Source organism: Cervus canadensis, chromosome 7 (assembly GCF_019320065.1).
Source record: "Cervus canadensis isolate Bull #8, Minnesota chromosome 7, ASM1932006v1, whole genome shotgun sequence".
Classification (NCBI taxonomy): domain Eukaryota; kingdom Metazoa; phylum Chordata; class Mammalia; order Artiodactyla; family Cervidae; genus Cervus; species Cervus canadensis.
The window spans coordinates 90654485-90798663 of record NC_057392.1 but is presented as its reverse complement, the minus strand read 5'-3'; the positions used below and the strand labels follow the sequence as shown (position 1 = coordinate 90798663).

General features: G+C 43.9%; 2 long non-coding RNA genes across 5 annotated transcripts; one reads left to right on the top strand and one right to left on the bottom strand.

Annotated features, from left to right (window-relative positions):
• Positions 1–28966: 28966 nt before the first annotated feature.
• On the bottom strand, positions 28967–110740 carry LOC122445052. 4 transcript variants are annotated; one of them, XR_006270432.1, is made up of 7 exons: positions 110648–110684; positions 61428–61508; positions 59931–60035; positions 53714–53879; positions 34841–35231; positions 31423–31500; positions 28967–29345 (listed from the first exon to the last, which is right to left on the bottom strand). It is a non-coding gene; the product is annotated as an uncharacterized LOC122445052 (long non-coding RNA). The 4 variants fall into 4 exon arrangements; XR_006270431.1 differs by lacking the exons at positions 28967–29345; positions 31423–31500 and adding an exon at positions 29502–29905; XR_006270430.1 differs by lacking the exons at positions 28967–29345; positions 31423–31500 and having other exon boundaries at positions 34259–35231.
• On the top strand, positions 54770–59824 carry LOC122445053. The gene is made up of 3 exons (XR_006270434.1): positions 54770–54989; positions 56056–56243; positions 58820–59824. It is a non-coding gene; the product is annotated as an uncharacterized LOC122445053 (long non-coding RNA).
• Positions 110741–144179: the final 33439 nt, after the last annotated feature.

Here is a 144179-nt window from a genome sequence, read left to right as displayed (position 1 = left end):
CTGTTAGGTCCATCCGTACCATTTCTGTCCTTTATTGAGTTCATCTTTGCATGAAATGTTCCCTTGGTATCTCTAATTTTCTTGAAGAACCAGGATCCTCCTGGGGCAAGCCTATCACTGCCCAGACAATGCCATTCAGGAGATCTGGCAGGGATGGAGTGTAGAGGCAGGCCCAGAATAAGCTTGATTGCCATCTGGTGTAGAGAGGACATGGGACCACTGTCTCTACATTAGAGGCAGTAGGCACCACCCACCCTTCCTCACCCAGGAGCTTTCATAAGACAGTAGCCTCCACAAGGTTATCAAGGGAGGTCATAACACAAGAGACTGGCAATTTGACATCAAATATGACTATAATATGGGGCTTCCCAGGTGGCGCTAGTGGTAAAGAACCTGCCTGCCGATGTAGGAGACATAAAGACATTTGGGTTCAATCTCTGGGTCTGGAAGATCCCCTGGAGGATAGCATGGCAACCCACTCCAGTGTTCTTGTCTGGACACTCCCATGGGCAGAGAAGCCTGGTGGGCTACAGTCCATGGGGTCATAGAAGGTCAGACAGGATTGAAGTGACTTAGCGCGCACACACACACACACACATACGGCATTCTGGAAGGAGCAAATGATGAGCACAAGTGGCATTATTCCTGGTGAAAGCTCACTGTCTAGATTGAATTTAATGATCGCCTCCCTTTCTGTTTGTCTGAAGCAGACACTATACAGGGCTTTGGCCATCTCTGCCATCCTTTCAAAGTGTTTTCCCTACCCTGCGATATTCGTTTCTCATCCATACAGACACCTAGAAACAACTGTATGCTGCAGGGAAATAAAACTCAGCAAACATTCCACCTCCGAATCCTAGAAGAAGGAAAAGACTTTGTTTAGGGGGATGGAGTGTGTAACAGATTAAATTTACATGTTCCCCCTGCCATCTAGTTTCAAATTTCCCAACTCCTGGACTTTTTAGAAGGTATTTTACATGTAGTTCCTGGCCTATGTATGGATTGTAAAATCACTTTTGTGGGGCATCACCAATATTTTTGTTTTAAATTTTTTATTATGGGAGATACCAGCTATATAAAATATTAGAGAAAATAGCATAATGAACCATCATGTACCATGTGCCTCTCACCGCTTCAACAGTTATGAACTCATGTTCAATCTTGTTTCATCTACACCTCAAGTATTTTGAAGCAAGTTATAGACCTTGGATCATTTTATCTGCGAATAGTTTGCATCCCTAAACGATGATGCTTATTCCCATTTAAAAATGACATACATGGAATAGAAAATACAGCACAAAGGTTACATAATGTCTTATTAAACTTTTGTTTCAGTAGCGTGGGGGGTGTGTGTGCGTGCATATTTGTGCCCTTGGCTGTAATGTAAAATGTATTTCTTACAGTGGGTCTCAAAAAAATTTCTAAAGTCATTGTTCTAGAAGGAACTATGAAAGACAGAAGCAGGCAGCCTCAGCTCTCCCCACCTCAACCTTGCCGATGTCAGAGGAGAAACTGGCTCAGTCTAATAGGAGACAAGGGTTGGGGGAGGCTGTTGGGTGGGCTATGAGTCTGGAAGATGACCTGGATGATGTGATGTCCTTGCCGATGTCAGAGGAGAAACTGGCTCAGTCCAATAGGAGACAAGGGTTGGGGGAGGCTGTTGGGTGGGCTATGAGTTTGGAAGGTGACCTGGATGATGTGATGTCCTTGCCGATGTCAGAGGAGAAACTGGCTCAGTCCAGTAGGAGACAAGGGTTGGGGGAGGCTGTTGGGTGGGCTATGAGTTTGGAAGGTGACCTGGATGATGTGATGTCCTCTTGTTGTTTAGTCACTAAGTCATGTCTGACTCTTTGCAACCTGTGGACTGTAGCCCATCAGGCTCCTCTGTCCATGGGATCTCGAGGCAAGAATACTGGAGTGGTTGCCATTTCCTTCTCTAGGGCATCTTCCCAACCCAAGGATCGAACCCACATCTCCTGCATTGGCAAGCGGATTCTCTACTGCTGAGCCCCTGGAGAAGCCCATGTCCTTTTCTTAGAGAAGAGAAAAACTTTTACCAGGCAGGATCTTTGATAGAGAAGAAGAGAAAGTCTAGTGTAATAAAAGTTTGCAGCCTCCCCCTTCCTTTCCAGGGAGGCCTTGGAGCCTGGCTTTTGGTTGCTGCTGAGAATAAAAGATGAATTGAAGGAGGCCTAGAAAAGCTAAATGTGTCTCCTTAGTGAAGAGCTGAGCAAAAGTGGGGAGGGGAGAGGGAAGTGGCCAAGCCTGGAGGAGTTTGGGGGGAACGTTTTCAAAGAGAAGAGTGGAGAAAGGAGCCAGGGGACATTTCTGAGTGACTGCTATGGAGACGACCCGGATGGCTGATGAGATATTTCAGGATAAGCTGCTGTGAGTCATGCAGCGTAGCTTGCTTAGACCCTGTTTTTAAAACTTCAGTGGAGTTTAAAATCCTCGTCAGTGCTTTTTGTATGTGGAGTAAGTGCTTCCATTGAAAGGAAAGGAGGAGCATGTGGTGTGGGCCAGTGCGACGTGTTTACCGTCTCCTCCACTCCTGGCTTTGTGATCTGATGCTTGCACTTTCAGCCTGCAGCTTGGACAGCCCTCCTTCCAGAAAGCTCTTTCTCGGTGCTCCCAAGAAGGTTACTGCGCTTCCACACTCCTTGGTGTTGGAATGGTGATTACAGGCTGGTCTCCTTCTCCTCGGCTGTGAACGCCTTGAGAGCCGGGGCTCTGACTCATCTCAGCCTTCCCCGGGACTGCTGGCTTACATGACAGCCTCTGTTGTCTCTCTGTCTTCAAGGAAATGAGGCTCCTCCTGGGGGGGTCCCAGGAAATAATAGGGAAAAATACAATTAGGAATAAAGCCGAGTGTTACATTTGTGATGTGGGCTATCCTGGGTGCTTTCTGAGTTCAGGACGGAAAAGATGGAGAGATGATAACAGCAACGATAATACTAGTAAACGCTTGTTAGTGCTCTGAATGCAATCTTCACAAGAGCCTGATGGATTAGACACTATTATTGTTCCCATTTTGCAGACGAGGAAAACAAAGCACAGAGGAGTGGAGAGGCTCGCTTGCTCACGGTTCCACTGCAGGAGTGGGGTGGAGCGGAGCAATCCGGTTCCAGGCATAGAGCTCTCTGTCACAGCCGTATGCTGAGTGACGGGCAGAGGTTCCGTGGAGAAGAAGGACTCAAGTGGTCGAGAGAAGAAGGGAGGTCATGCTGAGGGGTGTGCAGAATTGTGGGAGGGAAGGTGTTGGTGTGTTCACTGCCCTGTGAAGCAGGAGTCTTCAGAAGGAGTTCTGGTTCAGGTTGGATGGGGGGTGTGGAGCCTGCTGATGGGGCTGAGAGAGGATGTTGCAGGAGCTAAGGGGCCGCTGAGGTCTCTGGTTGGAGAAGGGTCATGCTGAAGGCCACCTCAGGGTGGGGGCTCCAGGCTGGTAGGATTGGTGTGTGAGCGTTGAGGGAGGTGGGACGGTGCAGCCAGAACCAGGGGCACGGTCCACGGAAGGCTGCCCGAGGGGCTGAGACAGAGGCTGACCATGAGCACAAGGCCAAGCTGCCCCTCTCTGCCACACGGGCACGGGGGTGCTGACCACAGAGACGGGAGGGGGCCTGGAGCGGGTGGCCAGCGGGACTGAGACCCTCCCTGAGGGGCATGACGTTCTGACTGAGGAAGCAGGGGGGGCCCAGGGTTCCCGGGCCCTGTGGGAGGACAGAGGAGCCGCTGGCAGAGGCACGTGCGTGAAGATTCCAGATTGGCGACAAGATGAGCAAGGTCTAGGCAGGGCAGAGATGAGCGGCCTGAACACGTGAAAAGCCTTGCTGGGACCTGACCTGCCGGCCCCTCTCCGAGAGCGCCCCTCAGGTGGCCCGGGAGGCGGCACTCCTCGCCCCCGGGGCCGCTCTGCGTGACCTTCTGCTCTCCCCCCCGCTTCACGCCGTTCTCCTTCTTATCCTCCGTGTGCTGTGTGCTGAGTCGCTCAGTCACGTCCAGCTCTTTGCGGCGTCATGCACTTAGGCTGCCAGGATTCTCTGTCCACGTGATTCTCCAGGGAAGAATGCTGGAGTGGGCTGCCATTGCCTACTCCAGGAGATCTTTCTAACCCAGGGATCAAACCCGGGCTTCCTGCATTGCAGGCAGACTATTTACCATTTGAGCCACCAGGGAAGACCTTGATCTTCACTTAGACTTCCACCTTCTCAGGAAAATGGTTCCCACTCCACGCCTCTGAAATTAGGTCAGTCCATTCGTCATCATAGGTGAGGTGCTCCCATAGCACCTGGCACTCTTCATATTCATCACACCACTGATTGTTTCATTCATTCACCAAGAAGCATTGATGCAGCACCTCCTACAGGCCAGGCACCGTTTTGGAGCTGAGGAAGCAGCAGAGAGCAAGACAAAGCGCCTGCCCTCGTGGAGCTTACCTTCTAGGTGCAGGTGATGAAAAAAAATAAGTTAAAAAAACACATAATCATGAACCACGTCAGAGAGTAAGCAGTGCTACGCAAACAATTAAAATAGAGTGCCGTCATACTAGGTTCGATAGTCTGAAAAGGAGATGTTGAAGCTGGAGGCTGACTAGCAAAAGTCAGCCAAGTCAAGACTAGGGCCAGTAGGTAGTGCAAAAGCCCTGCGTAGAAGTGAGCTTGGCCTGTCTCAGCAGGGAAAGAAGGCCTCACGGCTAGAATGGGGTGGATGAAGGCAGGAGTCACATGCAAAGAAGTCTGAGAGGCCAGATCAGAGAAACAGGGACACAGCGCTTAGAAACAAGGACATAAAGACGCAAGCCTTTCTAAGTACGACGTGTGCTCAGTCCTGTCCAACTCCTTGTGACCTGATGGACTACAGCCTGACAGGCTCCTCTGTCCGTGGAATTTTCCAGGCAAGAATACTGGGGTGGGTTGCCATTTCCTCCTCCAAGAGATCTTCCTGACCCGGGGATTGAACCCATGCCTCCTGCATTGGCAGGGATTCTTTACCACTATGCCCCCTGGGAAGCCCTCCAAGTGCAGAGGAAGTCATTGAAGAGAAGAATCACGCAATAATAATTTACACTTCTGAAAGATACTCTGGATGCTGTAAGGAAAAGGGACTGTGGAGGCACAAGAGTGGAAGTAAGGAGGCTTGAAATTTCAGCAGTCTGCTGGGAGAGGATGGTGACCTGCACCAGCATGGAGAATCTGAAGCCAAAGATGAGTGAGTAGATCTGTGGATGTTTTGGAGGTAGAGTCATAGGGCTGCCTGCTGGACCAGAGGTGGGCATGAAACAAAGAGAGGAATCAAGCATCACTCGTCTGTTCTCCAGATGGGATTGGGAAGCAGCCATTTATTGGGGCTGAGAAGCATGAGGGAGAGGGAAGGGAGCCCGTGAAACATCTAGAGTTCTGTGTGAGGCATGGTGTGTCTTTTGGACATATACCAGTCTGTGGGTCTGAGCAGGGATCAAGGTTGGAGAGAGGGATTCCTGAGCCATAAGCCTAAAGATGGTATTTCACACCAAGGGCCTGGTCGAGATCATTTGGGAGTTGTTTGCTTTCTGACGAAAGTGATGGAGAAGTCACTGTGAAGGATATGGGATCCAGGGCTCAAGTGGATGGAGTAAACTCCAGAGACACTTCAGAGAAACAAGAGAGAAGGTGGGTGGAGAGTTCCACAGAGATGCTAGTAGGTTAGGAGTTTACATCCTAGGTCCCTAAGTGAAGGAATCCCTCCTCGATTATTTCCATTTCTCAGTGGAAAATTGAAGAATGTTTACCAGCTGAGCATGAGAGCAAACCAGAGGTATTAGAAGTTTGAAGCAATTGATCAGTTGTTGTTCAGTCTTTCCTTTTGAAGGACTGTCAGCTCCATGAAAGCAAGAATTGGGTCTGATTTCTTCATCGTTTGTTTCTAGTACCTTGCAAGTTGCTGCACATGTAGTGAGGTTCAACGAACAATTGCTAAGTGAATGAAAGAATCAGCTATTGAATGAAATGTCTTAGATGTCTCTTCTGATTGTTTATGATTCTGTGATTCTGATAAGCTCAACTGGGTAGTTTTCACTTGGGACGGATTCCTTATAGGACTGCAGTCAAATAGCAGCTAGGGCTGGAGTTACGACTTCTTGGTTGATGTTTGTCTGGCATTTGGGCTGTGATGTCTGGGCCCCTGGGGACTGGCTGGGTGTCACTCCCTACATGGCTTCTGCTTGTTGCTAGTATGGGCTTCCTGCTGGCATGGAGGTCTTAGGGTGGTTAGATTCTCTCAAGGTGGTGGGTTCCCCCAGGGTTCGCTCCTCTTAGAATTAATGTCCTAAGAGACCCAAGTGGAAGCTGCAAGGCGACTTAAAATCTAGTCGTCAAAGTTCTGCAGCATCACATTCCTTATATTCTGTTAGTCAAAGCAGTCACAGCCCCCCTTCCCCGGATTCACTGGGGGTGAAGGAATAGGCTCCACGTCTCAAAGGCGGAAGAAACTGATGCAGCTTTCTTAAAGACAAGCTGCAACTACATCAGTGTGAATGTGTCCTATAGACCTTGGAAGTTAGGCGAAAGGATAGAACTAGAGACAGAAAGTAGAAATCATAGGCAGAGATTAGAAGCTGAATTCATGAGATAATTAGACCCCTTAAGGGAGAAATTGTAGAAGGGCTGTGCCTTAGAGGATGTTCCTGCCCACCTCCTCCCCTAATCAAAGGTAAAGAAGAGAGAAGTGGGGAGGGAGAGCTAAAGAGGAAGGAGGAAGGACAGAGAGAAAAGGGGTGCGAAGGCAGGGTTGGGGAGAGAGAGGATTTGGTATCTAACCATAACCGAGCAAACCCTATGGGGACTTCCTGGGACAGACCCCCTTCCTCATAGCCTCTGCTATAGCTTATCTCTGAAGAACCTAGAGAATAGTATCTGATACACATTTCCTGAGTTTTTCAGATGCTAAAACCACCACCAAAGGAAGACATTAACTATTTGGTGATCATAACTAGCCACCCACCCCACCCCCCCGCCTCAAACTACGGGTCTCTAAGAATTGACTGCCCTGTTACCTCAACATCAACCAATCAGAGAATTTTATACATGAGCTGATCATAAACCCCAAGGATGCTCCTCTAACATCTGGCCTTTAAAAATGCTTTACTGAAACGCTTGGGCAATTTAGGCTTCTCTTGGGCACAAGTCACCCATTCTCCTTGCTAGGCCCTGCAATAAAACTTTCTCTGTTCCAATCTTTGATATTTAGGTTTGTTTGGCCTCACTCTGCATCAGGCACATGGACCTGAATATGACAACATAACTGTAGTTTGTGGCATAAGTAAAAACCCACTTGAGTTGGACCATAAAGAAAGCTGAGTGCCAAAGAATTGATGCTTTTGAACTGTGGTGTTGGAGAAGACTCTTGAGAGTCCCTTGGACTGCAAGGAGATCAAACTAGTCAATCCTAAAGGAAATCAACCCTGAATATTCACTGGAAGGACTGACACTGAAGCTGAAACTCCAATACTTTGGCCACCTGATGGGAAAAACTGACTCATTGGGAAAGACCCTGATGCTGGGAAAGATTGAGGGCAGGAGAAGGGGACGACAGAGGACAAGATGGATGGATGACATCACTGACTCAAAGGACATGAGTTTGAGCAAGCTCTGGGAGTTGGTGATGGACAGGGAAGCCTGGCGTGCTGCAGTCCATGGGGTCACAAAGAGTCACACTCGACTGAGCGACTGAACTGAACTGAACTGAAGGGCAAAACTCAAGTTCACAAATCTGTTTATTTTTAGAGACTACTAAGTCACCTAGTAAAAGGAATGGTGGTTGCTGCTTTGGCCCTCCATGGAATGGAACTTTAAAGTGTTCCTCTACTTGGGTTTTAGCTTCTAGTTACACCTGAGGTTGGTCCAGTCTGGTTTAGGTTCAGGCCAGTGACAATGCCGGCTAATTCTCATTCTAAAAGCCCTCATTCACATACCCCATGGCAGTGTTTGATTAAGTTTCACAAAACCTTCCAAAAGCAGTGATTTTGGTTAAGTACTGGGTTTGAAAAAAAGATAATAGCTATGCTAGATTTAACACTGGGTTTGGCAGGGATCAGTTATCTGGCTCTTTCAATAATTTTCTTTTTTCTTTGCCAATTAAGCCAATTCCTGAGTATGCTTTGTATCCAAGTCTCAGTTTTCATTGAGAAATGAGATTTTTATCTTTGCAGAGTTGGAAAAAGGAAAATATAAAGCAGCGGGTCCTGTCAAAAGGAAAGGTGAACTCAATGTCAAATGATGGAACCACAAAATGAGAGAGCCAGAGGCTGTAATGAGGAGGAACTGAAAGGACAGAGAACAAAAGGGAGCAGAAAATGACGGAAGGGCGAGGAGGTCACATGTCTCTGCCGGCCTGCTTTCTCATAGAAACCCTTCCAGCATGTGGCAGTACTGTACGCAAGCATCCAGGGAAAGTGCTCCACTCATCACTTTATTTATCATAGAATCATACACTGTGTGATTTAAAAAATGAGGGCCAAATTAAAGTGCAGTTATTGTCCTTTTATATTAGTTGATGTCTGTAAAAGCTCACATTCTAACAGAGACTTTTTATGCCTCTGCTCCTGGCTCAGAATGAAGACTGGGGATCAGAGGCTTAAATTCAGCCTTGAGTTTGCGAACTGTTTATGAAAAACAGTTACTCCCACTTTAAGTTAAATTTCACATCTTGAGACGGCCTCAACATGGGAAATTGAACACTGGTGCTTAATGTTGCTGGAAGGTACTTCCAAGCTTATCCATCCCTAACGTTCATTTAACGGACGAGAACATGCAGCCACCTGGATCTGAGAGATGAACTTACTCATTTTCTTTAAAAGACAGTGCATTTCACAAGGGATTTTGTAGATAAGATTGTATAGATACTTTCAAAAAGATCATTAGTAGTCAATGTATTAATCCCCCCACATCATCCAAATAAACTCATCCTTGTCAGCAGTCTTTTGAACTGAGCCACATCAAAATGTGAGATGTCTTTTGAACTTCCTTTTCAATGTCTTTGAAGTCACAACTCTGGGCTTTGTAAACTTCTTCACAAAATTAGCCCTTGAAGTCTGAATAGAAAATATCTACGTGGTGACACTGTATTAATCAAGGCAGGCTCACTGCTGTAAAAATAAAACTCCTAATCAATGGCTTAATACAGTATTTTGGGAAGTTATTTAGCTTTGTTTCAATTTCCTCATCTGTAAAATGGGGGTAATATTAGCATGTGCTGCAGAATGCTGTTTTGTGTATTAAGTGAGCTGATAGTTATAAAACCCTTAGAACAGTGTCTGGCCCATAGTAACCTATGCAAGTGGCTGTTGAGTGGATAAATGAACAAATGTATCAGCAAATGAATGAATAAAAATGCTCACTCTTCCTTACTGTCCACTGTGGGTGCTCCTGGTCTGTTGGTTTTCCATGGCCTAGTCGGGGTTCTAGTCTCCTTCCCTCTTGGGACTCCACTCCCCTCGAGATGCTCAGGGTCCTCTTCATCCCCCCAAGTAGCAACCAGTCTCAGGCCTCTGGTGTGCCCTCCCCTTCCTGACATCGAATTTGGAAATGATTTAAAGTTGGCTAACAGGGGAAAGATCCTGATTCAGCCACCTTTACATAAAAGAGACCTTCACTGAAAGACGGAGATAATGACCCACCTCATTAGGCTTTTTTGAGAATTACATAAAACAGCATATATAAAGTACCTGGCACTCAGTACCAACACATGACGTCCACTATTAATTTCTCATGGCTTGTTTGCATTCGTCTTCTGCATTTTAGCTGTTTTTCTATTTCTTTTCCTCCTCCTCCTTCTAATCGGTAAAAACAGGTCCCTGTATCTGACACTTTGGTTGGTGTTTAATGACATTCTCTATAGGGTTAGATCTTATCTTTCAAAATACCTCTTGCCTCATCTGTGCCTTCCCAATTGTTTGGCCTCTGGAAGAACGTTTCTGGGTAAGGATGGGCGTGGTCCAAAGACATCCTATTCATGAATTCACCTTCATTCCTGTCTAAGCCAGCAGTCAGGTTCCAGGTAAAGGATGAGAAGCAGTAATGGGGAGTGAGCAAGGGTGCAGAAATGTGGGACTTTATTTCTTAGTAATTTAGTTTTAGACATGTTTTCTTTCAATAGTAACAGTATTTTATAAAAATACCAATGAAAACTTCATAATAACATATTCACAATTTCTTGGTTGCTTGATTGTATCCATTAACTGTGGATTTAATTTGATTCAGACTCAAATGAAACATCTTTTTTTTCCAGGTGCTTGGGGAGGTCATACCTTAACGACCAGGCTTCACAAGCCACCTATATTTCATGTTACCTTTTGTAGTATCTAGTGCTTCTTCTCAAAAGCAGTTTTAACACATTCACATTATGAAGCAGAAAGAAGTAAGACCACTTTCTTGGAAATCTTGCAATGCTCTTAACATGACTAGAGATACTTGGCCTTAGTGCTGCTGAGATGAGTAAAGGAGTCGATAGTCAACAATTTCCCAGTTGCCTCAAAGATAGGGCAGCTGATGTGGCTATTATTTCCCCTTAAGAAGCAGTGTGATATTAAAAATACTCGTGTTCAAGTCCCACCCCAGATTGATTACAACAGGCTCTCTGGAGGGGAGACCAGGCACAGGAATGTTTTTATTCAAGTTCCCAATTCTGATGGGCCTCCAGGGTTGAGAACATGAATGTAGACATTCAGCTGTTGTTGAGTCGCTCAGTCATGTCCGACTCTTTTTGGCCCCGTGGACTGCAGCACGCCAGGCTTCTCTGTCCTTTACAACCTCCCAGAGCCTGCTCAAACTCATGTCCATTGAGTCAGTGATGCCATCCAACCATCTCATCCTCTGTCGTCCCCTTCTCCTTCTGCCCCCAATCCCTCCCAGCATCAGGGTCTTTTCAAATGAGTCAACTCTTTGCATCAGGTGGCCAAAGTATTGGAGTTTCAGCTTCAGCATCAGTCCTTCCAATGAATATTCAGGACTGATCTCCTTTAGGACGGACTGGATGGATCTCTTTGCAGTCCCTAAGGGACTCTTAAGAGTCTTCTCCAACACCACAGTTCAAAAGCATCAATTCTCCTGCACTCAGCTTTCTTTATAGTCCAACTCTCACATCCATACATGACCACTGGAAAAACCATGGCTTTGTTGGGTGGACCTTTGTTGGAAAGTAATGTCTCCATTTTTTAATATGCTATCTAGGTTGGTCATAGCTTTTCTTCCAAAGAGCAATTAATTTCATGGCTGCAATCACCATCTGCAGTGATTTTGAAGCCCAAGAAAATAAAGTCTCTTACTGTTACCACTGTTTCCCCATCTATTTGCCATGAAGTGATGGGACCAGATGCCATGATCTTAGTTTTTTGAATGTTGAGATTTAAGCTAGCTTTTTCACTCTCTCCTCTTTCATCTTCATCAAGAGGCTCTTTATTTCCTCTTCACTTTCTGTCATCAGGGTGGTGCCATCTGCATATCTGAGGTTATTGATATTTCTCCCTTCAATCTTGATTCCAGCTTGTGCTTCCTCCAGCCCAGCATTTCACATGATGTACTATGCATGTAAGTTAAAAAAGCAAAGTGACAATATACACCCCTGATGTACTCCTTTCCCAGTTTTGAATCAGTCCATTGTTCTGTGTCCCGTTCTAACTGTTGCTTCTTGACCTGCATACAGATTTCTCAGGAGGCAGGTAAGGTGGTCTGGCATCCAGAATTCTCCCTAAATCCACATAGGAGGCACTTGATTATTTTATGTTTTCTAATAGCAGAGAGCTTATTGCCCATAACTACACATACACGACAGCATGTGAAGGTGGGAGACCTGAAGACAGCAGGAGCAGGATACCATGTCCGCTCCCTAGGTCAGCAGTCCCGGCCGTGTTGGTACAGCCACCACGATTCACATCTCTGAAGCCCAGGGCTGCCCAAGGGGGAATTCAGATGCCCTGCGGGAACGAGCTGGGCAATGCTGCAGGTGTTACCGTCTCTCTGAGGGTCCTGTGGCAGTGCCTCCATAGGGATGGAAGCCCAGCACCACCATAGGTGCCTTAGGTTTAACATCCAAAATAACTGTGTTTTCCAGTTGTTGACGAACCCTCTTCCATTTTCCCTCACTCTCTCACTAACCTCTCATTTAACCGAGTCACTGTGATAAGCAAGCTTTGCTAATTGCATCCCTACCAAAATTAGATCCTCTGCATTACTGTGTATAACTTGTGCAAATAAAGGACAGATATGGGAGCGTGGTGCCATAAAGAGCAGGACTCGTCATTTGCTGACAGAGGTGGATGTTCACACACTAACATTTTCCAAGTCCAGGCCTTGCGTTCAGGAATAAGATCAACAACGCCTGCTAGAAATTCTAAATTTCAGGGTCCCCATCCCCAGACCTACAGAATTCCCAGCTGACGAACATTAAAGCTTGAGAAACGGAGAAGAACTCTCGGATGGCCGTCCGTAAGGAGCTTCTGGTTTTTGGCAAAGAATACTTTTTTTTTAAAGGTAAATACATGATCTACTTTGAAAAGATACATGTTACAATAGACAAGACATGGAAGCAACCTAAGCATCCATAAACAGATGAATGGATAAAGAAGATGTGCTGTATCTGTATATATAATGGAATACCACTCAGCCACGAAAAAGAATGAAATGTTACCATTTGCAACACTGGATGGACCTGGCGGGTGTTTTGCTAAGTGAAATAAATCACACAGAGAAAGACAAATACTGCATACCATCACTTATAGGCGGCGTCTGAAAGATAAAACACATTAGTAAATAAAATTAAAAAACAGACGACCAGATATAAAGAACAAACAAGTGGTTATCAGTGGGGAGAGGAAAAGGGCTAGGCGAACCACAGGATTAGGGGGAAAAAGAATTATTACGGGATTATATGAAATCACGTGTGTGAAACTTTTAAAAATTGTACAGCACTATGCAATTTAAAGAATCCTTCATTCAATATATTAAAAAGTAAAAACATGATCTCAGAAAAATGTATAGTGAACATGTATCAAAGATTTAAGCCATTAATCATATGAGTTTGACAAAACAGCAAAACCGGTTCAGAAGAGAACAGGAAAAACTGCTAAATTTGGTCAATGAGAAAAAAACAAAATGCTGGAATAAGATAGCAAAGCTCAGTACAAAACTGGTTTCTGTCCTACAGGAGCCTAAAAGCCTTAACTTTTGGATTTATTTATTATTGTTTATTTATATCGAAGTATAGTTGATGCTTTTGAACTATGGTCTTGGAGAAGACTCTTGAGAGTCCCTTGGACTGCAAGGAGATCCAGCCAGTCCATCCTAAAGGAGATCAGTCCTGGGTGTTCATTGGAAGGACTGATGCTGAAGCTGAAACTCCAATACTTTGGCCACCTCATGTGAAGGAAGAGTTGACTCATTGGAAAAGACCCTGATGCTGGGAGGGATTGGGGGCAGGAGGAGAAGGGGGCGACAGAGGATGAGATGGCTGGATGGCATCACCGACTCGATGGGCATGAGTTTGAGTAAACTCCGGGAGCTGGTGATGGACAGGGAGGCCTGGCGTGCTGCGGTTCATGGGGTCACAAAGAGTCGGACACGACTGAGCGACTGAACTGAACTGAACTGAACTGATAGCTGATTTATGATATTATATTAGCTTCAGGTGTACTGCATAGTAACTATTTTTATAGCTTATATTCCATCTAAAGTTATTATAAAATAATGGCTGGATTCCCTTTTCTGCACAATATATCCTTGTTGTTTATCTATTTTATACATAGTAGTTGGTATCTCTTAAACCCATACCCTTGTGGGTTTATTTTTTGATTGGAAAGAAACAGTTTACCTCTTTACTAAGATACTGGAGAAGGAAATGGCAACCCACTCCAGTATTCTTGCCTGGAAAACCCCATGGATGGAGGAACCTGGTAGGCTACAGTCCATGGGGTCCAAAGAGTTGGACACTAAGCAACTTCACTTTCTTTCCTACTAAGACACAAATCATTTGCAATGTATCAGTCTTCTACAAATTAACATCTAACTCTCCTGAACCTGGCCTCTAACTCTTAATAATAGAAAGTAATATGTCAGACAAAGTTACTTCCACCTTAGGCCTGCGTATGAGAGAATACTTGAGTGTTATTTGAAAGGCCAGATGGTTATCTTAAATTTTGGATAATTTTTCTTAAAAACTCAGAGAAGAGACAGATCTAGAAATCAGGAATTGCAATAAAATATCATAGGTAAAAAAATATATATATATCATAGGTAATGATAAAAACGGCTAACAGGTATGGAGTGCTAGTCACTGCGTTCTCATGAATCAGCCCTTTTAGTTACTGTCCTAACCTTATGAGACAGGAGCTATTATTGTCCTCATTTTACAGAGGAGAAAAGTGAGGCAGTCTGTCTCTAGAGCCTGTGTGCTTAACTGCTTCCCATGGAAAAAAACAGCTGAGGGTACAGTGGGATCCATGTATGTTTATAAATATGACAGAAGTTGGGATACAGACTGATGGTGGACTTAGATACATCCCCATTTTTCGTTTCTAATCTAAAATTTGCATCAGGCAATGAGATATGACAATTGTCTGTTATGTGGGCTGCCTGGAAACCTAGGATGGTCTGAGTAGAATGCTTGATACATTTTGCCATTCAGAGCTGCTACTCCTGGTAATCAGACCTCATTTGTCAGCTCGTTAAACCATCACTTTCAATCCTAAACTGAAGCAGTTATGTTGGTGTGTCTCATAGAGACAAGGGGAGGGAAACTTGGGTGTATTTTATAATTCAGTGGGATGGAAATGTCAGTGTTCTTTGTAAAAAAAAAAAAAAAAATCCATCAGAATCTGGCATTATCTGAGAGTCTGGGTGTTTAGTTAGCGGGGTCTTTGGCTTGATTTGGTATCTAGAACCCCTTTAGCAAAAGGCCAATGGGTAGCTGAGCCAAGTTGTTCTTTTCTAATTAAATAAGTCTACAATCCAACCCTCCCCAAATGCGTTAGCAAATAGTGGAACGAATGCTCTCGCTCACAGCCCCCAGAGTAGGTGTGGGTGCCCTGTCCCGCTGCTCCACCTCCTCGGCACGTGTGAAGCAGGGGCTATGATTTGATGAGCCCGATTGTCCTCCCCAGCAGGCTTTTGTTTTGTCACAATGAGCTGCACGTGCAGAAGTGTTTTCATCTGTAATTGCTCCCACGAGGGGGTAATTGCACCCCAAAGTGGTTGGCTGCACCAATGGTAGGAGCAATTAGCAACAAAAATGCAAATAATTGCAGGAATCCAAATTGCCGTCTTAAAAAAGGGACACCCAGTAGAAGCGTGACTGAAGATCTGGCCACTCTCTTTTTCCCCACTGCAAGTATACTTGTTATTTGAAACCAATATTATAATCTCTGAACCCACCTTGACTTCCCACACATCTAGGGGCCTCTTGGAAATAGTGTACATTACAGGACCAATAAAAAAAACCAGACCGATCCCAAATGTCAGCTCATTTAGGACCTAGAAAATGAAGTAACTGAGAGTCAAAATTATCTTTGAGGGAAACAAATGCATTTTTATCATAACTGTCAATCTCATTTCCCCACCCCAAACAAGGGGGAAAATAGGGTAACGGAATTAGTAATAAAGTCATTCTTTGTTGATTCAGCCTCTAATCACAGAACTCCAGGAACGATAGGTACACATCCTTCCTATTCGCCTCTCCCCACCAAATTATTCCCAAATGGTGCAGGATCACGGCTGCCTCAGTGGGGCATAATCATGGCCTGTCTCCATGGCTTTGCTCCCTGCGACGTCCTCCTCACCTTCTCCACCCAGGTAGCCCCGGGCTACGCCTGATGGCCTTGGCTCCCTTCTGCTCTAAACGGCAACGTCCCCGTTGAAGCGGGGAGATTACACCGCTCCCCATTTGCGTTGCTCTCTGTAAGGTGGGCCACAAGGCTGTGAATTTTTTGCTCTCAAAGCTTTCCAAGGTTTTAGTGAAATACCTCCGTTGTATTGGGGCTTCCCAGATAGCTCAGTTGGTAAAGAATCTGCCTGCAACGCAGGAGACCCCGGTCCGATTCCTGGGTCGGGAAGATCCTGTGGAGAGGGAAATGGCTACTCACTCCAGTGTTCTGGCCTGGAGAATTCCATGGGATCACTATATAGTAAGAGGCGGACACAACTGAGCGACTTTTCACTTCACTTCACTTCTGTTGTATCGCGGCCCACAGGCCCACAGGTCTTGTAGTCGCCCACCCTTGGGACCAAACAAAAAGCCTGGAGACAGGGACAGAGACATCGAGAGTTTGCCGGACACGGGGATCTTACCCAAAGGTCCTGGGGTGACAGCCCACTGTGTATAGTAGACAGTAGACAGGATGTGGCAGAAGCGTCACTCCTCAGGGGAGAAGGAGGCTTCCCTCTAAAGGGGGAATAGACATCGGTGGGCTCCTCAGTCACCGGGGCCAAGCATGCTTATAATTAAGAGGACTGCATAGTCATGTGAGTGAGGTGGGGCCTGGTCAGGCAGGGAATGCAGAGAGAGCTAGAGGCCAGCCATCCTGAGTGACGGGACCACACTGTCTCTCCCTTCCTTTTATATTTCAACTTCCCACCTCTAGCCAGAGACTTGGGTGTGGGGTACCGGGGAAAGCGAAGTGTGGGGGGCACTGGGACGAGCAATCCAGAGGGCACTGTGAGCCCCGCACCCTTCACGGTACTCCGTCACCCGACTCACATCCGTGCACTCACCAATCCTTCCTTTAGAAGTTTCCTCTCAGGTTCTTGGACCCCTCAGGCAAGAGGACCTACAAACGGGCTCCTCTTATTCGTCCACAGTGTTCCAGGGGTCCCTGAGCAGGCCTGAATTTTTCTGGAAACACAGCCTAAGCTGTCCTTGGGACCCCAGGGACAAGGGTATTGGTTGACAGAGAAACACTTCCCTGAGGAAGACAGAAAGGGAGGGCAGTGTTTTATAGCCAAGTGTTTCACAGCAACTTCCATTGATTACAAGTCCACAGGGGCCGATGTCACCAACAGAATGAAGAAAATGAACTCCGGTGATGTGTGTGTTGTTTAGTGTTCCCGTGTTAGAAAAGTCTTTCCCCCGAGGAATAAGTTTGCTACATGAATCAATGCCAATCCAACCTGAAGAGTGTGGAAGAAATAAAGGAATATATAATAGATTTCCTTCTGCTAGAAAAACCACACTTTTGTTTTGCTTGCAGGGTAGCGGTAGAACTTGCAGCACTTTGGGGTGGAAAGTGGGAGGGTGAGGGGTGAGCTCATTTGTTGACAAGGAATGATTTGGAGGAAACACTGGGCCACCTGTGGGCAGAATGTATTTAAAGTCCAAAGGCTGGCCCAGCAGCAGAGATCTCACGGCTGCTGCTCTGGGCGTGAATTCTTAGTCGATTTAATAATAGCCTCCTCCAGCCAGTGCTGGGAAAGAAATGTTGTGTTCCATTTACTCCCGCTGTTTGTAGCATCTGGGATGCTGCTCCATCATCCTGCCCATGTCATCCTCCCCTCTTTCACTGCTGTAGGCAGCCCTCCTCCAAAAGATTTACTTTGCAGATAAAAGAAGAGGCATTAAGTGGTCAAACATGATTCAGGTGAGGGGTTATAAAGTGTTTTTGTTAAGACGGGGAGAGGAAAGATTAGAAAAAAAAGAATCAGGCAAGGATATTTAAGAAGCTGCTCAAATATGGCGACATTGGATGAAATGTGATCAGGCCAACTATTTGGTTGGGGTAACCAGAGAAGGTGAGGTCATCCTGAGTCCTAGTAAATCCCCTTGAGGAGAGTGGCTACCTCTGTGTCCCAGGCCTAAAAGAAACCCCATGACCGTTTGTGGAAGGAATTCTCTGTGCACAGGCTGCAGTCAGATTCTGGTTTCCTACCTGGATGATCTGGTGTGTGATCAGTGGAAGGGCCTGACATCAGTGGCTCTGACTGACAATGGTTTGCCGAGGGAAAAGTGGACATCTGCTGGAATTTCATGTGTTTCAAGGAGGGGCCTCCCTCCTTTTTGTCTATGTTCAAATTAATTTAAGCTGGGAATAAAAACTTGAATGACTTGCTTAGACTTTAAATCCAAATATCATTGGGGGACAGTGCATTAGTGAAAAAAACCTCATTAAAATGTAATGATTGGCGTGTGCACATGTGCTAACTCACTTCAGTCGTGTCTGACTCTCTGAGACCCTATGGACCGTAGCCTGTCAGGTGCCTCTGTCCATGCGAGTCCCCAGGCAAGAATACGGGAATGGGTTGTCATGCCCTCTTCCAGGGAATCTTCCCCACCCAGGGACTGAACCCGATTCTCTAATGTCTCCCGAATTGGCAGGCGAGGTCTTTACCACCAGCACCACCTTTGAAGTCTGTAACGATTGGCATGCTCTTCTAAATTAGGAGGAGGGCACGGAAGAGGCGAATAGCAAACAGATATGTTCTCTGTTGAGAGTTCTGGGTGGACCGATGCAGAGCGACCGGGAGGAGAGATGGTGGTTTCTGAAGAGCATGAATGAGAGGGACTTCCGGGTTGGCAGCCGGAGAGAGCAGAGCAGAGCATTTCAGGAGGTCACGGACGCTGGCTGATCTCACCTGATTGGTATTCTCACTTCTGTCCTTGTGGGGCACTACGACTCTCACTCCATGTGATCCTGGAAGGACTGAGTGCTCCCATGACCGTCCCTACCTCCCTATGCTCCTACCTGACCAGAGTCCTTAATCCTTTAGGACACTGGCCTTTCCATGACTTGACAGGTGGACAGTGGGAGAGAGAAGGATCTCTTTTATTCCAGGATTTCTACTTGTAGGGATTGCGAAAGCCTGAAGGCAATTTCCTCAACAGTGTTGGGAAAATTGCCCATAGAACAAAGCTACCACACAGAGGAAACCAGTTCAAGTGGAGAAGAGAGGCAAACACACAGATCTGATGGCATCACTAAGGGTGTGGATCCAGCCACTCCTGGAAGGAGACATGCTAAGGTACAGGAGCCGCAACAGAACCCCTTCAGCTTGAGAAAGTTTGAGCCGGATTTTAAAATCAAATGGGAATCAGAAAGTAGGAGGGACCAATGGACGTCATTAAGAATAGAAACAAACTCTGTTTCAGTTCAGTTCAGTCGCTCAGTCGTGTCCGACTCTCTGTGACCCCATGAATCGCAGCACGCAGGGCTCCCTGTCCATAACCAGCTCCCGGAGTCCACCCAAACCCATGTCCATCGAGTCGGTGATGCCATCCAGCCATCTCATCTTCTGTCATCCTCTTCTCCTCCTGCCCCCAATCCCTCCCAGCATCAGGGTCTTTTCCAATGAGTCAACTCTTTGCATGAGGTGGCCAAAGTATTGTAGTTTCAGCTTCAGCATCAGTCCTTCCAATGAACACCCAGGACTGATCTCCTTTAGGATGGACTGGCTGGATCTCCTTGCAGTCCAAGGGACTCTCAAGCGTCTTCTCCAACACCACAGTTCAAAAGCATCAATTCTTCTGTGCTCAGCTTTCTTCACAGTTCAACTCTCACATCCATACATGACCACTGGAAAAACCATAGCCTTGACTAGATGGACCTTTGTTGGCAAAGTAATGTCTCTGCTTTTTAATATGCCATCTAGGTTGGTCATAACTTTCCTTCCAAGGAGTAAGCGTCTTTTAATTTCACGGCTGCAAGGACCATCTGCAGTGATTTTGGAGCCCCAAAAATAAAGTCTGACACTGATTCCACTGTTTCCCCATCTATCTGCCATGAAGTGATGGGACCAGATGCCATGATCTTAGTTTTCTGAATGTTAAGCTTTAAGCCAACTTTTTCATTCTCCTCTTTCACTTTCATCAAGAGGCTCTTTAGTTCCTCTTCACTCTCTGCCATAAGGGTGGTGTCGTCTGCATATCTGAGGTTATTGATATTTCTCCCGGCAATCTTGATTCCAGCTTGTGTTTCTTCCAGCCCAGCGTTTCTCATGATGTACTCTGCATGTAAGTTTAATAAGCAGGGTGACAATATACAGCCTTGATGTACTCCTTTTCCTATTTGGAACCAGTCTGTTGTTCCTTGTCCAGTTCTAACTGTTGCTTCCTGACCTGCATACAGGTTTCTCAAGAGACAGGTCAGATGGTCTGGTATTCCCATCTCCTCCAGAATTTTCCACAGTTTATTATGATCCACAGTCAAAGGCTTTGGTATAGTCAATAAAGCAAAAGTGCAGCGGCTGCAACAGACCACAAGAAGTGCAGCAGAGACGAGCTCGAGGTCAGGGGCAGCGGCCGAAAGGCGCAACCCCACGTCCAGGAAGTGGTGGCTGCCCCTGGGCAGGCGGGCCGAGAGGAGCTACTCCACATTCACGGTCAGGAGGGGCAGCCGTGAGGAGGTACCCCACGTCCAGAGTAAGATGGTAGGTTGTTGCGAGAGGGCATCAGAGGGCAGACACACTGGAACCATAACCACAGAAAACTAGCCAATCTGATCACAGGACCACAGCCTTGTCTAACTCAATGAAACGAAGCCACGCTGTGTGGGGCCACCCAAGACGGACGGGTCATGGTGGAGAGGTCTGACAGAATGTGGTCCACCGGAGAAGGGAATGGCAAACCACTTCAGTATTCTTGCCTTGAGAACCCCATGAACAGTATGAGAAGGCAAAAAGATAGGATACTGAAAGAGGAACTCCCCAGGTCAGTAGCTGCCCAATATGCTACTGGAGATCAATGGAGAAATAACTCCAGAAAGAATAAAGAGATGGAGCCAAAGCAAAAACAATACCCAGTTGTGGATGGGACTGGTGATAGAAGCAAGGTTCAGTGCTGTAAAGAGCAATATTGCATAGGAGCCTGGAATGTTAGGTCCATGAATCAAGGCAAATTGGAAGTGGTCAACAGGAGATGGCAAGAGTGAATGTTGACATTTTAGGAATCAGCAAACTAAAGTGGACTGGAATGGGTAAATTTAACTCAGATGACCATTATATCTACTACTGTGGGCAGGAACCCCTTAAAAGAAATGGAATAGCCATCATGGTCAACAAAAGAGTCTGAAATGCAGTACTTGGATGCAATCTCAAAAATGACAGAATGATCTCTGTTCGTTTTCAAGGCAAACTATTCAATATTACAGTAATCCAAGCCCATGCCCCAACCAGTAACGCTGAAGAAGCTGCAGTTGAATGGTTCTATGAAGACCTACAAGACCTTCTAGAACTAACACCCAAAAAAGATGTCCTTTTCATTATAGGGGACTGGAATGCAAAAGTAGGAAGTCAGGAAATACCTGAAGTAACAGGCAAATTTGGCCTTGGAGTAAGGAATGAAGCAGGGCAAAGGCTAATAGAGTTTTGCCAAGGGAACGCACTTGTTATAGCAAACACCCTCTTCCAACAACACAGGAGAAGACTCTACACATGGACATCACCAGATGGTCAACACCAAAATCAGACTGATTATATTCTCTGCAGCCAAAGATGGAGAAGCCCTATACAGTCAGCAAAAACAAGACCGGGAACTGACTCTGGCTCAGAGCATGAGCTCCTTATTGCCGAATTCAGACTTAAATTGAAGAAAGTAGGGAAAACTACTAGACCATTCAGGTATGACCTAAATCAAATCCCTTATGATTATACAGTGGAAGTGAGAAATAAGGTACTAGATCTGATAGACAGAGTGCCTGATGAACTATGAATGGAGGTTCATGACATTGTATAGGAAACAGGGATTAAGACCATCCCCATGGAAAAGAAATGCAAAAAGGCAAAATGGTTGTCTGAGGAGGCCTTACAAATGGCTGTGAAAAGAAGAGAAGTGAAAAGCAAAGGAGAAAAGGGAAGATATTCCCATTTGAATGCAGAGTTCCAAAGAATAGCAAGGAAAGAGAAAAAGCCTTCCTCAGTGATCAATGCAAAGAAATAGAGGAAAACAACAGAATGGGAAAGACTAGAGATGTCTTCAAGAAAATTAGAGATACCAAGGGAACATTTCATGCAAAGATGGGCTTGATAAAGGACAGAAATGGTATGGACCTAACAGAAGCAGAAGATATTATGAAAAGGTGGCAAGAATACATAGAAGAACTGTACAAAAAAGATCTCCACAATCCAGATAGTCACGATGGTGTGATCACTCACCTAGAGCCAGACATCCTGAAATGTGAAGTCAAGTGGGCCTTAGAAAGCATCACTATGAACAAAGCTAGTGGAGGTGATGGAATTCCAGTTGAGCTATTTCAAATCCTGAAAGATGATGCTGTGACGGTGCTGCCCTCAATATGCCAGCAAATTTGGAAAACTCAGCAGTGGCCACAGGACTGGAAAAGGTCAGTTTTCATTCCAATCCCAAAGAAAGGCAATCCCAAAGAATGCTCAAACTACCGCACAATTGCACTCATCTCACACGCTAGTAAAGTAATGCTCAAAATCCTCCAAGCCGGGCTTCAGCAATACGTGAACTGTGAACTTCCAGATGTTCAAGCTGGTTTTAGAAAAGGCAGAGGAACCAGAGATCAAATTGCCAACATCTGCTGGATCATTGAAAAAGCAAGAGTTCCAGAAACTCTATGTTTAGACTCTACATTTTTCAAAGGAGCTACCAAGAAAAGACACAGAATGTTTTGTTTCTTTGAATGTGACTTGGCTCTGGGATGAAAATATGTAGGTTTTGGTTTTACCTGGGAAAGTTACTGAATTATTTTGCTTTCTCTTTTGTGATTTAAAATTGTAGTAATGCCTGCCTCTGGTAGATTAATCTGTGCAGAAGTCTTACATGATAGTCTTAGCGTGGTGCCCATCACATGGTAAGAGCTCAGGAAATTTACACTTGCACTTTCATACTCTGCTTGCATCTCCCTTATCTCTTCCTTACCCTCCTTCTCCTATCCCAAGTCTCCATCAGATGTGGAGGAACCAGTCTGGTAAAGGCAGAACCCGGAGCTAGGAAATAAGTTGGCTGATGAAGGCAGAAGCCTCTACAGTGAAAGGGGATAAAAGAGAGTCTGACAAGAACACATTCTTTAGAAAAGTTAAGTCCATCACTTACCTTACTTAACTGTGGACTAAACACAAATGAACACTTTCATTCATACTAGCCCTTAATGTCTTCCAGGCCAGTGAAATTTCAACACCTGCATGTATTTCCTGGCATAAGATTTTAAAGACAAATTGTGAAGCTGTAGAGAATTCACTTAATGGAATTGCCCATGTTAATAACTTGGAACCATGAACCGAATGATCCTAACATGATACACAATATTAAGTAACTCAAAAAATTATAGGTTTTTAGGTTGGTGATACACTTTTTTAATCCAGAGTTGAAGATGCTTGAATGCAGAATATTTGAGATTTAAAGTAAAAAAAAATTCTTTTCCACTAGCTCCATTATTATTTTTATTCTAAAATAATGCAGTCAAAGGCAGAAGCAGCCGACCATGAAGCTAATGAAACTTAAACTTCAGGACCTTCCATGCATGGCTTCTTCCAAGGCCCTGGAAGGGTATAAACCACATGTTCTCATGTTCATGTATTTTTGTAAGATTTGTAAAATACCTCTGCATGTGTTTTTTTTTTAAAAAAACAGATGCCCAGGATGTCTGGAAGTAAGCATAAAAGCAGCACTGATGTATTAATAGCTGATACTGCTAAGAAGCACCAATCTATAATGATGGAAACAAAAGTGAAAATAATGGAGAGAGCAAAAGGAAAGATGGAATTGGAGGTGCAGAGGAAAGATGGAGAGAGACAAGAGGACGAAGACGTAACTGAGGAACCAGACTGATTCATGAAGCAGAACACGGCAGAAAATGGCAAGGGGGTTCTCCTTGTCCGAGGAGGCCCTGTCAGCTCTTGAGGCACAGAACTTGAGCACAGAATGGTTCACAAAGGCTGCAGCAGCCGCTCAGAATGTAGTCCAGTGTCACCATGTCATCTACGACAAGAAAAAAAGAGCTACTCGCCAGGTATCACTGGATTCTCTTTTTCCATAGGGTAGTGGTGGTTTTTTGTTGTTCGGTCACTAAGTCATGTCTGACTCTTTGTGACCCCGTGGACTGCAGCATGCCAGGCTTCCCTGTCCTTCACCAACTCCCAGAGCTTGCTCAGACTCATGTCCATTGAGGTGGTGACGTTATCCAACCATCTCATCCTCTACTGCCCTCTTCTCCTTCTGCCTTCAATCCTTCCCATCATCAGAGTCTTTTCCAGTTAGCTGGTCTTCACATCAGGTGTCCAAAGTATTGGAGCTTCAGCTTCAGCATCAGTCGTTTCCAGTGAATATTCAAAGTTGATTTCCTTTAGGATTGACTGGTTTGATCTCCTTGTAGTCCAAGGGATTCTCAAAATTGTTCTCCAGCACCACAATTCTCCCAGGGGGTGGGGAGATTTGAATCCAGCAAGGAAGCAGAGCCTGTGCCATCAATGGCAGGCGTGAGTCAAAGTGCAGCCCGCCGTCTGCCTCCTGTCGCTGACGACCCTTCAGTTCTGCCGTCCCCTGCCTCCTCCCCTCCTCGTCAGTAACTCTTCTAGCCTGCTCACTTGATGCCAGCCCTTGTGTGCAAGCTGCTGTCTTGTACCACTGTACTTTTCAAAGTACTGCACTGTAAAACGGAAAATGTTTTCCTTATTTTTTGTGTTTGTTTGCTTTTATGTAGTATTCGTGTGAAAAGTATTATCAACCTATTACAATACAGTACTATACAGCCAATCATGTTAGGTATCTAGGCTAATTCTGTTGGACTTATGAAAGTGCTTTTAGAGTGGAACTTATTCATATGTAGGGGACTTACTGTACATAACACTAAAAAGGTTAATTAACCAAGAAGCTATAACAATTCTAAATATGTATGAACTTTACACAGAACTTCAAAATACATGAAGTAAAACAGAGAACTGAAATGAAATATAGACAAATCCACAGTTACGTTGGAATCTTCAACATTTCTATCTCAGTAAGTAATCAACAGAACAAGTAGACTGAAAAATCAGAAAGAATATAGAGGCACAAAAACCTGTTCATAAATATTCACAGTAGCATTATTCATGATGCCCAAAAGTAGAGATAACCAAAAGCCATCAACTAAAAAATGGGTAAGCAAAATGTAATACACTTACTTGATAAAACCACCGTAAACATTGAATTGGTTAACACTGAACCAATACATCTAAAGGAAGCACCATGTGAGGTTCCTATGAGTCTCTTGTCATAGTAATCTGTCAGCTGATCAACACAGCATGTACTTTCATGTTTGTCTTCATTTTGTAAACAATTAACTTACTTTACCTTTGGCTGTGCTGGGTCCTCGCTGCGGCACACGGGCTTCCTCCAGGCGCGGTGAGCTTTACCTGTGGTGCTTGGGCCCCTTGCTGCAGTAGCCTCTCCCCGTGCAGAGCTCAGGATCCAGGCGCACACGCTTCAGCAGTCTCAGTACACAGGCTCAGTAGTTGTGGCCTGTGGGCCCCATTACTCCATGGCACGTGGAGCTTTCCGAGACCACGGAGTGAACCCACGTCCCCTGCACTGGTAGGCGAATTCCCATCCACTGTACCACCCAGGAAGTCCCCATGTTTGTCTTCATTGGAAGACAGTCTATTTATTTAAAGACACCTGCTTCATTAACACCGAACTCACGACCAATAGCACTGTGCCTTATGTCTGAATGAAGCTTACCTAACACGTGCAGTCTCTCTGTAACACAGTATAAGCTTCCTGTGACTTAGGGACACTGAACGGGCCTTCAGCGCTGTTGTTGGCGCTTAGTCGCCCAGTCGTGTCAGAATCTGTGCGACCCCATGGACTGTAGCCCACCAGGCTCCTCTGTCCATGGGGATTCTCCAGGTGAGAATACTGGAGTGGGTTGCCATGCCCTCCTCCAGGGGATCGTCCAGGGACAGAACGCAGGTGTCCTGAATTGCAGGCAGATTCTTTACCATATGCGCCACCAGGGAAGTCCAAGAATACTGGAGTGGGTAGCCTATCCCTTCTCCAAAGGATCGTCCCAACCCAGGAATTGAACTGGTGAATTCTACCAAACTCTAAAGAAAAAAAAATAAGACCAATTTTACACAACGTATCCCAGAAAATAGGAGTGGGCACTTCTTAATTCATTTTATACAGCCAGTACTACCTGAATACCCAAACCAGACAAAGACATGAATAAGAAAAGAAAACTACAGACTGATGTCCTACAGACCAACTTCCCTAGACACAAACGTCTCCAACAGAATGCCAGCAAATGAAATCTAATGATATAAAAAGATAATACATCATGACCAAATGAGGCTGAAAAGGACCAAAGATCTATGTGTTAATTATTCAGAGACAAAAGCTAGGATTTTCAAAAGGAAACGTGACTAGTAAGAGGAAAGCCCCTGAGGACCGAAAAGGGAAGATACAAGAGCCCAGAACCAGGCGAGACTCCCAAGCACAGACGTTGGTCCTAAGATAACCTAGACAAGTCGCAGGCTGGTACGACAGACACACCGCCCCCTGATTCCTTTTCTGTCCCACTTTGGTCTTTCCTGGATGCCCTGTCAAGCTGCTCAGGCTAATTCCAAGGCAGGCTCCTGAGAGTGTTACTCCTTCTGTTTGCCAGTTGAGTTTTTTCAGACCCCCGAGGGGGAATTTTGTTCCATGCTATTTTCTGAGGTTAGGGTGGCCTAAGTTATCAATTGTTTACTCTTTTGGTTGGTAAATCCTTGTCCAGTGACCATTTCCTGTCCTCACATGATTCTACCTTGGGAGGGATATTCCATGCGGTATTTGGGACTTACATTTTTTATTTAAACTTCAAATTTAACTAGGCATCCTGTATTTTAACTTGCTCAACGCGGCTACCCTTACCTTAGGCCACTTCCCCTAGGCGTCCACCTATTGTTTGCCCCACGTAACCCCTGAGAATATGTTTTCCACAAATCTTATCGCTTACAGTTTACAGTGACAATATGTTTATATATCCAGCAACAAAAACAGGCTCCTGTCCAACAACCAGGAAGAGGAATATTGTCCCTTCAAGATTCAGGCTAGGCAGAAAAATGAGAGTCTCTTTTCTCTAAACAGCTGTCTCCTCTACCCAGGTAACCAAAAACTGCCATGGGAAGAACACTTTTCTTTGCATGTTTAGAGAGAAATAAAAATTAAATTCTAAAAAAAAAAAAAATTAAATTCTCACCTTAGACTAGTAGCAATAAGTTAAAGATGTGACCAATCCAAAGATTTATTTGCTTCTTTTTCAACAACTCCTTTCACATACCATTTGTTAGAAATATCTTATATGATCTGACTTTTTGCTAAGTGTGTCTGAGTCTAGCTTGAAGGCAATTTCATACCAAGAAAAAACAGTGAATTGTGGCATCTGGTACAAGCACTAGGAATTCTTTATGCCTGATTAGTGCTCTAAAATGTCTTATTCATGAATAAGCCAATATTTTAAACTTCAAGCACAATCAACTTCATTATTTGAAATCTGGGGTATCTTATATTTGCTATGTACTTGAGCATTTTCTAACATTCTTGGTGTTGAAAATGAGACAGTTAAGCTAAATGACATGACTAGGATTATATACGTTGATTATGACTGCATGCTTGAGTCAGAAACTCTTGCTTCTGCCATAGGTGATGAGCAATCTACCTCTCCATAACTCTCTGTCATCTGTCAATGCTCTTCTGATTCTCCGTTTCTCTCAGTATCCTACAAACCCTAAATAAAAAATGCTTGTTACTTAAATATTTAGAAACTGGATAGAAGTATTCATCCACAGGTTAATTCGTCCCCAAAGCTATATTCCATAGACTAAAACCACATGGATGAGTCATGCCTACACATGTAAATATACTTCTTGTGTATCAAATTGTTGGTTCAGTTGCTAAGTCGTGTCTGACTCTTGCAACCCCATGGACTGTGTCCCACCAGGCTCCTCTGTCCCTGAGATTTCCCAGGCAAGAATACTGGAGTGGGTTGTCATTTCCTTCTCCAGGGCATCTTCCCAACCCAGGGATCGAACCCACAAGCTCCTGCTTGGCAGGTGAATTCCTTACCACTGAGCCACCTGGGAAGCCCCGTGTATTAAATACACACGTACACATCATGTTGAGACACACGTAGTAGACCTACATGACATCCTCCTAAATGAGTACACGTGATCGGATGAAAAGGTCACTGTTTCACACAGCCCATTTCCTTTGCCTGTTTCCATCAGTGAGACACAGACGTCAGCTTCAGATTCCTACAGCAGAGAAAGGCTTGGGCTCTCCAAAGTCCATAGAAAGAGAAACCTGGAGAACGAGTCTTCCCTTCAGCTCATCGCTCCCCCAAAGATCCACAGGTTAGGGAGTCAGCCAAAGAAAGAGAACTGGAGAGGAGGGTAGGGGAGGTTAGCTAAACTCTAGAGTGATCTGAGAGGAGGTAACCAGGGGTTGCCCTCTCCTCCAGATGGGGGCCTTGGGCAAAAGGTGATGAAAAGGGTGAAAGAAACCCAGATGAGATCATAGGCTCTGAGGATGGTGAGCACCTATGCTCTCTTGCCCCTCCAATCCACTGGAAAACTGGGGAGGCAGCCAGAACCAGGGTCTCCCAGAACGCCTTGTGTGTGCTGGAGTGCTGGGCTCATGGCCCCAGGCGGCCACGCAGAGCTGTGCCCTGACCTCTGACACAGCCAAACCCTGGGGGCCTTGCAGTCTCCCTGTGTGAAAAATGGAAAATCAGACAGGAATGAGGACATTTCATCCACTGGATGGATGTCCATCCCTGGATGGACAATAACCCTGACCAGATGTACCCTCCCACCCCATGCCAGGGCCCACAGCAACTTAGACGGGAGGGAGAGAGAAACTTCCCTCAATGAGATTATTTCCACAGAAGACATACCAAGTTTGGTTTTAAAGAGATTAAACAAAGTTATATATTTTATGCCAGTAAGTTTGTGGCCAGCAATACATTTCCATTATAGAGAGATGTTGAATGTAATATTTTATATATTTAAATCATATGCATTCTCTGTTTTGGGTTTCTAAGTTTGGAAATTTGCTAAGGAAACAATTAAGAGAGTGGAGTTTTCTGTTTATGATGGAGACTTGAGAGACTTAGCAGAAAATTATCATAGTGGTCACAATTAGGAAAATAAAAAAGGGGTGTGTGTGTGTGTGTTGTAGATAAATAAACAAACAGACAGAAATACTGAACTACCACCTCTCTGCCTAGAGCAGTTATTTTAATGGTGAGGAAAAGCCAGATCACTGCTAAACCTTTCGTATGAACCTGGACAACATGTCTCCTGGGTTTTCCAATCCACTTTGCCAGCCTCAGCTCTGCACTTAATCTTGTGGCCTGTTGTGCTTTCCCAGAAGACAGGCAGAATTCCGGCTGTAACTCCAGTGTTGAATCACACTTTCTGAAACAATCAGATAGTGGGAAATGCATGGGCTTAGTCTGGCCCAGCAAGGCTTTTCATCTATTAACAACAAAGCACAAATAAATCAAAAAACAGCTTTTGTGAAAGTTTTGAGACAAAACACACATCTTAGGCTTCTGTTTTCAGGAAGAAGGAAATGATTACATTTATTTATTGAAGAATGAGAGAAAAAAGAATGTTTCTTGTTTCTCTTCATCAATCATTTCAACCAAAAAAGACAGATTGGTGAATATCGACTCAGCAGAGATTTTAAATATGAGGGGGCAAAATGGCAGAGTGGCTGCAAGCAAGGACCCTGGAGTCAGATGCCATGGACTCAAATCTTAGTCTGGCTTCTGTACCCATGTCCCTCCTTGTAAAGTGGGGTTCATAAGGGTACTTCCCTCATGGGGTTGTTGTGAGGATTAAATGAGCCCTCTGTCTAGAACCTAGATTAGTAAACAATATGTGTGTTGCTTGTTATTATTTATTTTTAAAAGTTGACATGCCAGGTTCACCAGCTTATTCTTCATCATGTAGGCAGGAATGGAGGGAACAATCTGGAAATCAATATAAGGGGTTCAGGTTAGGCATAAGAAAGAACATGGAAAGCTTTTGTTGTCTTAAAAAGTTCTGGAATAGTACACCACAGAAGTTACAAGGGTTTGAAAAACAGACGCCTTTTAAGCAGGTAGTCGATCACTCACCTGATCAGGATAAATCTGGTATAAATCTGTTATCCTAGAGGCCCCTCAGATGAGCAGCAACCATCTTGACCTTAGCAGCTTAGAATTTCATTTAATTGTCTCTTCTGACTTTATGTATTTATTTTTGGCTGTACAGTACAGCTTGAGGAATCTTAGTCCCCTGGCCAGGGATTCAACCCCAGCAGTGAAATTGCCGAGTCCTAACCAGTGGATGCCAGGGAATTCCCTTTATTTAAATTAGCAATGTTACTGGTAATAATGGTGAATGGTTTGCCATTTCCTAAAGGTACATTTGCCCTGGTAGTGGACTAACTGCATATTAAGTCCCTAGAGAAGAGACTGCTACTAGAACACTGTTAAAGTCTTCCTTATTCCAGATGATGAAGAGTTACAAAGAGCATGGCAACACTCATGTGACCATTCAGGATGATTTTCCATGTGAGGTAATGCTATTGAACAAAACAGAACGTGTCTTAGAATTTTCCTAAGCCCAGTTGTGTGTCTTCATACATGCTCCCCAGTTGTTTGAAAAAATGTCAAGAAGACACAGCACAGAACAAGTCAAATAAAAACAATTAAAAACTAGCTTCCTGGGACTGTCTGTGAGCTGCTAGTGGTGTGCCAAAAACAAAACCAGGAACCGAAAACAATCTGTGGACAGTTAATCTTTTGGCCACAGCTAACTCAAAGGATGCTTTGAGATCTGGGGATAAAGCATTCTGCACCTTGGGGCCTGGCTGGTTTTGTGGTGACTCTTTCCTCAAGGTCAACGTACTGACAAACAAACGGAACCAGGCAGTGTGCAAGAGTTACAATGGATCCCAGTGTTGTCATCATAGAAAAAGTAACACAACATTCGATCTATACTGTATGCAGATCGCAGAGTTGAAAGGACAGTATCAAGGTCCATCCCTTAACCCCATTTTATAGATGGCAAAACTGAGACGCTGAGAGTTCCAGCGCATATACAAGACGTAACTGCTTGCTGGGGGCAGAGCTGAGACAGAAAATCAGAAGCCCTGCCTAGTCCTCCAACTTCATTTCACACCACTCTCCTCCTCCCTCCTCACGCTCTAGGAAAATCCGTCTCCATCCTCTTCTGCCAGGTCAGGGTTGATCCCACTTCTGGCCTGGTACTTGCCCCCTCCTCTGTCTTTTTCCCGACACATTCCTGTGGCTTCTCTTTCTGCTAGGTGTCACCTCAATTACAATTCCCTAATTTTCCCCTGGTAACCCACCAGTCACTGTCTGTTTTTTGTAACCCTGTTTAATATCTGGAATTATCTTCTTTATCCACTATTTCTTTTTCTGTCATTCAGGAGAATGCCCTCCTGCCACTCTCGGGTAACCCCCAGGAGATGGGACTTTACCTGTCTTATTCCTCGCTGCACTTCCTGCTTCTAGAATGGTGTCTGGTATAGTGTTGGTGCCCAGGGAACACAGTGTTTCTGCCACGAAGGAAGAGAAAACTTTTTCAGAGTCACTCTGGGACTTCCCTGGTGGGTTCAGTGAATAAGAATCCACTTGTCAATGCAGGGGACATGGGTTCACTCCCTGGTCTGGGAAGATTCCATATGCCATGGGGCGACTAAATCCATGCGCTAGAACTGCTGAGCTTGAGCTCCGAGAGCCATGGTCCACAGTGAGAGAAGCCCCCACAATGAGAGAAGCCCCCACAATGAGAAAGAGTAGCCCCCAATCGCCACGACTAGAGAAACCGGAGCTCAGCAGTGAAGACCCAGCACAGCCAAAGATAAATAAATAGAGGTGAATTTTTTTTAAAAAGTTAGTTTATGTGAATCTTTTGATTACATTACACTGCAACTTTTATTCCTGTAGCATTAATAATAGCTATTCTTTACTAAGGTTAGATGGCATCACCAACTCAATGGACATGAATTTGAGCCAACTCCAGGAGATAGTGATGGGCAGGAAAGCCTGGCGTGCTGCAGTCTGTGGGGTCATAAAGAGTTGAACACGACTTAGTGGTTGGACATTTACGAATGATGTGGTATGTTTTCAAATGTTCTGGCAGGCCTTTTTCAAATCTTATTTCATTCAATCTTTGCAGCAACCTTAGGTAGTAATGGTTTAACTATCCTGCTTTACTGATGCAAAAGCTGAGAATTTAAGGGGCTCAAACAAGTGGCAAAGTAGCATTCAAATCCACGCTTGTCTGACCAAAAAGTAATCAAGCCTAGAGTAAGCATACCTGTAACATGCTTTATTTATCATATCTGTTTCCAAGTGTTCAATATCAGAACCATATCACTAAATACGATTACAGAACACTTAGCAGATTGTGAAAGCTGAGAACAGGTTTTAACTCCACATTAACAATGAGTCAGTCAGCTGAAAGTACAGAGATGTTTTTAACTGCTTGATCTTTGAAAGCTCAGGTGAGCTTTGCCTTTCTCGTCTGTTTAGGTTCCGGTGTGTTTGTTGTGTCTGCCAGGACTCGTGAGAGGAAAGAAGTCACTGCTGTGGGGAGAGCTGCTGACTCAGGGCTGATGGACCAGGAGGGGCTGATGCCAAGTTCGGGTTCAGCCCGGCAATCGTGCAGGCGGCCTTGACTTGTGGGAAATGGACTTGAGACCGATTCAATCGGGCTATGAATCAGAATCTCAAGAACTGAAAACAGGAGCTATAACCTTAGTCTTGTTCTGTGTTCTACCTGCTAACCACGGCCTGCCCTCAGCTCCCCAAGCTGTGACGATGGAGAGCTGTGTAAATGGTGACTGAGGGATAATCAGGTTGAGGGATAATCTGGTGTCATTTTGGGTTGGCAGACTTTGGGGGACTCTTTTCAAGGCCAGTAGAGCTTTCCTGCCTTGATTTATACCCTGGCCATCCTTGGAGAAGGGAGATGGGACTCGGAGGAGGGTCAGTTGTTCATTCGAAGATCAGGGCCGTTGACTGGCAGCACCGGCTGTCAGCTGCCTCTGATCCTGGCCGTGGTCATGGGCATCAGGCACGTTCACGAGCACCCTCAGTGGGCAGAGGCATCCCCCACAGGCTCTCTGCCTCATGCCCACTCTTTCTCCTCTCCCTTCACAGTGGTTCCACCTTCCCCTTCTGCCAGTTTGTCTCCTGAAGTACACTGAGCTAAGTGTCTCTGCCCTAGCCTACTGTTCTATTGCTAGAGCCACTTCCAGGACTGGAGCTTCAAAGAGGGTAGTTTTGTTTTTTTAATTGTTTATTCTTATAGAGTTTTAAAGGTAACTTTCCATTGATAGTGTTTTCAAAATGCTGGCTATGTCCCCCATGTTGCACTATCCATCCTTGACTCTATCTTATACCCAGGAGTTTCCACCTCCCACTCTCTCACCCTTACATTCCCCCTACCACCACCACTGGTTCCCGCTAGCTTGTTCTCTGTATCTGTGAGTCCACTTCTTTTGTACTGTATTCACTAGCTGGTTGTATTTTTTAGATGCCACATACAAGTGCTATCATACAGTCTTTATCTTTCTCTGACTTATCTCACATTGCATAATGTCCTCCAAGTCTATCCACGTTGCTGCAAATGGCAAAATTTCGTTCTCTGTTATATTTGAGTAGTATCCCAGTGTATGTACATCTTTTTTTTATCATTCATCTGTTGATGGACATGTAGATTGTTTCTATGTCTTGGCAATTGCAAACGGTGCTGCTATGAACACTGGGGTGCATGTATCACTTGAACTAATGGTTTTGGGTTTTTTTCCCAGTCAAGTTGTAGTTCTATTTTCATTTCTTTGAGAAACTTCCACACTGTTTTACACAATAGCTGCATCAATTTACATTCTTATCAACAGTGTACAAGGATTCCCTTATCTCCTTAAAAAAAAAACAACCAAGAGGCTGCTTGCAATATTTTGTCTCTTTTCCCATATTTTATTCACTTATGTATTTATTTATTTTTGGCCTCACCATGCAGTTTGTGGGATCTTAGCTCCCAGACCAGGGACTGAACTCACACTTTTAGCTATGAAAGCACAGAGTCCTAACCACTGGACAACCAGAGAATTACTCTCCTTTTCTCACTATATTTGTTTTTATCCAAATATTCCTTTCAGAAAATCCCTGCACTGCTGCTCACCTATGCTAACTCCCTTCTCCAGAGGATCTTCCCAACCCAGGGATCAAACACAGGTCTCTCACATTGCTGGTGGATTCTTTACCAGCTGAGCCACAAGGGAGGCCCTATAGTCCATGGAATTCTCCAGGCCAGAATACTGGAGTGGGGAGCCATTTCCTTCTCCAGGGGAATCTTCCCAACCCAAGGATCAAACCCAGGTCTCCTGCATTGCAGGTGGATTCTTTACCAGCTGAGCCACAAGGGAGGCCCTATACTAACACAGGTGTGTACAAAACATATCCAAGGACTCAATGCAAAGGAAGAAAAATTAATTTTTATGCTCTTCTGAAGTCTCGAACATCTTTTGTGCGGAGCAGAACTGTGGAGCAGATCACAAGCCAGCCTTATACTCCATGGTGCTGGGCACCCCAGAGCAATGAGATGCAGTGAAAAGCATAAAACTGGATTTTTAAATATGTTAATGATAGGAGGAAAGAATGCTACTTGTACATTAAACATTAAAACGGAAGGGTGAAATATTTTTCTTTAGCAGTTTTAGGATGAGAACATGGGAGAAGAGAGTAGTGTGTGAAATTTTGATGAAATGTGGCTTTTAGGAGGAAGAACAGATGAAGACAGCTGGGAGAAAAGCAGGATGTTCTGAATGAGGATGGAGGTTTGTCTAAAAGGAGCGGTTTCAGGAGGCCGATTTAGGGAATTTCACCCACCAGAATCCTGGGGTACCGCTAGGCCTGGGGAGGCTGCCTGTGCTTCAAAGTCAAGGAGTGGACGTGGGGCTCCAGTAGGAAAGGACTCATCTGTGCTGACAGGACCTTCCGGGGACAGAGCCGGGGAGGACAGGCGGATTTGCAGGCAAATACACGGCGCACCTGCACCTTGGGTGGCGGATCAGTCACGCGACTCACGGAAGCAGCACAAACACCGGAGTTGTCCTCAAGGTTCAGGTGAGCTGTTTCCCGAGGATCAGAGGAAGGCTCGGCTGCGGGCTTGTCAGGCTGAGCTCTGGTGTGGCTTGGCATGAAGTCTGGGTGAGGTTGCACCACACGGGATGGGCAGTGGGCCCCAAGGGGACACGCAGAGGTTCACAAATCCAGACGCCTGCAAAGAGGGAAGGGAGCTCCCATGAGCCTCTGAGAAATGTGAACAGGAAAACAGGTCTCTGCCCTGCTTTCAGGGGCTTATTCTCATCCGCTCCTGGTTAGAGCTCATATCTGCACGGGCTGCCTCAGTTCAGTCGCTCAGTCGTGTCCGACTCTTTGCGACCCGTGGACTGCAGGACGCCAGGCCTCCCTGTCCATCACCAACTCTCCAAGTTTACTCAAACTCATGTCTACTGAGTCAGTGATGACATCCAACCATCTCATCCTCTCATCCCTTCTCCTCCTGCCCTCAGTCTTTCCCACCATCAGGGTCTTTTCCAATGAGTCAGCTCTTCGCATCAGGTGGCCAAAGTATTGGAGTTTCAGCTTCAACATCAGTCCTTCCAATGAATATTCAGGACTGATTTCCTTTAGGATGGACTGGTTGGATCTCCTGTAGTCCAAGGGACTCTCAAGAGTCTTCTCCTAACACCACAGTGCAAAAGCATCAATTCCTCAGCACTCAGCTTTCTTTATCGTCCAACTCTTACATCCATACATGACTACGGGAAAAACCGTGGCTGAGAAATGAAAACAGCTGACTTGCTGGAGAAGCCCTCAGTAGAAGAGCAAATGTCATGCTTGTCACCAGTGTTTCTTTTCATCAAGGGGCTGGAGTTGGAAGCGAGGCAGCTAACTGGAAGGGACCCAAAAGGGGATGGTCTGGAACAGACTGGGATGGTGTATGTTTATGTTAAGCTATTAGAGTAACTGAGGATGTGGGCCCATCCCTCACCTTACCACCCCCTCTCACCATACTGCAGATGGATGGATCTGAAGTTAGGTTATAGGGGAAAGCTCTTTAGAAGTAATAGGAGGGAGCTAGGCAGATGGGCACCTCAAAATTAAGCTTCAGTCCAATGGGGCAGGCAACTGCAGAACTAGTCTGGGATCAGTGACCCACGTTGTGTTCAGAAGAGGTATTTAGAAGCCTGGAGTGTCTCCCAGGAGGGGCTCCACCTAGAAGGTCATAGCAAAGCAAAGGATAAGAGTTTAGAACTTTGGTCAGAATAACACTTATGACTATGTTTGTCATATTTAGCAAGCAGACGGTCTCACTCTGGGGAAAGAACTGGGTCTACCTATGGTTTGGGTGGCATTATTTCTGGGGCACAGAGCTCAATCTGAGACAGTACAAAGTAAGATGCTTGCCAGGGCTTCTCAGAAAGAAACACTGTCTTTCCTATTTGTAAGATATTTTATTCCTGGGCAGTGGAGTGTGAATCTGAGTCCTACGGTTGCTGGGGCCTTGGGATGAAGGGTATAGGACCAGCTGGGCTGCAGCTCACGTCATGTGCAGCCCATGCTGTGACAGGGCAGAAGTTGACTTTAGTGGCATGGTCTGAGCTGCTGGATCAAACCTGACCTGAAACAGCATTACTGCTGAACAAATAATTTATATTATTATTACTTTAGATAATTTGAATGGGGTTTTCTGTTTTTATTTTTCTTTTTTTTAATTTTTTTTTTGTTTTTATTTTTCAACATAGTTTTAATTCATGCATTGCATGCTTGCGTGTTAAGTCACTTCAGTTGTGTCCAACTCTTTGCAACCCTCGGGACTGTAGCCCTCCAGGCTGCTCTGTCCATGGGATTCTCCAGGAATACTGGAATGGGTTGCCATTTCCTCCTCCAATCTTACCAACCCAGGGATTGAACCTGCGTCTCTTACGCCTCCTGCATTGGCAGGTGGGTTCTTTACCAGTAGCACCACCTGGGAATTCATGCCTTAGGGAGGGGCAAAAGGAACAAACCTGACAGGAGGAGTTCTGATCAGCTACAAAGGCCTCTCATTTCAGGAATCAGGTCTTTTAGAAAAGAAATCCTAATGGTTTCTCTAAGGATGGTGAAAAAGGGAAAGTGTTAGTTGCTCCGTGGTGTCCAACTCTTTGTGGCCCCATGGGCTGCAGCCCACCAGGCTCCTCTGTCCATGGAATTCTCCAGGCAAGAATACTGGAGATGGTTGCCATGCCCTCCTCCAAGGGATCTTCCTGACCCAGGGATCAGACCCAGGACTCCTGCATTGCAGGCAGATTCTTAACCATCTGAGCCACCAGGGTTTTGAATATGACTTGAGAGCAGTCTCCAGGGGCGAGGACTTCTCTTTGGAAGCAGCCGCTCATCCTAAAAGTGGAACACAAACTGCGCGAGGCCAGAAACGCCGTCCAGAAGGTGAATGGCGGCAGTGCCATCGCCGTGAGCTTGATTTGTCTTTGAGCTTTCCCAAAAGGCTGGGAGCTGGGTCAGAATTTCTTGCACTCTGCTGAACATTGTGTTGAACTCATCTGTGCAGAAAACTCACAAAACTGGCCCTTCCAGATTGTTCCCTAACTTCTGAGAAAGTAAGACAGCCCCCAAATACCACAGGCTGGCAGTGTGTGGGCGGTGCCAGAGGGAGGTGCAGCAGTGTTCCCGAGAGAAGGTCCCCAGTGCGATCTTTCCAGAAGAAACGTGCTCCTGGGATGAGGAGCCAACCTGCAGCCTAGCCTCCAAGTCCTGGGGGAGGGGGAGGCCGGGACCACACCCCGAGGCTGTTCTTCCAAAGCACACTTTGGTTGGGGTTCAAAAAAAAGCACTCACTCATCCCAGGGAAAAGCCACCTGCAGAGGAAGGCAGCACAGATAGGCAGTCTCCTCCAGTGGTCGCAAGTCACCAGGAGAGGGGAGCTCCCCAGCACCACTAATGCTCTTCCATTGCCTGTATTTCCCCCCATGGTAAATGGCTCATGCTGCCCAGGTAAAGGTATTTACCTGGGAAAAGAACGTCTCTGTGACCTGCCCTGATGTGAAGCCCCACCCCCTTGTAGGACTGACCTGGGCAAGAGCCTACGACAGTTCATTCTGGGACAGAATCAAATGATGGTCATTATTTCTGACGCAGAAATGGCTCTGTGGAAATGGAAGTCATCTGGGGGCAGCTGCAAAATGCTGAAGAGTGTTCAGTACCTCCTAATCCTGGGGCCCCTTTACAAAAGGCCTTCATTACAATTGCTCACCACCGCATCAATGAATGGAAAGAGCTATTTTCATTTTTCCAGGAATGGGAAGCAGGGGTCACATCATAAAAGCCTGGAGATGTCACGCTAAGGGAGTCAGATTGGATACTGCAGAGAACTGTTCCAGAAGGGGAGTGACTGGCTCACATATACATTAAGAGTCCCTTCAGGCATCAGGATGAATGGGAGGAAGGTGGGAGGCTCTGACAATAGAGAGCGCTTAGGGGGACTGGGTGTTGGGCTGTGACTGCAGGGGATGGAGAAGAGATGGTGGGTTCAAAAGAGAGGAGTAAAGGCTAACTCGTGCTGCTACTTAAATTGAAATGAACATATTGAAAATCAAGGAAGTTGATTTGAGACTAAAACGCTAAAACCCAACAAGATTTTGCCTGGGAGGGGTGGGAAAAGATTGCAAATCAGGATGAAATGAAGGCTTAAGCTAAGCAGGAGGGCTGGGGGTGGGGGGTGGGGATCCTAGTTAGGACTAAAGTCCCCACTCTCTTTGATGTGGAGAACTGAGGTCTGCTCAACACTGAAAAGAGCCAAGCAGATGCAGTTTCCAGCCTTCTCCTCCATCCCCAAACTCACTGGCACCCTGGGCCGAAATAGTGCAGCTGCCTTAGCACTGAACATTCTGTAAACTGCTGCATAGTTTTTGCAAGCATTGTACTCTTCAAAATGAAGATTAGTGACCCTGGCTTCTTGCTTACCTATGCATTAAATATGTATACTCTACTTTGTAATCATGTCCACGAACATGGAGTAATATTAATAGCTAGACAGGTCACTTCTTGAAGCCAAGAACAGAAAAGTGTCTTTTACAAGGTAGGGTATCAACCACAAAAGAACACCGTCATAAAGGAGCGCTCATAGCTAAGTTGTGACAGACTGTTTCCAAAAACAGCAGCTGAGACAACCATCATAACTATGGAAATCACCGTGAGAAGGCAAATGTCTCTTCTGCCCTCTCAAAGCCTGCCAGGACAGAGAGGCGGGGTCATAGATCAGTGCCACCCAGGGCCCAGGGGCCGAGGGCTAATTGCTGAGACTTCACTCACTGTTTCCCAGGCATGTCAGTCCCTGGCAGGGCTTGGCAGGCGCCACTCTCTGCCGTCTCTGAACCCTCTCTGGTCTCACTCCGGCGGGTTGATTAGCTGCCAGCGGGCTGCAGTCCTGTGTCCCTGCTCAGCCACCTGACACTGCTCTGGGCTTTGTTCCCGCCTTACTGGAACTCCGGGACAAAATCAGATCTGCGTCAGCACTATCACGGGCGCTGCAGAAGCAGCCTGTGCTCAGCTTTTAAATGTCCCTCCGCGTTTGGCTTTTCTCTGTTCTCATCCTAGCGATCTCCCCGACCTGCTCTCTCTCTAGGGCTCTGACTTCTAACCTGTCCACTGGAGGCCTCCCATAAACCGGACTCTCTGGGGGGGCTTTACGAGGCTCAGGGCCTGGTCCCCTGGCCTCAGGGACGAGGCAAATCGAATGGAGAGAGCAAGGTGCACTTACAGCCCCCTCTTAGGCCCACAATTCTCTGTCCTCTGGTCTCAGAGAAGCCTTCTCTCTGTGCCTGGATGATGTAAGTGCCAATTCAAGAGTATGATTCAGGAAAAGAAAATATTGCTTCGTGGGGGTCACAGAGAGCCTTCAGTTAAGAGTTTTTGGGAAAAGTGTAGACCAGTGTGGGTAATGTACACATGGCCTGGGTGTATAGTGTATAGAAAAGGGACAGAATACCTTTCATGATGGTTGGTCAGATTCATTTTTATGTCATATATGTGCTAGCTGTGTGTTTCTTTTTAATTTTCTTATTTCGGGGTAGCTACAGCCTAGCATTATAAACGGAACCTCCGGGAAACTAGGTAAATGTAGGTGAGGGATGGAACAGATGTCTAATTTCAATGTAAAGCTCAACAATATGTTGCCAACAAATCCTATTGATTTTTAGTTTCTCGTACCTTCCCTGCAACACAGGACAGAAATCAGCAGAAAAGATGAGGAGAACTCCCAAGGGAGCTTCTAGTTTTTTTCTTTTTCTTCATCCACTCAGCTGAACACCTTGAAGAAATTATATTTAAGACCCTGGTGAAAGTCGGCCACAAAGGATTCCACCCAGACCTTTTGTCCTGTGAGAGAGAAGGAAAAAACCCCGCCGTTCCAACGAGTTGATCTCCCTATTTTGTTGGAGCCTTCTGAGTTCTGTCTGCCTAAAGAACATTCTGCTAATTAATCAGACAGCCGGTGAGCTAGGTCTGCTTAGTTTTTAAGGAATAAGCAGCGTACAAAGTGTAAGCATCTCTGACAGTTGGGATTTCTGCTTTCAGTTTGCTGATGCAAATGTTCCTCTTTGGTGTGATCAAAAAGTTCCAGCCCTTCTGTGGTTCTGAGAAGCACCAAGGATTTGAACACAGGCCTGTTGGGGGGATGGAAGAGGAAACTTGCTAAGAGAGACAGATCTGGGCCAAACCATAGGCCTGAGTAGTGAAATATAGACACCGCACAGTGAGTCAGAATTTCTTGGCTCATTCACTCCCATCATTTGGGCTACACTGGCCCTTGGTCACCTTTAACTTTTCCCCTCTGTTCTCATGTGACCTCTCATATACCAGGAAATCACAGCATAGGGCTTTAAAATCAAATAGATGTGAGTTCCAAACCCGAGTCTCACTGCGTACTTTGGGTGAGATTTCTAATCTTTTATAAGCCTCAGTTTCTTCATTTGTAAAATGGGGGTAATAATAGCATACAGGGTTACTGTGAGAATTACCAAAATAAAATATAATGAGGCCTATTGCCTCATCCACTGTCGGTGCTCAAGAGGTTATTTCCCACCCTGGTCCAGGCTTTGCCACTTAATAGCTGGGAGACTTTTAGCAAGTAATTTAAATGTTTCTGGCCTCAGTCTTCCTTATCTTTAAATTGTGCAGAAGGCAAACACAACAATCACCACTGTGAGACCTGACCAGTGGCTCAGGGGACGACTTCACAGCCATTGCCCTTGTGGGATGGAAGAGGGTCTGGCTTCTGTTTGAGAGGCCAGGGCGTGTGTCTCCTCGGGGTGAAAGCAGCCTGCAGCAGAGTCCTTGTAGAGGGACCTCCTAAACGCAAACACTACGCTGCTTTTCCTTTGGGAAGTGTGAAGGCCAACTGTTACGTGCCAACTTGCCTGGGCCACAGGATGCCCAGGTTACTCTAAGGTGTCTGTGAGCGTGTTCTGGATGAGATTAAACATTTGAATGGGTAGACTGATAAAACAGATCACCCTGCCCAGCTGTGAGGGGCTGCATCCCTTCAGTGAAAGGTCTGAACAGAACTAAAACACCAGCCCTCATGGGAGTGAGTGGAAATTCCTCTGCCCAACTGTCTCTGAGCTGGGACACTGCTCTGTTCCTGCCTTTGACCCTGAGCTGAGACATCGGCTCTGCCTGCGTCCTGATTCCTATGGCCTTCAGACTGGGACTCACTCCATCTGCTCTCCTGGGTCTCCAGCTTGCCAATCTTGGGACTTCTCAGCCTCCATATGAGCCAATGCTTTACAATAAATCTATCACCTACCTATCTATCCATCCACCCATCTATCCACCCCCCTACCCTCTACTGGTTATGTTCTGGAGAATGCTGACCAATACAGAAAGTCTCTCATTTGTCACTCTTTCCTCTCTCGTTACTTTCTGTCTTAATCCAGAGGCTTTTCATCCCAGAATGTGAACAGCAGCAAAATCCATCACTTTGCTTTCAGCCCTCAGATGAGTCTTTCTAAAATTCCAATTACCTCTCATCTTTTTGCTGCTCAGAAACTTAACGGTGTCATCACCTGGATAATCTGAAGACCCCCGCAGTCTGACATACAAGACCCTCCTATCTGACCACTTTATCTTACTTCCCACCATTCCCCTCACCAACTCTCCACGCATTCACTAACTTTGTAACACTATTTTCCAAAGATCATGTGCATATCTCACTCAGCCTCGGTCCACGCCCTTCCTCCTGCCCAACACGCCTTCCCCTCTGTTTGTGTTGTTCAGTCGCTGAATTACGTCTGACTCTTGCCACCCCATTGACTCCAGCCTGCCAGGCTTCTCTGTCCACGGGATTTCCCAGACAACCATACTGCAGTGAGTTTGCCTCTCCAGGGGACCTTCCTGACTCAGGGACCAGACCCGTGTCTCCTGGGCTTCCCGCAGCGGCAGGCCGATTCCTTCCCACTGAGCCGCCTGGGAAGCACAAGCTTCCCCCTTAGCCCCTAAACCTGCCCTTCTCCGCTGGTGGCTCCGCTGGTGCCTCCGACGGCAGAGAATCCATAGACAACAGTCCGTGAGGGTCACAAGGGGTCAAACGTGACTGATGGACTAGCTAACACACCCTTATCTTTGCCATGAGTCTGCTGTAGCCATTGCGTCCCACTGGTTTGGGGAGCAAGCAACTAAATTTCTGAGCTCAAGAATAGTTACAATACTTCCCTAGCGATCCAGTGGCTAAGACTCAGCGGTCCCAGGACAGAGGGCCCAGGTTTGATCCCTGGTCAGGGAACTAGATCACACATGCCACAACTAAGACCCGGTGCATCCAAGTAAATAAATAAATAAGTTAAAAAAAAAAAAAGAATGGTTACAATCAATGAAGCAGGGAGGGGAAGCAGGTTCAATGGAGAAATGGTTTGCTAAACCTTGGAGATGTCAAATCCGTGGAAGTAGCTTTTTTTTTTTTTTTTGCAAGGGGGGGTTCTCCTTTCAAAAATCACACTGGATTTCAATGAGAGAAGTATTGTTTCGGGAGAATGTTTCTTAAAACTTTTTGTCTGATGCACATCTGATTATCTTCTTGTACTCTAATTTTAAAAGTAGAAATAGTAGATTTTTTTTCTAGTTAGAAAAGAGCGAAGAATAAAATAATTAAGTTTAAAAGCCCAGAGTCTGTCATCCAGGGTGAAGTAAGTCAGAAAGAGAAAAATAAGTACATATTAACACATATATGTGGAATCTAGAAAAATGGTACTGATGAACCTCTCTGCCGGGCAGGAGCAGAGACATAGACGCAGAGGATGGCCGTGGACGGGGTTTGGTGAGGACGGAGCAGGTGAGACGCCGTCAGAGAGTGACAGTGACCTGTGTATACCACCACAGGACAGCCAGCGGGAAGCCCTGTGGACACAGCGCGTCAGCTCAGCGCTCTGGGGTGACCTGGAGCGGCGGGATGCTGGAGGGGACAGGGGGTCAGAGGGAAGGGGTGTGTGTACAGACGGCTGATTCGTGCTGTCGTGCAGCAGAAACTAATGCAGCATTGTAAGGCAGTTATACACTCGTAAAGAAGATATAGAGAGGAAATAATTATCTGCATTTCTAATACTCCAACTGCTGCTGATATTTTAATGTATATTCCTACTCGCCTTTAAAAGAGCATTTTGAATTTTTTTGAAAAAGGAAATTATGTCACACTTACTCCTTTCATACATTTTTATACATTATTTTAAACAATGTATTGTGAATATCTGCCACATCAATAAATATAGATCTCAGTAATAATTTTTAGTGATCATTTGAGGATAGACTAAAATATAATATTTAATCAATCCTGTATTGATGAATAGTTAGCTTATTTCAATTTTTCAGTCTCGTAAACAATCTCATCATGTATTTTCTATTCTCTTAAAAGAATTCCTCAATGTGTGATATTATAATTTGTATAGCTGGGTTTGAAAACTTGTATTGATTTTTAGAGACAAAATTTGCAGGTGTTCATTGTGAGAACAGAAGGAAATAGAGAGGCAAGCAAAACAAAGATAAATAACTTATAATTCCATCCCCTAGAGATAAGCTATAGCTAGCACTCCATCCTGGAGTTGACAGAACACTTATAGAAGTGTTCTGATCATTTCTTTCTATTTTCCTGTTTGCCCAAGCGGTTGAAATTTTATCTGGATACTCACTGATGACTTTACATTTTACATGTTGTTACTGCTTCTCTTTTGAGCTTATATATTAGGCGTCTCAGCAAAATCAAGATTAACTCTGACACGATACAAAAGCTTCAAGAGGGAAAGTCATACCTTTACTGCTTTATGTCTTATCAACGGAATATTTAATTTTTTTTTTTTTTAGCTTCAGGCTCCTGCCTTGGAAATTGGATCTGGTGCCACAATGCTGTGTCACTTTCCTGCAGACACGCAGAGCTCAGCATGCTGGGGTCACGTGCTAGGAACTTCCCACTCACCCACTCAGCACCTTTTTGAGGAAACAGTACTTCTCTCTGATTATTCCATCTCTTTACTCTTTTTCTTCCATGCTTCTCCATTTCCCCCCTTAGTTCAAAGAGCCTCTCTCCCTCTTCTTTAGATTTCAATCTGCATAGCACTGTATCTGTCTTATAATAGCTGCTTAAGCGAGTTTTGAAACACATTTTCCACCTAGAATAATAAGAGTAGGATGATGAGATAAATAGGGACAGATGATTTTCCTGGCCATTAGGCATTTTTGCCTTCCTGGGACCTTCTTCCCTCCACCTAAAAAAAAAAAAGATTTAAAACCCTATTTTGCAATTGCAGGTGACAAACAGGTAGGGCCCAGATCCTTGCAGGAGGGCTGGGGTCCCTGCCCAGGAATTTGCATTTAACCTAAAGGCTATGGGGAGAGTTGTTGGCAGGGATATGAGAATGATTGCAAAGCTGACATAGTAATGGAGACAAGAAATCAGGAAAGTGGTGGAGATGGAGACAAGTGGGCAGGTTGGAGAGATGAGGAACTCGGGCGTGGTGTCCAAGTAGATGCTGGGGTGAAGGAAAAAGAGAATGCAGTCATCATTCCCTGGCTTCTGGAACACTTCAATTTCACTTTGGTCCATGTCTTTGCACTGGTTGCTTGTTGCTTCTGACTGGACCTTTCTCCCCTCTTCATCCCAATTGTTCTACTTCCCATTGCCACTCAACTCACACATCACCTCTCCCTCCAAACCTGCCACAACTGTCAGCATCCAGTAGGAAGGAGACAGCATGTTATCACTGAGCAATTATGAAGAATTTAGGCTAATACAGTTTTGCCAAGAGAACTCACTGGCCATAGCAAACACCCTCTTTCAACAACACAAAAGAAGACTCTACACATGGACATCACCAGATGGTCAACACCAAAATCAGACTGATTATATTCTTTGTAGCCAAAGATGGAGAAGGCCTATACAGTCAGCAAAAACAAGACCGGGAGCTGACTCTGGCTCAGATCATAAACTTCTTATTGGCAAATTCAGACTTAAACTGAAGAAAGTAGGGAAAACCACTACACCATTTAGGTATGACCTAAATCAAATCCCTTATGACTATACAGTGGAAGTGAGAAATAGATTTAAGGGACTAGATCTGACAGAGTGCCTGATGAACTATGGACAGAGGTTCGTGACACTGTAGAGGAGACACGGATCAAGACCATCCCCATGGAAAAGAAATGCAAAAAGGCAAAATGGTTGTCTGAGGAGGCCTTACAAATAGCTGTGAAAAGATGAGAAGTGAAAAGCAAAGGAGAAAAAGAAAGATATTCCCATCTGAATGCAGAGTTCCAAAGAATAGCAAGGAGAGATAAGCCTTCCTCAGTGATCAATGCAAAGAAATAGAGGAAAACAACAGAATGGGAAAGACTAGAGATCTCTTCAAGAAAATTAGAGATACCAAGAGAACATTTCATGCAAAGATGGGCTTGATAAAGGACAGAAATGGTATGGACCTAACAGAAGCAGAAGATATTAAGAAGAGGTGGCAAGAATACACAGAAGAACTTACAAAAAAGATCTTCACGAACCAGATAGTCACGATGGTGTGATCACTCACCTAGAGCCAGACATCCTGGAATGTGAAGTCAGGTGGGCCTTAGAAAGCATCACTATGAACAAAGCTAGTAGAAGTGATGGAATTCCAGTTGAGCTGTTTCAAATCCTCAAAGATGATGCCGTGAAAGTGCTACACGCAATATGCCAGCAAATTTGAAAAACTCAGCAGTGGCCACAGGACTGGAGAACGTCAGTTTTCATTCCAATCCCAAAGAAAGGCAATGCCAAAGAATGCTCAAACTACCACACAATTGCACTCATCTCACACGCTAGTAAAGTAATGCTCAAAATTCTCCAAGCCAGGCTTCAGCAATACGCGAACTGTGAACTTCTAGATGTTACACGAACTGTGAACTTCTAGACGTTCAAGTTGGTTTTGGAAAAGGCAGAGGAACCAGAGATCAAATTGCCAACATCCGCTGGATCATCGAAACAGCAAGAGAGTTCCAGAAAAACATCTGTTTCTGCTTTATTGACTATGCCAAAACCTTTGACTGTGTGGATCACAATACACTGTGGAAAATTCTGGAGGAGATGGTAATAGCAGACCACCTGACCTGCCTCTTGAGAAACCTGTATGCAGGTCAGGAAGCAACAGTTAGAACTGGACATGGAACAACAGACTGGTTCCAAATAGGAAAAGGAGTATGTCAAGGCTGTATAGTGTCACCCTGCTTATTTAACTTATATGCAGAGTACATCATGAGAAACGCTGGGCTGGAGGAAGCACAAGCTGGAATCAAGATTGCCAGGAGAAATATCAATAACCTCAGATATGCAGATGACACACCCTTATGGCAGAAACTGAAAGAAACTAAAAGCCTCTTGATGAAAGTGAAAGAGGAGAGTGAAAAAGTTGGCTTAAAGCTCAACATTCAGAAAACTAAGATCATGGCATCCGGTCCCATCACTTCATGGGAAATAGATGGAGAAACAGTGGAAACAGGGTCAGACTTTATTTTTTTGGGCTCCAAAATCATTGCAGATGGTGATTGCAGCCATGAAATTAAGACGCTTACTCCTTGGAAGGAAAGTTATGACCAACCTAGACAGCATATTAAAAAGCAGAGACATTACTTTGTCAACAAAGGTCCATCTAGTCAAGGCTACGGTTTTTCCAGTGGTCATGTATGCATGTGAGAGCTGGACTGTGAAGAAAGCTGAGCGCCAAAAATTGATGCTTTTGAACTGTGGTGTTGGAGAAGACTCTTGAGAGTCCCTTGGACTGCAAGGAGATCCAACCAGTCCATCCTAAAGAAGATCAGTCCTGGGTGTTCATTGGAAGGACTGATGCTGAAGCTGAAACTCCAATACTTTGGCCACCTCATGCGAAGAGCTGACTCATTGGAAAAGACCCTGATGCTGGGAGGGATTGGGGGCGGGAGGAGAAGGGGACGACAGAGGATGAGATGGCTGGATGGCATCACCGACTCGATGGACATGAGTTTGAGTAAACTCCGGGAGTTGGTGATGGACAGGGAGGCCTGGCGTGCTGCGGTTCATGGGGTTGCAAAGAGTCGGACACGACTGAGCGACTGAACTGAACTGAACTGAGTAAAGGGACTAGTTATAAAGGTGTGATCAGGGTGTAAGGAAACCAAAAGGCGATGGAACAGTACCCCGTGACTAGTAGTATGTCACCATCCCAGAAGCTAGAAAGGGCCAGAGAAGGAAAGGTTTCTAGAACCCCAAGGGAAGAGTGTGTGGCAAGGGCTACCTGTCAGGAGTAGATACAGACTCAGCCTGCACTGATCCTAAGAGGAGAAATCCTGGAGAGAACTAGCACCCCAGACTCACTCTCCCCCTTTCTGCTCATCTTTTGCTTTGGGTCCTCATTGACCAAATCTAATGAACACAGCAGGCTTGGGGGGCCTCTTGATGCCGTCCCTACCAGCCAGCAGCAGGGCACAGAGCAGCGTGGACAGTGGACCTGGAAGACACCCTGACCACCCTCAGCCCGTTTTGGTCAGCAGCCTCTCCCATCAGATCTACAACACCCTGTGTCCTCACCACTGCAGCAGTGCTCAGGTGCCCACATCCCGCACCCCTCTGGCCCCCCACCCCGGCTAGACTGTAAGCTCCTCGGCAGGGGTATCTGCTATGTCTTAACCATCTTGGTATACTGCCCACGCCCAGAACAGAGTCTAGCACATGGTAAGGGCTCCATAATATTGAATAAATAAGGATCCACCAGATCAAATGCTAATTTCATAATAGCAAGTAAATTTCTTAATCTATTATCAGCTGATGCCTCAGTATGACTTAGGGCAAGAAAGAACAAGTTCCAGCATTGTAAGTTTGAAGTCACTGTCCCCAGAGGACATGAACTCCCTTGTTTTGTTCTTTTTTTTTTCCAGTGGATCAGTGTGTTATCAGTCAACAAGCCTGCAGCAGCTTCCCCATGGGGGAGGCAGAATTCCTACCTGAAATTAACATGCATCTGTGATTCTTTTTTTGTTGTTTGTTTTTTTGTAACAAAGTTAAGGCAAAACAACTGAAAGCAATGGCAACATTATTTCATGCAAACAACAGGATGGGTCAAACAAAGATGCCTGGGGAACTGGATGTACCAGGTAGAGGCACCCTCGGGAGGCTCACAGCTGTTGGCCACTTCGCTGTGTTTACGGAAGGGCACAGACGCAGGCGTGAGGGGGTGAGGGCGTCGCAGACCCTGGCGGTCTGTCCTGCTGCCCCTGCGTCTCTATTTGCAGAGCCATCCCAGGTCGCCTCCTCTTTCGATCTGTCCTACGCTGCGGAAATGGGGAAATCTACCTTGGCAGCAATTTTCAACCCATCATTAGCTTAGTGTTCAAACCCTTTTGACAAGCATCTCCCACTCCACCCTTAATGATGGAACGTGTCTCTTGTAACTAGTTCTCCATCGTGTACCTACAGTTCCTTTGGCTGCATGCTATGTTAAAGGTAAACGCTGTCTTCACTTTGTTGTGAATTCTTGCCACATTCCAACTAGTAGGCACTCGAGGGGGATTTCTGATTAAAAACCCACTTAGAGATACCTGCTCCCTACGTGTCACAATAGCAGCTCTTCACCTTGCTAAAGGCTGATGGCAGCAGTGTGCAATGACTCGGCTTCATCCCCATTCAGCCGCTAATCCGGTAGATGGATGATTCTGTTCCTCCCCCCACCGTGCCCAGAGAGCTCTACACTCCATGAAAATTCAGGAACGCTGCCAGCTTGCTACCTGACTCCTCTCTGCCTCCCAACACAATGCAAAACAAGCTCCCGTTTCTCCATGCTGCACATAAATAGAGATTGTTCTTCAACTTCAGAAATGTCCTTGGCACAGAACGTAGGAGCCTACCAGTCACAGGAATTCTCTCCATCTTACAGAGCCACGGCCAAGATGTTGGTCATAGTATTCAGGAAGCCCATGGTGCAGTGACTCTTTCCCTGTGACGGAGGGGGTAAATGTTCCCTCATCAGTCCCCAGAACCTGGAGCCAAACCCGTGGGGGAATCATGGACTCATTCCGTGTCTCCTTCTCAGAGATCCTGCTGCCAGGCAGGGTTGCCATGTTGCTCAACTCTAAGTAGGTGGCACTCACTGGGCCCTGGTGAACGTGAAATGTGGCAGGCCCTGGTGCCAAGCGCCGTCTTGAACAGAGCAAGGCCCCTGACTGTGTTACAGTTACTGTACTCCACCTCTTTGCTTCTTCAGAGGCCCTCTCTCATCTTCCCCGCCCTGCTCTGTGACCCTGGAAACAGACCTTGTGCGTGGCATCAACACCCTTGCCCTCCAGCTCCCCACTGGCAGGAGGCTGGAAGGAGGGGAGTGCCACGTTGCCCTGGGGCTCCACCCTCACCACTCCGCTACCTTCTCAGAGTTCTGGCGCGCACCCTGCCTGTCCTGCCGTCAGGAGCCCGAGAAGACTGCCCTCCCCCTCATCGCCTTCGTCTTTCTAAATGGTTCCTTTAAGAAACTGTTTTCACGCGTCGCAGTGGGCCACCACTGATGTCTCGCTGGGATTCTGACGGAGAGAGCGGTAAAAAGTCAGACGTGACTCAGCGACTGAACATCACCAGGCAGAGCTGACAGCAGCACGGAGAAAAGACCAGAAGCAAACAGGCGTGCAGGCATAATTTATGCAGTTTCAGAGAGTGAAAAAGCTGAGAAAAGTAAAACAGGGTCATGGGATGGGGTCACCAGCTGATGCTGCTCACTGCCACTTAACAGCCTAATTCAGCCGGGCACCTCCTTCCTTCTGCCTTTTTTTTTTTTAAATCATGTAGTCATATTGTTACGTGCATGTCAATTCCCTGACTTAAATTGAATAAATTATTTTCTTCAGAAAAAAAAAGGAGGACCATCTGATTGACACCTAGGGAGAAGGGCTGTGTCCTAGAGTGGCCTGGAAAGGGCTTTCTGAAGAGCGAATGTATGATGAACACCATAATGATGAGAATGAGGCAACTGCTCCAGCACAGGGAGAAAGAACATTCCAGAACGGCAGATGCGTAGGGCCCCAAATGACAAAGAGTTCGCACAGCACGGTCCTAGCAGACTAGAAGAGAATGACAGGAGATGGGGTCAGGGAGGGAGGGCACAAAAGAGCTTGGGTTTTATCCTAAAGGCACGGAGAAGTCATCACAGAATTTGGGGCAAGAGAGCTGGAACGGCCAAGGTCCTAAGAGAAATCAAATTAAACCATGAAATTGTTTAGCCGGAGAGAATGTGATGAAAGGATTATTCACACAGGTGTAGGCAGGGCTAGGAACCAATAAAGGGGTGAAGTGTATGGGAACCAGCAACAGAGGGAAGGAAGCTGTTAGCAGCCCTCCATTTGGACGGGACAAGGAGGGAAAGTCGTCCCTGGCCGCTGGGAGGAGGAGTTGGGAAAGAAGGGCCATGCATGGGAGCTGCGTCAGCTGGTGACTTCCCCAGGGTGTTAGGAAGGTCTGGAGAGTGGAGATGGAGGCAGATCAGGGCACATCCTGAGCCACGGGGGATGAGCCCCAGGGAGGGCGGATGACACAGGAGGATGATCGGACACCCAATCAGCTGCACATGTGACGGGAAGTAGAGAGATGGGGAGGAAGGAATTTCATCATCCGACGGTTACCCTTAGTCCCAATTTGTTGTTCAGTCACTCAATCGTGTCTGCTTCTTTGTGACCTCATGGACTGCAGCACGCCAGGCTTCCCTGTCCTTCACCATCTCCTGGAGCTTGCTCAAACTCACATCCATCAAGTTGGTGATGCCATCCAACCATCTCATTCTCTGTCGTCCCCTTCTCCTCCTGCCCTCAATCTTTCCCAGCATCAGGGTCTTTTCAATGGTTCTTCACCTCAGGGGTCAAAGTATTAGGACTTCAGCATCAGTCCTTCCAGTGGATATTCAGGGTTGATTTCGTTTAGTCCCAATGTGACTCAGCAAATCCTAATGGTTTTCATAAACAGAGACACCTTCAGGACTGGGGCCCAAAACTGGGAGGTTGGAGGGAAGGCAAGAACAAGCTGTGGGGACTGCAGCAAAGGGGGCTGCCAGCCCACAGAAGGGCCTGCACGCTGAGTGTGACGCAGGTGAGCACAGGAGAGCCGTCTGGTCCCTGGAGCCAAGCCACAGCTTCAAGGATGGTTTATGCGGCCAGCTTCACAGGCATGCCAAACTTTTCAGAGTCCTTTTATTGCTAAGCTCCCACGGCTATGTGGGCCAGGAAAGCCCATCGGGTGCGGGTTTGAGCTGAACAAAGGCCTCGCTGCCTTGCACCTGCTCACACCAAGGGGCCCTTGTCAACTGGCCGGTACAGGCTGGCAAAGATAGATGGCTTCCAGCCCTCTGCTCCTAAGTGTGGAGGAGAACAGAGCTCTTAGTGAGACTCAGATCCAGGGAGAGAAAACACTCTGGGGGTTTTCTCAGAGAAGGTACACATATATAGCCTTCTTTTCCCCCTTCTGGTTTCTGCCTTGTAGTAAGATACAGGAGAAAAATCCAACAGAGCATTGCTCTCTTAAGAAGCCTCAGCTGCCCCCAGCTGACATTATCCAGGCTTTCCAAATGTTTTGAGCAGCATGAATCTTTTTACAAACAAGTTTGCCACAGAATCTTCATGTGTAACACAGGTGATGTCCCAGTGGCCATTCCCTAGACTTTCCCACAGCCTTGATTCCAGGCAGCTGAGCGGCATCCTCCTGAATGTGTGTACGCGTGAGGTCCATTGAGGTGTGGTTTACGTACAGTAAAATTCACCCTCTTTAGACATACAGTTAGATGAGCTTTGACATGGTCTTGTAATAATACCACAATCCAGACACAGAACGGCTCCATCATCCCCCAAACTCCCTCCTGCCCCTTGCCCCCACCTCCACTCCCCACAACCACTGGTCTGATTTCTGGCCCTGAATTTTTGGTGATTCCAGAACATCATATAAGTGGAGTCAAGCAGTATGTAACCTTTTGTGTCTGGCTTCTCCCATTCCAGCCTAATGCTTTTGAGAAGCATCCACGGGCTTGTACATTATCAGTAATTTGTTCCTTTTTACTGCTGAGTAGAAGTCTGTTGTTCTTGTGTGGTTTCCAAAGTTGTCCTTCAGATTCTGATTCTTTTCTACGTAGAACAGGAAGCTCCCATTCAAATAATTTTCTTTCTGCCTGAGAACACTGAGATGGAAACTGTGGACGCCACTGCCGGAGCACAGGTGGGCTGAGGCTGTTGGCCCCAGCAGGGTCGCTGGCGTGCCTGCACTCACCAGGGTCCCCTCGCCTCCAAGGCACCTCCGACTTGCCCCAGGACTAGGGTTCCTTGGAATCTTTAAATCAAAGCAAGGGAATATTGCTTGCTATTTCTTTCAAATTGTAATTAGCAGACCAATTCTTGAGCTGGGGAAAGAATAAAAGGGAACGTACGTGATGGAAAAGAAACCCTGGCCACTAAAGGTCTTCAAAGGACAGAGCTGTGTGACCCAAACACAAATCTGGGCAACTAACTGTAACCAAAACCTTCAGCCTTGGCTGCGGCTCATCTGACTGTACAGTGACGAGGAGCTTTTGGATTCTCAGTCCTGCTGCCTGACCAAGAGCTTTCGTTTCTCTCTCAAAAGCCATGCTGCTTGACGACCAGCTCACTGAGAGGGGACCTGTGTGCGGAAAACGAGGCGGGGGAGGCAGGGCAGCAGGGTGCGCCCACAGAGCCGGGTCTCAGGGCCTTGGGTGCCCTGCTCCGGAGTCTGGAACTTACACTACAGGCAATGGGAAGGAGCTGAGGGCTTTAGGTAGGGGCGGGTCAGTGTGCATGCTGGAGACCCCTCCACTGTCCAGGGTAGGGAAACCTGTTGGGGGACCCTGCCATGGTTCAGGAGAAAGATGATGCATCAGCAAGATGATGGAGAAGAAGGAAACCATCTCAGAGACACATGGGATGCAGAGTTAGCAGAGTCTGAAAGAAGGTGAGAGAAAGGAAAGTGCAAACAACAGCTCTTAGCTACCCCAAATAACACTGCGAGGTAGGTGTCCTGTCCATTTCACAGATGACAAAACTGGGCTTAGGGAGGCTGCATTAATGTGCCTGAGTTTACGAGCTAATGGGGCGGAAATCATACCACGTAACTGAGGCACCGCACTCGGGATCACTCAGCTATGGGACAGTGAGAAGCACACTTAAGGGAGTGTTGGAAATTACCTTTAAAAAGCCAAAAGCTTGCTTTGGGAAGAGAGTATCCTTGAGTCCTCACAGAGTAGCGTTTGGGCAGTTACCATCAGTGAGCTAAGTGGAACGAGCAGAGTGTAAGAGGGCTCGCCCGGTTCTCATCTTCCTCACTTATCCTCTTTCGTCCTTCCTCTCGCATCTGGGGAAGAGAGATTTGTGTAATAACGAGTTAGTGTTTGAGAGCATTTTCAGCAAAGCCTGCTGCCAGCTGCCTCTTCTGACCCAGACACCTCCCCCAACATCATTTTATTCCTTTCGGGTAAGTGGCCTCCTCCCCACTTCCCAACTGCTCTGGAGATGAAAGAAGGCAGTGAGGGATTTATCCTTTTTCCCATAATATTGTGGCTGTAATTTAAAGCTGCCATAACTCATGTGTAGAACTGTGACCATAAAACCATGGAAAAAGCCATCATTCAAACCCCAGAGGAAGAAATGTGGAGTTCTGTTTCTTCCAGCTGTGAACTGCCTCAAAACCAACAGACAGCTAAGGGCACAACCAGACAATGGAAACTAAGGTTTGGAAAGTTACCCGTGATGAATTGGTTTTTTTTCTTTTCTCCATTTTCCCCCATTTCACTAGAATCAAAAATAATTTTCTGTATTAGAAGGTGACCAGGACCAGATGATTGATCTGTATTCAGGAGTAAATGACTCTCTAAATTTGGGGGATGCCCTAAAAGACTCTTAGAACTGTATTAAATTTGCAGATAATAGAACCTGGTCAAGTTGAGTTGGATCAGTTAGACTAGTTCTGTGAGGATACCAGCCATGAGTCCTCCGGGCACCATGGTGCCTGTTTTTCCTTTGTTTCTGGGATGGTCTGTTCCAGACCTGTAATTTCTCTCGCTCTATTCTTGTCCATGCTTCCCAGCTGTGGGTGAATATAATGGCCTGTGCTATGGTTAAAACTCACTGCCCTAATTACTCTCCAGTGAGCTCATGCAGGAGATCCTGAATCCCTAAAATCTGCTCCCTGTATGTCCTGCCACACTCAGCTCTGTCCAGGATGCATACTGAGACACAGGCATGAACACCTTCCACGCATCAAGAACATTCTCCATACTTTGTGCTCACTATATGTCTCTCACCACAACTCTGCAAGTTACAGATTATCATTCCCAACTTACAGCTGAGGAAATGAAGTTACCAAGTGTCTCTATGAGTAAGGAGAAGAAAAATTCTAACCCCGGTCAATGGAACGCAACAACTCAGTGCTCCTGCCTCTCCTGGTTCACCATTCTTTCAGGAGGTGAGATGTATATGCCCTCTTAGAAGGAGGAGGACAGAATTCTCAGAAATGTTACTGAATGTATAAGCGTCTTTAAAAATTTTTTTCTTTATTTTTGGCTGTGCTGGTTTTTCATTGCTGTGTGGGCTTTCTCTAGTGCAGGAGGGTGAGGGCTACTCACTAGCTGTGGCGCTCGGGCTGCTCGCTGCAGGCGCTCCTCCTGCTGCCGGGCACGGGCTCTCGTGCGCGCGGGGCTCAGCGGCTGTCATGCAAGGGCTCAGCCGCTGTCATGCAAGGGCTCAGCGGCCCTCATGCAAGGGCTCAGCAGCTGGGCTCCCGATTCTAGAACACAGGCCCAGCACTTGTGGTTCATGGGCTTAGCTGCTCCACGGTGTGTGAGATCTTCCCAGACCTGGGATTGAACCCATCTCTCTTGAATTAACAGGTGGATTCTTTACCCCTGAGCCACCAGGGAAGCCCCGAACTTCTAAAGCAAATATTACCTAAATGTTTCTGAGATATTATTTACTTTTGAAGTTAGTAAGTCTCGAGTCTTGTGGTTGTGCCTTCAGGTTACGAGTTCAGATTCTAGGGTTAGATGGCTTAAATTCAACTCCAATCCTGTCAGTTCTTACCAGTTTTGGCTTTGGGTAATAGTCAGTAACCTCTCTGTGTCTTGGTTTTTTCCTCTTAGAATGAAGAGTCTAAGTAGTACACACTTTACAGTACTGTAAATTTTAAAAGGATACATTGACGTAAAATGTCCAACACAGGTGTGGCAAGTGGGTTTGTGTGGTTGACTTACACTGGGGGCCTCAAATGAACCATGCCTTCCAATACTAGCCCTTGAGTAATGTCCTCCCTCCAAGTCCTCTGGACTTGGCTGGATAACTTGCATTGGCCAATGGGATACTAGCAAGTGGTATGGAAGCAGAGTCTTAATAAATCCCTGCATATAGGGGTTTGTCTTGGGACATTTGCTCTCGAAGCCCTGAGCTACCATGTAAAGAAGTTAGGTGATCCTGTTGGAGAAACTCCCTGGAGAGAAAGAGAAATACCAACTCAAACCCTAGCTGTTCTGTTCCAGGCATCTCATCCAGCAAGATATCCATCTTGGACATTCCAGCCCTAGAAGACACCATGTGGAGCAGAAGCACCACCCACCTGAGCCCAGTCAACCCGCAGACTCCTGCCCGCTCAGTCGCGTCAGTCATGTCTGACTCTTCGCAACCCTATGGAGTGTATACATGCTCTGCTGTTCATGGGATTCTCCAGGTAAGAGCACTGGAGTGAGTTGCCATTTCCTCCTCCAGGGGATTTTCCAGACCTGGGAACTGAACCCGTGTCTCTTACATTTCCTGCATTGGCAGGCAGGTTCTTTACCACTAGTTCCACCTGGAATACTAAGAAATAATAAAATATTCTTTTAAGCTACTACATGTTGTAGTGATTTGTTACACAGCAGCAGGTAACTGAGATTAAAAAGTCCTTTCAATAAATGTCAGCTATTTTTTTAATTGTCATCATTATCCATTGACTTTATTTTCTCCAAAATAATAAACATTAAGACATAAAAAACTGTGTTCCTCAATATCTCCTTCATGCAACAAAAATGTGGTGTGTTTCTACTACGGGCTGATCAACAAGGATTTGTCTCCCATTTTTTAAAAAACATGGTGCTTCCCCCCAAAGGACTCTTGCATAGGAATTCTGAACTCTTAGATTTGCAAAATAGACAAATTTAAATTTCTCATCTTGTTGGAATACTATTTATTGAGTGACTACAATGTTTATCCATTTTAAAAACCTTTTAAAAATGCATGAAGCAACGAGTGCAGAACCCGACCTTATTTTTCATATCTCCCTGACTCTTGATAGGAAGTTGAAAAATACTCAACATTACATCAAAACCAGGCGCTCAAGGATAAAAGGGCCTTTGAAAGGTCAGCCAGTCTGCTCCAGTCTAGGTAGGCTTTCATCTCAGCTTCCCAGAGAGCAGCCAAGGCTCCTGTTTTTAAAGATCTGCAAGTAACATTCCTACAGAAGCAACCGCAAAGCCCTTCATGCACTGATGTTTCCAGAGGAAACCAGGGAGTGGGGCTCACTCAGCCTTCCCTCTCTGTCTCCTACGCACAGGCGCTAAGTCACGTCAGCTGCAATCCCATGGACAGGAGCCCACCAGCCTCCTCCGTCCGTGGGATTCACAAGGCGGGAATACTGAAGTGGGCTGCCACGCCCTCCACTTCCTCCTAATTCATGGACTGCTGTAATTTAGGGTCATGTTTGTGGCCCTAAAGTGCCATTTGGTTGAAAATCACCCACAGACATGATGAGTTAAAACCATCGGGTGGTAGCGAGAGCCTGAGTGTGAGCAAACTCTGGGGGACGGTGACGGGCGGGGAAGCCTGGCACGCTGCAGTCTCCCTGGGGTCACCAACAGTCGGACACAACTTCGTGGCTGAAAAGACAGAGTTTGTCTCCTTCCACAGCTCTCCTGTGGCCAGGACCTGCGGTCCTTCATCTCCTCAAAGACTGCCTGACTTCAGTTGTTTATAGGACACAGGAGTTTTAGCCGTGCATCAGTCCTCCCTATCTCATACCCTGTTAATCCCATTTTAAAATCCGAGAGCTAGGAGACGGGGTCTAATCCAGCTCCCACACTTATGTGCTGTCATCATTTTAAGATATGAATGAGAGTGGGAGTGGGAGGTCAGAGAGGGACCAGGAAAAGCACTTGGCCTGGAGACAAACATTCACAAAGCATCTCAAACTTGAATCGTGGACGTTATTTCCTAAAAAGGCATTGTATATAGATGCTTCTTGTTCAACTCTAAACTGTGTCCTGTGACGGACCCACACCTCATCTCAGGTACTGCAAATGAATTAAAGGAAAACAAACATGCAATCACCCGAGAACAGCACACTTACACGGGCCCCCCGGTGGCTCACCAGTAAAGCATCAGCCTACAGTGGGGGCGCTGCAGGAGACGGGGGCTCAACCCCTGGGTCAGGATGGTTCCCTGGAGGAGGCGCACTGGTAACCCACTCAGTATTCTCGCCTGGAGAATTCCATGGACAGAGGGGTCTGGTGAGCTACAGTCTATAGGGCTGCAAAGAGTTAGACATGTCTGAAGCGACTTAGCATGGGACGGCATAGCAGTTACATACTACTGTGTTTTCTGAGTTAAAATTATAACTTGCTAAGGTAAACTTTAAAATATGCCACAGTTTTGTGATCTTGTTTTGATAAACCTTTAAAACAATAATAGTGAAGCATTTGTGAATCCTTATATGCTAGGAGGGCTTCCCTGGTAGCTCAGCTGGTAAATAATACCTGCAATGCATGAGACCCTGGGTTGGGAGGATACACTGGAGGAGGAAGTGGCTATCCACTCCAGTATTCTTGTCTGGAGAATCCCCATGGACAGCGGAGCCCGGCAGGCTACAGTCCATGGGGACACAAAGAGTCAGACACGACTGGGCGACTTTCACTTTCAGTATATGCTAGGAATTTAGCAGTTGACATCACAAGGTGGTGAAATGGGAACTATTTCCAGCCCATTTACAACTGAGGAAACTGAGGCACAGACATGATAAGAAGTAGGCCCAGGGCCCAGGTAACCGAGCAGAATCTTATGAATCCTTCCCAGGATAGGCCCCCACCCATGCCTTCTGCCTGCCTTTTGTCTGTAGAAAAACTTTAGTCAAAGAATAAGTTTAATCACAGAAGTGAGAAAATGCAGAAAGAAAGGAAAAAAAAGACGAAATAATAATACTTTAGCCATTAAACAAAGTCAGGTCTATGGATTCTACCTCAAGGTCTATAGATTGATATTGTCACGTCCTGTGAGCTGTTTTGCAGATACTGAAACCCCCACCAGGTGGGAGAAGTCAACTGTGTGCTGCCCACAAGCATGGAGACCTCAGACTGGACGGAACCAGAACGTTGAAGATGTTGACTCCCGATTACCCCGCCGCCAACCAATCAGAAGAATGTCCATGAGCTGATAACACCTGCTCCCGGAACACTACAACCCTCCTCACTCCACCTCATGGTTGGGACAGATGGAGGGCATTGGCCTGCTGTGGCCCCCTGTGCCTGACACACCCATAGGAGCTACTCTTTTCTACGTCACCCAAATCGCTGTCTCCATGTTCCTATTTGGCATCAGTGAACAGAGGCTGAGTTTTAGCCACACCCCCAGGTGACGGAGCACAGAGCTCAGATGTAAGCCGTGGTAACCTGGCTCTAGGGGTCATGTGTTCAACCCCTAAATCTGCTGTGACCTTGATGTCTGAGGCTCCACACACAGGGAGGATCCCTTCTATCTCTAAGAAGTGCTGGAAAAAGAAGGTGGGGAGGAGGGGCATGAGAACTGTGCAGGGAAGGGTGCGCCCAGGTGAGCTGTGTGGTTGTTGAAACACAAACTGCAGGGCCTGCTGGAGCCAAGGAGGTGAGGCTGCCTTAGAGGAACCCACCAGGAGCAGGCCTGTCCTCCCAGCAGCTGCCAGACCTTGGCCGGTACCATGCTTCTGTACCCCTACCCCGCCACACACACCTTCTCCCTTTCCTCCAGGCTTCGTATCCATCTCTTTGCCTCAAGATTCCTGCATGTGAGGGTCCTGAGTCCCTTCTTCCAGCTGTTCCTCTCTCTGCCCAGTCTGTGCCCCACCCTCAGGGGCTTCTGAGTGGAAGCCATGCTCTCACCCTAGATCGGCCATGGAGAACCCAGGATCCAGAATTTCTACTGCCTCAGGCTCTGGGTTGACCTTTCTGGGCCCAAGGTCCTGGGAGCAGAGGAGTGTGAGTCAGAGGAAGGCGGACGGCCCGGGAAGCCCACTGCAACAGGGGAGGGTGGGGAGACGCACGTTTGCGTCGTGAGCAGTGTCCTGGAAGCCTGCTGACACTGCGATTCATCCTTCAGGGTACACGTGTAGTCACATGCAGGTGACGTCACTCACCACGGTGCCAGCGAGCCTGGCCCCTCAGCCACGGTTGCTGGAATCACGAAGAGTCATGGGCACAGAGGATGTGAGTTTTGTAATGTCCCACAAAATGTTTGGGGCCTGAAAAATAAAAATGGATTACTGTAACAGAAAAATAAACCATAAAATAAAAGTCTAATGAAATGCTTAACAAACCGTAACAGTGTACCACCTAGTCAGTAACAAGTCAGTTCACATGTAACTAACATGTAATGAGGACGGTGGGTGGATTTCATCTGATTTAATACATTTGCAATGATCTTCGACTGGCACTGAGGTAAAAGGCTTGCTCCCTCTGAGGCAGGGCGCAGTGAGGACAGGATTATAAGTGCTGGGGGATTTGCATAGAGAGGAGGGTTCGTGGGTGGGCATGACAGACCCGTAAAAGAGGGTGGAGTGAGACAAACGGGGCCCTGTCAAAGATGCTCACAGGTTCCCCAAAGTAAGCCCTTCCCTCTCGCTCCTCAAACTTAAGTAAACTTCCAAAAATTATAGTTTTGATGCAATTAAATTTCTTGCAGAAGTCAGCAAAAGGGTGTGGGTGGGGGACTGAGGCGGGAGTTTTGCCTCTGTCTCAGCATCTCTAAAAGTGAACCTACCGCTGTCTGCAGTTGACAGCAGCCGGGTTTGGGACATCCACCCTCTATGCGGTAGAAAATTCACATATAATTTAAAGTCAGTCATTGGCATGGGGGCTCTTGCAATTGTCTGGGGACAGATAGTGGCCCTGGAACTACAAGGTGTTGGGCACCCAGGGAGAAATACAGGATGAGGTTCTTCCACATCCGTGATTCTGCATCCACGTATTTAACTAACGGCAGATCGTGTAGTAGGGTAGTATCTCCTACTGAAAATAATCCATGTGTATAAGTGGACTCACACAGTTCAAACCCATGCCGTTCAGGGATCCACTGTATTTCTCCCTGGATGCCCAATACCTGTAGTTCCAGGGCCACTATCTGACCCCAGACAATTGCAAGAGCCCCCCACAATGGGTCTCCTACTTTTCTGCAATCTTCCTTCCACAAAATAGAAACTGCGGTCTTTAAAAACCATAAGGCAGAAGCCTTCAGACCCCAAATAAGAATGAACTCCCATCTCCCCTGGCCTTTCACAAAGCCTTTTGTGACCTGGCCCACCTTGGCCACTCATCTTCTTTTCCAGCCCCCTCTCCTAAGTGCATCTAACCCCTGCCACTCATTCTCCCCATCCAGCCTAACCTCAAAGCCTTGATCCTGATGGTTGTCTTTGCCTGCAGTTCCTCCCCCAGACCTGCAGGCCATCAGGCTGGTCATTCAGGCCCCAGTCAGAGGTAACCTTTCAGGGAGGACTTCCCTGAGCCCACAGGGGAAATTCACCCCCCACCCCACATCTCCTTGTCTCCTTTTCTTCATCAAACTTTTCACTCCCTGGAACTAGCTTTTCACGTACATAATTCTTTTGCTCTTGTCTGCTTCTTTGCCTGCCTCTCACCTACTAGGATGGAAGATCCTCCAGGACAGGGACTTGCCATCAATGCAATGGTGCCTGGGATGTAGAGGTGGTCAATAAATGCTTGTTGAAAGAACGAGAAGAAAAATGAATTAGTGGGTTTGAATCGACATGGCCCACAGGAGTGTGGAAATCATGGGAATTATTTGAGTTCCTCTGATCAGGGGTAAACTAATTTTAACTAACCCTCCAAGGGGTCTTCAAGTAACATCTGGTTTATGTATGTATTTAATTACACCTTTACCTCATTGCAAAAGAATTCGTGGGCATTTTCAAAGATTACATAGAGTGCAGTAAAAATTGTTTTAAAGGAAATAGTAAATATGGAGAGGAAATAAGCACTGAAAAAATAAGATAAAATGATGGCAAGATTAGTAATTAGAATACCTATCACAGAGTTCTTTCTTCTTTGACAGAAGAGGACTGTAAATTTGACTTTGAACTTCTTATTAGCTAGTGACAGCTTATCTACATTAACGTCCTTAAAAATGAGGAAAAGGGTAAAACTTTACTTATTGAATTTTCACCTGTTAGCCATGAGTCATAACAACTAAGCTAACATTCAACGTGTTTCCAATTAATTTTACTAACCTTAGTTATAGCACTATGATTTGTTATCAATCAATATTTATTAAACATCTGCACCCAAAGGGCTCATGCATTCCAACAAATCCATGCTTTCCTCCTGTGCTGCCCTAATAACATGGCAGGATTCTGACTATTCGAAACATTTACGGGGAGCAGAGCCTGCAGGAAGGCTCCTTGACAAGCCCTCTAGGGGACATAGGTCTGACACAGCTTACTCCTACCCAGGAGAAAAAATTCTTATTTGAGTTTAATGTACAGGCTCCTTAATAATACTGAGGTTCAATTTCTTCCTCTGCCTTCTCACCCCACTCTTCCAGAATAAAGTCCCTCCACTGGTTTAATTTTTTCCTAAAGTGCACAGATTTTCCAAAATTCTGCTCATCTCTGTTTCTCTGGAAGCTTCCCCTGTTCTCCCTCTCCCTCTCTCTGCTACGCACACATTTCTGGAAGGCAGGATGGCATAGTGTTGAGAGCATGGGCCATGGACTATTGGCCAGACTGCTTAATATCTGTGTGTCTCAGTTGCCTGCTTGCAAAACTGTGGATGATAAATGTGTTTGTACACGTAAAGTGCTTAGAACAGAGCCTGGCACAAGGCAAGCAGTATGTGAACTCAACTGTCTTTATGATTACATGCTACTCCCCTTTAAAGTGCCCCTCCTTCCCTGTGTCCCTCAGCAGAAACTGTCTTTATTCCTGTTGTCTGTCTCCATGTCTCTGAGCATTCCTGGTATTTCTTTCCCCTCTTCCTTGCTTGGAAAACTCCTACTCATCCTCCAAAACCGATCTGAGATACTTCCTCCTGCAGAAAATCTTCCTCAGTTGACACACCCAGCCTCCCCAGGGCTCCCCTTGGCAGCCTGTGTGCGCCTCTCTGTCACAGCCTTAGGATACTGTGAGGTGCTGTTTGCCTGTCTGCCTCCGAAAAGGACTTCTGAGCCAAAGGCCGAAACTTGACCCTTGGTGCCCGCGGTGTCTGGCAGATTGCTTGCTACGCAGCGGCTGCCCAGGTCTGGGCTGGTTGAAGTAAAATGGGCACAGGACTGATCCCATGGACAGAAAATCAGCCAAGAGAATGACCGCACCCCATTTCTCCTGCGTTCCATACTCAAGCATTGCAGTGTCAGGCTTGCTTTTCTGAGGGTAAAAGGCTTATTGCTCCGTCGTCTTGAACTCTCTGCGACCCCACAGATTGTACCCCGCCAGGCTCCTCTGTCCCTGGAACTCTCCAGGGAAGAATACTGGAGGGGCTGGCCATTTCCTTTTCCAGGGGATCTTCGCAATTCAGGGACTGGACCCAAGTCTCTTAGACTGCAGGCACATTCGTTACTGTCTGAGCACCAGGGATGCCTGCTTTTCCGCCTGGGACTAAAACAAACTGTATTTGTATTCTTTATCATTTAAATAAACATTTAATTCATCATTAAATTATTAATAGGAATAATTCATCATTAAATAGGAAACAAAGTCCTACTTCCCTTCCAAAACACATTTCAGGAAAGTGGCATAAATGTTGGACCCTTCACCGGGCCCTGGATTCAAACCCCAATTCTGCCTCTCCTAGTGGTGAAGTCTGGGGCAGAGCAGTTCACTTCCTTGGATTTCGATGTCTGCACCTGTAAAACGGGCGTTGTGATGCTTGTGATGGTAGATGCGAATGTGCTTTTAGAACAGCATAGCATTCCTCTGTGGATGTAAGAGAGTGTTACTTGAGGAGACATCTTGCTGTCTAGACTTACACACTTGTCTAATTAAGGGGCAGGGAAACTATTTCAGTTCAAAGGTTAACCGGAGATAATATTCCCTTTCAATCAAGATTCAGCTCTGCAGCGTTTTGCAAATTTATATCTTCAGTTACATTGTTTCATTAGATGTTAAAAGATGTTTCAGTGTAGCTTACATAAACGGCACTGCTGAGGAAGGCTGTCCCAAACCCTCAGCTCTGCAGGGCATGCTGAGTGATCCAGGGCAGAGGACGACTCTATAATTTTACCAAAGGAAGGTGGGGGCAGGGCCGACAATCAGGGCAAAGTCCAGTTTGCATACCCCAAACACAGGGCTGTGTGAATTATGACTATTTTTACATGGCGGCTGAACCATGAAAACTTACACGTAATGATTTGTCAGCTAGAATATGTCTACATGCCAGTCCTTTAATTTTTCTTTGCTGCTTTCTAATTTTACTGTGATGATAACAAACAAAACCACAGCACTTCCATCAGAAACCAGAGCATGTCCATGAATAACTAACAGACTGCATACAGTTTTCCCAGTGAATTTTCAAAGCCAAGCGTGGGTTGGCTTTTGTACATAAATTGCCAATGCGCCTTTTCCATTCTGGTGGGAGCTCTCTGAAGGGAACATTACAGCTGTGATGAATAACAGTCCCTCTAAAGAAGCTGGCGTGAGGCTCGCATTTCATCCCACTGACTGGAACACTGTGCCCATCGCCAAATGTGCTGGGTCTCCCACCATTAAATAAATATATACATATGTCACTTGGCTTTGTTTCCAAGTCCTGGTTCTATAGAAACCAAGCACTTTATTACTATTAATACTACAGTTATAATAGATTCAAAACCAAGGAATGGTGCTTTGTCCTTAAATGGTGACTTTGATTACATTTCCCATTGTTCATTACTTAATTATTACTTACAGCATCTTAACTCTTCCCTTACCACTGCAATAAATGGCGGTATTCTTTCTAATATAAACTAGCTCTAAGCAGCCAATATTCTAATCAATGAATCTATAAACATAACATTGACCTCACAGCATAGTAAGTTAACATTTATTATGTGACAGGTATTTTCCTAATTATCACTATTCCCATTTTACAGATAAGGAAACTGAGGTTAAAAGGTTAGGTTAAGGTTAAATGACTTCTCTAACATGGCTTATCTTGAATTTGAACCTAGACCACTACGTTCTAATGCTTCTCTATGTAAGTAAAGCATAAACGCACTGTTTGATTTTTTTCCCCAAGCAGTGGCAGAATTATAACCATCCCCGTGGTGTATAAAGAGCCTTTTTGAGAGATAATACTCATCAGTGATCTTGCAATAATTATTGCCATGATGCTTTTTTTGGAAATGCTGTTTAACAAAATAACTCAGGGTCTTAGTTATAATCAATGAAGAAAATTTGGAGGCAAATAATGCTTTCTGTTTCTTTTAAAAATTGTAATAGATGTAATTTTTATTTTACAATAACATCACTTAGCTTTTGGGTGTTTCCTATAAGCTTTAATCTGTCTTCTGACTTGTGTCTCTCCACCCCACCACTAACCTGAAGAAGCTTATGGCAACTGCAATTCAGTGGCCCAGCCCCCAGGCTCACATGCACCCCCAACTACAGTGTGTATCTATTGCTTATGGAACTAAATCCAAAATCCTACTGTCAAAGCCCTCATCAGCATGGCTTCATCTTACTTGTCCATTCTCATTCCCCACAACTGCTCAGCATGTATCCTTACTCTCAGGGTAATCTCAGTCCCAGCGACTGCTCTGTCTTTGAGACACACACTGCTTTATTCCTGATTCCACACCTTCGATTATACAGCTCCTGCATTATGGAATGCTCACTCTCAAAGGGTGATGAAACTTGAGACTCACTTCTTCCTTGACGCCAACCATTCTAACCCACGTTGCTTTCCCCTGGTCTTCTTCCTTCTTCCTCAAGTTTGATTCATTTTTTAAAATGGGTACAGTAATTCCTTGTGTCTCCCGGATGACGTGAATTCTAATTGTTTCAGCATTTTCTTCTGCTCTCTTCATCTCCTCTCATCAATCTGCATTCCTTTAGCCTGTATATTTGTTTTAGGGTCACCTTCCTTCATATTGGAGGATTTTACAGTATTGGTGATCCTTGGTCTCTGTTTATATTTCATAGGGCAGAATTATGGTATGTGAAAGCTCTGGACGTATGAGCAGTGTGAACTTCTCCATAAAAGGAAGATGGCAAATTTTAATAAAAACAATACCCTGAAAAGATATCCAAGGGAAAGCAACCCATTCTAAAGATTCATGGAACAATGGAAATTTTGCTCATGAAAACAATAACTGTGTAGATGCAGAAGGAACTTATTTAATTCTAGAGCCTAATTCAACTGTACACTGAAGAGACAAAGTTGAAACGATAGATCTTCAGTAAAGCAGCTCCACAGTTTATAACAAAGTATAATAGCTCTTTTAATTCTGAATAGATAAACAAAATTGTTTTTAAAGCAACTGTTTAGAAAATTAATCTGACAGAATATCTAAAAGTACATTGATGCCCAATGGAAATTTTTGAAAAACATAATTTAGAGAAGTGTAAAATAGTGTACACTTCCTCACAGTTTCCTTGTTTTAACCATCTTACAAAAATATTCATTTAAAATCACTTTGACTCTTTAAGAATTCTGTGGGTTACTGGGTTTTTTTTTTTTATCCTTTTCACCTCATGGTTTCCTTTCCTCAGTAATTAAAACTGCAGTTTTAATTGGGGAAAATGGGGAAATGGGGAAAATAGTCCTCAAGACTGTTTTTCCTGTCTTGTTAGCAGAACGTCTTCAAAATAAAATACTCTTAAAAGTTTTTCAGGAGATACTGAATTCACTGTGATTCTCAAGTGAAATGAAACTTGTAAATGCTATCAAAACCTCCTTAATTCACTTTCACATATTAAATCATTTTGTCATAATAACCTCATTGATTCATCATTCCTGTTTTTTCCCTCTTTACCTATTCTTTTCTCATTACCTGTTGGTGACCCTGAGGTAACAGTACCTTTGTTGTTCGCTAGTTCTGCCTGATTTATGTGGGTGAAGGAAACAGAGTGTCACAAATGGCAACTGCCTGGCTTTACACAGGTGCCCGGAGGACGGCTCACTGATTAATGAGTCTCAATTTGAAGGAATCACTCGTATGGTTTTTTACAGCTTGACTCGCTGCCCAATGAGGTAATGGCGAAAGTTTCCACTGGCTTAAAGATGATTCCTTGTGTATTATATCAAAAAGGAGCTGAGGGTTGCAATTTAACTTGTAAGATATCATTTGAAATATTAAAGTGGAGAAAGTGCAGCCAGCAGACAAACTGAAGTGACAGGGGAATTAAGTACAGCTGAGGACAAAGTGATCCTGGTTCACAGCATGCTCGGAGCTGCACCTTAAACTCATGTGGCGGAGCTTTTAAATAAACATCCCTAACCGGGCTCCGTTCTAGATCTAGTGAAACAGGCCTGAGAACCTGCACATTTTAAGTTCCCCAGGTAATTCTAGTGCAGTGTGAGGACTGAGGACTGCTGAAACAACAGGACAAGATGGATTACACATGGATAAGAGTCATGAAGCTGCCCGTGTCTTCCAGGGCTCCCCAAGTAGCACCAGTGGTGAAGAACCCACCCGGCAATGTAGGAGACAGAAGACGTGGGTTTGATCCTGGGGTCTAAGAAGATCCCCTGGAGGAGGGCACAGCAACCCACCCCAGTATTCTTGCCTGGAGAATCCCATGGACAGAGGAGCCTGGCGGGCTACAGTCCCTGGGGTCGCAATGACCCTGACATGACTGAAGTGACTTAGCATACACGTCTTTCCAGTTCTGGGTCAGGCACACTATGGGAGAGGGTGCAAAGACACAGAAGGCGTGGCTCTCCCTGGCGAGTTTTCCATCCTACCTGAGAGACAAGCCCAAGCGAAGATAACTGAATGCAGCATAAAGCAAAGTGCGGGCAGGTGGATGCCACGCCTGCAGGGGTTCTGGGAAAGAAGACCCCCATGGTGTGAAGGGTAAGGGGGTTTCACAGGGGAAGCACTGAGTTGGGGATTTGTGGGGAGCAAGGGGACGTTGTTCCCTGCAGGTGAGACAGAGAGCAAGGGAAGGAGTGTGCGTGGGGCATAAAAGTAGTATGCAGGCTGCCCTGGGGCTTCTCTGCCCCCATCACCACTTCCCACTGACGCTTTACATCAGCCCTTACTGAAACTCCTTAATGAAGTATCTTGATGGGTGAAGAACTGTGCCTTAGAGATTTGAGGGAGCTGCTCATCCCCTCTCCTAGCAGAGCATTCAGGCAAGGCAACCAAGGGACCCGGTCCTCAGGGACCGAGGAGGAAGGAGGGAACCTCTGTCACCTGCAGCTGTGACACCAGACAGGAAGAGTTTGCAGCATCAAGGTGGAGACACAGGAGCAAACTGGCCTTGGATGCAAGAGCACCTGAGGCCCTTGACAGAAATCCACATCGCAGTGAAGAGGCTCCCGAGCCAAGCTCACCAGAATCAGGGCAGAAGGTCAAGAGTGGCCCAACGCAGCATTGGAGACAGGCAGCCCTACCTAGGGCCAGGCACCTCCACGCTCCTGGAGGCAGGCGTGTGTGAAGCAGGAAGTTCTGGATGCCACAAATATTTGTAACAAATTAACTAGCATTCAAGTATTTTAACATTGTTATACAAAACACCATATAATGTTATTTTTAAGCAACATGCACCTCATCCTGCCTCATTCCATACCTGACCCCCAGAGCATGAGGAGACATTCTGGCACCTGTGACAAACAGCAGGAGATGTTCTCCTCCAAATCAATTTTATAATTCATGACATGGCTCACAGATGGGCATTATTAGCGTGCACACCATCTGGCGACTTCCCACTTTAAACCATCACTCTTGCTAAATAGATGTTAAGCTTTCAAAATCATTACTTACAATTTTTGTGTCCTCTAAATCTCAGTGCCTTAGGTTCAAGCCTTCTCTTATGCCTGACCCCTGGACCACCCCTCCTCCAGCTAGTAGACGTGTGACTCAGACCGGGGGTGAGGGTATGTTGTGTTCATATACTGGAATTCATGGAAGAATGTAAATGCTATGGCATCTAAGAGGCCATGTCCAAACAGTACAGATCCTTCATGTGATGGAATGAGTCCCCTTTGGGGACCCAGGAGGGACAAGAGACTCATGGAATCAAAGCAAGCTAAAGGTAAAGGAGAAAAGGAAAGATATACCCATCTGAATGCAGCATTCCAAAGAATAGCAAGGAGAGATAAGAAAGCCTTCCTCAGTGATCAATGGAAAAAAATAGAGGAAAACAACAGAATGGGAAAGACTAGAGATCTCTTCAAGAAAATTAGAGATGCCAAGGGATCATTTCATGCAAAGAGGGACACAATAAAGGACAGAAATGGTAGGGACCTAACAGAAGCAGAAGTTAAGAAGAGGTGGCAAGAATACACAGAAGAACTGTACAAAAAAGATCTTCATGACCCAGATAATCACGATGGTATGATCACTCACCTAGAGCCAGACATCCTGGAATGTGAAGTCAAGTAGGCCTTAGGAAGCATCACTACAAAGCTAGTGGACGTGATGGAATTCCAGTTGAGCTATTTCAAATCCTGAAAGATGATGCTGTGAAAGTGCTGCACTCAACATGCCAGCAAATTTGGAAAACTCAGCAGTGGCCACAGGACTGGAGAAGGTCAGTTTTCATTCCAATCCCAAAGAAAGGCAATGCCAAAGAACGCTCAAACTACTGCACAATTGTACTGATCTCACACGCTAGCAAAGTAATGCTCAAAATTCTCCAAGCCTGGCTTCAACAGTACGTGAACCGTGAACTTCCAGATATTCAAGCTGGTTTTAGAAAAGGCAGAGTAACCAGAGATTGAATTGCCAACATCCACTGGATCATAGAGAAAGCAAGAGAGTTCCAGAAAAACCTCTATTTCTGCTTTATTGACTATGCCAAAGCCTCTGACTGTGTGGATCACAACAAACTGGAAAATTCTGAAAGAGATGGGAATACCAGACCACCTTACCTGCCTCCTGAGAAAACTGTATGCAGCTCAAGAAGCAACAGTTAGAACTGGACATGGAACAGCGGACTTGTTTGAATTGGGAAAGGAGCACGTCAAGGCTGTATATTGTCACTCTGCTTATTTGACTTATCTGCAGAGTACATCACGAGAAATGCTGGGCTGGATGAAGCACACGCTGGAATCAAGATTGCCAGGAGAAATATCAATAACCTCAGATATGCAGATGACATCACCCTTATGGCAAAAAGCAAAGAGGAACTAAAGGGCCTCTTGATGAAAGTGAAAGAGGAGAGTGAAAAAGCTGGCTTAAAACTCAACATTCAAAAAACTAAGATCATGGCATCCGGTCCCATCACTTCATGGCAAATAGATGGGGAAACAATGAAAACAGTGACAGACTTTATTTTCTTGGACTCCAAAATCATTGCAGATGTTGACTGCAGCCATGAAATTAAAAGATGCTTACTCCTTGGACAAAAAGCTATGGCCAACCTAGACAGCATATTAAAAAGCAGAGACATTACTTTACTGACCAAGGCCTATCTAGTCAAAGTTATAGTTTTTCCAGTAGTCTTGTATGGATGTGAGAGTTGGACTATAAAGAAAGCTGAGCACTGAAGAATTGATGCTTTTGAACTGTGGTGTTGGAGAAGACTCTTGAGAGTCCCTTGGACTGCAAGGAGATCCAACCAGTCCATCCTAAAGGAAATCAGTCCTGAATATTCATTGGAAGGACTGATTCCAATATTCATTGGAATACTTTGTCCACCCGATGCGAAGAACTGACTCACTGGAAAAGACCTTGATGCTGGGAAAGACTGAAGGCAGGAGGAGAAGGGGATGACAAGAGGATGAGATGTTTGGATGGCATCACTGACTCGATGGACAGGAATTGAGCAAGCTCTGGGAGTTGGTGATGGACAGGGAGGCCTGGTGTGCTGCGGTCCACGGGGTCGCAAAGAGATGCACATGACTGAACTGAAGTGGAGAGATGTGAGCTGAATTTAGCCCACGTGATTCCCAAGCTTCTTTCCACCATATTATACCCTGGTACCTGGATGCTGTGTGCACTCTGCAAAGAGACACCAGTGATAACCCTCGTTCAGGAACATTCACCTTAGCTGTACTGACAAGGCTGGAATGTACAAGAGTATATATCATGATTCCTCGCTGGCATCTGATGAAAGCCAAACAAAATGAGAGTATATTAGGTGCTGAAGTAGACTAATTCTCCAGTGAGCCTCTTCAGAATTTACTGATCTAGGTTATTTAAGATTGGATTTTCATTTTGATGATTTATCTTTTAATATTTGCATTCTTTGAATATCCATGATAGACACATTGCAAAATAGAAAAAGATAAACACTAACTAGTAAGTTCCCCATCATTTTCAGTTAGAAAACAAAATTCACGTTCAGAAAGTTCAAATTCAGAGATGTTAATAAAGGGACCATTCGCAGCTGGGTGGGTAGGGTTAAGGGGATTAAAAAGGGGGATGTGGAAGCCCCAGAGACTAGCAACAGCTGAAGAAGGAAAGGATCTTACTGGAGCCCAGTGAGAGCTGGGGCTAAGTGTGTTCTAGACACTGCACCAAAGTGGGGAGACCTTACAGAAGAAATCTCTCCATCTTTCTCTCTTACCACCCTCAGATCCCTGCTGGTGCCTCTCATTGGCCAAATCCAAGAGGAAGTCAACCATCAAGGGGAACCAGATGATGGAGGCTGCGGAGGACAGACTCTGAAAGGAACATGGTAGAGAAAGGAAAATGAGCTCAAGTTTGTTTGGGCTGGAGTCAGACCCAGAAAACAATCAACACACCACCACCCTAGACCCCTAAGCAACCCTCTCCCCAATAACTACCATTCATGGTTTTTCATAACCATCTAGAAATAGTCTATGTACATACAAGCTGCAAATGCAATATATGTCAACTCATACATAAATAGTAGTGAACCCTTCCTTTGCTTCCCCTTGCTTTTTAGTCTTAGATTGGGACTGTTCTAGCATCCATGGGACTGCCTTGTTCTTGGAGACCAGAAGTCTTAAAAGTGTGGTCCTGAGACGGGCAGCAACAGCATCACTTGGGAACTTGTCAGAAATGCAAATAAGTCAGAAACTCTGGGAATGAGACTCAGCAATGTGTCTTAACAAGCCCCGTGGAGCATTCTGATGCACCTTATAGTTCAAGAACCAGAGTTCTAGACTTTCTGAACGAGGCCAGCCTCATCTGATCAAGGCTTCCGGCTGCTCCCAGGTCATGTACCGGAGTAATTGGAGGACAGAGAACCACATTCTCAGGCTCTCAGGGCCATGTCTTCCCACTCTATCTGAGAGTAAGAAAGGCAAAAGCACCAAGTGTTGGTTCAGTGTCTGAGACCAGCTCTCTGTACAAACCCTAACCCCAAACAGCATGGAAAGGAGGGCCTCACTGCCTTCCTCCCGACACAGCCGCCTCACTCTCCTTTTGTATATCTGGTTCCTTGGATGCAGGCACTGGGTTTTAACATGTTTGGTGGAATATGTGATGCAATACAAGCTAAATATAATCATGGAGCAGCACAATCACATGCTTAGGGTTGGCATTTGCTTGGAATCCACAACAGTGAGACTCACGATTCATCCCAGTCCCTCAGGGCCCTGACTCCCCCAGGAGGGTCTTGCCAGGTGTTTATCAGCTGTTGGTTAATGTGGCTCAAACACAGCATGTAAGGCAATGAACAGTGCACACAGGAGGAGGACACCTTGTCCTTTGGAAGCCTGCAAACCAGCCTGAGGTGTGGAGGCTCTTTTTAGCATTGTGAATCCAAGACCCTCAGGGTGCCCTGGTTCCCCTGTCTATAGAATGGCAGTGATAGAAATGGCAGCCACTATGGAGAACAGTATGGAGGTTCCTTAAAAAACTAAAAACGGAGCTACCATAGATCCAGCAGTCCCATTCCTAGGCAAAGGATGCAGGCACTCCAATGTTCATTGCGGCTCTATTTACTACAGCCAGGACATGGAAGCAACCTAATGTTCATCAACAGAGGCATGGATAAAAAAGATGTGGTACGTATATACAATAGGATATTACCCAGCCATAAAAAAGAATGAAATGACAGACCTAGAGATTATCATACTATGTGAAATAAGTCAGCAGAGACAGATATTGTACAATACTGCTAATATGTGGAATCCAGAAAAATGATACAGATGAACTTATCTGCAAAGCAGAAATAGAGTCACAGATGTAGAGAACAAACTTACAGTTACCAAGAAGGGAAGGAAGAGGACGGATTGGGAGATTGGGATTGACATATATACACTACTATGTATAAAATAAATAACTCTTATGTATAAAATAAAGAGCCTACTATAGCACAGGGACCTCTGCTCAATGGTCTGCGGTGACCTAAACGGGAAGGAACTCTTAAAAGTGTGGATAAATATATACATGTAACTGAATTCACTTTGCTATAGAGCAGAAGCTAACAGCATTATAAAGCAACTACACTCCAATAAAAATTAATTTTTTAAAAAAGGAAAGAAATGGCAGGGCCACTGGCTTGCGCAATTCCATGGAGCATCGTTCAGGCACAGTATGATGTGAGTAGTGCTCCCTGGAGGGTGAGAGTTGAATGAATGAATAAACAAGAGCCTCTTCTGGTGCCTGCTTCTGGGCTGAGCAATTCCACTGTGTGGCAGAAAGCTATGACGGAAAGCGAAAGCTATGACGGAAAGCGTACTTTGAGTCAGGCAGTCTGGAATTGAGTCCAGCCTCTCTCTCTCTCTTAAATGAGGCAAACTCATTCAACTAGAGGTATTCCTTTGATGTACCACCTAGAGGCATGCATGCAATAAATTTTTGTTGAAAAACTCAATATACCTTTATGACTACTAGTTTCTCACTCAGTATAATGGGGTCAATAATATCATTTATCTCATCAGATTAGTTGAGATTTAAATATCTGAACAATGTTTTGAAAGGCCTGGCGCAATGGAAGGAATTCAGTGTGTGCCGTTATAGTGACCATGTGCCAGGGAGTGATTTAAACACATTGCAACGATTCCGAACTTGGGATAGCATGTCCTGAGTCAGTCTCCAGAAATAGAGCTATTCTAGATTATTCACGATTAAATTTTCATTTCTATAAGGAACTGGAGAATCAGAGAGAAACATTTATAACAGTGGGAGCATGATCCTGGCTGTATATTAGATTCACATGTGCTCATGCTAAGCTGCTTCTGTCGTGTCCGACTCTGCGACCCCATGGACTGTAGCCCACCAGACTCCTCTGTCCATGGGATTCTCCAGGCAAGAACACTGGAGTGGGTGTTACTTCCCTCTCCAGGGGATCTTCCAGACCCAGGGACCAAACCCATATCTCTTACATCGCCTGCACTGGCAACTGAGTTCTTTACCACTAGCACCACCTGGGAAGCCCAGATTCACACAGGGAGCTTCTAAAAATTGACAATTAAGTCAAATCCTGGGTCATGGGTCTTGAGTATGGCTATTTTTAAAAACTGCCCCCTGTGAGTCTAGGCGTAACCACAAGGGAGAACTCTGACTTATGGATACCTATTACGTGCCAAGTGTGTTAGATGTTAGACAAATAGCATCTCCTTCAGCCCTCACAACAACTCTCCATACTAGGCATTGTATGCCTATTTCACAGATGAGGAAATCAAGGACCAGAGTCTCAAGAAAAATCACCAGGGTCACAACCAGTGTGACAGATCCCAGCATGGAAACCTAACCTGGAACCATCTGACTCTGAGGCCAGTGCTCTGAATTTCACTGCTTTGCACGCCATCTGGAAGGATCCTGTAAGAAGGGCATCACAAGAGGGCACTGGGCCAAGAAAAAGGAGACAAGGGAAGGATCCAGCGACCAACTGAAGTTTGGTCCTAGGACAAGTCAGAGCAGTATCACCAGAACAGAAAGGTGAAGTCCAGATGCCCCACGTTATTTCCGACCAGTCCCCCTTTGGGCTGAGGCTGGGCTTGTGGCGGGCTCCCCAGTCTTTGTTGTATAGTCAGAGCCCAACATACAGGACGGTATATGCCTGTGCTCTCCCACGTGGCAAAAGGTCACTTACAGCAGAAAATATGGGAGTTGTTTTCCTTTCCAAATAAGTGATGTTTCTTGGTAAAATGCCAAGGAAATTCCTAAAAGTGTCAGAAATGGAGTTTCTAAGTGTATTTTTAGCAAAGAATGATTGGTTTTGTGGCAGTAATTGACAGCTTCCTATGTGAACCAAATCCAAAATGTTACAAAATATCAGAGTTTGCATCCAAGACAAACTAGCTCTCTTGTACATTTGTAATTGTGACATGGGCTCAATTCTCTTTGGGTCTAGATGTTGAGTTTTTACTGTGAATACCAACATCCTGTAACTGACTATAAGATGTGAAACTCTGAGCTTGAATGGAGACAAACAAAATGTTTCTGTTCTTCTATGAAAGAAATATATTTCACTTCCATAAAACTATCTTCCAAAGCAATTGGGTGGGACAGGGGAAGGGAAATAGCATATTTTTTGGTTATGAATTCAGTTTGTTTGGTTCTCTTGGGCACAAGCCAACAATTGGATGGTCAAATAAGAGACCTCAGGGAATAAAATCTCGGATGGCCAAATAAGAGATCTCAGGGAATGAAATCTCTGCAAAGCTAACTGCATAATCTTATTAGCAGTTTGGACTATCCATAGTTCTTACAAGTTACCATTAAATTATTGGGACGTGATCTAAACTTTCTGAGTTGCCTCATTTGTAAATTAAGGGGGATGAGGTTGGACTTGATATTCAGAGAACTTTCGAGGCCAGAAATTCCATGCTTCTCTGAAATTCTACTGACTGAACTGACTCTTTAGGTCAGAATTTAAAATTCCATGCTTCTCTGAAACCCACCACAAGCCCAGCCTCAGCCCAAAGGGGAACTAGTCAAAATAATGTTTCCCTTTTTTTTTGAGAAAATAAGTTATTTTTATTTATCAAAAGACTAGTTCAATAGAACCATTTCCCCCAATTTTTTTTAACTCTTTACATGACAGTGATTTTATAATGTAACTTTCTATATGGGGAACATAAAGGTAATGAAGCCTCCACTCTACCAAGGGTGATGGAGATGGAAATGGCAACTCCAATATCCTTGCCTGAGAAATCCCACAGGCAGAAGGAGACTGGTGGGCTAGCCTATGGGATCACAGAGAGTTGGACATGACTGACTGACACACACAGACACGCTACCATGGGTGATAGAAATTATTTTTTTTAAAGAAACAAATAGAAGCAAAATTTTTAAAATTATACCAAGAGCAGTAAATGATCAAGAGGAAGGCATACATTTCAGATAAAAGTAAGAAATGGATTCTTGGACAGCTTCAGTTCAGTTCAGTTACTCAGTCATGTCCACCTCTTTGTGACCCCATGGACTGCAGCATGCCAGGCCTCCACGTCCATCACCAACTCCCAGAGCTTGCTCAATTCATGTCTATCGAGTCAGTGATGCCATCCAAACATCTCATCCTCTGTCATCCCCTTCTCCTGCCTTCAATCTTTCTCAGCATCAGGGTCTTTTCCAATGAGTCAGCTCTTCACATCAGGTGGCCAAAGTACTGGAGTTTCAGCTTCAACATCAGTCCTTCCAATGAATATTCAGGGCTGATCTCCTTTAGGATGGACTGGTTGGATCTCCTTGCAGTCCAAGGGACTCTCAAGAGTCTTCTCCAACATCACAGTTCAAAAACATCAATTCTTTGGCACTCAGCTTTCTTTATGGTCCAACTCTCACACCCATACGAGACTACTGGAAAAGCTATAGCTTTGACTAGACGGACCTTTGTTGGTAAAGTAATGTCTCTGCTTTTCAATATGCTGTCTAGGTTGGCCATAGCTTTTTGTCCAAGAAGCAAGTGTCTTAATTTCATGGCTGCAATCACCATCTGCAGTGATTTTAGAGTCCAAGAAAATAAAGTCTGTCACTGTTTTCATTGTTTCCCCATCTATTTCCCATGAAGTGATGGGACCAGATGCCATGATCTTAGTTTTCTGAATGTTGAGCTTTAAGCCAACTTTTTCACTCTCCTCTTTCACTTTCATCAAGAGGCTCTTCAGTTCTTCTTTGGTTTTCGCCATAATGGTGATGACATCTGCATATCTGAAGTTATTGATATTTCTCCCGGCAATCTTGATTCCAGCTTGTGCTTCATCCAGCCCAGCATTTCTCATGATGTACTCTGCATATAAATTAAATAAGTAGGGCAACAGTATACAGCCTTGATATACTCCTTTTCCTACTTGGAACCAGTCTGTTGTTCCATGTCCAGTTCTAACTGTTGCTTCTTGACCTGCATACAGATTTCTCAGGAGGCAGGAAAGGTGGTCTGGTAAGCTTAAACATAAAAAGCTTAAAAACAGCTTAAGCATGAAATTAATGAAAAGTAAAACGCCTGACCACATTGAAAAAGATTTAAACTCCTTGCAAATTTGACACAAAGCACTGACATCAACTAAGATGAAAAACCTAAACATATACCATTATAACCTGGGCATCAGCAATAAACTAGTCAGTAGGGGGTCATTAATTGAAAGAGTATTTAAAACTAGTCATGACCCAAGAAAACTTGGGGCTTCCCAAATGGCTTAGTGTAAAAGAATCCCGCCTGCCAACGCAGGAGACTGAGGTTAGATCCTGGGTCTGGAAGATCCTCCAGAGAAGAAAATGGCAACCCATTCCAGTATTCTTGCCTTGGAAATCCCATGTACAGAAAAACCTGGTGGGCTACAGTCCATGGGGTTACAAAAGAGTTGTACACAAAATTAACGGCTAAACAACAAGCAAGCTTGAAATGTTCTGAAATTTTATAGCTTATGTATGAAAGAAATTTGGGAGAGAAATTCCAAAATTTGATAATGATCCTAAAAATGTACTTGACATTATCACACAGTCCAGTTCAGTTCAGTCTCTCAGTCGTGTCCGACTCTCTGCGACCCCATGAACTGCAGCACGCCAGGCCTCCCTGTCCATCACCAACTCCCGGAGTTTACTCAGACTCGTGTCCATCGAGTCGGTGATGCCATCCAGCCATCTCATCCTCTGTCGTCCTCTTCTCCTCCTGCCCTCAATCTTTCCCAGCATCAGGGTCTTTTCCAATGAGTCAGGTCTTTGCATCAGGCGGCCAAAGTACTGGAGTTTCAGCTTCAGCATCAGCCCTTCCAATGAACACCCAGGACTAATCTCCTTCAGGATGGACTGGTTGGATCTCCTTGCAGTCCAAGGGACTCTCAAGAGTCTTCTCCAACACCACAGTTCAAAAGCATCAATTTTTCGGCAGCTCAGCTTCACATCCATACATGACCACTGGAAAAACCATAGCCTTGACCAGACGGACCTTTGTTGGCAAAGCAATGTCTCTGCTTTTTAATATGCTATCTAGGTTGGTCATAACTTTCCTTCCAAGAAGTGTCTTTTAATTTCATGGCTGCAGTCACCATCTGCAATGATTTTGGAGCCCAAAGAAATAGTCTGACACGGTTTCCACTGTCTCCCCATCTATTTCCCATAAAGTGATGGGACCAGATGCCATGATCTTAGTTTTCTGAATGTTGGGCTTTAAGCCAACTTTTCCACTCTCCTCTTTCACTTTCATCAAGAGGCTTTTTAGTTCCTCTTCACTTTCTGCCATAAGGGTGGTGTCACCTGCATGTAGTGCATGGTAGGTGTCCTTACTGTTACTATGATCAATGATGAGCTGACTTCCTCATTGACCTTGATTTTTTCCCTCTGCTGTACTACATAGATTTTGAAGATGAGCAATTATGTTGAGGAAGTGAGGCTAGAATTAGGATGTAACAGAGGTTTCTTAAATAGGTGGTGGCTTGGGAAAGTGATAACTGGGAAAATGTTGAGGAAGATTGAAGATAAAAAAGTAATTTAGAATAACACATCTATGTTGAATGCTTCTTGCTGATGTTTCAGGGGCTAATAACACCCCTTCCTCCCTCTTCCGAATTTGGAACCAAGAGGTAGACACAAAGTTACACAGATGGAGATCAAAGTGAGACTTCACTATTCATAAATAAAGCTGGCTTGGAGAAGAGTTTAAGCATGTGACACATGGATCCTAACACCTCACCTAATTTAAGACTGCACAGCTTCCTTGGAAGGGCTGTACCACCTTGGGTCATCCCACAGGACTACTTTTCTAAGCTTACCTGTTGAATTTGGCAGAGTCAGCCTCCCTCTGTAGTTGGGAGCACAGGGCTGAGTTCCTCTCCAAAATGATAAAATTTGGGAAGTCTGTTCAGGTAAGTCTGTTAGCCCAGGGAGGAAAGAATGAGGGACAAAAAGAAGCTCCTAGAAGGGAAATTCTCAAACTTTTTCCCTTTCCCTCCTCCTGGAAAATGGAACGGTTAATCTCTTCCTTCTATGGAAACCTACGGAGGTGTGAGGAGGGCATGGTCCCCCCCAACTAACATTTTTTTTTTTAATGAGTTAAGTTTTATTTAGGGCAATATAAGGACCGCAGCCCGGGAGACAGCACCTCAGACGGCTCTGAGAAACTGCCCCAAAGATGTCGGAGGAAGAACAGTATATATGTGATTCTGGTCAAGGGGAAGTACGTGCCGTCAAGCACGTTTATTTTTTTAGAAAGTTTCTGCTGGTCTTGTGAAGCTTCTGCTAGTCACAAAAAACATCGTCACCATGAAGGATTTTAGTGTTTTTCTAGATATGAGGAGGTACTAGAATTGCGCTCATAAAATCAGCTCCCGAGAACATCTCTCTGAAGACCTGTCCTGCCAGCTTTCTGGAGCACAGAGTGCCTCGCTTCTGCTCTCCACCCTGGACTTCTTCAGGGGGTGTTGGAGGCCAGCCGCTGCAGCAGCACGTGATTTAATCCTTGTAGAGGTAGATGGGCAAGCACCCATGGCAAGTGCCAATATGTGGTTGACAGTGATTCAGTCGCTAAGTCATGTCCGACTCTTGTGATCCCATGGACTGCAGCCCACCAGGTTCCTCTGTCCGTGGGATTTCCCAGCAAGAATACTGGAGTGGGTTGCCATTTCCTCCTCCACCAACTAACATTCTTATCTTGGATCTGCTTGCTTTATGCTTGACTGGAACTGTTGGAATGCTTTATCAGATGAGAGTGAAAGAGAATTTTATTCCCTGCTTTTTATTCCTTTCTGTTGATCTTGGGTATGAGAATTGTATTGGGAAAGATTACAAACACAGAAAGATACAATGATTGATAGATATAGAGACTTAACTACTACAGTGGATATACTGGTTATCTATTGTTGTATAACAAATTACTCCAAACACAGTGACTTAAAACAACAATACATATTATCTCACATAGTTTCTGTGCAGGTCAAGAGTTCAAGAGTGGCTTAGGTGGATGGTTCTAGCTCAGGATCTGTCAGGAGATCATAGTTAAAATGTTGCCTGGGGCTGCGGTCTCTTGAAGCTTAACTGGAGCTGGAAATCCACTTCTGAGATGATGCCCTCACGTGGCTGTTGGGAGGAGCCTTAGTTCTTTGCCACATGGATCTCCCTTAGGGTTACTTGAGTGCCCTCATGGCGTGGCAGCTGGCTTCCCCCAGAAGAAGTGATCTAGCAGAAAGCAAAGCAGAAGCTGCAAGGCCTTTTATGACCTACCGTTGGAAGTTGCACCTTATCATCTCTGCAATGTCTTATTATTATACAGTCAGCCCTTTCCAAGTGTGAGGGGTCATACAGGTGCATGAAGGCTGGTTGTTGTTGTTGTTTAGTTGCTAAGTCATGTCCGACTCTTTGTGACCCTGTGGACTATAGCCCACCAGGCTCCTCTGTCCATGGAATTTCCCAGGCAAGGATACTGCAGTGGGTTGCCATTTCCTTCTCCAGGAGATCTTCCCAACCCAGGGATCAAACCCAGGTCTCTTGCATTGCAAACAGATTCTTTACCATCTGAGCCACCAGGAAAGCCCATACCTAGCACAACTAGTTGACAAATAACAGGCGAAACGTCTCTGTAGAGGGGAGCTGAAACCCACTATGCGCAGTACCCTCTAGAAACACCTTGTAACTGTGAGATCAGCAGGTGGGCTTATCCCATTCATGTGGGAAAAGGATGAGGGCTGATTTGAGGGACTCCACTGTGAGGCAGGAGTCCCCAACTGTACCCTTTCTGAGGCCTCTTCCTTTTTCTGGGGCCGCCTGCCCCTACTGAGCCATTACCTGGAGGTCCCTGAAGGCCATCTGCTTTGGGGAGTGAGACTGGGACTAGGCAGGAAACTGTTTCCCAGCTTCATCGCACTGGGCTTCCTCAAGCTGGGAAGGGAGCTGGGTGACGAGGTCTGTGTGTGGTGTGGGTGTGCAGTGGGCGTGTGGGCACCGAAGGGATGCCTGCAGCTGGACTGGGGAGCTCTGCTTCACCCCCCTTAGCTTATCCCCTACAACTGTGGCAAGAAGACCAAGCCTCTAAGAATGTGCAGTATTTCCCAGAGAGACAAGATAATGAGTATTTTTCTTAGCTTATCCAGGAAGTTAACACAGAATACATTCTTAATTGCCTTTAGAAGTATTTATCCAATTGAGTGTAACTAGTAATTTCAGAAAGTGCCCAGCAATATGAATGTTACAGCACACTCAGAGGGCTTCGCTCCAAATTCTCCAAGCATTTCCTCAGTTAGGCTTTGAGGATGATGCTGGCATTTGGCTCTGGAAGCGAATCTGAATTCCTGCAGACTGTGTCCAGCCTTGATTGCCCTTCAGTTTTCTAAGGCGAGGACCCGGCGGTTTACTGTCTTTCATCTTTAGGTCGTTTCAGTCACCCTTCAATGTGATTTCTAAAAGCCCTGGTAGGATGCTGAGAGTCACACAGGAGTGACTTTCACGGCAAACCTCTCTCCCCTCCACCCTCACAAAGCCCAGAGCCAAGGAGATGCCTGTTTGGCTTTAAGTCTGGTCAGAGAAACACTGTCTGAGCTTTGCTACTTTATCCGCAATATAACCTGGGGGAAATGATGTAAATTTCTCCTTTAGATTGCTCATCTGTAACATGAAGGAGTGATAGTACCAATCTGCAGGGGTTATGAGAATAAAGTGAAAGACTGCATTTAGCTCAGGCCTGATCCATGGCACAAGTTCAGTACTTGTCAGTAGTGATTATTCAGTGACTTGAGGCTCCCAGTTTCCAAAAAATTATCTACAGACTTATGGTTACCAATGGGGAAAGCAGTGGGGAAGGATAAATTAGGAGTTTGGGATTAACATACTGTGTGTGTGCGTGTGTGCTAGTCACTCAGTTGTGTCTGACTCTTTGAGACCCCATGGACTGTAGCCCACCAGGCTCCTCTGTCCACGGAACTCTCCAGGCAAGAATACTGGAGTGGGTAGCCATTCCCTTCTCCAGCGAGTGTATACATGCTACTCTATGTAAAATAGGTAACCAACAGGGACCAACAAGGACCTACTGTATAGCACAGGGAACTAAACTCAATATTTTGTAATAACCTATAAGGGAAAGGATCTGAAAAAGAATAGAAATATGTATACATTCATATACATATAACTAGTTGCTGTACTATACACCTGAAACTAACACATTATAAATCAACTATACCACAATTAAAAAAAGAAAAAAAGTAGTAATGCAAAATAATTCTTGTTTATAGACATGTAAATTAAATCCAATAGAGGTTTAACTGGTTTCTGTTACCCACTGTGGAAAACATCAGTTTTGCCTTCCTTTGCATATTCATTTTGTTATTCCTGATCTATAAATGTGTTCTTCCTTTGAGCTGTGGTAACATCTTACCAATTCTCCCTTTAATAGCAAGGTATATACAATCTTTAAACTGTGTTCACTTAAAAAAAAAATCAAATCTTTGGAAATAAAGAAGGACTGTATGCCTTTCAATGTCATATTGGATAAGTGTCCAATCAGCTTGACTAAGGCTCATGTGACATTGTAGAGAGGAAACTTAGGACCACTGTCGACAACTGATTAGGGCCCTGTTTCCCAAAAGTCTGATGTTAAAATTAAGTTACGTGTAATTTTTGTCTAAGAGAAAAATCTTTTTTGTCCAGTGGAATGGGTATCTACAGAAGCTATAGTTGTATTGCTTTGGGTTTTGTTTTGTATCTATCTAATTTAGCAATTTGATTTCAGCATCCTGTTTCTTACTGACCATGTATAAATCCATCTCAATGTATCCTCCATTTAACCAGCTTTTGGTTCTCTTAATCCTGTTGGTTCTCTTATTAATTAGATAGATAGATGACACACACACACATACTATATCATAGAGTAGGAGAGTCATATGTTTCATCTTTTTGAAAATTATATTTTGACATCAATTAATTCATCTTTTTGCTTCAGTTGCCAGAGATGGGTTATTTTGACTGCAACCACAATAATATTAACTAAAAGATCTATATTTGCATTATCACAGTCTTTTATTCCAACATCCCTATCAGTCTCTTGGTGCCTAGGTGCCTCAACCTACCCTGAGGTATTCTCAAGGAAAACAATTCCCAAATGTACTTGAATATTAAATTCTTACCTTCCTTTTAAGGCAGTTGGTTTTTTATTAATATTTTCACTCTAATACAGGAAATCATTACTAAAGAAAATACTGACTGAAATTACTTCTAAGATGTGAGACTTCGGGCAATTTTCTTTTTCTGTTTCTTACTTTACTATTGTCCATATTTTCTGAACCAATGATGTGCTGTGCTCATAATGGAAAGGAAAAAAATCTTAACTTTAAAAAAAATATGTATCTACCAAACTCATGGTGGTGAGCAGAACTCAGCAAGGAACACAGTGTTCAGCAGTTCATTGCTCCTGCATTTGACCCTAGAAAGGTATAAATGCAGCTATGAAGTAGGACAGAAAACAAGCGCAGATGGAGAAAGAACACGTTAAGCTGACAGGGAAAGGCTGGGGAGGGGGTGGTCCAGAGAGAACCATGTTGGAGAACCTGCATTTGATAATCCCATTAATAGCTGATGGTATTTAATGTGCATTTGTTACATGAAGAGCATCCTCCTGAAACCTTCGCATGCATCTCATTTAACTCTCAATTTTTTTTTTATTGTGTTAAAAGGTAAGATTTACCATCTTAACCATTTTCAGGCGTACAGTTCAGGCAGTGTTAAGTATATTTTTCATTGTTTGAAACAGATATCCAGAACTTTTTCATCTTGCAAATCTGAAACTATACCCAATTAAATAACAACTTGTCTTTTTCCACTTCCCCCAGGCAGTAATAACTACCATTTTACTTTGTTTCCATAAATTTCACTATTTTAAGATACCTCATATAAGTGGAATTATTCAGTATTTGTATATTTGTGACTGGCTTGTTTCACTTAGCACAGTGTTCTCAAAGTTCATCCATTCTGTAGCATGTGACATGATTTCCTTCCTTTTTAAAGTTGAATGATATGCCATTATATGTATATAGCATATATATATATCTGTTGAGGGACCTTTCGTTTGCTTCCACCTCTTGGCTATTGTGAAGAGTGCTTCTATGAACGTGAGTGTGAAAATCTCTCATCAAGACTCCATTTTTAGTTCTTTTTGATGTATACCCAGAAGCAGGAGTGCTAGATCACATGGAAGTATTATCTTTAACTTTTTGAAGCCTCCACACTGTTTTCCATAGTTGCTGCACCATTTTGCAATCCCACCAACAGTGTACAAGTGTTCTAGTGTGTCCACACAAGGATCAACACTTCCTTTATCTTTTTTTTTCTCCCTTCCTTCCTCCCTCCCTCCTTTCTTTCAGTACCTGTCCTAACAGGTGTGAGGTGACATCTCACTATGGCTTTGATTTGCATTTCTCTGATGATTATTAATACTGAGCATCTTTCCATATGCTTGCTGACCATTTACATCCCATCTTTGGAGAAACAACTATTCAAGTTCTTTACATGTTTTAAAAACAGGCTATCTGATGTTTTGTTGCTGAGCTGTAAGAGGTCTCTATCTAATCTGGATAACGCCTTATCAGGAGTTAATGTGACCTGCAAATACTTTCACTTTCACTACGTTGATCATGTCCTCTGACACATAAAAGCTTTGAGATTTGAGGCAGTCCCATTTGTCTATTTTTCCTTTTGTTTCCTGTGCTTTTTGTGTCATAGTAAAGAAATCACTGCCAATCCAATGTCATGAAAACTTCCTCCCGCGATTTTTCCTCAGTTTTATAGCTTTAGGTCTTATATTTTGAGTTAGTTTTTCGGTATCATGTAAGATAAGGATCCAATTTCACTATTTGCATGTGCATATCCAGTTTTTCCAACAATATTTGCTGAAGAGACTGTCCTTTCCCCATTGTGAAGAGGACACTTCTTGGCACTATTGACAAAACTCATTTGACCATATATGCAAAGGTTTATTTCCTAGCTGCCTGCTCTATTCTATTAGTCTATTTATCTGTCTTTATGCCAGTACCAAACTGTTTGATTACTGTAGCTTCATAATATATTTCAAAATCAGGAAACGTGAGTCCTTCAACTTGGTTCTTCTTTCTCAAAATTGTTTTGACTATTTGGGATCCCTTGAGATCACATATGAATTTTAGGATGAATTTATTTCTACAAAATATGTAGCTGAAATTTTGACAGGGATTGTGTTGAATCTATAGATTTCTTTGGGTGGTGTGGTCATCTTAAAATATTGTTTTCAATCAATGAACATAGGATGTCTTTCCATTTGTTTGTGTCTTTATTTTTTCAGAAATATTCTTTAATTTTCAATGTACAAGTATTTCGCCTCCTTGGTTAGGTTTATTCCTAAGTATTTTATTCTTTCTGATGCTATTATAAACAGAATTGTGTCTTTAGTAATTGTTAGTGTACAGACACACAACTGATTTTTGTGTCTTGATTTCGTATCCTTTAACTGATAAATTTGTTCATTAGTTCTAACAGTTTGTGTGTGTGTATGTGTGTGTGTATAATGTTTAGCGCTTTGTACATGTTAGATCATGTCATCTGTAAAGAGATTATTTTATTTCCTCCTTTTTAATTTAGATGCCTTTTATTTCTTTTTCCTTGACTTAGTGCTCTGACTTTAATGCTCTTCGTTTTGAAAGCAAAAGTCAGAGTCTCTAAGTTGTGTCCGACTCTTTGTGACCCCATAGACTATACAGTCCATGGAATTCTCCAGGTCAGAATACAGGAGTGGGTAGCCGTTCCCTTCTCCAAGGATCTTCCCAACCCAGGGATTGAATCCAGGTCTCCCGCATTGCAGGCGGATTCCTTACCAGCTGAGTCACTAGGGAAGCCCTCATTTTGGAGACTAAAAAATTAAGGAGTTAGGCAATGTCTTACTACTGAAAACATTTAAGATCTTCATTTCCCAAGATTCTTGTTTTTCATGTTTTATGCACACACTTAATCCCAATGGGATGAGCAAGAAAGCTGTCTTTTACATAGTGTCAGAATCCTCTCTGGTCCTAAGTCCTCTTTGGTGGAGGACTTAGGTCAAGAAGATAGTAAAGTTCTACAGAGAACCAAGTTCGCTCATGCTGAAAAACAAATTATTTCTACCATTTTCCGAGGTCTTATCTTATGTCCTTATCTCCTCTTTGGAGGAGTTGTTCTTTTAAAATAAGTAATCTTTAAAAGTATACTTTCTCATATTTCTACACATATCTCCCCTCACCAATTATTTTTAAAAACTGTCTTAAATGATATAATGCCCAGCCAATGCTAATAATTTTTTTATGGATTCCAGTAGTCATTTCAACCACATATACTATATATGAAGTTATAAAGCACTGTATGCTATCATTTTACAGATGAGGCAATTGTGGCCCAGGATATTTTTGTATCTCACTCTAAAGTCACTGAGCTTGCGAGCGATGGTGCCGGATTTTGAACCCTGCAGCCCAGGTCCTGAATGCCTGCTTGCAGCAAATGGCCCCATTTCTAGCCTAAGCCTTGCTCTTAATTTTAGGCAACCCAAAACATGAATTTTCAGAGAACATATCATCAGGATGTAGATGTTTAAGTTGTTGGAATTTCCTTCTATTTGGTGGTTCTTCAGAGAGGCATATTCAGATGTCTAGAAGTCAACTGGTTTTGAAACAAGAACAAACCCCTTGATATCCATATGGAGATTTGCATCCTGCCTACACTTTAAATTAACCTTATTGATGGATTTCCTGCCAAGCTTAGTTTCATTTATTATGCATGTTCCTTTTAGTAGGTGGAAGAAAAAAACATGTGCAAATTATCCTCTAAATAAAGCAATATATAAACCAGGCTTATAAATTTTCTAAAGTTTATTTTTATTTGCCTAGCTCTTCTGTACTTTTTGGGAGATAAATGTTTATTTAATAAAAGGAAAAGTGATATCTTGAAATAAGGATATCTTAGTAGTAAACAACCAGGAGTGGATTTTTTTTTTTCATTCATCATTGTCAGCTGAAGACATTCTCAGTTAGCAGCTAGGGGTGAAATTTATGGTGTCAAGATGGGTGAGCCATTTCACTGTTTCTTTCTAAGCTTAAAGAAATTTCAGCCTGAAATTCCACCCTTTCTGGACTTTAAAATGTGACAACAGATACATGTATTGGAGTTGGACCTAAGACTTACTGCAGGACTGCAAGTCAGAATCAGGATTCCCTAGAGGGAATGATATGGGGAATGAGTACTCATGGGGTGTTTATCTTGGGATGAAAAAATATGATTCAAGGAAGGGAGAATAAGGGAAAGTGCCTTCTTTTATGTTTTCTTGATATTACCCAAGAGAGTCAGACAATGCAGTCTGTCTGGAATACTCTTGGCTTTTGATGATCTGGGGGAAAGTATTGAAAAAAGAAACTTGGGTCAGTGGTACCCATAAAAGACTACTTTATACTTGTCCTATTTAACTAAGCTGGAGCTGGGGGGAAGGAGACTGGTTCCCAAAGCAATTCATAGCTTAGTGACTGCTGTAAGTAGCTTGGAGCTCTAGAACTTTCTGTCTGACAAAAAATAATGACTCAGTTAATCAGTAACATATGTGGGCTTGTTCAGAGAATTTCTGACGGAATCTATGACTGCAACCCTTTCAGACCTCATGCTCCCTTTTATAACAAGTATTTGAATGCCCTTTTTGTTATCTTGAAGTGAAATTTATGTATTACACATTAAAAAAAATAAAACACCTTGTTATAAAAAGAGAACCAAAGGGAAGGGAATCTGCAGTACGACTTGTCTCTCAATTTGCAAATACTCAAGACAAAACAACTGATGAAAGATAATTTAAAAAACAAACAAGTAAAATCATGACCCTCACTGAGATATAAAATGTATTTATGGCAATTACCTCATAACAAGGAACCAGGCAAATGTTATAACCCATTCAAGAGAGAAGCCAAAAAATGGATACACTTATAAATTAGGAATATTGAAATGATATATAAATGAAGGCAAAGCTAGTTTCTTCAGCAGTGGAAAAGAGAGGATAATTGAACCTCTACCAGAAAGGAGAGAACTCAGATGTCTATAGACAAATATTATCTCACATTGTTATCACGTATCTACAATTTACAGAGTTGTAGAATCATTCCCGCAGAATCAGATAACCCAGAGGGGTGTGCTGTACACTCTTCCCTGAAGTACAGATTTTTCTCTGCCTGCCTGCTACGCTACTTCAGTTGTGTCTGACTCTGTTTGTGAACCTATGCACTGCGGCCCGCCAGGCTCCTCTGCCCACAGGACTCTCCAGGCAAGACTCCTGGAGTGAGCTGCCGTGCCTTCTCCCAGGGGACCTTCCAGACCCAGAAACTGAACCCATGTCTCGTCTGTCTCCCACACTAGCAGGTGGGTTCTTTACCACTAGCACCACCTAAGGAAACCCCAAATTTTCTCTACAGTATCCTTAATTAAGTAATCAGATATTCACTAATACAGGTAAAAACACCCTGAATAAAGTATCTATACCAGCAGCCTGACTCAGTTGGTTGAGCTGTCACCCTAAATACACTGAACAGTGATGCTTTCAGGGAGTCTCTTAAATGGAGGTCAGTACTTGGTAAACCTCTGGGCAAAGAAAGCACACTCTTCCCTCAATTTACACAGTACCTGAGCTCCTAGAAAAGTAGGTGCTCATTAAAACTGCTGGAGGACCCTGGGTGTGTACAATGGAATTGGGTTCTAGTTAAGACAGTCACATTTTCTGCCTGTGTGAATATCTGGCAGAATACATGAAAGTTACGGGGGATATGGCAAACCCTTTATTGTGGGTCATTTTCCTCTGCACCACAGGGCTTCTTCTTCTTTTTTTTTTACAGGGCATCTTCTATCCTGGCCCTACCCACTGAAGGCAAGTGGTACCCTGCAATCACGTGACAACCAAAACAAAAAGTCTCACAAATCAGCAACACACTCCCTAAGGATGGAGACGCACTGTCACGGCTGAAATATGCCTTCAAATCCTCTGTTTTATCCCCACCTCCAGCAACACCATCTGCCCAGTTTGGCAACTCTGGAGAAAGGCAGAGGGCTTTCTTGAATAATTGGGTTAGGCCGGAACTAGTTTTTAATTGAAAGAACTGACTCATCTCCTCTGGAATCCCTCTCTTCTAAATTTAACTAACCAAGTTGAGAGACCAAGGAGGTCTGTCATTAGTGGGCTTTGATTGATGCAAATCAGCTTTTATTACTGTAAGGTTTGGCTTCCCCTAATTATTCACATGTTTAACATCACTCATTGTTTGGGTTAAACTGGACTCACTTGAAGCAATTTGCTTTTGTTAAATACATAATGAGCAGCATCATACTGTAATTTGACTTGAGCCATAAAACACACTTTAATATTAGCTTGTATTATATTTATCTAGCTTGTTTTGGGGAAAAAGAAAACTGACTAAAACCTAAGTAAGTCTAGATTAAGCCAGTTAAGATGTAATTTGTATTTTAGTGTTGGGATTGTGTTGGGAGACTAAAGTTGGGAAAATGTATCATGTTCTGTTAAGGGAAAGATTAGTACTTTAAAAACGTAAACTTTGGTTGCTGTGTCCGCATCACAGTATACAAGCATCATTTATAGTTTGACTTTGAGAATTATTCTGGTGTTAAGTTTATAGAAAAATGTATAAAAGAAACTGAAGTTTTGGTTATATTTCTAAAATTGTAAAGTTAAAGTTTGATTAAAATGGTCACTGCTCTTTTTTTACTCTATTTTATTGTCTTTTCAATAAAAACATTAAAACAAACAAACAAACGAAAGTAAAGACACATCCCCAGTCTATTCAAGCTGGACTTTGCCTCTGCCTTTCTGAAGAGGTCTTGCCACCAGACCTGCAGTGGAAGGTGGAGTGGCGGTGGGGCTGCAGATGGAACATGATACAGTCAAACGGCCAAAGAGCCGGCCACAGAGGACGGGACGTGGTCCAGGAAGCGAGGCTGCGAGTACTTGCCATAGCCCAGGAAGCCACTGCCACCTACCCTGGTGTTGCCAAATGTTATGATTTTACTTTCAAAAAGACAGGAAATATTTCATTTTTGTATGCAATTTTTCAGTTCTTATATGTTGGCTCACGTATATGTATATGTGTATAGCTAGATGGATGGACATGTATTAATATTTAACACACGTGTGCACATACAGACACAGACAACTCTACTCATACATAACAGCGCCTTAGAGTTAGACTCATAAATAATGACTTAGGTACCGACTAGGACCCTCCTTTGAATCAGAATGAGAACTAGGAGCCAGGTATTTTACCCCACTGCAGCTAGGAGAGGAAGTGGGTTTTGGGAAGTTAAGTGATTTGTCTAGAGTCACACAACAGTAGCTGGACTGTTCTGCTCCTGATACCAGGCTGATGCCCAGTTTATCAAGAAAACACAAGATGGTGAATATCATTCCGACAAAAACAAGCCACAGGAATAATTTCTGCTGAAAACAGCATTTAGGCACCTATTTAAGTAAAGATCAACATTTCTTAAAGCTTCTTGACCTATGTCCCCATCAGAAGCATGAGGAGCTTTCCAGAGAAGGTAGAGGATCTGAATTTGCTGGTATCCGCAAGCGAGCTGGGTAAGCCGTTTGCTGCATTAGCCTGCCATCCTTCAAAGCTACTGATAAGAATGACTGAATCCCTAGGGGCTGCTTGTGAAAAAACGTTAAAAGCTTTAATTGAAAGGATCTTCACATAGGCCACATGTAACTTTCTCATTGTGAATTCCTGTCTTGCCCCCAGACACCCTGGGGCACCAGCAAACATCAGGGCCAGGTCATTCTGATGTACTTAAGACGGGAGCCTCTGGCAGGGCCTTTGATGATGCTCAGCTTGGAGTCCTGTGCCGACCCCAAGGGTGAGGGATGATGCACTTGGAGCAGTGTCATCTGTCAGGGTCTAACCTCTCTTCTGTGAATGTCTGCAATTAAACCAGCCTTATGGAAAATGGGGACATTTCATATCTTAAAATGTCTTGATTGGAATGTGCATATGATGAAAAAGATAAGCTTGGCTACCTCAAAAAGCATTTCTGTAAGAAAGCAGCAGGGATTCCATCAGAAGCTTTCCATGAGCTCCAGGAAAATCCTGTGCCAGTTTTCTTTCCCTTGTTTGTGATTCAATCATTCACTGTCCTGACTCAGCTAAGGGTGTGACCCCAGGCTTCCCTTGTGGCTCAGCTGGTAAAGAATCCACCTGCAATGTGGGAGACCTGGGTTCGATCCCTGGGTTGGGAAGATCCCCAGGTGAAGGGAAAGGCTACCCACTCCAGTATTCTGGCCTGGAGAATTCCATGGACGGTACAGTCCATGGGGTTGCGTAGAGTCAGACATGACTGAGCGACTTTCACTTCATTTTCACTTTTTTCCAGGCTTACATTCTATTAAAATCAGTAAACATTTCCTCTTCCAGTTCTAACTCTGTGAAGGTATCCTTTTCCCACACCGCCAAAGGGCAGCAAGAAGCAAAAGTTATTAAGAATTCCTGAGTAAAATGTCCCAATGGGAAGCTTTTCAAACAACAAATTAAAAACTCTGCCCCTTTAAAGAGGTTTTGTATTAGATCCTTTATGCATGCTCATCAAAGACAAAGTAATGCGAGAAAAGATAAACAAAAAGTATTGGTGATTCCACTTAAAGATGTGTGCGTTATTCGGAGTAAGTTATAGGAGAAGACATCAGAACTAATACAATGATCTCTTAATCTAAGAAAAGTTAGGTGAGAACTGGCCTTCATATTCACTGCATTCTTTTATTCTTACAGAGCCTGATACAAGAAAACCATTCAGTTGCATAAACTCCCTATGGATAAAATTTCTTTTTTTGATAGATAAGACTGTTAAAATAGTTATCATTGGTATTTAGAATAATATATGATAGTTTAACAATTACCCACCAATATGTATACTCTGAGGTGAAAATCCAAAGCAATTAGGACCGTTCTCTAAATGTATATTGCAAATCATGTCCCATTATGTGGAGCCCTTATGCTTACGAAGGGAGGCAAAGAATACAAATGTGGGAATGAGATGCAGGGAAGCACAAATTGTGTAAATGAAATCTAGACTGTTTCTGGGAACATAATTTCATGAATAAAGATGATCTAGCATCTCTGAACTATGTATTTTAAGATTAATATTTCTCAATAGTTCTTGTCAATGTGAGTGGCAGTAGAATCCATAATAAGTATTTTATTGAATTATATTTAGTTTAAATATAAATGTAAAAAGGCACCATGAATTCTCATGTCAAATTATGTCACCCGAAAGTTAATTAGTTGTACCATGACTCAAAAAAAAAAAAAAGAATTCTTTTAATTTGGTAAAATATATGCTTGTGTCTCTAAGAGATCAATGATTTTTAATTAATAAAATTTATTTTTAGAGCAGTTTTAGGTTCACAGCAAAATTGAGCAGACAGTACAGAGTTTCCACACACTCCCTAGCCCCACACATGCACAACCTCCCCATCAGCCACATCCCAAACCACAGTGTTACATTCGCTGCCATCAGTGAACCTGCACTGAAACATCACTTCACCTTAAATCCATAGTCTGCATGAGGGTTCACTTGTGATGGTACATTCTATGGGCTTTGACACATTTTTAATGACATGTATCTAATTCCACCACTGTAATATCATACAGAATAGTTTTATGCCCCTAAAAATCCTCTATGCTCTTCCTATCATCGCTCCCTTCCTCACAACCCCTGAAAACCACTCACTTTTTTCTTATATTGTCTCGATAGTTTTACCTTTCCCTGAAAATCAGCTCATTGAAATCATACAGTATAAAGCCTTTTCAGATCAGCTTCTTTCATGGAGCAGTATTTGTTTGTTTCCTCTCTGTTGTTTCGTAACTTGATAGCTCATTTCATTTTAGCATTGAATAATATTCCATAATCTGAAGGTACCACAGTTTTGTATCCATTCACCTACTGAAAGACATCTTGGTTGCTTCCAAGTTTGGGCAGTTATGAATAAAGCTGCCATACACATCTGTGCACCTAAGTTTTTAATTCATTTGAGTAAACACCAAGTCCCTTACATACCAGATTAGAAATTGAAAGGCATTATTTTTTTTTCTTTTTTCTTTTTTTCCTGTGCTTTATTTTTTTTTTTTTTAATTTTTTTATTAGTTGGAGGCTAATTACTTCACAACATTTCAGTGGGTTTTGTCATACATTGACATGAATCAGCCATAGATTTACACGTATTCCCCATCCCGATCCCTCCCCCCACCTCCCTCTCCACCCGATTCCTCTGGGTCTTCCCAGTGCACCAGGCCCGAGCACTTGTCTCATGCATCCCACCTGGGCTGGTGATCTGTTTCACCATAAATAGTATACATGCTGTTCTTTTGAAATATCCCACCCTCACATTCTCCCACAGAGTTCAATAGTCTGTTCTGTATTTCTGTGTCTCTTTTTCTGTTTTGCATATAGGGTTATCGTTACCATCTTTCTAAATTCCATATATATGTGTTAGTATGCTGTAATGTTCTTTATCTTTCTGGCTTACTTCACTCTGTATAAGGGGCTCCAGTTTCATCCATCTCATTAGGACTGGTTCAAATGAATTCTTTTTGACGGCTGAGTAATATTCCATGGTGTATATGTACCACAGCTTCCTCATCCATTCATCTGCTGATGGGCATCTAGGTTGCTTCCATGTCCTGGCTATTATAAACAGTGCTGCGATGAACATTGGGGTGCACGTGTCTCTTTCAGATCTGGTTTCCTCAGTGTGTATGCCCAGAAGTGGTATTGCTGGGTCATATGGCAGTTCTATTTCCAGTTTTTTAAGGAATCTCCACACTGTTTTCCATAGTGGCTGTACTAGTTTGCATTCCCACCAACAGTGTAAGAGGGTTCCCTTTTCTCCACACCCTCTCCAGCATTTATTGCTTGTAGACTTTTGGATAGCAGGAAAGGCATTATTTTTTGAAGTTCTAGAAAACTGAAGTGCTATGGTCAAAAGTTCTGTTGGTTATATTGTTTAGCCTCCTCATCTCAAACTGAAATTGAAACAGACACGCCCACTTTGGGGGACACTTTTTTCTTTCCTTTTCTGAGCTTTTCAGCATTCAGTATTATTTATCAGGCAAGGCAAGAAAATACCCTTTTTCCTTTGGTTTCTTGAATCAAGAATCTACTTAACTATTTTAACAGATCAGTTTTCAAGTAAAAACCAGAAAGGAATCAGGAAGTTGTATTTCTACATTCCCATTTATCATGTCCTTTTATGTCTGTTTCAAATCCAAGTCCATCAAACCAGAATGTGAAATCACATTGAAAAAACTACATTAACGTTAATCTCTGTTCCTACTCTCTATCTGAAAAATAAACTTGGAAGATAAAAACCTAACCTGCTGAGACTCAAGTGATAGATTTTGTACCAATGGGTGATGCCAGTGAGACAGAGTGCCAATGAGTGGTAAGTACACTGATGATGTCGGTCAACATACTCATTAACCTCACTAACTATTTGTTTGTTGCCTGTCATTTCTGTGAGACTGTCAGCTCCCCCAAGAGCAGGGACAAGGCCTGACTGATTACTCTGGCACATAGTCAGTATTTCACTATGTATTAGTTGAATGCATCATTGGTTCATTAGATATGTTTTATGTTAATTAACTTCCTTTATTTAACAGTAAGTAAGTACCTCCTAGGTACAAGGCTGCGTGTTGGGTATTTTGGGTGTATAAAGATGAGTGCAATTCATACCCTGCCTTCCAAAAGCTTACACAACTGTCAATCATTGTAGCAGGCTGTCCTTGCCAAGACCATATCCCCTCGGCCTCCCCCTTCTTCCACTCTGGATAGTTCCACCAGGAGTCATGGCATCTCCCCACATAAAGGCATTCTTTAACCTTGGAGTAGCCCAGCACCTGGAGGCAGACTGGAATTGTCAGAGAAATAACACCTCTAGGACAGTTTTCATCCGGTGGGGGTGGCAGTTCCTTGCCCTTCAGTAGGAAACTTTTTGAGCCCACGTCACTCAGTCTCTCAGGAGGTCCCCAACAGAACTAAGCCCAGATGCTCACAGCAGTAACCTGCTCATTAAAACACCTTTTATTAGCTTTTCTCCTTTCTTGGTCCCACTTCCTACTCTTCTCACAGTGCTTCCTAAGATCTCTTCCCAAATAAATTATTCTCCCTAAATCCATTACTCTAGGTCTGATTTTAAAAGAAGTATGGACACTGGAGTGTGCTAAGTACTAGAGGCATGAACAGAGAGCAGTGGGAATGCAGAGGAGGAAGGGATTTAAGCCTAGCTGGGAGAAGACTTGGCATCATTTGAATGGGGTCTGGGTTGGGGTAGTGAGTGCACCTGTGGGAAGAGATGCTTCAGGTGGAGCAAACAAGGGCATATGGTGCTGCTGAAGAACACAGACTCTCACCGGATTGTAGGCAATTGAGTCCAGAGGGAATGTGGGCAGAAAAGTATCTCAGGCTTTCCCAGAAAGTACTCTGGAGCCCCTCACATTCCAAAAAGGAGGCAGTTCTCTCTTGCCCCTTTCATTCTAAACTTCAGCTCCAGTTCCTTACTGTTTTCACCCTGGTACTTTGAAAAGTCCAAACATTCTCCTTTTCGTAGGAATCTGAATATAGAAACAAACACAGCTACCCATTGTCTATAAAAGCAGCCATAAGGTCACCACTCTTTAAGCATGGCACTTTCTTTCTGCCTGTAGATTTGAATTCATGTTTTCTGAGTTCCCATGACAAGTTGAGCATTAATGTTTGTTCTTTCTGAGAGCTTACAGTCTAAACACAGTGTCCGTGCCTCAACCCAGACAGGGAACTTTCCTGCCTCTGTTAGAGGGTAACCTTAAATTTCAAAACAGACAAAAAAAAGGAAGAGTATGCCACAGAGTCAAGGAATATAACCCGAACTAACTACGTCTTGAAATCCCCTCTATTACTTCCCAAGCAAGTATAATGCAGATGGATGGTCCTGCTCATTCTTTCTCTGGGTCCTAGAAGTGGTTTCTCGCAAATGAAATGTTCTGACAAGTCATTCCATCTCCAGTGCTGACTCAATTATAGCTTCTTACCATGATCAACAACTGCTAAATTGGTTATAAACCCAATTTATAAACCCAATTTAAACCCAGAATAGGAGCTGAAAACCAAAAAACAGAGGTGTGGCAAGAGGACAGGAGCAGAATCATTTTTCCAGCAGAGGAAAGCTAGCTTAGGAAAGACAAAATGAGTACTTCCGAAACAGGTATACAATATTGGAAAATAACAGATTCAAGAAGTTATTAAAGCTCGAAAGAGAGTTTGGGGAGAGAACACTACTCATTTCAGCTCAGCAGGAGCCAGTTTGCATTATTATGTTTCGTTCTATACTTAGCTTTGAAGAAAGCCGCAAATTACAATGGTTAAATAGAGCTTTAGAAAATGGAAAATAGCAACATTGCAAGTACAGAAAGTATTGGGGTAGTAGAACATCCTCCAGTTCAGGAATGGATCTAGAGAACTGAAATTCCTCTTTTCCTCTCCCACCCTCAAGAAGTTTAGCCATGTGTCTTTTATGAATCACCATTACTATAATATTGCTTGTGTATTAATAATAAATATAGCTTTGTTTTTAAAACAAAAGGATCAACCAGAGGTTGGGAGAGAAAGAAACCTGCTAGAGTACTTCAAACAGGTTAAGTACTTGGGGGAAGATACCAATTTAATACCTACCTACATTGAGAAGTGAATGATGAAAAACACATTTTTGACCTTTGCACATTTAAGGCACTCCTCTACAGCCATACTGAAAGTGTTAGTTGTGACTAACTAACCCACTCTGTGACCCCCATGGACTGTAGCCCGCCAAGCTCCTCTGTCAATGGAATTTTCCAGGCAAGAATGCTGGAGCGAGTTGCCATTCCCTTCTCCAGGGTATCTTCTCAACCCATGGACTGAACCTGCATCTCCTGCTTTGCAGGCAGATTCTTTACCATCTGAGTCACTAGGGAAGCCTCATTACATGTGTTATATGTAATATGCATTAAAATGTGTTAACCAATTGATGCTCATAACGGCCTTATGAAACAGATACTGTTCCTAATCCATTTTATAGACGAGGAAACTGGAGCACAGAAAGGCTAACTTGCCTAGGTTCGTACGGCAGGTAAGCGGCAGAACCAGGGTTTAGTCTGACCTCAAAGTTTGTGTTCTTGATGACGACATTCAGAAGCCATGCTAGGAAGTGAATGTTTGGGTCCCTCCAAAATTTATATGCGGAAGTCCTAACTCCCCATGTGACGGTACTTGAAGATGGGACCTTTAGGAGGTTTAGCTGAGGTCACGAGGGTGGAGCGCCTGTGCTGGAATCACTGCCCTCATCAGAAGAGGAAGAGGCACTAGAGCTCCGACTCTTTACCAGGTGACGACACAGAGAGGGGTGGCCATCCACGAGCCAGGGAGAAAGCCCTTACAGGAAACGGAATCTGCTGGCTCCTTGGTCTGAAAGCTGCAGAGCTCTGAGAAAATAAATCTCTGCTAAGCCAGCCAGTCTTTGGTATTTTGTTACAGCAGCCCAAGAAGAGTAAGACCACAAAGCTGTTATGACCAAGCTGTTACCCAGAGAGACAAGGAACTGTAGGCAGAAGAGTTTCAGCTCAGATCTAGGGATTGCTTCAGGGGCTTCTCTGTGAAGACCGTGTTTCCTGCAGGACAGGTCACAAGGAATTTCCGGGCCCGAGGGTGATGTACAGTGAATCCAAGAGCAGGGGTCAGAGCTCTAGGGGAAGCTGCACAAACTGAGACTCAGTACCTTCCCTGGTCTCAGTGGCCACTTCCTGAGTGAAGCTCAGAGCAAATGTGAGCAAAATACTCAGTGATTTGGGTCTGGACAGGGCTGTTGAAGAAGGAGGAGGAGCGAGTCAGTCAGGGAAAAAAAACAAAACCCTCCTCCTCTCATTTCCCCGGAAGATGCTATGAATCAGATTTTTGTGAAATATGACAGGTTACTATTTGAGGTGTCCTAGCACATCTCTCAGCCTTTCATAGAATCCCAGTCCCAATTGGTTTAGCTCTAACTCACTTTGTTACAAAATTTTTGCCACTAAGAATATCCAGAATTTTTGCTCCTATAATATCTCTATGAGTATATTCTCTGTGTATGGGTAATTTTATTTCTATGGAATAGATTCTGAGAAGTGGGGTTTGTAAGAGGAAGAATGTTTTTAATTTGAAAGATATTTTCAGATTTACTTTTAAATAGGTTCTAACAAATCACATTTCATTGGTACTGTAGTGAGTATTTGTCTTTCTTAAACATCCTTCCTCAGTTTAGGGCATTCTCCCCAGGGAGAAGCCAGATACATGCTTTCCCAAAATCCCTTGCAGTATGAGTGCAGACATATGACCTACGCCCTGCCAGTCACATACCACAAAGGCTCCACATTAATGAGACAAAGATACAGTTCCTCATAGAATCCAATCAATACTTCCGGATTCTAGACAGCAGTGACAGTCATGCCTCATTCTGCGAACTTTGGTGCTCTGGACAGGAATATCTCATCAAGCCCTCAGTAGCAGGAATTGGTTGATCTTTTCTTAAATACATTCACATCTGTCAATCCTGTTGCCTCTACCCCAGCTGAGGCCACCATGATCTGTTCTGGGACAGCAGCAGCAAGCTCCACCTGGTCTCCTAGTCCCTAGCATAATTAGAATCCATTTTCCTCCTGCAATCTGAATGATCTTCCTAAAACTCAAGTCTAACTATGTCACCCCCTTGCTTTTAAAACCTTTCATTTTTGCCCTCTCTGCCCCAGACTGAAATTTCTATTCCTTACCCCGGCCCATGAAATCTTCCAAGAACTGGGCAGGAATTCCCTCGCCAGGCACGCCTCTTTCTTCCCTTTGAACGCTATACTCAGTCATACTGGACATTTCTCAGGTGTTTTATTACCCCATGTATTTTCTCACTTCTGGGCTTTTGCAAACACAACTCTCTACTTTCTTCCCTTACCTTTTGCCTGCCTACCTTCTTGTTCTCTAGTTATTGGTTTACGTCTCACTTCTCTCACTGCCTAGGATTAGATTATGTATCCCATCTCTAGGTTACCAGATTATCTCATAGTTCTTATCTCTGTTTCCCACTAAGTTGTGTGAAGGTAGGGACGGTGCCCATTTTATTCCCTGATGCACGCTTGCATGCTCAGCCATTTCAGTTTTGTGCAACTCTTTGCAACCCCATGGACTCTAGCCCGCCAGACTCCTCTGTCCATGAGATTACTTCAGGCAAGAATACTGGGATATTCCTGCCATGCCCTCCTTTAGGGGAGCTTTCCAACCCAGAGATCGAACCCACATCTCCTGCGTTGCAGGCAGATTCTTTACCGCTGAGCCACCAGGGCAGCCCTCCCTGCTACATAGTCAGTGTCTAACACGGTGTCTGAGACACGCTGCCACTGCTGCTGCTGAGCCGCTTCAGTTGTGTCCGACTCTGTGCAACCCCACAGACGGCAGCCCACCAGGCTCTCCTGTCCCTGGGATTCTCCAGGCAAGAACACTGGAGTGGGTTGCTATTTCCTTCTCCAATGCATGAAAATGAAAAGTGAAAGTGAAGTCGCTCAGCCGTGCCCGACTCTTAGGGACCCCATGGACTGCAGCCCACCACGCTCCTCTGTCCATGGGATCTTCCAGGCAAGAGACATAGTGGGTAATAAATAAAAATCTGATGGATTAATAGATAAATTGATGAGACAGCTACTATTATCACCATTTACTCACAGGGTAACTGAGGTTTAGAGAGTCTATTTTCACAAAGTTATGAGGCTACTTAACAGAGGACCTGGGACCAGAACACAGATATTCTGACTCTTAATGTATTGATACTTTCAACTATCCCTCTTTGCTCCCTTCAAATGCAATTTATCACTCTTTTAAGCTTGTGTGTTCAGCTGCTTAGTCGTGTCTGACTCTTTGCGACCTCACTGACTGTAGCCTGCCAGGCTCCTCTGTCCATGGAATTTCCCAGGCAAGAAAACTGGAGTGGGTTGTCATTTCTTTCTTCCTTTCAAGCTTAATAAACACATTATGATGCACAAAAACCTGGATGGCAGGTATATTTGGGGCCAGATAATTCGGGCTCCAAAATCACTGCAGATGGTGACTGCAGTCATGAAATTAAAAGACACGTGCTCCTTGGAAGAAAAGTTATGACCAACCTAGATAGCATATTAAAAAGCAGAGACATTACTTTGCCAAGGTAATGCAAAGGTCTATCTAGTCAAAGCTATGGTTTTTCCAGTAGTCATGTATGGATGTGAGAGTTAGACTATAAAGAAAGCTGAGCGCTGAAGAATTGATGCTTTTGAACTGTGGTGTTGGAGAAGACTCTTGAGAGTCCCTTGGACTGCAAGAAGATCTAACCAGTCCATCCTAAAGGAAATCAGTTCTGAATATTCAATGGAAGGACTGAAGCTGAAGCTGAAACTCCAATACTTTGGCCACTTGATGTGAAGAACTGACTCATTTGAAAAGACCCTGATGCTGGGAAAGACTGAAGGTGGCAGGTGAAGGGGATGCCAGAGGATGAGATGGTTGGATGGCATCACTGAGTCAATGGACATGAATTCTGAGTAAACTCCGAGAGTTGGTGATGGATGGGGAGGCCTGGCGTGCTGCAGTCCATGGGGTCGCAAAGAGTCAGACACATCTGAGCGACTGAACTCAACTGAATTCTTTGTGGTCGGGCTGTCCTACATATTGAAAGATGTTTAGCAGTATTCATGGCCTCCACCCACTAGATTCTAGTAGTATTCCCCTCCCTGTTTGTCTCTAGACATTGCTAAATGTCCTGTGGGGGACAAAATAGCCTTCAGATAAAAATGAGTGTTCTAAGATTACCACAGGCAATTTGTTAAATCTCTGCAACTTTGGGTTCAGAATATAAGTCTCAGCACAGACATACCTCCAGTGGAAAGATGGAGGTCAAGAACAGATTCATGTCCAAATATTGACCTTGTACCTTTTAAGCCACAAGTCTTAATCTCACTGAGCCTCAGTTTTCTCCTCTGCAAAACAGAGATCATAATGCTCAAAATTACAGGAAGGATTAGAGAGAAGGTACACAAAGTACTCAATAAGCTACATCAATTTAACTAAACTATTGCTTTCTTTGGACCAATAGCTAGTGGGTCAATTTGCCAAAACATGCATGAAGAAAACATGACCAAAGAGAGGAGCTGGCAATTCAGGGTGAAATGGAATGCATTTGATGGCAGGAGGTGTTTGCATTCCAGGAGGTCAAGAAAAGCCCCAAGTTTCAGGAATGAAAACAAGTATGACATTTGAACTGACAAGCTTATTGGCATGCTGCCTTTTATTTATTCTCTTATAATTTCATGGTTTTATGGAGAAAATAAAGAAAAAGTCATACTTAAGGATCTCTTACCATTTTTACTATGATTACACACCCCAAATTGGATTGAGGGTGGGATGGGGGAAACTGTAAGTTTCAAGATCCACCAAAAAGGGAATCAGGTGATTAGCAATTGCTCACATTCTCCCTCTCCCTTATGAATTTTAATGCATTTTATTTGGTATTTGACATACTGTGTTTACAGGATTCCTTCAGTTTTGAATAGCAAGTCTAGACAAAACATTTTCCTTCTAAGCATCTATCATTTTTTGCTGACTTCCTGCTTTGACACAACAATGCTGCTTCAGAAAATGCTTTTTAGGGAATTCCACATGATGTTACTGCCTCAGGGTTCAAAGGATTAAACTAAAGGGATGTGGAATTCTGGCTGGGAACAGCAGAACTCAGCAGCACTCAGTCCTCTAGCTCCACAGAACCTCCACCCTCTTCCTCCCTCCTTCTCTCCCTTCTCCTACCTGGGACTTCAAACGGCTTACTCCCCTCCATCCACAGTGAGATGCTCCAAAACACTTCTGCAACAGAGCTAGATCCTCTAACTTAGGCCTAAGGATGTCTACCTGCTGAACCATTAAAATATTCACTATTAATACTAGCCCAGGCCTGGAAACATCCCAAGTGTCCATCATAGTGGAATGGATAGACTGTGGTGAATGCACACAACAGAAAATCACAGAGCAATGAGAACGAACGGATGCAACTACACGCAAAAACACGAGTGAGCCTACCGTTAAACTCAAGAGGCGGAGTGCAAATCGTACCTGTGGTGCTCCTCAGTGACGTTAAAAAGCCGCGAGACTCATCTCTGCTCCTAGAAGTGAGCCTAGTCAAAGTCAGGAGGGTGGAGCCCTGTGTCATGGGAGGGACAGGGAGGATCTCTGGGGAGCTGATTATAAGAGTGTGTTGACTTCGTGAAGAATAGCAATGGAGGTTCTTTAAGAAACTAAAAATATAATATAATCCAGCAATCCCACTCTTTGGCATATATCTGGAAAGGATGAAAACTCTAATTTGAAAAGATACATGCATCCCTATATTTACAGCGGCACTGTTTATAATCACAAAGACATGGAAGCAACCTAAATGTCCATAGGGAGATGATTAGATACAGAAGGTCTGATACATATATACAATGGAGTACTGCCCAGCCATAAAAAAGAATGCAGCCATGCCACGTGCAGCAACATAGAAGGAGCGAGAGATCATCATACTCCAGGAGGTACATCAGACACACACAGACAAGGATCCCATGATACCACTTATATATGCAACCTAAAAAAAATGATGCAAAGGAACTGATTTACAAAGTAGAAACCGATTTCAAAAAAACCCTTATGGTTACTAAAGGGGAAAGATGGAGATGAGGGATAAATTAGGAGTTTAAGGTTAACATACACACGCTACTATAAATAAAACAGATGCGCAACAAGGACCTCCTGTACAGCACCGGGAACTCTACGCACTATCGTGTAACAACCTATAATGGATAAGATCTGAAAAAGATTGTATGTATGTGCTGTGCGTAATCGCTCTGTCATGTCTGACTCTTTGTGACCTTTGCACTGTAGCCTGCCAAGCTCCTCTGTTCATGAGGATTCTCCAGGTAAGAATACTGGAGTGGGTTGCCACGCCCTTCTCTAGGGGATCTTCCCAACCCAGGAAGAGAACCCATGTCTCCCCCATTGCAGGCAGATTCTTTAAGATCGGGAAGCCCATGAATACTGGAGTGGGTAGCCTATCCCTTCTCCAGGGGATCTTCCCAACCCAGGAATCGAACCAGGGTTTTCTGCATTGCAGGCAGATTCTTTACCAGCTGAGCTACCAGGGAATCGGATTATTATATAAGATTATAATCTTAAAGATTATATATATGATATATAATATATACGTGTGTGTACGTGTGTGTGTGTGTGTGTGTGTGTGTATAAGCTTTCCTGGTGACTCAGTGGTAAAAGAATCTCTCCTGCCAATGCAGGAGACACAGGTGTCCGATCTCTCAGCGGTTGGGAAGATCTCCTGAAGAAGTAAATGGCAACCCCCTCCAGGATTCTCGTCTGGGAAATGCCATGGACAGTGAAGCCAGGCAGGCCACAGTTCATGGGGTCACAAAAGAGTCTGACATGACTTAGTGACTAAACAACAACAACAAATATATATGTATAACTGAATTAATTTGCCATATACTTGAAACTAACATTGCAAATTAACTTCTTTTTTTTGAGCTTTGAGCTCAGCTGCTTCAGTCATGTCAGAGTCTGTTCAATCCTATGGAATACTGGAGTGGGTTGCCATGCCCTCCTCCAGGGGATCTTCCCATCTCAGAGATCAAACCCATGTCTCCTGTGTCTCCTGCATTGGCAAGTGGATTCTTTACCACTGAGCCATACTTCAACTTAAAAAGTATGTGTACTTTGTGAAAATTCAGAGCTCTTCACTTATGAAGATATAGATTAAACATCTACATTTTTTCCCAGATGTATTATAGATTATACTTCAATCAAACATATACTGAGAATCAGACAAAATAAAAACATTATTAAAAAATCCCAAATTTTCTAACATTTTCATTTCTTTGAAAGTCCTCTTCTTTCACTTTAGGCCTCTCTCTCAGGGAGGATACAGTCTCACAGAATTACTTCAAGCTTTAATAACACTTCTCAGAAACTAGAAGAAGAGCTAAAAGATTTGAGTTCTACTTTCCACTTAACTTTCCTACTGATTTCTGTGAACTGTGCATTAAGCACAGAATGTGACTGCTGTGAGATGCTGCAGGGAGAACCAGTGAGTCTCCTCCAATAGCAGGGAAACCAAGGTTTAGAAAAATGAAGTGACTTACTCAGGGACATGTGTTCTTTAGTAATAAAATGGAAAAGGAAATAGAAAGGAAAAAATTTTCAAAATAAAAGTGGCAATGACAGTCTGTGGTCCAAAAGCTTCCATGATTTCTCCTTCTATTTAAGAATGAAACTATTTCTGAGAGGGAGAAGCAACTGGCTCATTATATAAATGCAGAACTTTAATTAATTTGCTCCATTTAGATAAGAGCTAATGATCTCATTTGGTTATTGTGACCCTGAATTTTGTGACTCTGAAACAAAATTCCCTTTCAATTGGCACTTACAAGCTAGTTTCTCCTTGAGACTTAAAAAAAAAGAGATGAAATAGGAGAGCATAGGTTATGCTCCCATGACAAGCAGCCCCCAAATCTTAGTAGTTTAAAGCAGCCTGGGTTTATAATGATGCCACGTGTCTATCAAAGGTCAGCAGGAGCTTGGTTCTACTCTTCATGTCCTCTGAGGCTCAGGGTGAAAGGAAAGCCAGTTCTGGATCGAGACTGGTTATGATGCCAGTGCAGCAAGAGATGTGTAACGGGATAGGCTAGCTCTTAAACCTTCTGTCTAGAAGTGACACACACAACTTCCACACCCATCTCTGCATCACAGCAAGTCTCCTGACCACTCCCATCTCCCGTAACAGGGAAGTGCAATCCTACGGTGAGTTGGGAAGAAGGGGGAGCTGAACTATTTGGAAATGGCTCTAATGACCTCCTAAAAAAGCAACCAAAATTGTCCCATGGGAGTCCCACATTGCCTCATGAGTTCTACTATCATCACAGTGACCTATGCTTTATTTAAATATATAATGGAGTGAAGATAAACTCTGCAGAAAGTAAAACATAGACATAAAAGGCAGCATTGACAGGTGTAAATAAAACTCTTTCATCTATCATTGAAAGGATTTTTATGAAAAACATGAAGTGGTTTCATCTGCCTTTCTGCAAATAGTTTAGTGGCTGAATGATCAATATCCCTCTAAAGTGCCCAGGAACCATTCTGACCAAAAGCAACCAAGTAAATGAATTGCCTCCAGGGCTATAACAGTGCACTTAAATGAAGGCAGCTCACATGGATGCAAACAAAGGTATCCCTTGTGGTCATTTTAAGCATTAAACATCAACGAGGCAATAGTGCTTTTAAGTAGAAAGGGAAAAAATCATTTCTTGGGGCTCTAATCTCTAATGTTAATTTTTTTAAGAAAAGAAAAAGATAACTTGACAGATAATAGTTTGGTTTATGGAGAAGGCAGTGGTGACCCACTCCAGTACTCTTGCCTGGAAAACCCCACGGACGGAGGAGCCTGGTAGGATGCAGTCCATGGGGTCACTAAGAGTGGGACACGATTGAGCAACTTCACTTTCACTTTTCACTTTATGCACTGGAGAAGGAAACGGCAACCCACTCCAGTGTTTTTGCCTGGAGAATCCCAGGGACAGGGGAGCCCGGTGGGCTGCCGTCTATGGGGTCTCACAGAGTTGGACATGACTGAAGAGACTTAGCAGCAGCAGCAGTTTGGTTTACCTGACCTTCTCCTTGTTTTTCTCTGTCCACAAACCTTGCCATAAAGTCATCAATACTGATTGAACACACACACACAGACTGATAAGTTAAAGGCAGAATGTATCAGACCTCACTCAGCCTCTCTAAACTGTCATTTTCTGTGCTAAGTTTCAAAGGATATTGTCTTTGGTGAGTAGCAAATAAACATTTTGTTAAAAAATATATATAGTTAAGATATGCATTTAAATGCCTATCTGTCAAAAAGCAAAACTGGAATATAAGTCTATTAAACACACATACACAAACACAAGCATCACGACCTGGCTCGTTAGCAGGTGCCAACGCATGATTCTTCTCTGGAATCAAGTGTCCTGTGTATATGCCATCACACTTCAAATGATGCAGAGTTCAAGTACTTTCTTTACAACTTGAAAAGATGGTAACATATAATACATCTTACTGGTACCTCTGTAGTAGGAATATTCTTAATACTTTACAGTCATATTATTTGCTAGTTTCAATGTCCCTGTGTTTTTAATGTATCATGGTATAAGACATGATTGCATCAAGAATACAGTTGATCTAGGTTATAAATTATCTTATTTTTAATTCTTAAAGAAAAAATTTTAGGTGAAATTTTTTTTTTCAATGTGGAATAAAAGAGTGAAAAAGTGATCTTCCAGCTATGATTCTGGATTATTAAATAACATTTCCATGCCAATGGCTTCTAACACAGATATAAATTTTGAGGACCACACCAAGGTTATGGGCTCCTGGAATTGAGGTCCAGATAGTGCAGAGACCCAGGTTTCCCTGGTGGCTCAGACAGTAAAGAATCTGCCTGCAATACAGGAGACCTGGGTTCGAGCCCTGGGTCGGGAAGATCCCCTGGAAGAGGAAATGGCAACCCACTCCAGTATTCTTGCCGGGACAATTCCATGGACAGAGGAGACTGGTGGGCTACAGTTCGTGGGGTCGCAGAGTCGGACGTGACTGAGTGACTAACACACGCACACACACAGGTGCAGATGATAGTTTAGTGGAGCTAAGCCAAAGTGGGCCAGGGGATGGTGTGAGGAGCAGTGGTGATCAGGAGGGCAAGCAAAGGAAACAAAACCTGAGCCGGGGTCTTGCCTCCTGGGTCAGAGGCAGTCCAGACACAGTAGAGCATGCCAGGAGAAGAATTTCTCTGACACCCACTGAAGCACTTCTACCTTCCCAGCCTAAAGTCTCTTTGCTTGTTACTATCCCCAGTAGAATTTTAGTCCTTCCGGAGCTGTATGTCAGCCTCATTGTTCTAAGAACTCTCCAGCCAGGGGCACAGGTCTTGCCTTCTAACCTGACTTGGGCCTTCGAGGGCGGTCTCCATGTCCATGTCTGTTACTTCAGTGCCCGGATGTGGCACACGTGTGTTGTTGCTGTTCCGTTGCTAAGTTGTGTCCGACTCTCTGCAACCCCGTGGACTCCAGCTCACCAGGCCTCCTTGTTCTTCCCTGTCTCCCAGAGTTTGCGCAAACTCATGTCCACATATAGGTGCTTAAATATTTGTTGAATAAATGAATTTCAAATAAAGAAATACGACCAGGGTGGGAAGTGGAGCTAACAGCGGTGGGCACATTCTCTTCATCTGGTGTCCCTCTTTAATAAATCATTTGTTCCTGGTCTAGAACCACTGCCCTTATGGGAATCCCCCTAACAAACAAGGCACCTTTAAGAGTTTCAGAAAGTTCATTCAATCCTTTGCCTGGGTTTCTTCTTTTGTTGCCATTTCACCTTTAGTTGTGTTGAAGTAACTTTCTAGGTCCATTATGGAGACACTCCTGGATGGTGAGCCACATCAGCAAATGGAAACTCAGATAACTTTTGTGTCCCTATAAATGCTCCAGTCGACCAGAAATGCAATATATCCAGCCAGCCAATTCCCACTCTGGGCCTTTTCATCTGAAGCTGGGTAGAATAGGTGGTACCTGCCAATCAGAGAGTTTCTACTTTTCTCTGTCTTGCTTTTTAGTCTTTATTCTATAAAGGTTCCTATCTTCCACCCTATTTTGCAGTTCTGTCTGCAAAAGTAGACTCTTGCTTTGTGAAGTGTTAAGTAGTTTGTTTCTATCACCTAAATTGTCTTCTTTAATCATTTTTAAACAGCTCTTACATACGAACTCAAAGCCCCTTCATTAACATTCATTTATGCTACAAGTAGTTTAGATTAAAAATGTCAACACTTTCATGATACAGAAGGAAGACCAAAAGTACAAGTATAATTTCATGGGGAGGAATTATGGAAGATTCAGTCAGTCAGTCAGTTCAGTCATTCAGTCGTGTCCGACTCTTTGTGACCCCATGAACCGCAGCACACCAGGCCTCGCTGTCCATCACCAACTCCCAGAGTTTACTCAAACTCTTGTCCATCGAGTCAGTGATGCCATCCAGCCATCTCATCCTCTGTCGTCCTCTTCTCCTCCTGTCCCCAATCCCTCCCAGAATCAGGGTCTTTTCCAATGAGTCAACTCTTGCATGAGGTGGCCAAAGTATTGGAGCTTCAGCTTCAGCATCAGTCCTTCCAATGAACACCCAGGACTGATCTCCTTTAGCAACCTCCTAAACTACACTGATCTTACCGTTGACTAGTGAAGAGTGAGGTACCTTATTTTGTAAATGCCAAAAGCAGCAGAAAGGCACCAAAATATAAATATATGACTTTTCAAATGAATTTGACAAAGACTGCATTTTGAAAATGTAGTAACTCTGCTCTCTCGGGGACTACACTCATCTTCAAACACTAGCTAAAATCTTGAGCAGATGAACACCTGAAGTTTGAAGCTAAACACCCTTAGGTGTTCAGTTTCAAAATATTAAGTTAATATTTTATATCACCAAGAAAATAATAACAAGAGGGGCACTAGCTTTTGAAAAAAGGTTTTCAAACACTCCAAGCTTTAATGTACACTTTTTTTAAAAGCACACATTAAAGACATCACAAGTTAACATTAATATCTTCTTGCATTTATAACTATCCTTGTAAATTTATTGTGAGACCACTAATTAGGAAGCAGTATTTTCAAAATGTGTTTTATCATCTATAATAAAGCTTTTGTCCTGTTTCCTCTGTGACCAACCTTGCATATCTTTATGTTCATTTTGACTGGATTAACAGTGAATATAAACGACATTTCTGGGATGGAGACAGCAGATCAAACCAAACAAGACCCATGTTGCCCCTAAATGTCCAGTTTCAAAAGGATTCTCCAAAGTTCCCAGCAGCTGTTCTTACTCTGGCTTACTTTAAAATAGTCTTTGTGTGTGTGTGCTCAGTCATCCCATGGGCTGTGGCCCACAAGGCTCCTCTTTGCAATCCCATGGACTGTGGCCCACAAGGCTCCTCTGTCCAGGGAATTTTCCAGGCAATACTGGAGTGGGTTGCCATTTCCTTCTCTAAGGAATGTTCCCAACCCAGGGATCAAATCCTTGTTTTCTGTCTTTCCTGCACTGGCAGGCAGATTCTTTACCACTAGCGCCACCTGGGAAACCTATTAAAATAGTCTTTGAAGATTTTTTTTTTTTCCTTAAAAAGAGTACAGCTACTCAGACCCCAATGGAGACCATTTCTAATCTTTGGAGGGTGGAGCCCAGAAACTCGCTTTGTCAAAACTCGTATGTGGTTCTAATCCGGTCTAAATATTTATATCTCCCCCAAATACATACATTCAAATCCTAGTGCCCCATGTGATAGTATTAGCAAGTGGGGCCTTTGGGGGGTGAGTAGGTCATGAATGCTGAGTTCTCATGGTTGAAATTAATGCCCTTATAACTGAGGCCCAAGAGAGCTACCCTGCCCCTCCCACTAAGTAAAGATACAAAGAGAAGTCTGCAACTTGGAAGACAGTTCTCACACCACCTTTCTAGCACCTTCGTCTTACACTTCCAGACCCCAGAACTATGAGAAATAAATATCTGCTGCTTGTAAGTCACCTGGTCTGTGATTTTTTTGTTGTGTTAGGGGACCGTTAACTCAAACAGCACACCTTGACCAGCACAATAATAACCACTTACACAAGTCTTGTCACAAAAGAAGGTTCTAATAAGGAACAGGGTGCTGCCATGGAAAACTAACTAGGGAGGGGCCAAAACAAAGGAGGAGACGCCAGTCCATATTACATCCCGCCAACCCCTCAGAAACCCTCACACTGGAATCCATCCTGGCTGAGAGCTGCCAGCACCTCTAGGAAGGACCCAAGTCAGACTGAATATGGACCCAAACGAGGTGATAGGCCAGAGACAACCCCGAGGACCAGCCCCATTACCATAAACGCTGGGACTGCAAGTCCTGGCTGAGCAGTTCTCCTGGTTTCCTTACCCAGCTGCTCTCTGCGCCAGCACCTCCTTCCAGTCAAGTCTCTGGCTTTGTTAGCACATGTGTCTCCTCAGACAACTCATTTCCAAGTGTTACACAAGTGCCCACTCCCAGGCTTGTATTCTGAATGAAGACTGCAGCTGCTGCCGCTCCTATTGCTACTGTTAGGCCAACAGGCCAGGCCACAGTACCAACTAGGCCCAATTTTGGGCTCTGAGATTGCCTAGGCCCCAGCAAACCTAAAAGAAGCAATGGGCTTAGAAGAGCCCACAACAGGGTTCACGATGGGGCTTTGGTACCTCAGGATCCACCGCTGTGACAGCCTCGACGACTCCCCAGTGTTCATGTTCACCAGCGCACCACATACACCAGCGCGAGGAGCCTCCCAGAGCCCGCAGGACAGGCTCTCGCGAGAAACTGCCCCTGGTTCCCGTGTGGAACGGCCCAAACATCGCGAGAAACATCGCGAGATCTGGGCATGGCCCCAGTGACTGTGGCCCAGTCTCAAGCAGTGACTGCTCTTCAGATATTACCACTCCCCAACTCGGGGTGGTGCTTTTGACTCCTCCCTCTAGATAGGAGTCTACATCTCCTAAATTTTGTTTTAAAACCGAATGACAATTTAAAAAAAAAAATCTTATTACAACTGTAAATAGAAAAGCAGCACTGTTTGCCATCAAGAGAAAGCAATGGCGGGGGGGTGGGGGTGGGGTTAAGAAAAGCAAAAACAAATACCCACATGGTATTCAAAGCAAGCCAGACACTTGTTTGCCTAAGGCATCCCGAGGTCTGCTGTCTTTTTGTTAACAAAGGAATGGAGAGAGTCTTGCTTTACCCTCTTAGCACACTGGCCCCTTGCACAGACCGAGGCCTGAGGCTCAGGGCTAATCTTCAATTGTTCGGAAAAGGCCACGTGAACTAATTTGTGCTGATGACACAGAAGGAGAAAATTCCCTGGAGGCTTTGGGGGAGGAAAAAAAAAAAAAGATTTTCCCTCTTTTGAGAGGCCCTGAAAGAGAATGCATCTCTTCCTCTGGATGTTGACTGGGGCCACTGTTGAGTGCAAACACCGGGCCTGGAGCAGTCTTAGCCAGGGGAAGAGATGCTGCCAGCCCAACAGTGAGGCCTGCATACTGGAGGCCCCAGAGCCAGATGAGCAGACCAGCCAGGATGCCTCCCTGTCTCCTGCCCTCTAGGCTGTTTCAGTCACTGAGGACACCCTGAGTTCGGTCTTCTGTTTGTAATTCAGGGTCATCTAATGTCATGCATATGCATCAGATAAAGTCATCTTAGTGGCTGGCACACAAACCCTAATTTGGGAAGTATTTGTCCTAGGTTGGGAGAGGTGATGGCAATAACAAAAACAAAGCTCTGGTAGGCTATAATCAGCTTCTATTTACCTCTTGATAACTTTTCTCAGTAAGAAAGTCCAAAGTGCACATTGCCAGCTGCACTGGAACTCCCACAGGAATCTTTGAAAGTGTGGACTGGTGATGGGGTGGGGGTGGGGACAAATAACATCAAAATAGTGTCTGTGTCTCTGTCATTAAGCATGGAGCACTCTGAGCATTTTCTAAGTCATATCCTTTCATCATTTTATTTGGGAAAATCTAATCTTCAAAGTAGAAAAAACTATGCAGATATATTTTTTGTTTCTATATTATTTATAAAAGGAAGCAACCTAAATGCCAAGCAGTAGAAGATTAGGTACATTACAGTACATCCACCCGGTGGCATATTAGACTACTAATTACAGTGATGTTTCCGCTAACATGAAATGGCATATAATTACTTTTCTATTAAATTGGTCCATGGAACAAGCATAAAGAAATATTGTATTTTTAAAACCTTTTGACCATGACCCAGAGTAACCAGCTGTTGACTGAAAAAAAAAAAAAATGCTCAATCTAAAAGTTGCTAGTTATGTTTTGTTCAGGGATATTACTGAAGACTGTAGCTCAGGAGGCAACTTTTCAGATAGCTCTGAGAAACTGTGCCAAAGACGTAAGGGAGGAGCCAGGATATGTAGGAAGTTTTGTTGAAAAACAAAAACATGTAGTGGAACATCAGAAGATTACTGCTACTCACAAAACACAGGCACCTCAAGTTAATGATTTTTGTGTTTTTCTACCTATGGGAAGATGAAAGAATCGGGCTCATTGAAACTATTCCTTTGATATGCTTCTTATTAATAATTATCTAGGGTCATTATTCTGTTTTTCTCCATCCTAAGTCCTGAGTTCCCCTCAGGGCGCACTGTGGTTGAGAGTGGTGTGTGGTGGTGTGGTGTTTTGGCTGATGGCTTGATGGTAGCCAACACTTGTTCACTGGAATGGCAGGCAACCTTCTTTGTCCACACAGTTCATTTTGCACCTTGACCCAGGACACCTTATACATATTTTATTGCTAACACAACATTTGCAGAAAACAATGCTTGCCAGCGCTGGGTGCAATGCACTTTGGCATTTTCTATGTGCTTCCATTGGATCTTTTCCAATGCTAGTTCCAACGCAACCCACCATACGGGTTTCATCACCAGTGAAGGATTATGACCCTTCACTAATTGAGCATGATACGAAAGATGGAAAAAGAGCAAATGACAAAAACATATGTTTAGAGAACTTGCCTGGAGGGAATGTGCCAAAATATCAACAGGCCTGGAACTCTGGGGGATTTATTTATATTTTGCAATTTGTCACTAATAAATTTTACTACTTTTCATAATAGAAATAATATTGCCATACTAATTTTAAGTTGTTCTGAAGGCTTCTCTCCAGGCTAAGTAATTCAGTTCCTCACAGTCTGGTAAATTCACTTTATACCTCCTGATGAGCTTCTGAGAGCAAAGACAGGGTGGTAGCCAGACAAAGCCACAGCCTGTGAACCTGAGCCCCACCCTGAACAGCTCTGGGCTTTAGCACTTCCTGACTCATGGCCCCCACGTGGCCATTGCTAAATAATGTACATCTTAATGAGGAGATTGATGTCACAGTTATAGGCGTCCTAGACTTCTCCTTTCCTTCCTTTCTTCCAACACAATTTTCCTGAGTGCCTGTTACCTCCCAAATACTATTCAAAAAGCTGTATAAAAATATCCTTTTATATTTTTAAAATTTTCTATAATGATCATGGATTTCTTCCATAGTCAGAAAAAAAAAATCCACATTGCTTTAAAGGAAGACCTTAAGATGTAGATCTTGCCTGCAAGTTGCCCACAAGCCTAGGAAAGAAGCAGACAGGTAAACGAATATGTTACTGTGGGCTTTGTCCCTTACCCACTTCCTATTTCAGCCAGAAAGCTCCTCTGAGTAGCTTTTAATTATTAGGGGCCCCAGGGTTTGTCTCTTTCCTTTCCTAGGACACCATGATGTTTGCCTGACTCCCATCTCTGCCCCTCCACTCTTTTGTTTTGTTTTGTTTTTGATGTGGACCATTTTTTCAAGTCTCTATTGAACATTGCTACAATATTACTTCTGTTCTCTGTTGGCTCGGGGGGGCCCCAAGGCATGAGGGATCTTGGCTTCCTGACTAAGGCTTGAACCTGCACCCCCTGCAATGGAAGGTGAAGTCTTAACCGCTGGACCACCAGGGAAGTCCCTGCCCACACTGCCTAATCTCCATTTCCTTCTGTTGGCTGAGGGAGCATGTTAGCAAGGAGAGAAGAAAGAGAGAGAGGAGGGTGGGAGAGGCATCTAGTCCCGCTGAGGCGAGGTTCTTGGATCTGAGGTGGATCGCCTGTGTGTGTGTGTGAGAGGGTGTGTGTGTGTGTGTGTGTGTGACTGTGTGTATGTGCACACACGCTCAATTGCTTAGTTGTGTCCAACTCTTTGCGATCCCATGGACTATAACCCTCCAGGCTCCTCTGCCCGTGGGATCCTCTAGGCAAGGATACTGGAGTGGGTTGCCAAGCCCTCCTCCAGGGAGTCTCCCCCACCCAAGTCAGGCTGATTCCTTACTGCTGAACCACCAGGATAGCCTCAAGGTGGATCGTACCTTGGCTGTAAACATCTGACTGAGATTAGTGATAGGGAATTCTGTGGTGCTTGGAAGACCTCATCACTCGGCTTGAACAGTGTAACAAAGGCTAGGTGGTCCATCAGAATTTATTTCCCTGATTTCCCAAGCATGCCATGGATGGCCTGATCAGTGACCTCTGGAGGAAAGAGACAGCGGCTCCATACTGGTCTGGCTTCAATGACTGCAGCCAGATCTTTCTGGTTATTTTCAGGTTTTCTCGGTTAATGAGTAATGTTCTGATGGTAGCTTCTCCTCAGGACATTAACTTCTGATTCTGGTATTTCCCCCAAAGAAGTTCAGACAAGTTGGCAGACAGCAAACTGGATAAGTCACTAGAGAAAACTGCATAATGGTCCTAAATCTATGCTCCAGTGGCCACTGTTCCTGGAGAAGAATTGATTTGTCACCATCTTGTTGAAACAACATCTATTTGTTTTCCAACATGGGCGGCCTGTCAAAATGTAATATAATGCCAGGGGCAACTCCAGTCAGTCAGGGATATTTTATCAGCAGTTCCTTAACCTCTCGGACTCTTGGTGTGATCAGAAAAATTTCCCTTCAGCATATTCTTTTAATAATCCCTTGGACACAGTTATGGTGGATTCAGACCCTTCTAACCATTCTGGTCTGCCCAGCCCAAGCTTTCACACAGCGTGTATCTGCCTTCCGGGGTCCCCTGTTCTGCTGAATTGTGTTCTTCTGATATTTGAGGGGTTGCTCAGGGAAACAAGAGATGTCCAGGAGGCCTGGGAGGAAAGGTTCTGGAAAACCTGGTGAAAAACATTTCTCTCCAGTGCCTCTTCTGTTTGCACCTCATGATAAATGCTCCTTCGGCAGTTTTATAAACAGACTGCTAAAATGTCACCTTTTTAGAAGTGTGAGAGGCTTGTTGGAGAGGACTACTGGGACTCAGGCAGACCAGGAGTGGGAGATGCCTTGGCCTGAGCTGGCAATTTGACAATAAGCAAGTCGTTTGTCTGAGCAGTTGACCAGGACTGGAAAATGTCAAGCTGCCATCTTTCATGCAGACAAAAAATACTTTTGCTGATCCTCTGAAAGTTAAACAGGGTGTGCACTTCCATCTTAATGAATGCCTCTCAGTCCTGTGTGTGAGAAACATGGAGGATGGAGCAACAAAGGATGCTTCTTAGAATCTGAAACAAGAGGGGCCAGATGGTCTAGAAAGGGGATAACCCCACCCTCCTGTCCCAGCCATGTCTGTTTTAGGAGTAACAAGCAAATAGCTTATGGAATGAAGCAGGTTCAGATAAAATGCCATATTTACCAATCCAAACAACTGGTCTGTAGAATGAGAATAAGTTAGGTCATCTTGATAATATGTTTGGGATCCCAAGAATCTTAGTATATTTTGAGGCAAAGTAGCATGTTATTTGAATTCATTGTTCAATTAATATAGAAATTAGTTATAATCGGGTTCAGGCCCATCCACCCCAGAAAGAAGATGGAGTCTGTTCTGCTTTCTTTATCAGTACAGCATTAATGAAATTCCATCTGAATTCCAGAAATCCTCAAGAGGCTCCTAAAATACATCTTAGTTACCACAAAAGTTTATTTCCCATTGGAAATTAGGAAAATAAAAGACTTAATTTGTAAAGGGGGGTGGTGGTGGAAATACTGGATGCCTCATGAAAGGAAAATGCCCAGGATTTCTTGAGCTGGTCCTTCAGACAGAAAGTCTGTTCCCATTCAATGGCTCCCAAGGCCTCATGTCCAACAGGCCCACAGGTTTCTCAGCTCAAAGGTGCAAGGCTTATGGACAACCACACCTGCTGTACATTTGAATGGTTCAATATACCAGTTTTTCACCAGAAACTTATAGTCAGTTGTGATAGCTTATCGTCATAGCCCATTGCCTCCCACTGGTAATGAATGGTTTAAGAGCTCTGCTGTTCAGTACAGTAACCAATGCCCACATTAAGCGCTTGAAATGTGATTAAGTCCCAACTGACATGTGCTGGAAGAATACAACACATACCAGGTTTGAAAGACTCAGAACAAACGTGAAAATGTCATATAACTCAGTGACATTTTATGCCGATTAAATGTCAAAGTGATAGTTTTGGAAATAGTGAATTAGATAAGCTATATTATTAAAATTAGTTTCACCTATTTCTTTTAATCCTTCTTAATGAGGCTCATAAAAAATTTAGTCATTTATGTGCATTATAATGACTAACACAGCGTTAGGTATTTCATCTCAACTGTGAAAAGAGTCATCAGCTCTTTTTTCCACACCCCTTCTAAAATCTTCTTCTTTTGGTCTAATTCTGAGATTCTTTTGGTGAGACACCAAGGTTTTTCTTTGTTGTTGTCATAATTGGGGACAACTTTCAAAATCCAGTGATTTTAAAAATGGACAATGACTACTCAGTAGCTTTGCTCTAGGAAACCAGGAAAGAAACATTGGTCAAAGAGACAGTCCCACAAAGATGTTTTCAGCCAAACATTTACGTTTCTTCACCAGCCTCTTCCCATTTCTCCCATCACCCCAACAATGAACAAAATGGTGGCTTGTCTAAGCCCTCCTGCACAGGTCGGACACAAATAAATCTTTGTTTAAGAGTTAGGTTTGGGCTTCTCTGGTGGCTCAGTGGTAAAGAACCCCCCTGACAGTGTAGGAGATGTGAGTTCGATCCCTGGACTGGGAAGACCCCCCGGAAAAGGAAATGACAACCTACTCCAATACTCTTACTTGGGAAATCCCAGGGATAGAGGAGCCCGCAGTCTACAGTCCATGGGGTCACAAAAGAGTCAGATGCCACTCCGTGGACATGAACTTAGTGACTGAGCAGCAGCATCATAGACTCGTTGTTGTTCAGCCGCTCAGTCGTGTCCGACTCTGCGACCCCGTGGGCTGCAGCACGCCAGGCCTCCCTGTCCTTCACCATATCCTGGAACTGGCTCACACTCATATCCATCAAATCAGTGATGCCATCCAACCATCTCATCCTCTGCCATCCCTTACTCCTCCTGCCTTCAATCTTTCCCAGCATCAGGGTCTTTTCTAATGAGTCAGTTTTTCCTATCAGGTGGCCAAAGTATTGGAGTTTCAGCTTCAGCAATAGTCCTTCCAATAAATATTCAGGGTTGATTTCCTTTTAGGTCTACCCAAATTTTACATACCAATAGGGCTGTGTTCCTGTCCAGTATAAAATACTAAAGGCAAAAGGAACACGGGGATCAGGAAGGAGACGCTAGACATGGAGTCAGAGGAAGGACAGGAAATCCTGCCTGTATCCAGCCACTCACAGCTATTTCTCTCTGGGGAGATGGTGTCAGCTCCTAAGAAAGGTCAGATTCCACAATTTCTGCCTAGATAAATTCATTTTAATGCTCCCTACATATCAGCACTCTGTAAAGCCCAGAGAGACAGGAGAGAGCGCCCATGCAGAAACTGACCTAGAGGGATACTGTAGTCAGGAACCCAGATGCAGAGATGGGGAGAGTGAGGGATTGAGTGGACGTCTGCTCACTGAAAAGTGAGACTGAAACAGAACAAGACCCCTGTGGCTCTTGCCCCGCACGTCCTCAGCCGGTCTCCTGTCTGTGGAAGGAACTTTAGCCAAAGAATACATTTAATCAGAGAAGTCAGAAGATGTAGAAACAAAGGAAAACGGTCAAAGGAGACCAAACAATAATAATGTAGTCATTAATCAAAGTCTAGGACTTTTAGTTCCCTCTCAGAGGCTATATTCTGAGCCATATCCTGTGAGCTGCCTTGTGGTACTGAGACCTCCATCAGGTGGGAGACGTTAACTACACGATGGCCAGACTGTGGCCGTGACATCAGTTCAGTTCAGTTCAGTTCAGTCACTCAGTCGTGTCTGACTCTTTGTGACCCCACGAACCGCAGCACGCCGGGCCTCCTTACGTATCACCAACTCCCAGAGTTTACTCAAACCCATGTCCATTGAGTCAGTGATGCCATCCAGCCATCTCATCCTCTGTTGCCCCCTTCTCCTCCTGCCCCCAATTCCTCCCAGCATCAGGGTCTTTTCCAGTGAGTCAGCTGTTCGCATCAGGTGGCCAAAGTACTGGAGTTTCAGCTTCAGCGTCAGTCCATCCAGTGAACACCCAGGAGTGATCTCTTTTAGGATGGACGGGTTGGATCTCCTTGCAGTCCAAGGGAATCTCAAGAGTCTTCTCCAGCACCACAGTTCAAAAGCATCAATCCTTCAGTGCTCAGCTTTCTTCACAGTCCAACTCTCACATCCATACATGACCACTGGAAAAACCATGGCCTTGACATAAGCTGCCACAATTCCAAGAATGGCCGATGACTGATTTCAAGATGACTGTCAGAAGATGACAGATTTCAAGATGACCATGCTCTTTCTGCATATTGCCCCCTCACTCTGTCTATAAAAGCTCTTGCCCACTGATTGTCAGAGGATGGGAGGGTAGGCCTTTGGACAAGCACTTGCTTTTCTCTTTGGTTGCCAGCATCCGAACTACAGGACATTTTCCTCTCCACCAAACTAGCCTCTCTATTGGCTTTTGAGCAGTGAGCAGCCAGATCCCACGTTTGGTTATAAGACCTCAAAAATTCCCCATCCACCTGCTCCGGGAAGTCAAGGGAAGCTTATACACACCACCAAGCAGGAGACCACAGGGTCTTCTCTGGAGAAACTGAACTACCACAGAATAAAGATGTGCAGAAATTGACATTTGAAGGTTCCTATGAAAACGCCAGATGGCCATATAATTGACCCACAGTAAAGCCTACCAAATTAACAAACTCATTCAAGCACACAGTATAGCTTAAGCTGAATCACAATATCCAAGGATGACAACCTTTTAGGGAAAGCTGGTGTGAAAGGCAGAAATCAAAATTAAATATGAAGACAAAAGTTAGAGAAAAAGAGATGATACGAGAAAAAAAAAAAAAAGAATAAAACTTTAAATCCAGAAAGGGAGAATGGAAAAAATAATACTAGAAAGGAAATTATATATTGAAAATTAATAATAATATAAGAAAAGTTATCAGAACGGAAGAACTTGAGTTTTCAGATTGTAAAAGTCTAAAGAATGAATGATAAAAAATATATGTATCAGGATTCATTACAAAATTTAAGATCTCCAGTACTAAACAGAGAAGCTCAAAATCTTCCATAGATAGCATGTCACATGAAAGAACTGGAAATCAAATAGCATCAAACTTCTCAACCACAGCATTTTTTATACAACAAAAACAATGAAATATGTTCAAAATTTGATGGAAAGTTATTTTCAACCTGGAATTCTATTCTCAGCCAAATTAGTGTCTTAATATGAAGATAAGGTGAAGACATTTCAGACATGTTGCCTCAAACATTTACTTGATGCTTCTCAGTTCAGTTCAGTTGCTCCATCGTGTCTGACTCTTTGAGACCCCATGGACTGCAGCATGCCAGGCCTCCCTGTCCATCACCAACTCCCGGAGTTTACTCAAACTCATGTCCACTGAGTCAGTGATGCCATCCAACCATCTCATCCTCTGTCGTCCCCTTCTCCTCCCACCTTCAGTCTTTCCCATGATGCTTCTCAGAAGCTACTAAAGGAAATCCTTGATTAAAATGAGAGAAAGGAAGGAAGAAGACATGGGGTCCAGGAAACAAGGGGACACTGAGAGAAGAGAAAAAGAGGAGAGGATTCTTAAAAAATATATATCCCTGGGAGGAAAATGGATTGGCTGGACTATGTATCAAGTTTGACAAAGTCAAACAGTGTACTAAGATGTGTTTAATAGAGCTATTTGAGGTATGGGAAGATATCATTAGCAAACAAATGAAATGAACAAACCAAAAAAGAGGCAATTAATAACTCCAGATGAAGCAACTTTGTAAAGGAAAGTTATGTATGTGTACTAGGGATTTATCTACATCTAGTAAATAGAGAAAAAAAAAAAAGAATGAGGGAGGACTTTGCTGATTGTCCAGTGGTTAAGAACCCACCTTCCAAAGCAGGAGATGCAAGTTCAATCCCTGGTCGGGGGACTAAGACCCCATAGGCCATGCAGCAAGTAAGCCCATGTGCCACAACCAGAGAGCCCTCACACTGCAACAAAAGATCCTAATGCAGCCAAATAAATAAAAATTAAAAACAGAATGAAGGGCCTGATAGACTGAATCTCATTTATTATAATCGTGTCTAAAATCATTATCCTCAGTTCTGGGAAGGAGACTTAAGAGAGAAGAAAGCATGAATAATTAGGCAGAAGGTGGTGTTGCTTGTTGAGACCAAGAACAGTGGAAAATAAGCAAATATGGGGAATGGAGGAGCACTAGTGTGTCTACTTAATTCTGGACACGTTGAGTTTGAGGGGCACACAGGACATGCTCCAATACTTTGGCCACCTGATGTGAAGAGCTGACTCACTGGAAAAGACTGTGATTCTGGGAAGGATTGAAGGCAGGAGGAGAAGGGAGTTGACAGAGGATGAGATGGTTAGATAGCATCACTGACTCAACGGACGTGAATCTGAGCAGACTCCAGGAGATTGTGAAGGACGTGGAAGCCTGGCGTGCTGCAGTCCATGGGGTCGTGAAGAGTCAGACATGACTTAGCGACTGACCAGCAAAGAACAAGACATGTAGGCAGAGACGCTGAGCAGGCAGGGGTACACTGGGCCTGCTGGCCTGGAGCTCAGAAGAGAGGCCCAGGCTGAGGTCTTCCAGCTAAAGGTGGTACGGGTACGTAGATGGAAAATGACGCGGCTAATGTTCCCGGGGGAGGGGTTGTAAGGTGTGAAGAAAATAGGGCCCAGGAACAGTTCCTGAGGAAAGGCACAACACTAGGGTGAGAGAAGAATGCATCTGGTGAAGGAGGCTGGGAAGGAGAGGTTGGAGAGCTGGAAAGAAAAGCTGGAGAGTGTGGGAGTGTCCAAACCAGAAGCCTTCACAAACACGGCGCCTCTCCCTAATATGAGGATAGACGCCCCCCCCCCCCCATCATATGTTCTTTTCTAGTTGCACTTCCCTTCATGTACTATAATGAGATGAAAATTCATGCAATCGATTCACTCGTTCGCTGAGTAAATATTTAACGAGCACTCACTATGTGCCAGGACTGTTCTAGGATATAGATGCAGCAGGTACAAAACAGATGATCCGTGTGTTTTCATCAAGTGTATCTTCTAGGGGGGATTAATGGGTGAACATAAAAAGGAAAGAGGGGACTTCCTTGGTATTCCAGTGCTTAAGACTTCGCCTTCCAGTGAAGAGGGTGCAGGTTCAATCTCTGGTCAGAGAACTAAGATCTCATTTGCCTTATGGCCAAAAAAAAAGCAATAGTGCAACAAATTCAATAAAGACTTTAAAAATGGTCCACATCGAAAAAAATTTAAAATGTACATAAGGAAAGAGGAGAGGAAGGGAATGGTCAGGGGTGTCAGATGCTTCAGAGGAGTCAAGGACAATGAGGGCTGAAGAGCAGTCACTGGGTTTAACCACATGGAGCTGACTTCATTGGAAAAAGTAGTGCAGGGGGTCAGAAACCAGACCAGAAGGGCTGAGGATCAAATGATGAACCCGTAAAGAGAGGAAATTCAAACAACCCTTGTGGGAAGAACGAGCAAGAAAGGTGGGAAAGAACAGCACCTGCATGCATCTTCACACAGGGAAAAATTCAGTCAGGATGATTAGTTCATGTTTAACGTGTTAGTTGCTCAGTGGTGTCCGACTCTTTGTGACCCCATGGACTGTAGCCCACCAGGCTCCTCTGTCCATGGAATTCTCCAGCCAGGAATACTGGAATGGGTTGCCATGTCCTCCTCCAGGGCATCTTCCCAACCCAGGGATTGAACCCAGGTCTCCTGCATTGCCGGTAGACTCTTTACCATCTGAGCCACCAGGGAAGCCATCATATTTAGCAGATGATGAGAAAGATCCAGTTTCAAGGTATGATTGAAAAAGTAGACACAAATAAGGGCAGATACTGAGTGTTGTGAAAGTTTTTAGAAAAGGGGTGGAGGGAGGGACCAGAACACATAGGTTTATTAGCCTTTGAAAAGCAGAAGGGACTTCCTCCATCACATTAGAGCGGCAGAGATTTGAGGCAATAGTGACCTTCAAATAGTGGTGACAGGATGGGTGTTTGGAGGGGTGAACAAGGTGCCTTTTCAAATTCCCTGCCCTGGAGTGAGGGGCATTCATTTTCTCAGGAGGAACAAAAAAGGAGGAGAATGAGGGTCAAGAGATGAGAAGGGCAGGTGAGGTGAACCAGGAGTATCCAAGCAAAGGCGCTGGAAGGGGAGGAGGCTGAGGGCCGGAGGTGGGATGCGTGAATTAGTGGATGTAAGACTTGTCGGGGGGAATGGGTGAGCTCGAGCCTAGGGAAAGGTCCTTGGAAATGAGAAAGGTCAGGAAGTTTGTGGCGGAGTAACTGGATGGTTCTCCAGGGTGATGCTGGTGTTGCTGGGAGGATGGGAGGAGGCAAAGTGGAGAGGAAGGCGGGGCTGAGGTCCTCAATGCCAGAGCCTTTAGGTGACTGGCCTGGTTTCTGAAGGCTGAGACTGCTCAAGGACTGAAAGGGGAAAAGGTGAATCCCTGAGCAAACATCTTGGCAGCTGGAAGAAGGTGTAATGTATCCTGCGAGGAAACCCCCAAATGTTGGCCATGGGTTGTTGACTGTGGTCCCCAGTAGATGCTCTATGTCAGACCAGCCTGCCTCATGGGACCAGCTCTGGACTTGGGGCCCGGGACTTCTGTTGGTTCGTGTGTCTACCTTAAAGCCCCACAGTTTACGCTCACAGGATACTTCACAAAATTTACCTAAAGCCAGAGGCCTGGGTGTTGTGTCAATAGCGGCTTCTGGTTTTAGACAAAAGTCACAGGTCTCAAGCTGTGTTTGGGGCAGGTCAGGCTGTGTTCCCTTAAGCTGCAGGTGGAAGGATGCAGCCCTTCTATTTAGAACAGTGTTTATGAGTAGCTGCTGCAGCTTAAAGCAGAATCACCTGGAGGCGTGTGGCAACAGGATTGCTAGGTCCCGCCCCCAGAATTTCTGTTTCAAGAGAGGCTGGGGTGGGGTTGGAGAATTTGAGCACGTCACAAGTCCCCAGATGCTGCTGTTGCTTATTTTGAGAACCACTGGTTTTGAGCACTGTTTCTAAATTCTGCCGGCACTTTGGAATCACCTGGGGAAATTAAAAAACCCTGTGGTCTGGAGTGAGGCTTGAAAATCAGGAATTTTCAAAGCTTCCCAGATGATTGCAAGGTACAGTGAGGGCTGAGAGCCCTGATTTAGTGTATGGACCCCACTTGAGGAAAGCACAGTTGATTTCTTCACTCTTCAAGCAGCAGAAAATACTTGAGAGTGAAAGTGTTAAGTCGCTCAGTTGTGTCTGACTCTGCAACACCATGGACTGCAGCCCGCCAGGCTCTCTGTCCATGGAATTCTGCAGGCAAGAATATTGGAGTGGGTTGCCATTCCCTTCTTCAGGGGATCCTCCCGACCCAGGGATCGAACCTAGGTCTTCTGTATTACAGACAGATTCTTTGCCATCTGAGCCCCCAGGGAAGCCCTGCAGAAGATACTTAACCTATTTTGACGTTCAGTATCCAAGAGACAGTTCATTGTATGTGTTAGACCTACCATGTCTGGATCAGGAAGATACCCTGGAAAAGGGAATGGCTACCTACTCAAGCCTTCTTGTCTGGAGAATTCCTTGGAGAGAGGAGCCTGGAGGGATTGCAGAGTCAGACACAACTGAGCGACTCACACATTCAAGTATCTTCTGCTGCTTGAAGAGTGAAGAAATCAGTTCTGACTTATTCCCCTTATTTTCCTTCATGATTTTTTTTTTCCAGATCATCATATGCTTCTGTATGCATCCAGTACGCTTCTATAGTTTGGAGGGAATTTTTGCAGTTGTTTATCTGGAAAGAACCATTTAGACAAATCTGTAATTTAAAGAGACTTTGGGAAGTGTGGTATATTTCATTTCCTTAATGGAAGTGACATGGGTCATTAAGTCCCACAAGTAAGTTTCCACTTGAAAAGTTGTGTGACTTCCTGGTCAGACTTGGGGGGCGGTGTTCTTTGCGTCCTTGAAACCTTGAAAAACACGTTTCACTCTGTAAGAGTTTATAATTTGGAACCTACAAAACTAGCTTCTAGGTTGTCTGCATTAAGGAGCTAACCAACCTGGACAAAAGTGATATGCAGTGATTTTTACACTCAGGACGCCATCATTTTTTTTTTTTTTTCCTATTTCTCAGTTGATTTATATGCGGCTAATTACCGCTCTGCTGTTGATCAGTTATAGCTCCTTCTCTAGGGTCCATGATTCTGGGAATTAAGAGTTGGGGCCAAATTATAATGAGGTCCTTCCAGTTTTGCAATGACCAAATTATTCATACATTAAGCAAGCTTCAAGGGCTAACTCCAGATTTCTCAGCACTTTCTTTCTTCTTCTTCTTCTTTTTAGAGCCTCCAGTGTAACATAGTAAAACCTGTTTGTGGTGCTATTTAAGAGTATGGATTTAGGAGTCTGAATAGCAGTATTCAGTTCCCAGCTAAAGCACCTTACTTTTAGGACAAATTACATAACTGCCCTGAGTTTTCATTTCCTTGTCTGTAAAATGGGGATATTAAATAACTTGGCTTAAAAACTTCACAAGTTACTGTATCAATAATATACCATGTGTTGGAATGGTTTCTGTAAAATGTGAAAATACAAATGTTATTTGGTAGGTTTCTACCACAGGGCTCACAGAATGTAAAATTCTGGAAAGTGGTTTTTTAGGGACAGTTGAAGCTTCAGTGCAAATATTTATGGGGCTTCCCAGATGGCGCAGTGGTGAAGAGTCAGCCTGCCAATGTAGGAGATGCAACAGACTCGGGTTTGGTCCCTGGGTCGGGATGATCCCCTGGAGAAGGAAGTGGCAAGGAATGGCAAATCCCCTGGAGGAAATGGCACTCCAGCCTTCTGGCCTGGAAAATTCCATGGACAGAGGAGCATGATAGGCTACAGTCCATGCGGTTGCAAAGAGTCGGACACGACCGAGCGACTGAGCAGAATGGAAACAAACATATTTTCCTCTTGTGTTCAATAATCCTGGGACCAGACTAAATAATTTCCCTGCTTTCCCCAGGAAGTATGCATTTGCTCCTGGGGAATAAGAATTGAAAGCCAATCAAGATGACTTACTTACGAAGAGTAACTGGCCCATCTATGGAGACTCTTGAAGACCCTGACCTCCCTGTGCCCAATAACCCAAAACTATTGTGTTGTAAACTCTGCCCAGTCCATTTCCTAACTTCCAAGGCCTTTATCCCAATGTCATTTTGCCCCCTTTAAAATCCTCTAAATATCGTCCCTTGACTTTTCCTCTTTTGAGACACAATCTTGTCTGTCAAGCTGATGTTCTGTCTTATCACAGGAAGTCTAAGAATCTTGGTTTTTCCTAAATAACAGTTTTTTCTGGTGATCTGGGAAGTTGACACGATCTTGTTGAATGTGTACACACACACACACACACACACACACACAGTATTTCAACTTTCTTTCATAGCAGGGATGACTTAGTCTGAAGACCATATTGCTGTTGTTCAGTAGCTAAGTTGTGTCCAACTCTTTGTGATCCCACGGACTGCAGCACTCCAGGCTCCCCTGTCCTCTGCTATCTCCCAGAGTTGGCTCAGATGCATGTCCACTGAGTCAGTGACTATCTAACCATCTCATCTTCCACTGCCCCCTTCTGCTGCCCCCTTCTCCTTTTGCCTTCAGTCATTCTTGGTGAAATGAGAGAGGAGTGGAGAAAACTTCAAAGCTGGCTGACTCAGAATCTCTGGGACTGGAGCCCAGAAATAGGGTAATTCAGGTTCCATAGTGCTTCTGATGCTCAACCAAGGCTGAGATACTTTGGTTTAATGTATTATTAATTATGCAGAGTTGAGGTTCTCAAACTCCAATGTACACAGAAATCTTCTCAGGAGGTTATTAAAAATTCAGATTTCAGAGCCCCATCCCCAGAGATTCTAACTCAAAGGAAGATGGTGGCGTCCCAGAGTCCATATAATGATCAAGCATCTATAGTCTTCTACAGCTTCACAGTTTGAGAAGTGCTGATTCATATAGGAGAAGTAATATTCTCAGAGCTGCAGGAAACTGGTTATGATTAAAGTCTTTAGATAATATCAAATAATGAGATACCATTTCCTGAAATAATACTTCTTTATTCTGGGCTTTAGTTTCCTCATTTTAAAAATGAGATCGATAAGATTGATTAAGCATAAGAGGTACCCATTTTTTCTGTGTCAGGATCCTGACTAAAATCTGCATAATGAAAGGACAATTGACACATTTATTAATTAAGATCCTGTCTTGGATTATATTATGTTAACATTGCTAATCTTCTTTCAATTCAACGTGTTGTCTTGAAAAGAATACCCATTATCTAGGAATAAGTCAGGGTTTCCCAGGTGGCTCAGTGGTAAAGAATCTGCCTGCCAATGCAGGAGACCTGGGTTTGATCCCTGGGTTGGGAAGATCCCCTGGAGAAGGAAATGGCAACCCTCTCCGGTATTCTTGCCTGGGAAATCCCATGGAGAGAGGAGCCTGATGGGCAACAGTCCATGGGGTCACAAAAGAGTCGGATGCAGGAAAAATCAAAGTGTGTATAGGTTTCTCATATGTATTGGATTTTTGTTCATCTTGGAATCTGAACTTAACCAGTGTTTTCATACATTCACAAATATAGTCAGCAAGCAAAGTCAACAAACAACTGAGCTTCTTAAAATGCCAGGGACTGAGGACATGAGCAGAGGAGAGGTGACAGGTGGGTAATAACTATAAAACAAGGCCAACCTTAACAAAAAACAAAAAGGTTATGGATCCAAAGGATAGGGGACAAATATACAAGAAGATGGTGGGGCTTCTCCAATGGCTCAGCAGTATAAGAATCCACCTTTGACGCAGGAGACACAGGAGACGCGTGTTCGGTCCCTGGGTTGAGAAGATCCCTTGGAAGAGAAAATGGCAACCCACCTCAGTATTCTTGCCTGAAAAGTCCCATGGTCAGAGGAGCCTGGTGGGCTACAGTCCACAGAGTCACAAAGAGTCGGATGCAGCTGAATGACTGGGCACAGCTCGTATGAAAAGATGGCCCTTTTCAAAGGTGAAAACGATGGTATGTGAACTATATCTCAATACATCTTATTAAAATGCATACTCAGACCCCAGTCCCACTTCTGAGTATAGATCCAAAGAAGTTGAAATCAGCATCTCACAGAGGTCACTACACTGCTGTGTTCCCTGCAGCACTATTCACAACAGCCAAGATGTGGAAATAAGACAACTGTCCATCAACAAATCAGTGAATAAAGAAAATATGGTATACTCATGCAGTGGAATATTATTCAAGCTTAAGAAAAAGAAGGAAATCTTATCATATGGGACAACATAGTTGAACTTGAAGGATAGTATACTAAGTGATAAAAGCCAGAAGGACAAATATGACATGATTATACATGTAAGAGGCATCTAAAGTAATCAAATTCTACAAGTAGAGAATAGAATGGTGGTTGTGAGAGTCTGAGGGTAGGGGAAGATTGAGAGTTGTTCAATCAATATAAAGTTTCAATTATGCAAGTTGGAAAAGTTGTAGACATCTACTGAACGACATTGTGCCTATAGTTAAGAGTACTTAACTATAAGTATTGTGCACTTAAAAAAGTCTTGAGGATGGATCTCATGTTGTGTTCTTACTACAAAAACAACAAGAACAATAACAGCAACAAAAATGCACCAGGAAACTTTTGGAGATGATAACACGTCTATCACTTTGACTGCAGTGTTTCACAAGTACATGCAAACGTTCAAACTCATTAAACGGTATACATTAAGTATGTGCAGTTCTTGTATATGAATTATACCAAAGTAAAACTGTTGAAAATGCATGTTTGGGAAAGTGTAATAAAATAAAACAACGAAGACAGAAGTTTGTTGGTTTCCTACATAAAACGAGTCCCAAGGTAGTCAAGTCAGGACAGACGCAGTGCTCCGTGGGACCAGGGAGGGCTCTGCCATCCTCAGTGTGTGGCTCCTTCTGTGGCTCAGAATGGCTGCTTGAGCTTCAGCCACCACATCTGTATCCCAGCCAGCATGAAGGGTGAAGGAGGGGGCAAAATGCATGGGTCTTTTCCCTAAGGTACTTCCCAGAGCTTGCACATGTCATGTCTTACATCTCATTGGCAGAGTTAAGTCACATGGCTCCCTAACTAAAAGGGAAGCTTAGAAATGTAGTCCTTATTCAGCACAGCCATATGTCTGGCTAACATTAGGAAAAGAGTGTCTCTTATTAAGGAGGAGGGAGAGAACAACTGGCAGTCTTGGCTACCTGGACATTCTGCAGAGAGCCCTGAATACCATGTTGGAATAGTTGGCACACTTAATTCAAGCAAATTGGAGACTGTAGATTATTTTGAAGCAAAAGGTGACACTATTTTAGGAATATAATTAATATCTGGCAGTGATGTGTAGGATGGACTGAAATGAGGGAAAACTAAGAAGCAGGGATGCCAAGTAGATGATCACATTATACGAAGCAAGATGTAATGTAATGTCGACAGATTAGGATAGCAGCAGGAGAACTAGTGTAGAGACTTCAATGAAAAGAATAGAATCAAAGAATTTGGCAACTGAATTTATCATGCAAATGGACAAGGAGGTAAAAGAGACTGCCAAGGTTTGATCACAACTGCTCAGAATGAGGGTTCACAAACTCAAATGTCTACAAGGATTCCAGGGGTCCTATAGACAAGCAGTTTGATTAAATGGGCTCCTACCTCCCCAACAAGCAGGCAAGGAAGAAGGGCGGGCGACTTCTGAGTGCCAAGCATCAAGAAAGCAGCTCAGACCTGTGAGACAGCTAGTTCAGACTCTGAACACCACTGCGCAGGCTGAGGGGGAAATATCGCTCTTTCTTTTGAATCTCCTCTAGCAGGAGATATAAATCATTCATCAATATCTCCCATTTTTAAAATCCCAACTAGCCTGTTAAGTACCCTATTATGGAAGTATAAAATACCTAATTTTGCATATATAATCATTTCCACCATCAACCCCTAAGATGGGTATTAATTACATAATAAAGCCATCATTTTTGTTTTTCTTTCGGCTGCATCACAGATTCATCCCAACGTGGGACTGAACCTGTGCCCCTACAACGGAAGTGCAGAGTCTTAACCACTGTACCCAAGGGAAGTCTTCAAAGTCAGCATTTCTCAATGCCCTACAGGTGCTAGGGCTAAAGAACCTGCCTGCCAATGCAGGAGACATAAAGAGACCTGTGTTCGATCCCTGGGTTGGAAAGATGCCCTGGAGAAGGACATGGCAACCTACTCCAGTATTCTTGCCTGGGGTATTCCATGGACAGAAGAGCCTGGCGGGCTACAGTCCATAGGATCACAAAGAGTCAGACATGACTAAAGCTACTTCGCATGCATGCATGCATAACAATAGGTAAGAGCTAACATTTATGTACTATACTATTTTGTGGTTTTTAAAGTACTTTTAACAAATCCATTTAATTATTCCCTTAAATGCAATTCTCATTTCACATGTGAGAAGACTGGGAAGTAGTTGTGTTGGATAACATTCAACTTGATGGGAAGGACTGAGGTCGAGCTCCTAATCAAGGTCTTCCCTAATCCCAAGGTCTCTCATCTCTGCTACGTGAATGAACAGGAAAATGGACTTTTCTAGATCGTGTGTGTATATATGAAGCTCCAATACTTTGGCCACCTGATGCAAAGAGTTGATTCATTCAAAAATACCCTGATGCTGGGAAAGACTGAAGGCAGGAGGAGAAGGGGATGACAGAGGATGAGATGGTTGAATGGCATCACCAATTCAGTGGACATAAGTTTGAGCAAACTCTGGCAGATAGTGAAGGACAGGGAAGCCTGGTGTGCAGTCCATGGGATCGCAAAGAGTCAGACACGACTGAGTGACTGAACAACAAATGTGTGTGTGTGCACACGTGCATGTGTGTGTGTGCACGCGTGTGTGCGTGTGCATGTATGTATATATGTGCTGTGTGCTGTGCATTGTAGTTGTTGCAAAGAACTGAGAATGCTCCCAAGTGATCTGGGAATCATGATTAACTTGTCTTGTTTCAAGAAACTGCTCCAGATGAGCAGCCAGTGTTCACTATGATATAAGAGCTGTCTCTGCAGCCAGGACCCTGAGCCTGATGATGTTTCCAGCCTTCCTGAATTGCTGTGCATATTCTCTTGGTTGATGTGGCAACTCTTTCCTCTTGTCACTGCTGATTTACGCAGGCCTTTCACGGTGTTCACTGAACTGACTGAGACCTCTGTGTTGGCTCATGGCCCATCTATGTTTTCTCAAACTCTTCCTATCTAAACTCACAAAGATACTAATCATGCTTTGACTTCCTTCAGAAAATTAAAACTCTGCTAACCTAAAGTAAAATATACATGTTAAGTATAGAAAAGATGAAGTATAATGCAGTTATTGATAACATGAAAAATCTGGGAACTGCCCAAATATATCATAATAGGGCTTTATGTGCCCTATTTATTTATCATCGTGAGTGAATAATGGTAGATCTATTCAATAAAGGGTTATTTATTCAGTTAAAAATGGTAGTTATAAAGACTACATAACAATACATTATATAATGAGGGGGGAATGAAGCAGTGAAGGAATTGAATGTGCTCTGCAGCTTATATCATGTGAAGAGGATCAGGATACGCCACCTCAAAATATGCCACTTTGGCATGAGAATTTTTAGTGAATTGAAGGCAATAAAATGCAGCAAACACAGAAAGAGCTCTTTGCCCTCCCATTATTTTCCCAAAAGCTGGACATAAATTTTCCTCTGTGAAGATGTTCTCATTCCTTGCTCCTGGACCAGGAGGAGAACAACCACTACCACTGGGAACAGACAGTCGGCCCCGAGACAGGTCTGCACAGATCTTACTGAAATAACTTATCTTCCATTACTTTCCACATATATTTACCTTCTCACAACTTACCACTGCCAGGAGCCCAACTCCCTTTTCCTTTGTCTTGCACTTCTCTACAAATTTATCACCCTTTGTTAAAATGGTATATAAGCCCCAAATTCTAACCACCCCTTGGAGTTACTCATTCCTGAGTTCTCTAGTGTGTGTGAGTATTGTATACATAAACAAACTGCTGTATACTCCTGTTTATCTGTCTTTTGTCAGTTTAATTTACAGAACTCCAGACACTAAATGTAAGAGGGTAGAGGAGAAGATTTTCCCTCCTCCACACATGTTAAATAAAAAGGAAAATGGCAGAAAGGAAATATACCAGTATGTAAACACTGTTTATGCAGCATGCAACATATTCAAACAGAAAAAAAGTCTTGCCAAAGCAACATTCCGTAAGGATTGCAAATTAACTGAATACCAGCATCTCTATTGTTACAAATAGATTTGGTTTAGGTGTTGATCATAATAATACCTGGAGGGAAACTTTCATTTAGGACTTGATAAAGAGAATAGAACCTGACGAGAATGGCGGAACCCAAGCTATGAAGCAAGAAATATACACAGTTTTATAAGAGAGTTAACAAGAGCGTGATGAAGAGTCCGGTTCTAAAGTCAGATTATTTACTATTTACAGGTTACTTAACCTTTTTGTGCCTAAATTTCCTCTTCTTTAAAAAGGGGATAACAATAACTACCTAATGTTGTTGAGGATTAAGTAATATCGCCTGTATATGGTAAGTACTCAATATAAGTTACTGGAAGCATTCTGATAATGATGCTCTTTCTTTCTTGCTAAGAAAATGTTGCTAATCTTCAGCCACGTGAAGCAACAGAATGGCTGTATCATGTACTTGGCAACTTGATTGGCCCCTCCTTCTGTTTGGATACCTGGGTGGTATAACCCTGGAAGTTTCTCTCTCTGGTCTGGAAGATCTGTGGTCTCTCCTCTGGGTGGAAAATTAACTTTATATATGGGTTCCAAAATGGAATTGATTTCCACAAGGGGGCAGAAGAATAGATGCCATGGTATTTCCTGTGAGACCCTGTCACATGCGTTTCCCCCTCTGTAGCACCCAGGCGTGTTAAGTCTCTGACGTGCGCCCTGCATCGTGTTAAGTATGAGTAGTGGGCAGGAAGGGAGGGTATGGGTGCGTCAGCTGGAGGAGGCAGAAGGCATAAGGGGGACAGCATAGAGCATGGACAAGCCATCATGCCTTCTGACCTTGGGCAAATGGATTCACGCTGACACTTAGCTCCTCCCCAGGGAAAATGAGGGGGCCTGGCTGGGTAGATGCCTTCCAGCACTAACATTCCGTGAGTCTCTGCACCCTCCCAGCAGCTACTTCTGAAAAGACAGAGGAAACATCATGGGTCCTGGTAGCCCTCCACTGACTCACATCATCCCAGGCAGATTAAATGTCCGCCAAACCCCTTCTGCACCAGTTAGACTGGGTAATACTCAAGCCTGAGTTTAGGCTGAAGTTGGGAGCAGAGGATCTGCGATTCCACGTGTGCACGTTGGGGCCTCTGCATTCACTGGCTGACGTGCTGGCTGAGCTCACTTCCCCTGCCTCAGCTTTGAGAGACTTTCAAGCCGTGAAACTCTTGCATCTCTCTCCCAGCACCCTGCTGAATTGTGCAGGTGGATTTCTCCATTTGCCTTTCAGAAGTTCAGTTTACTTTTGACTTTAACTCTGAGTTTCAGTGATGAAAGAAAGTAGAGCTTATTTCTTTTACTCAGAGCTGTATTCTCAGGGCACAGCTGCCCAGACCCATGAGAAATAAAGTAAGAGAAGGGAGCTATGAGATCACGGGTAAATCCCACCCAGCTTCCTCTTGGTGGGAGAAGAACCCAGTGAGAATTAAGTCTCTGGAAGGCTGAGCCCAGAGGGGTCTGTGGGGTGGGTACTATGTGCTGGTGTCTTATCAGTGATGGGTTGAAGGGACAGCCCTTTTCTGGGTGTTGGGTGGGGCTGCCTCCAACTCTTGCTCTCCTCCCAAGTTCTCATGACCGCCTGAGGTCTGGAAAAGGCTTCACTCTTTGACGGTTGGGATGTTAGAATGAGAGGACCCCTGAGGTCTGCCGGGCAGGGCGACACTGAAGCCCTGTTTGATGGCACCTTGGAAAGCTGTAACACCCATGTCTGGAGCAGAACATGCTGTGGGAGGCCTTCTGGTGGAGTAGGGGCCTTGTCGCTTCATATTCCTATTGTATGATCAAGACACATGTATATAGACTCATGTGCAAAGAAGGTGACTGGGGAATGGATGGTCTGCTTGCCAAGGCATTTGAAATATTCCCACTGGGACAGCAAATATCAGTAAGTACTAGATTATGACCTGGAAATAATAGCTATGTGTATACAGTATTTATTGAGCTCCTATGGCATGCCAGGCACTTAATAAGAGTTACATCACTTAATTCTCACTATAATCTCATCAGGATGGGGCCATGTTTATCCATATTTTATGGGTGAGAAAACAGAGGCTTAGAAAATTTAAATAGCCTTTCCAAGCTCACAAAGCTACTAAGTGGCAAAAGCGGAATTTTAATAGAAGCAATTAGTCTATGGAGCCCATGCATTTATCAAGAAAACTGAACTTCTTCCTTGCATGTGGTTTCTGTCCCAGTGACCTGTTAGCATCATTTATTCTATAACAAATTTCATTCATTATAGGTGAAGAAGCAGGACTTTGCAACCTCACTGTCTGGGTTCAAATTCCATTCTGCCATCTATTGACTATTATAATATGGGATGAGTTTCTTAATCTCTGTGCCTGAGTTTCCTTGTCTATGAAATGAAGATAAGAATACCAAGTTGATAGGTTGTTGGGAAGATTAAGTGAGATAACACAGGTAAAGCGCTTGGAGCATAATAAGTGGTAGCCTTTCTTATCATATGTTAGCTGTTTATTTTATGACAAACTGACTTAATGGATCTATTTATAGATTGCCTACTGTATCCCAGGTACTTCTCTCTCTTGCTATTCACCCAGTCATATCTGATTCTTTGCGAGTGCACGGACTGTAGCCAGCCAGGCTCCCCTGTCCATGGGATTTTCCAGGCAAGAATACTGGAATGGGTTGCCATTTCCTCCTCCAAGGAATCTTCCTGACCCAGGAATCAAACCTTGGTCTCCACATTGGAGGCAGATTCTTTATCATCTGAGCCACCAGGGAACTAGGTTCTTAGATAGAGGCAGAGGAGTGGGCAGGATTTTGTGGTTATGGGAAGGGAGAGACAGACATTTAAACCAGTTAGGACATAAAGTGTTATAATCCATAGTAGTTCAGTAAGAAAGGAGTGATAGGCGGGGGGGGGGGGGGGGAAAGCTACAGGGGAAGATCTGAGGACAGATTCAGCAGGACAAGGAAATCATCTGTGCTAAGGGGTTGGAACTTTCCTATATGGGCAGACAGGTTGCTGGGGCATTTAAACACCTTGAAGAGCTTTTTAAGAGACTTACTAAACCTTCTCTGAGCCCCATTGAGCCGGAGATGAGCATAAGAAAAGACCCACCATAAGAAGAGTGGTTCTTATAAAACTTCTCTGCCAGATATTTAAACATTCTATTTGGAAGCTGATCAGTAGATTTTATATAAGAAGATTCATTGTACAAAAAAAGGACTCTAAATCATTTTATATCCTGATCCCATATGCATTGTGCAAGTGACTCTCATTGACTTAATACATTTGGCACTCATCAGCATGGATAAAGCATGCTGTATAAATAGTCACAGAGACCAGGCTGCCAGGGGCTCCTCTTGCCAGGCGAGGATGACAGTGTGTTCTCTTAAGAATGAGTTAATGTATGAGGCAGTTCCCTCACTTGGTATACCAGAGGATGTTTGAACTGGGGACATAATCTCCAGGGAACAGGAATAATTTTGAGTCAAAACTAGGGTTGGTTGGTTTTTATAGCAGTATACCCAACCTGTTTTACCGGTTCCAATCTACATGGCTGATTAAGTGACTAGAATGACCAGCCAGGTTTTCTCTGCTATATATGCCCAGTTTCAACACTGGGAGCTGAAGGAAGTGGAAAAATCCAGGCTAACAGCGAAACAGCCAAGGATGTGCACAAGGATTCAGCATAAGTATCCATCACAGGGTTGATTATAGTAGCAGGAAAGCCCAACGATTAGTCAAGTGTTTAAAAAATATTATAGAACAACCCTAATACTCACTGCTATGGTTATTGAAAATGATGACGAGGAGCAGCAGCTAATGACAACCCAGGCAGGTTATACTATAACATTATGTCAAAAAAAAAAAAAAGGTTCTTAATTGATGGACACAATAAAATCTTATTTTCATAAAAGAAAATAAAAGGGTCATGTAATAAGAGCTATTATCTCTAGGTAATGAGATTATATGCTTCACCTTTTTGCTTATGCGACCTATATGTTTTCTGAGCTTCCCAGGTAGTGCGGTGATAAAGAATCTGACTGCAATGCAGGAGACTCAGGAGACGCAGGAAATTCAGATTCCGTCCCTGAGTCAGGAAGATCCCCTGGAGGAGGAAATGGCAACCTGCTGCAGTATTCTTGCTTGGGAAATTCCATGGACAGAGGAACCTGGTAGGCTATAGTCCATGGGGTCTCAAAAGAGTAGGACATGACTGAGTGACTAAGCATACTATATGTTTTCTATATTGAACATTGATTAATTTTGCATCCAAAGCTATTTTTTAAAAAACAAGCAAAAAAATCTCCTTCTTCTGTCTTCCTGGGTCCCACCTACAGAGGTGGCAGCCATCTCCTATTTGCCTGTCTGGTGGCAGAAACTTAATCTCAGTCAATTCAAGGTTCCCCCTTCTCTCTGAGATTGAGTCTGAGTTTCAGGAGGCCTATGTTATGTCACTGCAGATGGTGACTGCAGCCATGAAATTAAAAGACACTTGCTCCTTGGAAGAAAAGCTATGACAAACCTAGACAGCAGATTAAAAAGCAGAGACATTATTTTGCTGATAAAGGTCCATCTAGTTAAAGCTATGGTTTTTCCAGTAGTCATGTGTGGATGTGAGAGTTGGACCATAAAGAAAGCTGAGCACCAAAGAACTGATGCTTTTGAACTGTGATATTGGAGAAGATTCTTGAGAGTCCCCTGGACTGTAAGGAGATCCAACCAGTCCATCCTAAAGGAAATCAGTCCTGAATACTGAATGGAAGGACTGATGCTGAAGCTGAAGCTCCAATACTTTGACTACCTGATGCGAAGAGCTGACTCACTGGAAAAGACCCTGGTGCCGGGACAGATTGAAGGCGGGAGGTGAAGGGGACAATAGAGGATGAGATGGTTGGATGGCATCACCGACTCAGTGGACATGATTGAGCAAGCTCAGGACGATGGTGAAGGACAGGGAAGCCTGGCGTGCTGCAATCCACGGGGTCGCAAATAGTCAGACATGACTGAGCGAATGAACAACAAGTGTTAACGTCACAGCTTTGGGAGGGGCCATCTGTCTCTTGATAAACATCCACGAGGCTGGCACCTGCTTGGATGCACAGTTTCCCAATCCTTGGGCCTCGTGTGCTGTTACCTTATCCCCATTGCAGACCTCTGGGCTTCTCCAAGTAGGGCTCTTTTTGACTCCCACAGCCCACTCTAGGGTCTGCTTTTTGATACATCTCCCTCTTCTGCTTGGGAGCATGAGGGAATTCTAGAAGGCTGCTAAGGGGCCCATCAACCCAGACACCCCACATAACCGTTTCCTGTCCTTGCTCCTGCTTCCTGCTCAGTGCAGGATAAGTTGGGATGGCTTACCACCCTCAGGTTTCAACGGGAAAGTAAGAAGAGACAGCTTCTTCGTTTGAATCCCTCAGATCTTTCTGAGGTTGCGGTCATTCCCCTGACCTCCACTCCAAGGATGCAGTCCAGGGACAGCAAGGCCCAGGGCACCTCTTTACAGCCCTAGTTTTTTCTACTTTCCCTCCAGTCCTCGCCTCCCATCCACACGGGGAATATTTTCAAGCTAGTTCTGAGGGTGGGAAAAGCTCTCTGAGTCCCTACATAGCTCTGAAGTCCTTTGTGCATGCCCTGTGTTCTTTCTGGTGCCCGCTGTGGGCTGGGCTTTTGGAACTCCAAGGCTTCTTTCCCTCTCTGCTGGGTCACTCCTACCCCGAGGCAAAGTACATTGAGCTTGAGTGGATGGAAGGGCTATGGGAAACTCCTGGGTCCAGGGTGGGGACCCAGTGGTTAATATCTTAAAATATTATTCCACCACAGGGGTCTGATATGTTATGTTTGCTGAGGGCATTTTTTAAAAAAAGGCTTTTATGAGTTTCTAAGAATATAAAGTCCCTCTTCAGTCTCCCTCATTAGATCGTGATTGGTTTATAAGGCACTGAGTTTAGATGCTCGGTACAATTAATTCCTTCGATCATGTCCATTTGTGGAAAGAGCTGAGGTGATTTTAGCTTTATGTACTCTACAAGAGCAACTTTTGTGTACATTTGAGATCAGTTGCTGTTAGCTGAACTACACCACTTTCCTCTGGAATCTCACATAAATGAAATCATATTGTGTATGCTACCATTGTGTCTGGATTCTTTTGCTCTGTTTAATATGGTGAGATTCACTCATGTTGCTTTGTGTATTTATAAAAATTACTAACAGTATTCCATTGTATAAGACGCTAGAATTTAGTGACCTATTCTCTCATTGATGGATGTTTGAGTTGTTCTCAGTTTTTGGTAATAATGACGAAAGCTGCTGTTAGCATTCTCATCCATGTCTTCTAGTAGATAGGCTTTGTTTCTCTAGGGTATATGCCTGGAGTGGGGTTGCTAGGCCTTAGGATAGTTATATACTTAGCTTTAGTTCATAATGCCAAGTAGCTTTCTAGGAGTGGTATGAATTTATACTCTCACCACTAGTGTGTGCAAATTCTAGATGCTTGACATCTTAATCGATAATAATTAGTATCATCAAACTCTGAAGTTAGCCATTCTGATGGAGTTATATCTTTGTGATTTTAATGTACATTTCCTCGAGGAGTAATGAAGTTGAGCACCTTTTCATATGCTTAAATAGGTATTTGAATATCCTCCTTTGTTGGGTGTCTCTTCAAGTCTTTTGCCCGTTTTCTTATCTACTTGTTTATTTTTTTCTTATTGACTTTTAAGAGTTCTTTATACATTTGTATACAATTCTTTTGTTGGATCTGAGCATTGCAGATACTTTCTTCTGAATTTGCCTTTTTACTCCTTTATGGGTATCTTGCTTTGGATGAGCAGAACCTGTTAATTTTAATTATGCCCAATTTGTTAATTTCTTATGATTAGTAATTTTTGTGTCCCATTCAGTAAATCTTTCCTTAATCCAAATTTGTGAAAGTATTCGCTTACATTTCTTCTAGAAGCCTTTATGCATAGCTCTAGCAAGCTTTGGAGAAGGCAATGGCTCCCCACTCCAGTACACTTGCCTGGAAAATCCCATGGACGGAGGAGCCTGGTGGGCTGCAGTCCATGGGGTCGCAAAGAGTCAGACACGACTGAGCGACTTCACTTTCACTTTTCACTTTCATGCATTGGAGAAGGAAATGGCAACCCACTCCAGTGTTCTTGCCTGAAGAATCCCAGGGATGGGGGAGCCCGGTGGGCTGCCGTCTACGGGGTCGCACAGAGTCGGACACGACTGAAGTGACTTAGCAGCAGCAGCAGCAGCAGCTAGCAATCTCAAATTAATAATTTGTGTTTGACGTGAGGTAAGAGGCAGTGTTCATTTTTCCCACAGGCATATATAATTGCTATAATAACACTACTAAAAATGATTATGCTACTATGCTGTTATTGCACAGTAAGTAGCTGTTTATATGTGGGCATATTCCTGAACTCTATGTTTTGTTGACTTATTTGCCTATTTCACAGGTCAAGTTACGCTGTCTGAATTCCTGTAGCTTTATAGTAAACCTTGAAATTTGGGAGCAGAAAGTCTTCAACTCTGTGCTTTTCCTTTAAGTTTCCTTGGCTGTACTAGGCCATTTGCATTTTCATATAAATATGATATACTAATAAATTTATATGAAATTATATGACTATATAATATTTACATATGAAAGCAAAGAAGAACTAAAGAGCCTCTTGATGAAAGTGAAAGAGGAGAGCGAAAGAGTTGGCTTAAAACTCAACATTCAGAAAACTAAGATCATGGCATTTAGTCCCATCCATTCATGGCAAATAGATGGGGAAACAATGGAAACAGTGACAGACTTTATTTTCTTGGGCTCCAAAATCACTGCAGATGGTGACTGCAGCCATGATATTAAAGATGCTTGCTCCTTGGAAGAAAAGCTACGACCAACCTAGACAGCATATTAAAAAGCAGACAGTACTTTGTCAACAAAGGTCTATGTAGTCAAAGCTATGGTTTTTCCAGTGGTCATGTATGGATGTGAGAGTTGGACTATAAAGAAAGCTGAGTGCCGAAGAATTGATGCTTTTGAACTGTGGTGTTGGAGAAGACTCTTGAGAGTCCCTTGGACTGCAAGGGACAGTACATCCTAAAGGAAATCAGTCCTGAATTTTCATTGGAAAGACTGATGCTGAAGTTGAAACTAATACTCTGGTCACCTGATGCGAAGAGCTGACTCATTGGAAAAGACCCTGATGCTGGGAAAGATTAAAGACGGTAGGTGAAGGGGATGCCAGAGGATGAGATGATTGGATGGCATCACCGACTCAATGGACATGAGTTTGAGTAAATGCCAGGAGTTGGTGATGGATAGGGAAGCCTGGCATGCTGCAGTCCATGGGGTCGCAAATAGTCAGACACAACTGAGTGACTGAACTGAACTGAACTGAACATATTTATATGAAAATAAATCAACCCCCCAAAGAACAACTGAAGTTTCAATAGGGATTGCATTGAACCTGTACATCTGTTTGGGAAAACTTGAAGTCTTAACAATACTGAATGATCTAATCCAATTTCTAAGATTGTTAATAATTTTATGTATATGCAATCATATCCTCTGTGAATAAAAAGTGTCATATCTTTGTTTCTAACCTTTATATATTTTAATTTTTTCTTGCTTAATGCACTAGCTAGATTCACCTATATAATGTTTAATAGAAGGGGTGATGTAGGCATTGTTGTCTTATTTCTGGCTTCAGGAGTTAGGAGTTCAGAACTTTACGATTTATTTAATATTAGCTGAAGGTGTTTTATTGTTACTCCATAGGATTAAGAAAGTTCCCATCTAGCTCTGGTTTGCTAACAGATTTTATCATTAATGACTGTTGAATTTTGTCAATAGCTCTCACTGCATGTATTGAGGTGATCCTACGATGCTTCTTTATATTGTTAATTTGGTGAATTACATTTATCTGAGTACTAAATCAATTTTGCAATTTTGTAAAACTTAGCTTAGTCATAAAGTATATAGTCTTTCTTATTTATCACTGCATTCAATTCACTAAGCTGTTTTAGGGTTTTAGTATCTAATACTCAAGTTAGGGATAATGGCCTGTAACACTTCTTTCTTATAATATCCCTTTGGCATCAGGGTTATGCTGGCCTTATAAAACTAGTTTAGAATGATTTCTTCTTTCTTATCTAAAAGTATACACACTCTCCTTTGAATGTTTAGAAAAAATTTACCAGTAAATCCATCTGGGATTGCAGGGTTTTCTGAGACAGTTGGAGAAGAAGGAAGGATTTAATTTTAGATTCAACTTCTTTAATCAATTCAGGACTAATTATTTTTCCTATTTCCTTTGTTTCAGTTTAAGTAATTTGTATTTCTCAAGAAAATTTTTCTTTTCAACAATGTTGTCAAATTTTTGGCATAAAGTTGTTAGATTACCATCTTAATTTTTTTAATATTTAAAATCTGTAGTTATCTCCCTTTTTTATTCCTAGTGTTAGTAATTTGCATTTTTTCTACTTGATCTATGCTTGAGGTTTATCAATTTCATTGATCTTTTCAAAAAGTCAATTTTTGACTTTATTTCTACCTCTATTTTTACTTCTTCAATTTTTGTTCCTATGTTTATTTCCTGTCTTAATTAAAATTTGCTTTCTTTTTCTAGTTTCTTGGAATGGCAGCTTAGCTCATAAATTGTCAAATTAAAGCTAAAAATTTCCCTCTAGGCACTGATTTAGCTGTATCTCACAAATTTTGATGTGTAATATTGCTATTTGTTTGATTATTAAGCAACAGCATTTTTTGAATAAGTAATACAAGCACACAGAAACATGTATAAAAGTATATGCAGTGAAAACTTTCCAACTTTATTACTTGAAATCTGGCAAGAAACCAGTTCAGTTCAGTTCAGTCACTCAGTCGTGTCTGACTATTTGCTACCCCATGGATTGCAGCACACCAGGCCTCCCTGTCCATCACTAACTCCCAGAGCTTTACTCAACTCATGTCCATCGAGTCGGTGATGCCATCCAACCACTGTCATCCCCTTCACCTCCTGCCTTCAATCTTTCCCAGCATCGGGGTCTTTTCCAGTGAGTCAGTTCTTTGCATCAGGTGGCCAAAGTATTGGAGTTTCAGCCTCAGCATCAGTCCTTCCAATGAACACCCAGGACTGATCTCCTTTAGGATGGACTGGTTGGATCTCCTTGCAGTCCAAGGGACTCTCAAGAGTCTTCTCCAACACCACAGTTCAAAAGCATCAATTCTTTGGTGTTCAGCTTTCTTTATAGTCCAACTCTCACATCCATACATGACTACTGGAAAAACCATAGCTTTGACTAGATGGACCTTTGTTGACAAAGTAATGTCTCTGATTTTTAATATGCTGTCTAGGTTTGTCATAGCTTTTCTTCCAAGGAGCAAGTGTCTTTTAATTTCATGGCTGCAGTCACCATCTACAGTGATTTTGGAGCCCAAAAAAATAAAGTCTGTCACTGTTTCCACTGTTTCCCCATCTATTTGCCATGAATGGATGGGACCTGATGATCTTAGTTTTCTGAATGTTGGGTTTTAAGCCAACTTTTTCACCCTCTTCTTTCACTTTCATCAAGAGGCTTTTTAGTTCTTCACTTTCTGCCATAAGGGTGGTGTCATCTGCATATCTGAGGTTATTGATATTTCTCTCAACTATCTTGATTCCAGCTTGTGCCTCATCCAGCCCAACGTTTCTCACGATGTACTCATCGATGTATTTAACTCATATAAGTTTAACGATGTATTTAATGATGTATTTAACTCATATAAGTTAAATAAGTAGGGTAACAGTATACAGCCTTGATGTACTTCTTTTCCTACTTGGAACCAGTCTGTTTTCCCATGTCCAGTTCTAACTGTTGCTTCTTGACCTTACAGATGTCTCAGGAGGCAGGTAAGGTGGTCTGGTATTTCCATCTCACTAAGAATTTTCCACGGTTTGTTGTGATCCACACAGACAAAGGCTTTGGTGTAGTCAGTAAGGCAGAAGCAGATTTTTTTCTGGAACTCTTGCTTTTTGATGATCCAGCAGAAGTTGGCAATTTCATCTCTGGTTCCTCTGCCTTGTCTAAATCCAGCTTGAACATCTGGAAGTTCATGGTTCACATACTGTTGAAGCCTAGCTTGAAGGATTTTGAGCATTACTTTTGTAGCTTGTGAGATGAGTGCAATTGTGTGGTGGTTTGAACATTCTTTGGCATTGCCCTTCTTTGGGATTGGAATGAAAACTGACCTTTTCCAGTCCTGTGGCCCCTGCTGAGTTTTCCAAATTTTCTAGCATACTGAGTGCAGCACTTTCACTGCATCATCTTTTAGGATTTGAAATAGCTCAGCTGGAATTCCATCACCTCCACTAGCTTTGTTCATAGTGATGCTTCCTAAGGCCCACTTAACTTTGCATTCCAGGATGTCTGGCTCTAGGTAAGTGATCACAGCGTTGTGGTTATCTGGGTCATGAAGATCTTTTTTGTATAGTTCTGTGTATTCTTGCCACCTCTTCTTAATATCTTCTGCTTCTGTTAGGTTCATATGGTTTCTGTCCTTTATTGTGCCCATCTTTGCATGAAATCTTCCTTTGGTATCTCTTATTTTCTTGAAGAGATCTCATCTTTCCCATTCTATTTTCCCCAAAAGATGTCTTATATGAAGGTGTTTTAATAAGAAATTATTACAAAAGTGTCAATAGGACTGAGGGACCAAACAAGGGAAGTCAAATCATTGTTGAGTCATCATCAGCAGGATATCATTATCACCTTTAGACCCAAAACAGCAAAGAAAGGACAGAGTGTTCACAGAAGCTGGTCAAAGCTGGAACCGTGGAGGTGGGGGTGAGGGTGTTGCCAGAACTATTTCATCAGGCCAACAGGGACTGGGAGGAGAAATCTGGCCATTCTCCTTCTGCGCTTCCATCTTCTGCTATTGCTTCAGTTCAGCCGGATCTGAGTCGGTCTGTAGATGATGATCTCCAGGACAGAGAATGGGTCAAAGGAGGGTGGAGAGTGAGGGGCAGGAGGAGACGATCAGAGAACAGCCAGCACTTGAGATGTTCAAGGGGTAAAGGATGGAGGTGAAGCTATGACATAACTCTGCCCTCAATTGTTAGAGTTGTTGCATAATGGACGTCTGTCAGGAAAGGCACTTCTGGTAATTGGAGATGTCAGGGATCAGCTGATCCTTGACTCCATTCCAAAGAAAACTATGACTTGGAGGATCACAGAGGATACTGCCAAGAGAGTGTGCTATACACTGTTAAACACTGTCCTCAGTACGGGATGTGTACAATGGCAGTGCACAAGAGTTCAAAGACTCATTATTATAGGGTGTTGAATCACATGCTGAGAAATGATCTCTCTTTTTAAATTACCCCTCAATCCTGATTAAATCAAGAAGGAAGTTTCCACTTGAGTGCTTTAACAACTTTCC